The sequence below is a fragment of the Pocillopora damicornis genome, chromosome 3 (genome assembly GCF_964200805.1).
Source record: "Pocillopora damicornis chromosome 3, jaPocDami1.2, whole genome shotgun sequence".
Classification (NCBI taxonomy): Eukaryota; Metazoa; Cnidaria; class Anthozoa; order Scleractinia; family Pocilloporidae; genus Pocillopora; species Pocillopora damicornis.
This window is the reverse complement of record NC_142672.1, coordinates 26,077,326-26,193,707: the sequence shown is the minus strand read 5'-3', so window position 1 is coordinate 26,193,707 and position 116,382 is coordinate 26,077,326. Positions and strand designations below refer to the sequence as shown.

The 116,382-nt window shown below is 38.2% G+C and overlaps 7 protein-coding genes and 1 long non-coding RNA gene across 14 annotated transcripts; 2 read left to right on the top strand and 6 right to left on the bottom strand.

The window, feature by feature from the left end:
• Positions 1-8,763: 8,763 nt before the first annotated feature.
• Positions 8,764-16,532, top strand: LOC149049082 (uncharacterized). Of its 6 annotated transcripts, none has more exons than XM_089199275.1 (6): positions 8,764-8,924; positions 12,655-12,822; positions 13,459-13,485; positions 13,811-13,852; positions 14,607-14,709; positions 15,270-16,532. In XM_089199275.1, exons 1-6 carry the CDS (start codon positions 8,858-8,860, stop codon positions 15,403-15,405), a joined length of 543 nt encoding a protein of 180 aa, XP_089055401.1. In that variant the 5' UTR covers positions 8,764-8,857; the 3' UTR covers positions 15,406-16,532. The 6 variants fall into 6 exon arrangements, with proteins under 6 accessions (XP_089055401.1, XP_089055398.1, XP_089055400.1 ...); XM_089199272.1 differs by having other exon boundaries at positions 8,765-8,924; positions 12,655-12,945; XM_089199274.1 differs by lacking the exon at positions 8,764-8,924 and adding an exon at positions 10,509-10,835.
• A 4,464-nt stretch (positions 16,533-20,996) lies between these two features.
• On the bottom strand, positions 20,997-48,377 carry LOC113677280 (lipoxygenase homology domain-containing protein 1). The gene is made up of 44 exons (XM_089199269.1): positions 47,737-48,377; positions 46,744-47,030; positions 46,005-46,041; positions 45,398-45,462; positions 44,689-44,871; positions 43,994-44,168; positions 43,308-43,422; positions 42,985-43,065; positions 42,580-42,628; positions 42,238-42,373; positions 41,874-42,018; positions 41,041-41,146; positions 40,509-40,650; positions 39,770-40,032; positions 39,232-39,367; positions 38,564-38,724; positions 38,247-38,333; positions 37,460-37,592; positions 37,043-37,197; positions 36,428-36,585; positions 35,399-35,472; positions 35,052-35,245; positions 34,067-34,259; positions 33,793-33,953; positions 33,325-33,411; positions 32,986-33,196; positions 32,716-32,870; positions 31,839-32,142; positions 31,438-31,542; positions 31,074-31,179; positions 30,568-30,752; positions 29,925-30,103; positions 28,568-28,844; positions 27,867-28,021; positions 27,300-27,518; positions 26,793-27,009; positions 25,979-26,365; positions 25,140-25,387; positions 24,908-25,040; positions 24,098-24,289; positions 23,333-23,545; positions 22,628-22,931; positions 22,067-22,173; positions 20,997-21,878 (listed from the first exon to the last, which is right to left on the bottom strand). Exons 1-44 carry the CDS (start codon positions 47,861-47,863, stop codon positions 21,502-21,504), a joined length of 7,524 nt encoding a protein of 2,507 aa, XP_089055395.1. The 5' UTR covers positions 47,864-48,377; the 3' UTR covers positions 20,997-21,501.
• A 140-nt stretch (positions 48,378-48,517) lies between these two features.
• LOC113677300 (WD repeat-containing protein 76) lies at positions 48,518-58,744 on the top strand. Of its 2 annotated transcripts, XM_027194099.2 has the most exons (15): positions 48,621-48,776; positions 49,359-49,457; positions 50,298-50,368; positions 50,998-51,130; positions 52,156-52,248; positions 52,384-52,482; positions 53,069-53,127; positions 53,822-53,975; positions 54,545-54,703; positions 55,132-55,259; positions 55,743-55,847; positions 56,269-56,415; positions 56,978-57,034; positions 57,665-57,767; positions 57,979-58,744. In XM_027194099.2, exons 1-15 carry the CDS (start codon positions 48,714-48,716, stop codon positions 58,129-58,131), a joined length of 1,623 nt encoding a protein of 540 aa, XP_027049900.2. In that variant the 5' UTR covers positions 48,621-48,713; the 3' UTR covers positions 58,132-58,744. The 2 variants fall into 2 exon arrangements, with proteins under 2 accessions (XP_027049906.2, XP_027049900.2); XM_027194105.2 differs by lacking the exon at positions 52,156-52,248 and having other exon boundaries at positions 48,518-48,776.
• LOC113677320 (DNA-directed RNA polymerase III subunit RPC2) lies at positions 58,576-81,922 on the bottom strand. Its single transcript, XM_089199270.1, has 49 exons — positions 81,874-81,922; positions 81,074-81,243; positions 80,324-80,356; positions 79,973-80,029; positions 79,384-79,524; positions 78,658-78,726; positions 77,922-77,953; positions 77,213-77,304; positions 76,398-76,515; positions 76,198-76,279; positions 75,573-75,722; positions 74,687-74,800; positions 74,233-74,313; positions 73,566-73,622; positions 73,304-73,351; positions 73,078-73,125; positions 72,186-72,251; positions 71,719-71,769; positions 71,445-71,504; positions 71,079-71,168; positions 70,646-70,744; positions 70,206-70,269; positions 69,863-69,928; positions 69,452-69,500; positions 69,322-69,360; positions 69,164-69,238; positions 68,595-68,693; positions 67,854-67,981; positions 66,962-66,989; positions 66,740-66,797; positions 66,613-66,649; positions 66,464-66,513; positions 66,331-66,367; positions 66,173-66,234; positions 65,767-65,785; positions 64,856-64,933; positions 64,487-64,561; positions 64,357-64,408; positions 64,098-64,158; positions 63,857-63,939; positions 63,579-63,627; positions 63,474-63,491; positions 62,748-62,853; positions 62,563-62,659; positions 61,809-61,899; positions 61,220-61,266; positions 60,796-60,855; positions 60,385-60,474; positions 58,576-59,577 (listed from the first exon to the last, which is right to left on the bottom strand). Exons 2-49 carry the CDS (start codon positions 81,152-81,154, stop codon positions 59,445-59,447), a joined length of 3,420 nt encoding a protein of 1,139 aa, XP_089055396.1. The 5' UTR covers positions 81,155-81,243; positions 81,874-81,922; the 3' UTR covers positions 58,576-59,444.
• Positions 81,923-82,807: 885 nt separating this feature from the next.
• LOC113677290 (uncharacterized) lies at positions 82,808-97,298 on the bottom strand. The gene is made up of 17 exons (XM_089199584.1): positions 97,167-97,298; positions 96,383-96,737; positions 95,481-95,631; positions 92,535-92,624; positions 91,930-92,019; positions 91,012-91,059; positions 88,020-88,056; positions 87,017-87,040; positions 86,368-86,457; positions 85,903-86,140; positions 85,561-85,636; positions 85,153-85,242; positions 84,711-84,800; positions 84,372-84,548; positions 83,445-83,534; positions 83,272-83,361; positions 82,808-83,128 (listed from the first exon to the last, which is right to left on the bottom strand). Exons 1-17 carry the CDS (start codon positions 97,213-97,215, stop codon positions 82,994-82,996), a joined length of 1,920 nt encoding a protein of 639 aa, XP_089055710.1. The 5' UTR covers positions 97,216-97,298; the 3' UTR covers positions 82,808-82,993.
• Positions 97,299-101,113: 3,815 nt separating this feature from the next.
• On the bottom strand, positions 101,114-101,794 carry LOC149049081 (uncharacterized). The gene has a single exon (XM_089199268.1). The coding sequence runs from the start codon at positions 101,792-101,794 to the stop codon at positions 101,114-101,116; it is 681 nt and encodes a 226-aa protein (XP_089055394.1).
• Positions 101,795-103,723: 1,929 nt separating this feature from the next.
• LOC149049080 (uncharacterized) lies at positions 103,724-105,365 on the bottom strand. Its single transcript, XR_016184678.1, has 3 exons — positions 105,287-105,365; positions 105,057-105,146; positions 103,724-104,051 (listed from the first exon to the last, which is right to left on the bottom strand). It is a non-coding gene; the product is annotated as an uncharacterized LOC149049080 (long non-coding RNA).
• A 6,456-nt stretch (positions 105,366-111,821) lies between these two features.
• Positions 111,822-113,859, bottom strand: LOC149049079 (uncharacterized). The gene is made up of 2 exons (XM_089199267.1): positions 113,562-113,859; positions 111,822-112,624 (listed from the first exon to the last, which is right to left on the bottom strand). Exon 2 carries the CDS (start codon positions 112,618-112,620, stop codon positions 111,940-111,942), a length of 681 nt encoding a protein of 226 aa, XP_089055393.1. The 5' UTR covers positions 112,621-112,624; positions 113,562-113,859; the 3' UTR covers positions 111,822-111,939.
• Between the last annotated feature and the right edge of the window lie 2,523 nt (positions 113,860-116,382).

The window sequence follows — 116,382 nt, the reverse complement described above, 5'->3', positions numbered from 1 at the left end:
CAGATATGAGTCCGATCATAGCGACACGCTCAGTTTTATTGCTTGTGGCGATCATTAGCTAGGCACGTGCACGATCAGAACAAAACACGCTTGAAATTCCAGGCTGAACGTTAACCGGAAAGAAAAAGTGTAAAATGCTGATTATTCGCAACAGAAACTGACACATTCTTGTTAGGCTCCCTTCACGCAAGAAACTCGACCAGCTGGTCGAAAGTGTTGGCAAGTCGGGAAAGTATCGCATGTTTTCATGTCTTAATTTGATATCATACAACTGAAAAATTAGCGGTACATATCAAACTCTTTCCCCAGTGCGACGAACATTTGTTTTTCTCGGTTCCAGGTGTGCGCAACCACCAACCCCACGTAATGCGCATGCTCTCCGTTACGAATTTAAAGAAAGGAAAAAACAAAGCGATTTTGCAATGAATACTCAACATAAACCCTCGTTAGAAAGGCGAATCCACGGAGGAAAGATACAAAACTGTATGATACTGAGATCGATATGATATTAAATCGATACCGAAAGCCGTTTCCAACTTGCTAAGAAGCGCATTTAATTGCCTTCCGCCACGATCACTAGCTTTCTTGACAGCCTTCTGAAGACAGAGTACTTTCTTTCTGAAGACTTCTAATGTGCGGCTATTGATTATTACACCTCGTATACCTGATTGCTTAAACACTTTGTTTACGATTGTTGAAAGGACCGACTCATGGTTCTCCGTCTTCGTCTTTACATTGCTTTGAAACAGTATAGATTAGTAAGCTGAAACGAAAAACTAATCAGGGATGTTTACGAAAAATCCAGCAAACAAGCTTAAAAAGGCATTTATTTAGACCTCGTACTTCAACGAACTTCACAAATCTTACTTGTTTATCTTGTAAGTAAACGATGGCAGACTAATTCCGCTTTCTGAGTTTCCCGATCCCTCTCCTACTGCTTTCACGCTTACAAAACAGGAAAAAATCAAAAGGAGGAAGATACAGCTGTTTTGAAACGCCATTTGACGAGGGTAAATCTGCTTTTTGTTCGACACTTTACAAATCAAAACAAAGGAAATTTGTTCCTCTTTTTGATTCTGGCGGTACATTTTTAATTTGCGCCTGCGTAAAAGAGATATCGCCCGAGACCCTTTGCTCGTTCATGTTTTGATCAAAAACGCCTTGTTAATTTCACGCAACCGCTCGGAGAAAAGGTAAAAATGACGAGGGAAAAACTTTACCTTCAAGTTAGAAAATTAGCGAAATAGAAAGCCACAATATTATAGTTTAATATTTCAGAGGTACATTGAGTGCTTTTTCCGTAGAGAATCCGCACAATGGTAAAACATTCGAAAATTACACTCGATTTCAGTGGGGTGTTGAAGTGGGCGTGGTCACTACATTCCTTTTAAGACTATTTGTACCCCATGAGTTTGATATGGTGAGGAGAATTTTAAAACAATCAAACAAAAACAAGGTCAAAAATCGTGACTGGCAGTTTTTAATGGAGTTTACGGAAGACTGATCTAACTAAACAGTCCCTCAATAATCAATTTGTTACCTAACATGGCAAGGATGCGGACAGCTGAAATTTTGCTTTTTCTTCGAGTTTTCTTCCTAGGTAAGTACCTTACTTCAAATTTACAGTTGGACCATTTTGACACCACCGACCGAAAAATGAGATTTGAGGAACTCTTTTGTTGCATTGATGATCGCAGCTTGAGTTTGCTGTCGCCGTCTGAATAACTCATCTGTTTGAAAACGTGCTGATGACTTGAACTTACTCATGATCTTGCTTGATTTTTGCAATAGCATTTGTTATGAGGAAGGGAAACAGGATGTAAAGTTATTTTTTATTCATGTTAGGCAAAGGGATCATATTATTTCTATTGGCAGTCTAGTGGTGCAACAGTAATAGCATGTAAATGATCATTAAGATAAAAAAAAAAACGTGCTGATGACTTGAACTTACTCATGATCTTGCTTGATTTTTGTAATAGCATGTACATGATCATTAAGATAAAAAAAAAACTGATTCGTCTGGTCAATTTAAATATATTGAATTTTTACATCGAAGACTTTCATGTCCAAGGAGTAGGCAAAGAAATCATATTATATCCATTGACAGTCTAGTGGTGCAACAGTAAATAAGTTTTGATATCAAACCGAGTGTTGAAAAGATCATCATAAAGGATGGGCGGGTGATGTCATTGGCAGAGAACTTAACTGGACCTAACCGTTTGCTGTCGTGCTTGACAAACAACTTTAACTACAACTTAGTTGATAAAACGAAACTGTCTAGTGAAGACCCCACCAAAGCAGCACCAAAGTTTCTTTCGAAACTTATCCCCTTTGCTCTGATTACAAAGAAGAAAAATTGATACAAACTAACGTGTTTAAACTATACCATTTTGAAACTCGATATAGATTTCTTCGTTAGTGATGTATTTACCTTTTGGATTGAGAAAGAATCTCTTATTAAAGAGGAAATCTGCCAATAAGAAAAACTTGTTAAGGTCAAGTAAAATAGCTACAAGAATTTGCAAACTAGCTCAATGATTTTAGTTTTGAAATTTTTCGCAATCACGCAGTTAAATTTACATCTAAAAATGATTGTTATCAGGAGCCCATAGGCTCCTATTGTTATTTAATGATACGCACCAAATTATTACTTAATAACGACTTTTTCGTACCCCTACGATAGTCTTTATTAACGTTTTCCTACCTACGTATTTGAGGATACGTTTTTTTCTCTTGGACAAATTTTAACGTTTAGCTAAAGAATCTGATTGTTATTGAACCATAAGATTTAAATTGACTTCTTTCATGTCTGACTTTTGTGGTTGATAATCAAATCTTAAATTAGTTTTGCCTAGCAACGACAAAACAAAACAAAACAAAACTAAGATAATCAGGTATAGACAAGTCAGAATTGTCCACGAATAAGGTTAAAAAAAAAATTAGTGTTATGTAATGAAGGTGGTTAGCGTTTTACCTCTCCTCATCTAACTCATTACACCATACAAAATGAAGGAAAATGTATAAGACATTTTACGGCTAACGGTTTAACCCATTGAGACCCTCCTGGGGAGGAGCTAGAGAGGAATTAAAGCTGATATCTGACTAGATTTTATCTTTTGTGATATCAGAGAGATCATTAGGCCATCTAAGTGCTGAGAATCCGCATAAATTAAAATTTGACCGCAACAAGGAATTAATATGCCTACCCTTGCTAAATATACGTAAAAATCAACTATCTTAATTCAAAATTGCGAGTGAAATATTGCATTGAAGTATTACATTGCAGTATGGATTGCTTCCCCAAAATTAATTGGTTTGACGGTTGATCTGACCTTACGTAGAAAGTTACGAACGCCAGATGGTTCAAGTTTCAGTAAACAAGGGATTTTGAAAGAAGTTAAAGAAAAAAATGTGTCACAATAAACAACTAACCGTTTTCTGCCATCAAATACGCGTTGGACTCTTCAGTGAGCGAAGGAAGACGAAAGAACTACTTCGACGAAGCCTAGTGCGAGAGCTGACATGCGCAAATGCTAGAAAGAGTCCCGACTCGCGAGCGCTTACAAGTGAGTATTAGACGCTCTCCAATTTTTGGGTGTATTGAATTCCATAAAACAAAGGATCTTATTTTGTAAATGGTGAAACAGAGAATTAACTCTGAAGTGTAAATTAAAGTGCTACTTAAACCCATGAATAACCCACAGGGCGTTAGCCCTAATAAAGGGAAACAGGGAACCACACGAGGCAAAGAAAAAATCTTTTGACCTCGGTGGGAATCGAACCCACGACCTCTGGATTAGATCTACCGTTATCTTATTTTGTAATCATGTTTAAGAGAACTACAGATTGTGTTCGTGACTCAACAGAAACCCTGCCTAAACTTCCTTCGACCACTCCCTGTGAACTTTATGGAGTTTTCCACATAAGTTCCTTAGCGTATGTCTTTTACTATGAAAAGTTGGTAAAATTTTTTCGAATATAATATACAATTAATCATGAAGCCCAAATTGGTTTCCAACGATGTTTGCAGCTCTAAAAGTTCTAGATGTGGTGTAATTCAGTTAAATGTACTAACCCTAAAACTATAATCATTCCCTACATAATTCCTTTTTTGATTCCCTTTTTGTAGCCTTTGAACTTACTTTCCTTGCAAGTGACAAGCAAAATGCCGGGACAACTCAGAATGCTTGGATCGTACTTGAAGGACAAGAGAGGAAATATCAGGAATATTCGATAGAAAATAGCGCAAAGAACAATTTTCTATGTAGGGGACAAACAGACACATTTAAATTTGCGACTAAAATTCTTGAGAACCTTACTCACGTGACACTGGGACATCAAAGACGACAGGGATCTGTTGTCAAGGGAACTGGGAAAGAGACTGGTTGGTTTTTACATCAAGTGTTTGTGACCAAACCTGAGACAGGGAAAAAGTAAGCTTTGTGTTGACTCTGTTTAACGTAACTTGGATTGTTTCTTTGGTAAAACGGAAATTTAATTCTTTTGAAGGACTCTGGGAGTTAGCGACAAACCATTTAACTTGGACAGTTCATGGTTAAAAAACATTGTTTGTGTTTTAAGTGCAGCAAATGTCATCAAAAGTATTTACAGAGCAACAACTGGTAACGAGATGCAGCCAACATTACGCAGCATATGGGAATAAGCACTTGAAGTGACATTATGTTGCTGTTATTGTTATTGTTGTTACCTGTAATTTTGTGTTTGTTTCCATAAAAGTGTCGTAAAGTGTCGTGTAGTGTCTACGTCGCTATGCTACGTCAGCGGTGAAGACTTTTACTGGATACTGGACAAGATGAAGGTCTAAAACAAACGCAGAATTACAGGCAGCAACAAAAACAACAATTAATAACAATAACAACAACACAATGTCACTTCAAGTGCTTATTCACGTATGCTGTGTGATGTTGGCTGCATCTCGTTACCAGTTGTTGCTCTGTAAATACTTTTGATGACATTTGCGGCATTTAAAAAAGAGAGATTTTTTTTAACCAAGAACCGTTCAAATTAAATGTTTTGTCGCTAACTCCAAGAGTCCTTCAAAAGAATTAAATTTCCGTTTTACCTAAGAAACAATTCAAGTTGCGTTAAAAAGACACAGCTCAAAGCCTACTTTTCCCCTGTCTCAGGGTTGGTCACATGTAAGAATCAACCAGTCTCTTTCCCAGTACCCTTGACAACAGATCCCTGCCGTCTTCGATGTCCCAGTGTCACGTGAGTAAGATTCCTAAGTTTTTTTTATCGCAAATTTAAATGTGTCTGTTTGTCCTCTACGTAGAACTTCTTTGCTTTCATCTCCCTTTTCCCAGTGGCTGTGGTCAACAGTGCTCAGTTCCACAACAGACCTGGAGGTAAACAGTGGATGTTAAATCCCAAGCATGCGTTGGTTCTATAAGCATGCTTGCTATGAGCTTTGTCCAATATGACAAACATCAGAACTGTGATTCACGTCCACATTTTTGTTGGATAATCCTTGTCCTAAATCAAAAAAGGGCAGGCTGGGCTCGTTGGAGCTCAGGGAATAGACCGAAAAGCAGACTATAAACCCCGCACCAGGCAAAGACAGAAGAAAGAGAAAACTAAAAATCTTGTGACTAGCAAGCTGGAATGTCAGAACATTATGTCCAGGCCTCTCCGATGATCCACAACAGATTTACGACGCCAGGAAAACGGCAATCATGAACCGTGAACTCAGGAGGCTCAACATTGACATTGCTGCTCTGCAGGAGACAAGACTCCCATCCAACGGTAGCCTAAGAGAACAGGATTACACATTCTTTTGGCGGTGAAAGGAACCGAAGGAGGAAAGATCACATGGCATTGGATTCGCATGGAGAAATTCACTACGGTCCTCCATCGAACCGCCATTAAAAGGAACAGCCCAAATCCTCTCTCTTCGCCTCTCAACCTCATCAGGCCCAGTTAACATCCTGAGCAGCTATGCTCCCACACTCTGTTCCACAGCTTAGATAAAGGACGAGTTTTACCAGAAGCTTGAGACAACCATCAGAAATATCTCCGCCACAGAACACTTGTACATGCTTGGAGAATTCAATGCCCGAGTTGGAGCTGACTACAACTCCTGGTCCCGTAGCATCGGCCATTTTGGCATTGGAAAGCTATATGAGAACGGGCAGAGATTACTAGAGCTTTGCTCTTACCATGACCTTTGCATAACTAACACTTTCTTCCCCAGCAAACTTAACCACAGAGTCTCCTGACGGCACCCCAGATCCCATCATTGGCACCAACTGGATCTTGTCATCACCCGAAGACCCTTGCTGAACTGTTTCCTCGTCACTCGTAGTCATCACAGTGCTGACTGTGACACCGACCCCTCCCTGGTCAGCAGCAAAGTACGCCTCAACCAAAACGAACTCACCGCTCAAAGCAGAAAATACGTCCCACGAAATACGTATCAAGGCCGCCAGAAATCTATCCCTGATTTATACGAGCGTTTTGTTAACACCATTGAGGACGCCCCCAAGGACTGCCCAACAAACAGTGCTGAGGAGCGATGGACCTTCACCCGTGACACAAATGCGCCATGGATACCTTCGGCAAAAAGGAGAAAAAGAACCCAGACTGGTTTGAAGCAGGAATTGCCACACTTGAACAAGCAATCACAGCTAAGCGGGCGGCACTGCTAAACTACAAGAGAGAGCTTTCAGCAAAGACACTTGCTGCACTCAGGAAGGCCAGAAACGACACCCATTGCTCGACAATGCGCCAATAACTACTGGTCAAACATTTCTAACAGCATTCAAGTTTTTGCTGTCTGTGGCAACTCCCGTGCCATGTACGGGGGCATGAAGAAAGCCTTTGGTCCAAACGCAAAAGGTGGCACCCCTAAAGTCTGCTTCGGGTGATATCATTACAGATAGAGGGAGGAAGGAACAGTGCTTCAGGACATGCGCGATGTCGGCTTCTTGCTACTGGCTCCAGACCTGTAAGAAGGCCTGTCCTTCGATACACAGACGTTTGCAAACGAGATCTGAAGGCAGGCGACATCAACCCAGCAGGCTGGGGGGCTGCAGCTGCAGAACGCGACAGTTGGAGGCTAACCATCAAAATAGGGATCCAGACAAGAGAGAAGAAGAGAAAAGACCTGTGGGACGCTCGGAGAGAGCGCAAACAACAGAGAAGAACAGCAACAGCACCTATAGAGCCAAGCATGGACATGTACAGAGTCCAAGAATCGGACTGTACAGTCACAGCAAGCGCTGCAACTCAATCAGACATTAACCTCTTGGCGCATTTTCCATTGTCTTCAGAGACAGAAGGATGCCGATGTATGTAAAACTTTGTTCTTTGCGCTGTTTTCTACAGAGTATTCCTGATATTTCCTCTCTTCTCCTTCAAGTACGATCCAATCATTCTGGGTTGTCCCGGCATTTTTCTTGTCACTTGTAAGGAAAGTAAGTTCAAAGGCTACAAAAAGGGAATCAAGAAAAGGAATTATGTGGGGAATCAATATAGTTTTAGGGTAAGTACATTTTTTAACTGAATTGCACCACATCTAGAACTTTTAAAGCTGCAAACATCGTTGGAAACCAATTTGCGCTTCATGATTAGTTGTATCTTACATTAAAAGAAATTTTATTCACTTATTCATAGTAAAAGACATACGCTAAGGTCCTTCAATCAGCCAGTTGGTCGGCGCTTCCGTCGTAAACTACGCAAAACTCATAGGGAAAACTGAATAAAGTTCATAAGGATTGGTCGAAGCAGGTTTAAGCAGGTTTAAGCAGGGTTTCTGTTGAGTCACGAACATGATCTGCAGTTCTCTTGAACATGATTACAAAATAAGATATTTTGTTTTATGGAATACAATACCCCTAAGGAGTGGGAGAGCGGCTGATACTTACTTGTGGGCGCTCGCGAGTCGGGACTCTTTTAAGCATTTGCGCATGTCAGCTCTCGTACCAGGCTTCGTCGAAGTAGTTCTTTCGTCTTTCTTCGCTCACTGAAGAGTCCAACGCGTATTTGATGAGAGGAAATTGTTAATTGTTAATTGCGACACATTCTTTCCTTAGATTTCTTTCAGTCTTCAAACTTGTCTCTGAAAGTTTGAAATAACTTGAAATGAATCAAAGAAGCTTCCCACATAAAAAAGGTACCCGTTCCAACGCCAATCTCCTTTCACAATGATAAGATAACACAATTTTGACAGATGAACAAATCAAGGCATACCACGACTTCTTTGCAAGAAGATACGATAATGATATTTGAAAATCTTGACACAAACAAGCAACATACCGGAGGTGCGACAACTGAGAATCATTCAAGAAGTAGTGTGTACACCTTCTTTAGAACTCTTGAAATCAAGGTTGTCTTGAAATCAAGGATTATTTGAAAGTGTACAAAAACTGTTATTTTGAAATGAAGGGCGATTTCAAGGTTTACTTGAAACTAAGGTTTTTGTAGCGAATAATCAGCATTTCAAACTTTTTCTTTCAGGGTAACGTTCAGCCCAGAGTGTCAGGCACGCTTTAATCTGATCCTACACGCGTCTAGCAAATGATCGCCACATATGCATGATGCAATCAAATTGAGTGTGTCACTATTATCGGACTCACATCTGATTGAACCAAATTATCAGACATCAGATAATTTAAATATTCAAACCCCTTGGAGAAGTGGTGAACTTTCGTGTTCTAGATGAATTTGATAATAACTGGCTGTCAAGCGGTAAACTAACTGTTATCAACAACTATAAATATAAACCAGTCGTCGAAATCCGTTGTTTACTGAAACTTGAACCGTCTAGCTTTCGTACCTTTTTACGTAAGGTCAGATCAACCGTCAAATTAATTTTGTGGAAGCAATCCATACTGCAATGTATCACGTTCGCAACATGCAGAGAGCTTTTCATGCAATACTTTTACTCGCAATTTTAAATCGAGGTAGGTGATTTTTACGTATATTTGGCTAGCGTAGGGATTCTTTACCTTTTGGCAGTGGTCAGACGTGAGATAAAAAAAAAAGCTTGTAATAACGACTTCCGCATTCGACAGAGAGCGAAGCTTGCTCAAAGTGACTTCTACTCTTTTTAACCAGGCTGATACATGCACACGTTTTTACTGACGGGTTGCGGTAAATATTTTGCCCCATATTTTAAAAACGAGTTGCGTTGGAACGGAATTGAAAACACACATACTGCAAACGCTCAGGACACGCTCATTATAATTTCCTCGTCGCTATAACCATCCAGACTCGCGTAGGTTTTTTCTTCTGTAACCGGCCTTGGAGTTTGTTATTCCTATTGTGTATATGACCTTTCTCGCTTTGTGTCCGAACTGCTTAAAAGACTCGAACGCTTTTTGACATATACTCGCACATGGGATGAGATAAAAAGCGATAAATCTAGAGCCAATAAAGAAAGAACAAATTTGACAAGATGGAGAACAGCTTGGCACACTATTTGCAACAGTATATTTAGTGATAAAATGGAAACGACCTTTTTTGACTTTCGTTTATCTCTTCGACCTTCATCAGAGTAAATTAGAGATGCAGTCCATTCTTCTTTGGCGCATAATAATGAGAGAACCATTTTGATGGCGTATACATGTATAAAAAATAGTATAAGAAGGTGAATTGATGGGTTTGCAAGTCGGTGAAATCGGCCTAAAAACCTTACTAATTAAGCAGATTAAGGGATTCGAATTATACCTTAGGTCGCAAATTATGTAAAAATAATAGCCTAGATTCCGGCTTTCTTCTAAGTGAGAACTACCACATGCCGACTGTAAATCGCATCCTTTGTGTTCTTTTAGTCATGATCACCATGGTATATTAATTGTGTCGAATGATTTCTTCACTTCAAGGTATTTAATGTAAGTCGACCTTTTCTGACTAACAGACTCTGAAGGCTTTGCAATTCAATTTGTATTTGTGAAACGCTTGAAAGACATTACCGTCTCAAACATAAGTGAAGATAGAAAACAAGAGTAAAATATGAGTATAAAACAAGAAAAAAAAAACATGTTTACGCTCACTTATCTAATTTGAACGAAACTATCGATCGTCTGATCCGAAGTACCCGGCCAGTAAAGTTAATAAAACAGGCGGACTCATCCCAACCCACCCCTCTCGTCAAAAGAATCGAATCTAGCGAGGACTTTTCCTGTGGAAAACGTTTCTTCAGTTCCGATACCTCGAAGACACAGAAATAAGAGCTTGGAGTGAGTTAAGCTATAATTACCTTAAACGAAATCCCTTGATTTTTTTTTTTTTTTTATCGAGCACGACCGTTTCCTGTTTCCGTTTGCTGTTAGGCGACATAAATATTTTACAGAGTACAAATGTGATCTTATATCGAGTTTAGGTTGCCGGTGATAAGAGGGAGGAAGCTGTGACTTTCATGCGACATACATCCTGCTGAGATCTTTCGCAATCACCAAATCACGTCAAACCGTTCTTAGTCATAAGTGACAGAAAACAGGGCGCGTCGGTTCCTCAGAAAAAAACGGAAGTGTTCCCAAACAGACGCTCATTCATAAACATTGCGTTGTCACCAAGGTATACACGTCTCGTAACATTGATAAAAAAAGTTTTCCATCGAATAAATCAGAAAAATGCTTTGTATTTTTGTTCTAAAGTATTTTCCGACTGAAAACTACGACTGAAAAATTGTTTTCATAGACAGTTTTTTTACCGTTTCGTAATTCTCAAGAGACCTTCAAAGTTGCCTAGTAACCTTGTTTGTAGTTCGCGTGATCAAGCGAATGTAGCGAGAAAGTGGTAAGACCCTTAACTTGAAAGTATGAGGCAAAGCGCGTGTTGTGTTTTGATTCTTTTTATCATTTTCCATAAAGGTAAGTCAACCTTCTCGCCTTCTAATATTTGATGAAACGAAGTTTAGTCAAGGCCAAACTTAATTGTAGGTATCCGTTGAAAAACGTCAAGGTTTAAGGTTACTCGACAGGCTTGCAAACATGTCAATTAAAGATGGCTTCAAGAAACGCTTGTTTAATCGAGGTATATAAGTGTCAACTTCTTGTACTGTGAAAATAGGGTTTGAAGGCATAAGATTGTTCAAAACAACCGTGTTTTAGGAGCCGGATAAAAGGAAGAAACAGACAACGGTTCTTATAAAAAGGAGAGAACACATTTTAAGGTTCGTTTCATTCAGAAGCAGCGGCGTTTGTTATTTGATCGATCGAAGAACTAAATTACGCAAAAGTGATACTGGAGTGTACTTAGTAAATTGTGATAAGCTCTTTTTGTGATACGTAAACTTTTACGTCGCAAAAAAAAAAAACTGATATACATATATATATATTTCTCATTCATTTAACACTATGGAAGTTCTAATGGGGCCTGTTGAACGAATCCTGAGAAATTCAGGCCTAAATTGGATTCGGAAGCATTAAGGCTTCTTTAAACAGCATTCAGTTGAAGGCCTCATCCTTACTGCGATGTTGTTTTTTTCAAATGCTACTGAAGAACAACAAGCATCGATCGATCCCGTTTAAGAACTGTTGCATTGATTAGGTAAACGCAAGTTATAACTATATATTGATTATGCTAGGCAGAACATAACCAAATAAAATATGGGCCCGTGGACAGTCAAAACAATCTAATTGTTATTGTTGTCGACATAATGTTTCTCTGGTAGAACTAGTTTCACTACATCATGACTGTAAAAGTATAAATAATTAAAAGGATCATATGTTAAATAAAGACAGAGGCAGATGTGTTAGAGTCAGCCGTTAATAGTGCGGTGTTTTTTTATGCCGGAAAATAAGAATACTGGAAGTTTACTTCGTTTGTCTTCTATTCATGAATTAATTGGAGGCCTTGAGCAATGACGTAAAATAGAGCGAATGAAATATATCTGTAAAGCGAAGAAGAGGTAAATGACATCTTATACAGATTAAAATTTGGGTTCAAAACTCAGACTATGCTAATAAACTTTTGTCAGACTATTTTAACAGCTTCTCCGATCGAATTACTGACAAGAACCTTTCACGGCTGTCAGGCAACCTCGCGTGTCTTAAAGGTCATGTTTTCTATAAAGACAAAATTTCTAATCATGGCTAAATTACGGAATTTTATCCAAAGCTTTCTAAAACAATGAGTGGGATAGAAAAAAGTGATCTGTTGGCTATTCATGTAAATTCAAGTCAGGTTAGTTCGAAACGTTAGGTAGGTAGGACTTTATTTATGAGAGAAACAATCGACAGTAAGAAAACTGATGACCTAATGGCCCTCAAAAAAAGACAAAACAAACTAATAGCAATAGTTGTAACAATATTGATTGTAATAAAGCCTTTGTACATCGCAAAATAAAATTATAAATTGTAGTTATATACAGCTTTTAAAATTTACATGAATAATTGCGCAAGAATTTGATTATTTAAAAATTATTTTAAAAAGGGAACGCTTGAAGTTTTTGACACTAGTAATCCGTTTGAGATCCACACTTAGTTTGTTCCATTCCTTTGTTGCTCTTCGAAATCGAGATGATCAGCGGTGAAGCTTTCACTTAGAAGGTGCTGCACTTTAAGTCAAAATTAGTTAAAACGAGGTACTCCATATATTTTACATGCTCGATATTTTAACTTACCAAATCCAGTCAAGACATCCTTTTTGATTTAGCTTGTCTTTTCCATTCAACTCTGTATTTTTTAGTATCTGGAAGTATTTCGTCTTCGCAGTTGGTGAGTGTTTCGACGACTTCCGCCAATACGACACAAAGTCAAAATTATTCTACTACTTCTGTGGTTGTGGAAGGTTCTTCAACTCCTTTGATGACTTCTCACATTACATTAGCCAGTCCTTGTAGCAGCCGTGCTTCAAGTATGTTTACTGAACAGCCGTCTTCTACCTACGTTATTCCAAGTTCATCAGCTGTTTATTCGTCCATGAAGCTTCCTGAGTCTTCCCCAGAGCCCAATTCCACTCAAATCTACAATTTAAATGGTACTCCGACAATCAGCATTCATTTAGAACTGCACGTTTGACCAGAGAAAAACATGCACGCACAAGACTCTTTGTTTTGAGATGAAAATTTCAAATGATGTCTGAATGTTCCATGAATGTCTTACTATCCTTAAGTTTCGTGTATGTAGGTATGCGTAAAACTTCTATGATGTGATGCGTTTATAAGCTTCATGGCTCTTATCGTTTTCAGCGTCATAATTCACTGCCATCTCCGTTTTTCACCTTCAATGCGTGATTACCGACTTCAAAACCAGAAAAATAATAAAAATAAAAAAAAGATAATCTTGGAAATGAAAAAAAACAAACAAACAAACAAAAAACCCAGGAATTTAAAAGTCTTTTTGAGTGAAAACTGGATTTAAAAAGTTCGAATATACTATGGTTCTATTTTACAAATCATATAATCCATACACGGCTAAATGTATTGAAGCCCTATGATAATTATGTTGCCATGTAATTACATATTTTTCCATTTTTTCCTCATTTTTCCAGCGAGCACAGTGGGGCCGCCTACTACAGGTAAGTACCGTCATCAGTGATATTAAAATAAAAATTCACATCTTAGTGTTAATTTTGATGTTATTTGGTAGCGACAAGACCAACAGAAGCATCCTCAATGTGTAAGGACCGACATCACCCCAGAGAAATAATAAAAAAAAAAAAAACCAGGAACTTAGAACATGAGGTCTTTTCGCGCGAGAATTGGATTTACAAAAGTTCGCATATACTATGGTTCTATTTTAAACATCGTATAAACCATACATGGCTAAATGTATTGAAGCTCTATGATAATTATGTTGCCATGTAATTGCATATTTTTCCATTTTTTCCTCATTTTTTTTAGCGGACACAACAAAGCCGTCCACTACAAGTAACAATACTGGAGGTAAAACATATATAAAAAAACTGATCTATATACAGAAGCAGATGGCAACCATTTAGTATTTTTATCTGACCTCAAGCCATTTACAAAATATCAAAATCCGTTGGTATACAATCTTTAGATCTAGTTTTTATCATCTTCAAATTCTCTCTTCGCGTGCTTTATAACTTAATAACACTTTCATATCTTAATTATTTTATATAATTATTATCTTCGTAGAGTTGTAATTTTGCGAAAACGTGTAATTAGGAGAATAAACAAGTCCAAATATGAGGCACACATAGATCCTATTTTCAAGAAACTTAACTTACTTAAATTTCAAGGCATTCACTTGGTACAGTTATGTCAGTTCATAGTCTTATTTAAAAAAACCTGTCCACCTTCGAAAATTTGAAAACGTACCCATGAGAAACAACCAAATCCACGGCTAAAACACAGGGCATGCAAACTCTTTTTGTCCACCGTTATGTAAAACAAATATTCCGCAGTTTTCCGCTTTCTTTAAAGGTTTAAAGTTTTCTAACTCTCTAAGTTTTGAGATCAATGGCCCTTCATCCCTTGCATCCTTTAGAAAAATGATGGTTTAAAGCATATGTTATCAATAAGTATTAATTTTACTTTAATGACTATTATATGGCTTGTCGCCACATTGATTTTTCGATATCTGTTATCGAGATTTATATTTATTTCGCACTGCTTTTGAGGGAACTTAAGTTTAATCTTTCCTTTTGGTGTTGGTTTTCTTTACCATCTGTAGGAACAGAAGAACCGGATGCCAAATCCTGTATGTGGATTATAATTGGTGCTAGCGTGGGAGGAGTGGTTGTATTCGTGATCGTTGTCATTATCGTTTGCAGATGGTAAGTCAATATAACAATTCTTAGCGCCAAAACCTCTTATCCTGGATCTGGTGTCACATGTGGGTTGAGTTTATTGTTGGTTCTTGTCCTTGCTCTGAGGGTTTTCCTCGGAGTTCTTGGACTTTCCTTTCTTCACAAAAACCAAACATTCCAAACCGTCTCGTGGGATGTCAATATCATTATTATCATTATTACTCTTATTGTTATTATTATTATTACTGGTTTTATTTTTACTTTTATTTTCATTATTGTGTACCAGTTCTCCCCCAGACTGGGATACCAGGCAATCCCCTTGCATTTTTTCAAGCTTTCCTGACAGTTTTCCGGTGCTTGTATGTAATAACGATTTTAAAGAGGTTCTGCTAGGGCAACGTACGCTCCCAAAGGTATAACACTATAACTCCAGCTATGTCTTGAGCCTGAGCTGTATGATTTGGAGACAAAGGCTCCACATTTAAGGGTACAGCTCCCTCCATTGTCTCCTTACCACGTAAATTCAAATAAAAATCAAGAGATTTGAATTATCAATGTGAAGCTATTCTTCAATCTATTTATTTTAGTTTGAAGAGGAAGAGAAAAAACAGAAATGTTGTGTTACCTAATGATGCTGATGCTAATGACAAACCTGGAGGAAACGTCGCCATGGAAAGTTATAATCAGTCTGAAGAGAGGCTAAAGCTAGCACCCAGCCAATGAAACGCTTTCTTCTGTCTTAAATGTAGAAAGTAAGCACCCCATAGATGGCCACCGCTCAGCTGTCTACCACACGTGTACTAGGGGACTTTAGATGTCACATGGGAACAATATTAGTCCGTAGATCAGTGTCCGCAGTTTTAGTCGTATGATGGTAAACGTTTGTCAGAACTTATCTAGAAAACATGATTAGTCGTGAACCCCGTGAAACTAAAACGATTTTGCAAATGCGTTTTCCACGTCTCGTGAAAGAAAGATTGTAAAATATGAGTGTGTCATATCGCTTAACAGCACCTTAGTACACCTTAAGCTCTTGATACTATCTTATATTTATCTTATTTGAAAACTGGTTAGAAATTTTTTTAAAAGTGGTTTAGAAAAAGCCTCGGTTGTTCGAAGGCCGGATAACGCTGTCCATTGGATAAATTGCCATACAGCGGAAAGAATAGAATGTTTTGTTAACACCTATCAGCTGGTTAGCAATTTATCCGGCGGAAAAGCGGTATCCAGCATTTGAAAAACCGAGGCCAGAGGTATAGTTTCTTCATACGGAGACCATTTTCATCGCTAGATAGTGTGTTCAAAATTTAGGTCGTGTTTTATTCGGTTCAACCGTTTCAGGTCTACTTTGGGAACTTAAGTCGCCTTAAGTCGTCTGAAGTCACCTTAAGTCGCATTAAGTTGCCTTAAGTCGCTATTGGTTACGCAATGTTATAAGGGTTCCAACCTTTCCAATTGACCCCATTCACTCCACTTCAATCATAAGTATCAGAGGAGGAGGCATGGTGGCAGAATGGTTGGTGCACTGGACTCATCATTAGGCAGTCCAGTTTTGGTCATTGCATTGTGTTCTTGGGCAAGAAACTGTAAGCTCAAAGTGCCTCACCTCTTCCAAATGTAAATATGGGTACTGGTTGAGAGGGGAGGAAACCTTGCAATGAACTATGAGTTATTTTTAGGTGGGCAATGGCTTCCATATACATGGAAACCCCGTGTGAAAATAGTCATTCACCTGTCTAGCCCCTGTGCTGGTATGGGTAATTCCTACATATAGACAATCCTGATGTAGGAAACGTGACAATGTATACTCTTCTATTTTCTTAATAAAACAGCCATCTGTTTCAACTAAATTTCATGATGAACAAGTTGATCAAAAGGTTGATACTGTATATTATCATCAGTAAATACTAAATATAAAATCAATTCAAACCTAAAGTTCCGGATCATCATGATAAAACAAAATAGAAAGACCTTAAACCTTTGTAGCTCAACAAACCTACTAAAGGCGTAAATATTTATCTATCTTGAGACTTTGATGGTCTTTTTGTAAATTTCATTTTCGTCAGTTTGATGATCAACACACATGAGCCCCTTCTAAGCCGAGCCTTTTACAACAAACATGGCCGCCAGTCATATTTGATCGCGTGACTTAGTTTTTTCCCGTGACAACACGCACGCGAGCCTGCTGACAAGTGTACAGAGAAATAACCAATTTATCTGTGCAAAAAAAAAAAAGAAAAAGAAAAGAAAAATCATCAAAAAACTTCAAAATAATTCACTCTGAAAGTTTCACTAGGCGATCTGAAATTAATGTGTGATCTAGAAAAGCTTATTTTCCTCTGAGCTGACTGAACATTGTATCAGCCTCCACAAAAAACAGAACATTCCTAATAACCAAAAGAATGTCATTTTGAATCACTACTCAATATTTTGGTATTTAATGTTAGTGAAACTTCAATCATCCTAAAACATCCATCACAACTTGATAATTTTAAATGTGAACTTAACAGTTAATGGTTACCTCACTCTGAATGATTAATGTTAACGGCCATACATTTTTAAATTTGTTACTTAACAGCCTATATTATAGTACAGGAATAAAGACATAAACAGGAAATATTAGACCTTTGAAAAAGCATAATACTGCTGCCTAACATGAAGATTTTACTGACTGATCATGTCATCATACTTTGGCATTGTCAAATAAAACAAAAAATCTTCAAGATCTACAATGTTGTAATGAAATATCTTCAAATTGATTGTGTTACCAAGTTTACCAACTGCTTTATAATTGATATGTAGTATACCAATGCGCTATACGATGCCGCAAGATGAGAGGACATTTTGTCACCCTTGAATTGGAATATTTTATCGACAAGTTTTTACTGGTCTTTATCTATTCTGCCGAAAAGAAACCATTGTGTTTAATGGAAATATAAGACAATGAAGTCTTTATTTTGGTTTCAGTGAGGAAAATCAGGCATCTAATGTATCAAAATGGACAGTGCATCGAAGTTTTGACTGTAAGCCAGACATCGGGGCCCTGGACAATACAAATATTCCAGGAAAAGTATCACATGAAGAACTGCTCGGGAACGCATTGAAGCAGCGAACAAAGGAAAAAAACATTTCTTTCTACAAGTTTAGCATAACTTGGCTGCAAATGAGAAAACTTAAATAATAATAAAAACATTGAAATAAACTTACAAGCTCTTGCGTGTCACGGTTGTTGATCGTTAAAATTGTGATAACAGAACTGATGTCATCTACCTACGTGATACAGCAGATTGCGGCTAAAGGTAAAAGTTAGATTGTTCTCGCATTTCAGTGTTGTTTAATAATTTATTAACAGTTTGAACTAAAGTTGACCCGGGAAAATAGATCGCTTAAACCACCCATTACATTGTAGCGCTAACTATAACGCGTTGGTTGTATTCGCGTATTTAATGTTTTGTATCTGCTAAGTCATCCAACTTCCTCTATGGCCTGGAATTTTATTTTTCTTACCAAAAAGTTTGTAAATTAAAGGCATACCACAAACTACTTGTTGACAAAATCCAGAGATTAGGAGGAACTGTGAGCGACTGCTTCAATGAAAACACCACGCACTTGCTTTTCCCTCTTGGAGTAGATTATCATTTTGGCCTGCATTCTTTCCAATCCACGGCCCAAAGAAAAAGTCTGCCTTGTGTGTATTGACTGATTAGCTGCTTGTATTACCGAAAGACACAATTCGAAGTAAAGTAAAGTAAATGTTCGGTAATAGCAGATAGTAAGAGCGTACTTGGCGAGAGAGCTTGAATTTTCGCGGTAAGCATGGAAACTAGTTAGCAGCGCAAAGGTTACTGGGAGAATTAAAATGGCTGAGACTAGAGAGCCAGTTATAAGTTTGTAGAATTTCGTTGTGAAAAGTAGTTGGAAAGACTGGAAAGGAAGTATTTCTACGAAGGACCTTAGCATATGGTTCTCAGTATGGTATTGGGAAGTTTTGTCTTACTAGGCAGGAGAGCAACAAGTTGGTTGGGTCCCTAAAAAGGACTGAGCAATTTTGGATGCTGTTGGAAAGGCATGCCAAACTTTCATGCCTAAATTGACAGTGCCAAAAATATGGGAGTCAAGTTTATCAAGATAACAATTTTTATAATTTGTGAAGCTTTGTGAAATAATTAATACACGTAAATAATCAAGTTAGTTTTTTTTAATTTTGTGGAAAATTTATTGATAGTTTTATACAAATCATGTATCTTTTCTTAAATTAAAAATTTGCAAAGGAACTATGTGTATATTTTTGATAGGTTTGTTTGATGTTGGGCATATAACCCATGATGTTTTCCTAGCTATTTATTCACTAGCTTTGACTGTATAATTTAACAATAACTGTTGTGTTAATTCTGTTTGAACATTTTTAGCTAACTTGGTTTCCTGGCTGTTTATTCACTAGCTTTGACTGTATAACTAAACAATAACTTTTATGGTAATTCTTTCTAAGTTTTTTTTTTGGCTAAATGGATTTGAAATCTGTATATTTTAGAATAGGGTGACTTGTAAGCATACAGAAGTAACCAAAATGACTACTGTGTTTATTGCGAGGGTTTCTGTTGATATTTTTAAAGTTTATGGAGAGACTGTTACTAACTTTGGTTTTATCACTTCAGTCATATAAGAAATCGCTTTAAGTCGCCTTAAGTCACCTTATGTGGCCTTATGTAGCCTTAAGTCGCCCATAGTCGCCTTAAATCGCCTTAAGTCGCAATATTTCAATTGACGCAGCAGTCTTAGATGCCACGCTACCTTGTGGGCCATTAAGAATTTTTGATAAATTAGCAACTTCGTTTCATTCCCGCGCAATTACTGAAGAGTGTCGCTAAGCGGCCCGACTGCCTCTTGAATGCTTAAGAGTTTGCGCACCTGGCGCTTTTCATGACTGAGAGGATCAATTTCTTCATAAATTCTCGTCAACGGCCATCTCGGTTCTCGGTTCGTTAAAGTGACTATTTCCCGTATCCCGCTCTTCAAAATCGCCGATTCCCGTGTCCCGTTCATTATAACAATCCCGCCTCTCGCCCTCTTCTCGCCCCCTATTTAGGGATTGAAGCTCAACTTTCGTCAGTTTCTCAACTAAATATTCCACCACGGTCGATTTTAGAGTCAAGAGCGACGAAGTCTTTATTAACAGCAGTGTACATAGTGAGCATATTTTGGTTGTGCTATTTCCTTTTGCCTGTGTTCTTCTTAGCGCCCCTATTTTAGGAGTCGTCACACCATCTCTATGGACAGCGTGTGCTTTAACCGCGGCGGTAGTGTTACGTCATATATATGAAGCCTATCTTTCAGAAAGTCTGACAGCTAAATTGTAACGATTTTAAAATTATCCTCATCATTACATTTAGAAATGCAACCGATTACACTGTCATCGGTTGCATTTCAACAAATAGTATTTTGTTGAACCATAATTTGAATTTTTGAATAAGCAGGTGCATTTGAACAATTGTTTTCTCTCTTGAGGATAAAAAGCAAAAAAAGGTTCATCATTAAATAAAAATGAAACTTGGTCTCAAGAAGGTCCCGGATGTGAGACTTGTGCTCTGCGTGCGCAATTCTGGAGGTTCAGTGACTTCAAGAGGAAGGTGTCAAATTTCGGTCATGTCTTTTTCTTGTTATTTCAAATGCTCAATAAAGTAAAAAAAGCTTCCACTTGCCTGTCACTCATGCTGACAGGCAGTGTGACTCTTTGTCAGCTGTCGTCAAGCAATAACACGGTTGGTAGGCTCCGCCCCTTGGTTTAAGCTCAAATGTAAATTACACTGTGTTAATATTATATACGCGTTGGCAAGTGAATCATTTCGAATTTTAAATTTACCGCCACAAACGAAGACGGTTTTGAATGGCGGAAGGAAATAAAAACCTTGACAAATTTTTTCCATCGTGATGAAAACGTAGAAACCTATGAGAGCTTTTGAGAAATCAACCTGCTGTTCACTCGCTTTGGATCGGCTGCAGCTCAAACTGTTTTGAATATAGACGCGCATGTATGCCACGACGGTTGATTAAAATATGATCCAAAGGTAATAACCTAGAGCGCCTCTCCTTTTATTGTGCGCCTTCGCGTTTACAGTACAAATTAACGAATGTGGCGCTTATTAAAATGCAAAGAATGGTGGCGCATACGACTAAATACCGGGCCTCATACCTAGACAAACTTGACACATTTGACTGACGCAACGAAAATAAGCAATTTTGTTCTCGATTGGAATATGACAAAAAAAAAACCTTAGAGTCCTAGATATCATAAATAACGACATCAAAAACATCAATTACACATCGATACAACATCATGTATTCAATTGCAACATTACTATTTTACTTTTCTTATCATTTCCACTATTTTTCTAATCTTTTTCTCTCATGTTTGCTAAGTTCATAGCTGATGTCGCCATGATGTCCACGCTCTTGCTTGTTAGTGCGTATTACGCAGACCTTTCTCATTGTGACGCTGAGAAAAGACTGCCTTAGCATGTGGAGAATAATCTTTGCCTCAATTATCCCACTCTTATACAGTTTATATTGCCAAGGTTAGCGCATAAATATCAAATTCTACAGTTCAAAATAATTTGTATTCCTGTGTCCATAAATAACTGTTTTAAGTGTTTTTACAAAAAAGGAGCACATAATTACATAAATCTCAAAGAATCCCAACAGAGAGCTCACGCCAATGCTGCTTCTGTGGGTATTCCTTGAAGAAAGGTGAAGTCATTTTTACAGGAGACGACGAATACTACTACTTTTAAAAATGACAGAGCTGCAAAGGGATCACAGAGGTCATTTCGTTAATGGGAGCAGATCTCGACAGATCTTTCCATCTCCTTTCTTCTTATCAAGCCACTGACTGCAAGGAAAAGTCACTTTTTCTTGACTCGTGAGATTTGTGATGTCCACTTTCTCTAACATCCAGCCGGCTCCAAAACCTTTGTTGTCATGTTCTATACGCAAACGTGTAAGCTGACCAAGATCCAGTGCTTCAATTTTAAAGTCGTCCACTTTTCCTCTCTCGAACAAGTTGACGAACTTTTTAGTCAGCTGTCTCTGCCCAGTGTCACCATTCGCGCCATATAAGAGGATGGAGACGTTGGCATCCGTACCTGCGTGTGCTACGTCAGCGGTAAAGACTTCTATTAGATACTGGACGGGTTGAAGGTCTAAAACGAGAAAAGAAAAGATAAAAATGAGGTAAAAAGATGTTACATCAATGTCCGTTACCCGCTTGAGAATATGAAATCAGTTTACAAATATATTCGCAGAACGAAAAGAAATACGTAGCGGCAACACCTCTGAGGGACAATAATCTGTAACTATAGAGGATCCCTTTGATTCAAGCATCTTTTACCTCTAATAGTCGCTGACTTTGGTTTCTCTGATGACTTGCACTCTAAACGAACTGCATCATTCTTGTCATCGCTGAGAGGAATCCACTGACGGCAGGGAAACACGTATCTGTAATCAAATAAAATTAAGTGATTACAATCTTATCAATAATACGACATGAAGGCCACTCACAATCTCACTTTTCAGCTATGCTAGATAAAAATACTTGTATCAGTGAAATAGCAGAATTAACGATAGGAAGACACTACACGACGCTTTCATGGAAACAAACGTAAAATTACAGGAAACAACATTAACAATAATAACAATAACACTATGTCACTTCAAGTGCTTAGTCACGTATGCTGCGTGATGTTGGCTGCATCTCGTTACCAGTTGTTGCTCTGCAAATACTTTTGATGATATTTATTGCATTTAAAACAGAGATATATTCTTTTTAAACATAGACCGTCCAAGTTAAATGGTTTGTCGCTAACTCCAAGAGTCCTTCAAAATAATTAAATTTCCGTTTTACCTAAGAAACAATTCAAGTTAGGTTAAACAGAGTCAACAGAAGGCTTACTTTTCCCCTGTCTCAGGGTTGGTCACAATCACTTCATGTAAGAACCAACCAGTCTCTTTCCCGGTTCCCTTGACAACAGATCCCTGCCGTCTTCGATGTCCCAGTATCACGTGAGTAAGATTCCCAAGACTTCTGGTCGCAAATTTAAATGTGTCTGTTTGTCCTCTACGTAGAACTTTGTTCTTTGCGCTGTTTTCTATCGGGTATTCCTGAGATTTCCTCTCTTCTCCTTCAAGTACGATCCAAGCATTCTGGGTTGTCCCGGCATTTTGCTTGTCACTTGTAAGGAAAGTAAGTTCAAAGGCTACAAAAAGGGAATCAAAAAAGGAATTATGAGAGGAATGTTTATAGTCGTAGGGCAAGTACATTTTTGAACCGAATCACACCACGTCTATAACTGTTAGAGCTGCAAACATCATTGGAAACCAATTTGGGTTTCATGATCAGTTGTATGTTATATCTGAAGAAATGTTATTTACTTATTCATAGTAAGAGATATACGCCAAGGTCCTTCAATCAGTTAGTTGGTCTGCGCTTTCGTCGTCTTATAGGGAAAACTACATAACGTTCATAGGGATTGGTCGAAACAAGTCCTAAGCAGGATTTCTGCTAAGTCACGAACATGATCTGTATGATTACACAATAGGGTATTTCGTTTTATGGAATACAATACCCCCAAGGGGTGGGAGAGCAGCTAATACTCACTTGTGGGCGCTCGCGAGTCGATACTCTTCTTAGCATTTGCGCATGTTAGCTCTCGTACCAGGCTTCCGTCGTCTTTATCCTTAGCCAGCCACCGATTACAAGGAAATAAGTATTTTTCATCATTGGATTCGTTGATGATTTCCACACTTTCAAGAAACCAGTTTGCTTTGAGAAATTTATTGTCGTGCCAGATACGGACTTTAGTAAGTTCACCTACAAAGAGAGAGTTTCGCACGAAACTAAAATCTACATCGATGAGGAAAAGAATGTAACAGATTTATCATTTCAGGAAGGTTCTAAATCAACTTAAAGCACACAGCTGTAAGAATACATACTTATAGACTCAACCACCGGCTCCAAACAGTGAAATACAGTCCAAACAGGTTTTCATAATTTCTGTTACAATCGCGTAAGAACTGAAACACAAAGCTTCCGCGATAAACTAAGCTAAGTAACTCAGCTCAATTGATTTGCTAAAATTTAGTCCAGAACAGAAATTCTAGTACCTTCCAAGACAACCTGGTCACCGTAGCGTTTCAGAGTTAAACTATTTCGGGCAACTTAAACCAGTAGATAACATATGAAACAATACAAAAAAAAAAAATTCTAGGAGGGTCAAACTTAAGACTGTTTTAAAATCTTCTGGTCTAGATGTCACAAAAGTCAGGCATGGAAATTCTTCGTAAAAGAGTTGCTTTAATGCTATTTGCTTTGGTCCATGAAGAACAGAGCTTCTTTCCGCCAGTCACTTCACTTTACACTCACCCAAACTTAGGAAATTTTTGAAGCTAAACACGTCGGTATGATTCCTTTCAAACTTGTCTTTGTATGTTTCAGAATTCTTCAAAGCCAATTCTCCGCTATCTCCATGTTCTCCAAATATCACTAAGAAGACGTTCGCATCAGTTCCGGCTCCCAGCACATCGCCTGTCTTCACGTTAACTTTATATGAAGTTCCTGTTTAGAAAAAGTTGTGGAATAAGTTCCTAATTTAGAAAAGTGATCAACTCCTTAACTTGTAGCGAAAAGATGTTATCGATCACACAAGATAACGTCACCAATTTCACGGCAACGTGAATAAAATTCGTGTAACTGCACTCTTACAACTCGCTAAATAGATAAAAAGGAAACATGGTCTTGTGAAATACAGGCTAATTTTGATATATTAATAGTGATGGCGATTCTGGTGATTGCACAAGAATAACTGGTTAAATAAAAGCAAAAGAGATAAAACTCTTGAAGCGCGTAAAAAATCTTTGAATTGTTAGAAAGTTAAGCCTGTTTAAACGTTGTAACTGTTAGATCGATAAATTTTTTATTTGTATAAATAAATTTGTAAGTAAGCATCGGTTAAATTCTCAGCTTTTAATAATAAAATAATAATAAATTTAATACTTATATAGCGCAAAATTCATTATAAGTATATGATCTAATGCGCTTTACATTACATGTCTTAAAGATGGTTGACTCTATAGAACGATGAACAAAGGGAGTAAATCTTGAAATAAAGGTTGGATATTCAGTCCTCAGTTATTTGATCCACCAGCTTCTGTAGGCACCGTAAAGGACACTTACTTTTGAGTAATTCCTCTCCGTCAACCTCAGCGGGAATCTCTTTAACAAGTTTGCCATCGCCTTCTGTTTTGGAAAACCACTGGTTAGACTTGAAAACGCTCACACAATGTGTCTCCATGTTCCGTATGATTATCTATTGAGGAGAAAAAACTCGCATGATCTCTTGTACCTCTTCTCAGTACGAATGCTTGTACCTGACTGAAAACGTCAACTGTTGGTTCAAAATTCATACCTTTTCCAAAAACCAATCATGACGAGTGCCTTTACCATCGACTGCGATCCTGACTTTAAGCAGTTTTCCCACATCATACGAGTCCATTTTAATCAGATCCACTCCTCCTCGTTCAAACCGCGACTCGTCTTTATCGAGTACAAACTCTGGAGTGGTGCCATCAGTGCCAAACATTGTCATGGATATGGTAGAGTCTGTTCCAGCTGATTTTACATCCCCTGTGTACACCTCTATCTCATATTGCACATCTGCAAGGAAATAATTGACTTCATTATCACCAAAAACAATCGTTTATACAAAAAACCAATGCAACTTATGTCAATAGCACATTATTTTTCTCACGATTAACACCAGCGTTTTCCTGGATGTATCTAATCAAAAACGAGGGCCTATCAGACTAACTACAAGGCCGCTACCAAATCCAACAGTACTAACGAGAGTGCTACAAACGTGGAAAAGGGAAATGATTCCCCTCGCCCCAAGAAAATAATTAGTCTCCAAGATATTGAAACTTTTTCTTGTTAGAATTCGTGGCAAGAAGTATTCCAAGTATTGGAACTGGAATAGCAAAGTTTCAACCAAAAAGACCATGTCAAAGCGGAAGTCGATTGTGTGAGTCCCAGTGAGTGCAGTTAAACATTGGGTGCGGCTTTGCTATCAGGTTTTCGTTTTAATTTTGCCTTTTTCTTCTCTAACTGAGAAAAGGGATGATGGGGTCGACTTGGCATTGACGAGCGAAGAGAATCCAAGTTTATTCCTTCACCGACGTTACATTCACGAACTTAGCTTCAAAACAGTTTGCGTACAAAAACTTCAAAATTTCACTGCGAGTAACTCACGTGGTTTGTAAGTAACCAGATGATCATCTGACGCAGACAGCACGCGTACCACCTTTCCATCCTCCTTGTTCTGTGACAGCCACCTGTTGCACGGGAAGAAGTATTTCTTACCACTAGTGGGTACATCCACCTCTACTTCCTTCACAAACCAGCCGCTGTCCGCTCCGTAACCGTTGTTGGATATCTCAACTTTCTTCACTTCTCCAACATCTACAGCTTCCACTGAAAACATCTCAGTGAGGCCAGGGGTGAACCCATCTCTCTGAATCAGTGCTAATGGGATCTTTTCCGTGGCCGCTTCACTTCCTATCAAAACTATGTGTGCCTGCGCTTTGGTGCCAGCGTCTGATTGGTCGCCTGTGGTCACGCGGATGGTGTAGGCAATAGCTGAGACAAAATAAACAAAGATAAGTTTCCACCCTCTACAGAGAAGGCCATAAAAAAAACAAACAAACAAACAAAAAAGTAAACAAAAATTATAGAGAAATGATACACAGATCGGAAATTTGCCAGAATAATTTGTTTCTAGGAAACTAAAAAAAGAACGATAATTCCCTCTACAGAGCAGGCTATGAAAACAAAAACAAAAACGTAAACACAAACAAATAATTATATAGAACAGATACAAAGATGAAATTTGTCAAAAAAAATGCTACTGTTCAAAAGCTTCGGATCATATTGGAACTGCGGTTAGATTAAGCACAATCACCTCATTCCACGTATGTAACGGCAAAATCTCTTCATTGCAATTAAAATAGAAGGCGTGGCAATCAAAGAAGAGCATAGATTTTTTTGAGCCAGAGTTTGACTTTACCTTCACGAACAGCTGCTGCATCTTTATCACCTTGGCCAAATTCTTCCATGAAAATGGCATCAGCTGTCGCACTTCGGTTCGCTGTTGGTAAACTTTCGTTGCTTCGTCCTAGAGACCCTCGGCTGCTGGCGAGGCTTCCGCGACTACTTCGTCGGGGACTGAGGCTGCTTTGGCTCAAAGATCTGAGACTCATTGTGCCAAGAGTAGAGCGTTCGCCCTGGAAAAGAAAAAAAGGAAACGCTCTGAGGTAACACCTTATATTCTGCAATAAGCCGCCAGCACTCATTTCAAATTTAAGGTAAGACACATCCTCCTTCACTAATTTTCGAAGATACTTATTGGAAAGAGCACGAAAACGCGAGCGACTGGCGATGAGAGCGAAACGCGGGGGACCACGGGAATAAGTGCGCCCATCTCAGAAAGGAGATGTCCTGAGTACGAGGCAATAGTTCATATCTTCATCATTTAAAAAAAAAATTAAAAATAATCGTGCTGTGTAAAGTGTACCTGATAGCCTTTTACATAAAGCGTTCGTTGGATTCTCCCTTCCTCTTTCTTTTTAGAAAGCCATCTCTCGCACACGAACGGATAAAGTTTGTCTGTTTCCAAATCTCGAACATCGACACGATCCACAAACCAGGAGGGACTAAAATTGGCATTGTCGTGTCGAAGCTTCACCTTGAAAACATTCCCGAGTTCGGCGGCTTCCAAGGTGAAGATATCTTCCTGTTAAGCGAGGAAGAATACTATTAAGAATAATTTTATGAACAAAGAAAGCCTCGCTAAGCTGAGAGATATTATCTAAAAAAAAATTTCAAATCCGAAAAGCTGACTGTAACGAGGCATTATGTAGCAACGGTTTGGGCATGGAAAACACTTGGTAATTGTATCTTAAAAGGGACTAAAATAAAATTGAGTTTTACATGTTAGGGCCAAGTCGTCACTTATCAGTCAAAGCTCGGATACATTCCACTTCAAATATTACTCCTCATCTTCTGTTTCGGTTTCTGAGTTTATGCTAATGTCAGTTCAATTCCAATGCAAACACACAGGTAAGACTATTTCGACACTCACATTTCCCCTTTCAAACTTATTAGAGTATGTCTCTGACTTAGCAAGTTGCCTCTCCCCTGTGTCACCATATTCACCATATAAGGTGATAAAAACATTAGCATCTGTTCCTGCGCCTTTGACGTCACCAGTAAAGACATGAACTTTGTACTTGCGGACTGAAAAATGATATGTAAATTGTAAGTTTTAGTAGAACTCATCTGAAAACAATAGTTCAAGACGAAGGTAAAACAACAAAGAAAAACAATAAATCAAAGAGAACGAGTAAAAAGGTTTAAAACACGTATTATGAACTGAACTATAATATATCTTTGCACCTGGCTGTAAAATCCCCCCAAAAAAACCGAATATACTTCTGCAGAAAACAGAATGAGATATAGCACCTATATACTGCTCAAATAAGCAGCAAATTTGGAAAAATTACCGGTACTACAATCTTTTCAGTTCGAGCCACACGAAAAAAGAACCATTAACAAATCTTAAAAACCATTACTGTGGAACGTTTACAACAAGAGAGGCTACGATTTGAGAGAAATGTTAAGGTCGAGACCGGATCCGTTCAAATTACCTCTCTTGACCATAGAGAACGAATAAAAACCAACAATAGCATCTTTCCATCTTGGCAACTTCTCCCAACTACAACTACTTTTTACTGTCTATACAAAGAAATTCAGTTATGGTCCCATCTTGTAGAGCCTACTTACGTTCCAACGTCTCTTGATCGACCTCCTTAGTTTCCACTTCTCCATCTTCCGTTACAGATTCTTCGATAACCTTATTAGGAATCAGCTCCCGCACAACAGATCCATCGTCTTCATCCTTAGCCAGCCACCTCTTGCAGGGGAAGGTGTAAGTTGTGGAAGATTCGCCGTCATCTTTCAAGCGTCGTACCTCCACCTTGTCAAGATGCCAACCAGGGGTCATGCCTTTGTTGTCGTGTCCGATTCGAATCTTTTCAATCACATCACCAACATTGTCGAGCTGCAAAAAAGTGATAAACTCTCATACAGAAATAGACATATGAAAAAGCAAACCGTGGCTTGTTTAACACGACGTTTCTTATCGGCTATGAGACTGTTCAAAAACCTTTTACTTTCGGAGTTCTTAGGCTAACTCGTTGAGTATTTCGTCATTAACCCTTTAATCTCTGAGAGTGACCAGCATCTAATTTCTCCTTTCAATATCACCCCTTAATCAATCATTAAGGTTATGAGAATACAGGAAATGATAATCAACTGAAGAACTTCTTGATTGTTAAACAAATCCTCCTTGCCAGCACATCAGGAAATGTATAGAGAACAGTATGGAGAATATGCATATTGATGTTAGGGTGTAAAGGGTTAATGTCACCCGCACATTCAAGATGGTGTTCGTCCGCTAATCGATTTGGAAACGCACGATTTCAGGATTTCTATAACAATCACAGAAAAGAAAAGTGCTAATATGGTAGGGGCGTAAAAACATAAGAGGAGGGCTTTCTGAATGCCACCGTGTTTTAAGCGAGTAATACAATCTGTAAGTCAGTTTAATAGATAGTCCCGATCGTGCCCATGTTTCTGCAAAATGTGCAAAAAATTTAAGTCATCATTACGATAAGCAGATGTGAGCGTACAACCATTATAATGACTGTTCTGTATATCAACACATCTGTTATATCATACGGTGCACGGAATAAAAACCCACGGAACCCAATATATGATGTGTTCTCAATTCTCTTTTACTTGCGCAATAACTTTGTTCCTGAATCTTGAATTGACACATTGTGGTATATACTAATAACAATTCGCATATACAGCAACAGTAGATAGTGTTGAAGGCACACGCTGATTGGCCACTCGAACTCCGGATATCCTTGGCTATTCACCTCTGAGCAATGCAGGCGGGATTTGTACTCCAAAAAATTGAAATCACTGCAGGAATTTTTTTTGGTATATACTAAAACAACTTTTCACCTCAGCAGCTAGTGGTCGATATTTACCTCGCGGCTAAGTAAATACCCCCTTCTATTCACCTCCACTTAGGTGAATAATTATACATTTCTTCCAAACCTAATACACGTACCTCCTTAACAAACTGATCAGTTGATCCTCTCTTGAAGGAGTCCTTTTGTTTCTTTGACGTGTCTGCTAACATAACCTCTTCAGTGCAACCGTCAGAGCCGTATAGCACAATATAAACATGAGCTGAGGTGCCAGCTCCCATCACATCACTTGTGAACACAGTCATCTCATACGGCACATCTGAAAGGTTCGTAGATACATTAGCAACATCACTAGGTAAATGTATATCTAAGCACAAACTGATCCAAACGAAAAGGCCTCAAATCAATCAAATCCAGTCGAAATTCGCAATACTCAGGGTCCGTAAAAACACAACTTAAGGTTTCAATTCGCGCGACGAAGTATGTGACACGATATCCGTGTTGGAAAATATTATTTGATGCAATGCAGCGTGCCCTGACAAGATGTTGCGTTACTGTGACGTAATGAAGCGTGGCACCCTAAATTGTTGTCACATTATTCAACACAGTGTGATTTGGTGACAAGTGATCCGGCGTGACGTTTTGTCATGTCATGTTGATTAGCGTGACGTAACAGTCTGGAATGTGATGAACTGTGAAGTGAAGTAACGTAATACGGTTTAACGATAGGTGATGTGACACATGTGGGGTGATATACGGGGCGACACGAAGTGACTTCCTTACACGGAGAATAAGCTTCCTCGGTGTCCACTCCAGGAAACAGCTCTCTCTCCAACTGTCCATCATCTTTGCCTTTATCCAGCCAGCGCCCGCACGGGAACACAGCTTTCTGACCAAAGGAAGGAACATCGATAATCACCTTGTCCAGGAACCAACCAGCAAATCCACCTTTATTGTCATGGCCGATCCTGCAGCAAGAGCAGTGGTTAAATGACGATATTACAAGTTGATATGGTTAAGTTACTCCACGTGGCCATAAAATGACACAATGTTGAACATATCAGATAATATGCATTGACAGAATCTAATAATGGTTGCCAGAAAATGCAAACCCCAAATACTTGAAAGCAAAAAGTCCATCATGATGTTCGAATTACGCTCTTTCAAGCGTCACTTCCTTTTCAGGGGAGTAAGCAGGCTGTCATAGAGCAAGCGTATCCACTTTAGACCTAAAAACAACTCAGAAATTCTTCTTTTTATCTACTCATAATCTCGCATTATCATTTTACCTGATCTTTTCAATTTCTCCAACTTTGGCATCAACGGTAAAGACATCTGTTTGGCCACGCTCAAATTTATTTCTGAACGTTTTCGAGGTTTTGAGAGGAACTTTGCCTGACGAGTAAGTGGCAACAGAAATGTTATGACAAGAAGACTTCCAAGCACAAATGTAAAAACAAACCAGAATAAAATAATAGAATAAAAAAATAAAACAGAATCCTGTAGGATGGGTAAATCTACGACGCCTCAACATGCCCTCGGATTGTCAGGAAATCAGTCACTAGAACTTGGAAACGCTCTCCCCCGAGTGGCTACATTACATGGTCGTCATTTTTATGTTGAGCACATGATGTATCTCTTCATTTGACTGACCTGTATCCCCTTCTGCTCCGTACATAATAACATATACATTCGCATTGGTGCCGGCTCCTCTGACGTCACCAGTAATAACAGAGACTTCGTAGGTCGTGATACGAGCTGCAAGAGGTCACACACCAGCGAAATAAAATTGAGAGAAAAAATAATCATGATTGTACGAAATGCTTATCCACATTCTAAATTTATATCTTACACTAGAACAATAAATTAGATTTTTCTCTTTTTGCAACTTACAAGTACTAAATGTTATGGCGGGTATGCATGATTCCAGAACACACGCGGGCTGGTTTAGCTGACTTTATGTGAACAGTTTCAATCAATTTGCGAATTAGCAATAAATAATACCAAGATTTCTTCTGTTTCCGTTATAAAGCAGAAGTAACAGGGCAACATACCTTTAGCCTCAAGGTCCACACCATCAACGTTGGAGATAACACTTGTTTTTCTGGACAAAGTCCTCTTTCTCTCCAGCTTCAAAGCTCGCTCGTCAACTTTAACAAGTTCGCGACAAATCTGGCCGTCGTCTTCGCTGGTTGCAAGCCACCGATTACAAGGAAATACATGTTTCTCCTCTGCTAGTTTGTCCTCGATCTCGATCCTGTCTAAATGCCAAGCGCTCTTTAATCCACTGTTATCATGCCACACTTTGACTTTACTGAGCGGGCCGAGGTTGACGCAATTGAACGAAAATATGTCTTCCTAAAAACCAAGAAATACATCTACCAGATATCAGCAGCAATAAGAGCTTGAGGTAATAATGATCCTACGCGAGAAGTGTTGGATTAAAAAAGGAAGCAGGATTGCTATATATTCAATCAAAGCAACGACAATAAAGTAGTAAAAAACTGTCTTACGACTTCAACACTTTTCCAAACTTTTGACTTCTGACCAATAAACCAAGTAACATTTCTATGACCACAGCAGCGAGGTGAGCGAAGGGAACAGAGCTAGCGTAACCGGCGGTTTTGGGTGCATACGGCTACGCTACTTACCGCTTCAAGGTGAATACAAAATCGCCAGTTACGCAAAATATAGGAGAACTCACGAGAAACGTGTGTTTGCACGAGAATAGGCTAAAGTTACCAATTGGTCAATCATCACACTGCATAACAAAAACGATATATACCAGAGTATTGGGTTCCTTTCCATTGCCCAACTGATCTAATCTATCTTTGCAGTTACAATGAAGTGAAATACACGCATTTAAACTATACATAAGGACATAAGAGTCCTTACTTTAACCTACAAACACGCCCTAAATACAGATCTTACATTATTTCTTTCAAACTTGTCCATATGAGTTTCAGATTTATCCAACTTTCGTTCTCCAGAATCGCCAAATTCACCATACAAGCAGATGAACACATTGGAATTCGTTCCAGCATTAGAAACATCACCAGTGTGTACGTGGACACGGTACGTGTTTTCTACCAAAGATATAACAGAATATTTGGATGAGCATTCGACCTTGTGCACTCTCAGCACACGTACTCCGGCCGCTGTCATACACCTTGGTACTATGGGCTCATCTGTTCAAGTTACCTGCAAGCGAGCCGCGTCTTGGTCTGCCACTGGAGTCCACGGGCACCAGTTCCCTCACGATCTGACCGTCGTCTTCGTCCCGAGCCAGCCAGCGGTTACACACAAAAAGATAATTATGTTCATCTCCATCACCCATCTCTTCAACCTCCCCAGAATTCCTTCGTTTCTTGCTTGGTTCTTTGTCTTCGGGCTTCACGCGGCGAATTTCAACCTTTTAAACAAGAGAGCAAAACTTCATGCAGCCATAGCTGAACGCGAATAATCAAAGGAGGTTTTTTTCGAGTCAAATGGCCAACGCGTCGTTTACAGTAAATTTAATACTCGACTGAATCATTTTACCTTCTCTAAGAACCAGGCTGAGCGCATTCCATTGTTATCATGACCAACACGAATTTTTACCAGCTGTCCGATATCCTCGCACTCCACCTGGTGGATAAAAAAAAAAAAGGTTGAATGGAGAATCCTAGTACTCCCAGAGGCAATTAACACATAACTTCTCCTTATAATAATACAATATCCAGAAAAGTGGTAAACAGAAGAATACACTTGTCAGGTGTCAAAGCATTATCATAATATGACGCAAAATTCTATATACTGGGAACAAGAAAGCGTATAGCAGTTGCCTTCTATACACACTGTACAAGCAATTTTGCTCGTCAATATCGTGGTAAATTCGCCGCTTTAAAAAAAATAATTCCTACTTATGTCTTCTGCCCTCTACCGGATGGTTTCCACGCTCTGTCTACTCTCCGTCCCCTGGAAGGGAGAGCTTGGGAGCGAGCCTTTAACCTTATCCTCAGAACTTACTTTGAACTTGTCAACCTGGCCTCTCTCGAAGTTGTCAGACTTGTTTCTCAGGTCAAACTGGTCAGACTTGCCCTTCTCGCCATACATGACAAGAAACACATTTGCGTTGGTACCAGCTCCTCTGACGTCACCTGTGTACACCGTCACCTCGTGAGGGATTTCTACCCAAACAAAAACAACAATATTCTAGTGTCTATCTTTTTTTATATGAACGTTCCACAAACTACTTTTAAGGCATTACTCGGGAAAATGAAGGAACAAAAACGTAAATTACTTGGGTTGCTCTGAGTCTGTTGTCCTGGGTACAACTCCCTCTCAATCTTGCCGTCGTCTTCATCATCTGCCAACCAGCGGTGACATGGGAAGACCACGTGTTCTCCAAGTGAAGGGATATCTACTGTGACGTTATCAAGAAACCAACCAGCAGCACCACCTTTGTTGTCATGCGAGATACGCAACATTTCAACCTGATGGGAAGAATACATCGAAAATAGTCAGTCAAGAAACCCGCAGCAAACTTGACTAGGGCTTAGTTGCATAAAACGCAGATAACGATATCTAACGGATAAACCGCTATAAGTGAATAGATAAACTGCTATAAGTGAATAGATAAACTGTGAATAAGTGATAGTAAAACGTACTGCACTATCCACCGGAAAGAGGTTATCCAGTGGATAGCGTTAACCAAGCCTGGAACAACCGGAGCTAGCATATTTGGCTCCCTCAAGGAATCCACTGCCGTTATGAAGTGATTGTACCAAGTTTGGTGTATGAATCCAAGAAAAAAACACATTAAGAACCGAGGACAGAGATATTCCCGAAAAAGGACGGATGCTCTGAGCTATGACCTCATTCGGAAAAAACACAACAGGCTAGGAACGTGATATTGAAAACACAAACAAATTAAACAAGAAAAAAAAAAAAGAAAAAAAAAGCAAAGTCACTAATAACCCTACAAGTTAAAAGAAAAGCATCAAGACACAAACTGGCCGCAGGCAAACCAATTGACTGTTTTCAATCATGACTGATGTGCCGAGAGCGCGACTCTGCCAAGAAGAATAACCCTGACAATCATGGCGGCATTTAAAACTGTGGCCAGCGGGTTGAAATCAAGAACTCTGGACCCCCATTTAGATGGAGGCCATTCTGCCTCCTTTCCATATCAACGTTATGAGGTTTCTGCATACTGCTTAAACTTAGGTCTTTTAACACTAACAGAGAGGTTGTGCGTGTTTGTTTCTTCCCTTGTCATTACCCACCTTTCCAATGTCCACGGCCTCCAGCACAAACTGGTCAGTCCTGCTTCGCTCAAACTTGTTTTTCGTGTTTTCAGCGCTTCTCAGTTGTAACTTTCCAGTGTCACCTTTAGCGCCAAAAATTTGAACAAAAACATTGGCATCCGTACCCGCGCCACGAACATCACCAGTCCTTACAGATACTAGATACGAAGTGGCTGCAAGAAAAAAAAAAAAAAATTTCCCGTCACCGTTTGGATTTCAAGCATCTCTGCCAAAGGCTGCGCACAACTGCGACGAAAGTAACCGTACGTAGGATCTGGAAGGAGGACATGTTGAAATACCGGAGTAAATAAATACAACTGACGTACTATTGAGCAGACTTGTACCACCAAGGGGGAGCTCTCTGACTATCAAACCATCATCTTCATCTTTTGCCAACCATCTGCAACAGAACGAAGCACCAAGCCAGTCAGTAGCACAATTGTTGAGCTTCATACCGAGTGCGAATATAGTAAGCTCCCTTGGGAGAGTTTGTCTGAGTTCAACACTCTGTTTTGATCATTACATTTTTAAAAATTGCTTTCGGTTTTACTTCACACAATAAATATGAAACAATACAAAGTGCTAAAAAGAGAGGGAAAGGGAAGCCTGAATGGATCTTGAAAATTCCTACAATTTAAGAGCAAAACATATAAAAAAATTTCAAAACAAACTTAAGAGCCACCGATAGAATCAAAGAACGACCTAACCTTACTCTTGAAATTCAAAACCACCTAAGTTAGCTTAACTATTCGCTTCGCCAATTAAGCACATAAAATAACATTACCAGTAAACCTTAGTACTGACATAAATATCATATTCTAAACTTTTTACTTACTTCCTAAGGATCTGAAAACCAGGAAATTGATGAGAGTAGTTGTGTGTACTCAAACTCTTTTGGGTGGAGGAGAGGTTTGCAGGGGCATAGCCAGGATTTTTCAAACGGGGGCGGGGGGCCACCCTGTCAAACAGAGGGTACTCACTAGATTGCCCTGTCAACCTATATGCCATGTTACCGAAAAGGGGCTTACAAAGGGGGGGACACGGGTACCTCAGCGACCCCCTTCCCTAGCTACACCCATGGTATGCCACCGAAAGACTCAAAGGAGAAAGGAAATGCGACGAGATACAGTGCATGCATGCAACCCGTCCCGAATATGCGATTTGTCTTTGAAAAGAGTCTTACCGTAAGCCCAATCTCCGCCTCCCAATCATTACCCTGTCCCAGAGTGGGCCAATAAGGCCTGCAAGTGAGCCCACGAAACAAATGAACGCCCAATACGTAATCGTAACGTAGTCATACGTAGTCATAACGTCAGTCGAAGGAAAGGTTTCCGTGATAGATATTCATAACAAACCTGTTGCAAGGGAACACATATTCCTTGGTGTTGTCTTCAGGATCCTTTATCACAACTTTATCTAGGAACCATCCTGATCCGGGCCCAGTGGAATCATGGCCCACACGGACTTTTTCGAGGGTTTTTAGTGACACTGCTTCGATAAGGAACTCATCCACCTTCAGACACAAGTAAAGAGGTCAACATACATCACAGTTGATAACTGCGCGCAAAACTGGATATCACGGAAAACACTCTCAACGGGGCAATTACGTGCACATGTATGGTTCTGGAAAACATGGTTAAGCTTACCCACGATTAATGCAAGTCTTTGATTGTTTTAGAGAGGTTTCTTATTAATACTTTGTACTCTTCTGGTTTGTCTTACATTGAGATAAAACACCGCTGCGTGATTTGTTTTTGTCCACACAATGCAGAATATGTTTGAAAGATTACGGATTCAAGATTCACGCAGAACTTTACGCAAGATTTATAGCCGTTCGGGCGAGTAGAGAAAAAACCAGCTACGAATAAACACTCACTATCGATGTCTTGATGCTTTTGGACTGATCTTAACGCATGACCCAGCTTCAAAGAAATATCAACAGTACGAAAACAAAATATTTTACAAATTACCTGATTTCTCTCAAATTTGTTCCTGTTAGTTTTTGATTCTTCCAGAGGTCTGTCACCGGTGTCCCCCAACTCACCAAAAATGTTAAAAAATATATTGGCATTTGTACCAGCGCCTCGTTTGTCACCGGTGTGGACATAAACATGGTAAACGTACACTGAAAAGATTAAAAAGAGTAAAACAAAAAACGCACATTAAATCAAGATTATCTTCATAAGAAGCTTCAAATGAATTGGCTGGTTTAATTTTTAAAGAATTAGCTGGTAGTAGCTGTGCTCTATTAAATCTAAGTTCAAACATACATTTATTATTATTATTATTACTATCATTTTTCATTATTTTCATCAGCTTCAACACCTAAAGAAAGCAAGAATTGCTGTTTTTGTCGTTGTTAAAAAAACTTTGAATTTATTCATTACCAGGTAAAGGTTCTTTTCCTTGGATGATTGCTGGCAGTTCACGAATAATCTGATGGTCGTCCTCACTCTTAGACAGCCAGCGGTTGCACTTGTAAGAACACTTAATACTTGATTTGACATTTTCCATTTGGATCTAAGCAAAATAAATCAAACCGACATTTGGTAAGCTTGTTTCATGGTCTACCTTTTCATATCAAAATGTGAATGCATTTTGATCCACAAAAGGAAGAGTGTTCATCGTTAAATAAACACAGCCCCAGCTGGCTATGACTATCATTAAATGAACGGTGCTATCACAACTTCTCTCTATTTTCATTGCAAAGAATACGAAGTTAGTGGTGTGCTGAACAGGCGCCATCTTTGGCGTTTTTTATGCAGCCGGAATCCAACGCGAGGCGAGCGCGGCGAGCGCGTAAAGAGTATTACGCGTGAGAAGCTCCCCAAGACTCTTTTACGCCCTTAGGTCTAGTTCTTTCTTATCCATTGACCGCACAAAACGTTTTAAAACAAAAAAATAAAAAAACAGAACAAAGTAGAAATCAAGTCTTTACTATTACAATGTACCAGCACATTCGTAAACTATGCGCAAACTATACGCAAACTCAAAGTTGTTATCGATTATTCTATTCGTTGATTAACTGATTGATCAACTGATCGATAAATTTATCGACGGTTGGATAGAAGGTCGTAAAGATAAACGGACGGGAGGACGGACGGGAGGGCGGGCGGGCAGGCAGGCGGAGGGACAGATAAGTGTACCAAAACACAGGCGGACAGACGGACTTACCTTTTCCAAATGCCAGTCAGAAAACGCTTTTGAGTTATCATGTCGTATTCTCAGCTTGTATGGTTTTCCGACTCTAGTCAGTTCAACCTAATATAAAAAGAAAAAAAAAACCACAGAACATTGAGGAATGACAAGGGAAATATTGTTTTGTGTAAGTTTGAATACATGGCAATGATCAAATTATGCATGTGATTAAGAACCACTAAACAAAGAATATAAGCTGCTCAACAGGAAGGCAAAACGTGGAAAAAGTTTAAAACTTCCATGAATATAAAGAGCACTTTGGACAACAGAAGAGAAGAGTGATCAGAACTTACCTTAAACTTATCAAGCTGCCCCTGCTCAAAGTTGTCAGTGGCATTTCCAAGCGGTACCTCATCAGTCTTGCCTTTGTCTCCGTACAATGTCATAAACACATTAGCATCTGTACCAGCTCCTCTCATGTCACTTGTCCATAGCCAGACATTCCACACAGTTTCTGTCCGAAAAAGAAAAACACTCTTACCAACGGTTCTCATTTTAGCACCTTTCCCCAGTGAAGTCCTCCTCTTTACAACAGTATTGTGCCTGGCTGTTTAAAACACGATTTATCTTGCTTTACCCTGCACTAAGTTGAAACCTCACAGAGCGAGTTTTAGCTGGAATAAACGCTTCGATACTTGAGAAACCAAAACCAGATTGACCTTTAAATCCTGTACTAGAAAAACCAGCCCCTAGTACACAAAAATTCTCCTCCAAAAAATACCATAATTTTATGCGTAGTCTATCGTTTGTCCTTGCACTGCCTTGACCAACAGGAATGCAAAACCGAAAGGACCTGACGTTCTCATGTTCATTGCTTACATGTATATGGACAGGTGCGAAGCAAATGCTTTTGAATTTACAAATGCGTAGTATTTTTCTCTGACGTTTGAGAATTAATTGTTCACTTCTAGGTGGATATCAGTTTCATGAAACAAAAATTAGGAACCACTGTGAATCATACTTGGCCGTCTTTTCAATCTCATATCTTCAGACTCAAAGAGATCTCTCTCAATCAATTGGTCTCCTTCATCATCGGCCAGCCACTTCTGACACAAAAATACTTGCTGATCTCCACTGCTGGGGCAGTCGACAACCACCTGAGGGAAAAACAAAACACTCAAAAATTGGGCATTTCTAACCATTGTCGATCAATGCAGGATGAAAACTCTACATGGCTTGCGTAGCAGTTTCACACATCCTTTTAGCTATGCGAGAGTCATGTGAAGGCAGCGGGACTTCAGGGAACTCAATTGCATGGGTTACTCATTAAAATAGTATTTCTGTTTTTCGCTCGGTGATTGATCCAGGAATGTTGTGAACCCTCTCAACCAGTCAGGTGCATATTGATTAAAACCAATTGGCACTTGGTCTGTTGCATCTCTTGCTCACTTGAGGGTTTCCACGTTAACTATTGATCCTTTCAATTTTGATTTTTCCTTCTTTCCGCATTGTTATTTCTTTGGTTTTGATACACACTTTAATACATAAATTTCAGTTACCTTCTCACAGTGCCATCCTGCACCAAGACCACTATTGTCATGACCAATGGTTAAATGATGCAAGGGACTCAGCATTTCTGCTGTTTCTACAGTAAAAATGTCCGTCCTTCCCCTTTGAAAGTTGTCTTTCTCTTCATTCTGAAGCCACAGTTTGCCACTGTTGTTTTCGCCGTCTTCCCCTCCGTGAAGGATGACAAAAACACGTGCATTAGTCGACGCATTTCTGACGTCTCCAGTTGTGACATGAATATGATAGGGAATTCCTACGAGTTCAAAAACAAAACCACATTCTATGAACTTTGGCAACTTCAACTTCGAAAGTCAAGGTATTCCTTCGTTCGATAGAGTACTGTGTGGAAATTCTGTTAGAGATCATTTCTAGGATACTCAATATCTTCGCAAGCAAAGGTTGCGCAAAACACTTTTTCAACCTTCTACCATTTAGTCTTTTCATATTTTTTTGGTTAAAATTTGAAAGCGTATAGCATTCTCGCAAAATAGGATTGAATTAATTAGCGAAAAAAGTGTATTTTCTCTATTTAAGGTCGTATGATGACAAAAGCCTGCCATGAACCTGTTTCATAACCAACGTCTGTGTTACATTTGTTACCATGATCATCTACATTTGAAAGGTCAGCTTTAAACTCTTTACGGTTGCTAATTTACGTTATCAACTCAGTTGATAATACCAAATTACTCTGATTACATTTGTTACGATCGACAAGAAAGTAGCTCTGACCTTTGTCAACAACTAAATCACCATCTTTAGCGTCTGCTCGGATCAGTTCACGTGAGATTTGACCATCATCTTCATTTTTAGCAAACCAGCGTCGGCAAGGAAAATCAACAGCTTCTCCTGTACTGGGATCCTCGACAGTTGCCTGTAAAAGGAAACAAGTGGAAATAAAACTAATTTACAGCGTGAAAACTTCGTTGGTGACATCAAGCAGTACACTGTAATTGACTTATCGCTACTGATAATATACTTTCAAAAGAATAATTTACCGAAGTGGAGGTGAATGTCCACCACTTTCAAAGAAGCTAAGGTGAATAATTGTTTAAGTACATAACCAACAACTCTGCCTATTTCTGTCTGCATACCGAGAAATGGTCAAAAGTAAAACTCTTGTTGCGCGATTTCTCTCTTCAGCCGCAGGTAGGTGAACATTGCTAGCTAATCACTTCCGAGCCAGCTAAGTCAGCGCATGCGAAAAGTTCTATTTATTTGTGTTGTATACATCTACACGATGGCTGTTATCAAATGAACTAACCTTGTTCAAAAACCAGCCAGGCCCTAATCCACTGTTATCATGTCCAATTCTTATCTTGGTCAGGCGTCCAAGACTTGTTCCACAAATGACCTTAAAGGAATCTTTCCTGAAAATAGAGCACAGTGACATACAGCTGCAACCCTTTGACTCTCAGATACAATCAAACGGAAACTTCTCCTGATGACTTTCCATGAAACAAATAAATTTGGTAAGGTTATAACAGATCTGAAATAATAGCGGAGCTCGCAGAGCGTAGCTCCATAATTATACAAAATAGCAGTAACCCATCAAGCCGAAAAAATTTGGATGTACGACCGTACGACCGTACGACCGTACGACCGTATAAGGTGCTACTTTTAACATGCGTGGTCAACTGTACCGCGGGCACGCCAACGCCACGGCTTAGTCCAGTAGTTCAGTGGTCAGTGCACTGGACTCCGAGTCGGACGACCCGGGTTCTAGTCCTGGCCGGGGCAAGGCGTTGTGCCCTTGAGACGTGCGGGAAAAAAAATGCGTGCTCCGCTTTTAGGCTTGGCTAAATGTATGTATTATCGAATCACTCTGATGCCAAAATATGTGTAGGAACATCCCATGAATTTGATGGCAATCCTTCCTTCAAGGAGTATGCTAACATCATTTCTATGTCCAGTGAAATATTTCAGTGCGGAGCCAACCAAGCTGTTATTCTCTACAAAGCGGCCATTACATATTTCTTTTTATGGTAATACAGTCTGAGGCTTATAAGAAATCCCTCAAGAGCTATTACGAGAAGTGCACTACATTCATACATGTCACAAACACATTTGCAGTTAATCTTTAAATACACCGCTTACTTTCCACGTTCAAAGTTATTTCTTGCGTTATCCAACTTCTTCTCCCCTGAGTCACCATCTTCTCCAAATATGGTAATTACAACATTAGCATCAGTTCCAGCTCCTCTCTTGTCACCAGTGTAAGTGTGAACAAGATATCGGTGGCCTAGATAACAAAAATAAGGGAAAAAAAAGGAACAGAACACACACTCGTATCAGCTTGATTTTTGTTGTATATGAACATAAAAATTGTGTAAAAAAACAACATCCGAGAGATATCATAGAATTATTGATTATAAGAATGCTCTTACTTGGTGATTATATTTTTTTCTGTTTCTAACAACATGAACTTTAATTGATTCTTCTGGGATTCAATGTAACAAACCTTGAAATACAGCTGAAGAATCTGTTGAAGCCGTCAGCTGCCTCCTTGTCATTCCGTCACCTTCATCCTTGGCCAGCCACTGATTACAGGGAAAATAGAATTTCTGATCTTCTCTCTCACGACAGTACACTATTATCTGAAAGAAATTTGCACACATGTAGGTGATTATCATTAAAAAAAGGGTAAATGAATAGCCTGAGAGAGTTCAAAAAAAAAATTCAGATGACAACAGTAGTAAGTGCTGGTTCAAACATTTTTACTCTCAAAGAGTGCAATTTTCAGTGCTGTCTCGTATAACAAATAGACTTCCAACTAGTGTATATTCAAACATAGGTACTGTACCTTGTCTAAAAACCATCCTGGAGAAAAACCAAAACTATCGTGTTCCACGCTACAAAATGATGAAAAAGAAAAGAATATTTAATCTTCTTATGGTCAATGAAAATTATGAGAGATAAAGGCAACTGATTAGTTTATAAAAGAATGTGAGATTTAAGAATTTCATCAATTTAATATTATCATCAGTAGCATTTAACACTACATCTGCAAATATTAATTTCACTCCACAATTGCTAAGATCCACAATGCAATACATAAGTATTGGCAGTATCACTTACATGTAACTTTTTGTTTTTTTGTTTGTTTTTGTTTTTCTGTTTGTTTGTTTGTTTTTTCATGCAGCTGCTTTCAATTGTATTTTTAATGTCAAACAATAGTAAAATAATTTTTTTTGTACACACTGCTTACATTAACTTCTTCAAGGATCCAAGGTCAGTTGTTTTGATTTTGAAAACATCTTTTTTCTTCCTTTCAAAAGCATCATCATTCCTGTTGGGTGCAGAAGAACAGAAAAGGAAAATGGCAGAAATTATTTGCGAGAATTCAAAACTAACCAATTAACTTGGAAAAAAAATAACTGCTGAATCCTGTTTTAGTCTATGAGGGAAGAATAACACCAAATAATGGCCAATAGTACATGCAAGGGGATAAATTATCTAATGGAACAATGCATGCAACAAGTACATAAAATAACAATAATAATTAAAAAAACCAAAATCTAAAACCTGTACCTGCTGATAAGTTGTGTTTTAGGGGCTTGTCCTCTCTTGCCATACAACGTAATAAACACATGAGCATCTGTCCCTGCACCAGCTTTGTCCCCAGTGTATACCTCTATTACGTAAACTGTCAATCAAACAAATGATTTAAAGAAGGCAGCTTCAGAGTACAATGGAAAAAACAATGCCCTAATTTACATGTTGTACTGCGTCAAATTCTTGCACAATGATTACCCCATTTCCTTGAATAAGCCCACACTTTTATATAACCCTCGTCCCCAAATAAGCACCCACCCCCAAAGCCATAATTTCAAACAATTGCCTGCCTTGAATAAGTGCTCCAACCCTGCCTCCCTCGCTTTCCTAAATAGTAGGAATAAAAGGAAATCCTGATTCTATTGCCACTTTATTTATACCTTTTTAAGCTTCAACTACAGGAGAATAATTTTTTTTCCCTTTCCAGTTACATGTATTTTTATCTTTATGTGCTTGCAGAGTTCCTTTATGTGTAGGTGCATTATCTGTCTTTCGATTTTTGTTCTACGGCTGCGCTTACTTAATAATCGACCCCTCAATTAGGCACCCTCCTTCCAAAAAGTGCCCCTCTTTTAGCTGAGATTTTAAATAAGCACATGCACTGACTCTTTCAAGGAAATATGGTATTTAGAATTATATATATAATGTAACTGCCAACATACCAACTTTTTCAGCTTTCTTGTGCACCAGTGGTTTTAAACAGCGTTTTACTTGACAATCACTCTCATACAGTGACAACCATTGATAGCATGGGAATGTCCAAGATTTTGATTTCTGAGGGTTTGTCACTTGGATTTCATCCAGGAACCATCCTTGTTTCCGCTCACGGCCATCATGCTGAGAAAAAAAAAATTCCACTGTTGAGTCTTCATAACAAAATCACAAAATGGGCACACTTTATTAAAATTATTAATAGCTATATGTGACAAATTCATTCACATTCTAATCTTTGGTGTGTGTTATAATAAAAATACATGACTGTATGTTTTGTTATAGTAATTTGGTAACAGTAGTTTGGTGAGTTGTATTATTGTACCATGTCTAGATGTATTGTCTTGTACTTTGATACTGAAAAATAAGAAGTTTTTCTGTGTGAAAAGGAAAAAACATCTTCTCCATAGGAGCAGCTCATCTTCTGACTCAAGTTATACAGAAAAGCATTGCACCAACTTTTGCCAAGCCCAAAAAAGGCTCCAAATATCCAAACAATCAGGATTTAATGAAATTTAGTAAAACAGTTATTCCATTCACCCTTGTTGGATATGAGATTGGTTATAGCCAACCTCATATCCAACATGTACTTAGGGATTAATTTTTAAATATTAGCAGTGAAAGATTGGTCAATAAAATCTTGTACCTGAATAATAAGCTGTATAAGGTCACCAATATCAGGTCCCTTCACAGTAAAAGTCTCAGTGCTTCCTGAGTGGAATTGGAATGGTGGCAATGTTGCTATAAAGGCTGATGGTACAGCAGAATCCATTTGGTGAGTGAGTTGTCTAGTAAACTTGCCTTTTGTTCCCCGAAATTCTGCAAAAACCTGTGAGACAAATCAAATACAGTTATTCATTAAATTGCTGGAAGCACCTATGGACAATATGAACATTAATCTTGTGTTCTGAAAAAGAAAGAAGACATAAACAACTCTCCAGGGTTTATTGTGCTACAAACACAGTTGGCTCTCATTCTTAGCTCTCAAAATGAAAAAAGTCATTCTTGATTCTTAAGAAAGCAAAATCTTTTTGTGATATTTAATTGATAATGCTGTAAATCAATAAAGGCTATAACTGCAAAGTACCACATGGAGTGATAGCTGCAATTACATGCTATATATAATTATATAATTATATACATTGCATCATATGCTTAGCTTATGACATCATTTTTATTGTGATTTGGGCAGAAATTGTACTACATGTACTGGTACAGTGATATAAAATAAGTCACCTAATAAAACAAGTGAGGGTGTCAAACCTCAGGTAAACTGGTCTAATAATTTCAAAATTAGTAATTCTGGCACATTTAAACTGCAAGACTATAGAGTGTCTCATCCCTCTCTCTCGTACCTTTGCATCTGTGCCACCATTTCTCTTGGCTCCAGTTTTCACTACAGTTTTGAATGTAACTCCACCTGCACAAAATATGTGATTGAAAATTGCATTTAATAGGAATGATCTTGAGGAGGGAAAATGGTAGAAAGATGAGGGGCTACATGCAAGACATGTAATCTGGTTTTCTTGATTTCTCAATATTGTAATCCTTCCCTGCAATCTACTAACAGCTAAATGTTTGCCTCTTGCCTGCTAGGATTTCTAATTGCATCTCTGATTGTTTACTTTGGACATAAAATGCCCAGGTTGGAGAGTGGTCAGTTATATTTACCAGTGGATACATATTACCAAGATGAACACTAACCCTTCAAGAAAATGTATTACAATTACATTTGTTAAAATTGATGTCATTATTTAATGAAATAAATACATGATTACTGCTATTGTGAAGTTGAACTAGGTAGATTCCTTTTCAATTGAATGGTACCAACACATGTTCAGTACCACTGCACTTATCAAGTTAAACAACCTGCAAATGGTACATGACTTGTACAGCTGCTGTACTTGTGAAATAATATGTTTAAAGTTCATAACAAAAAGAAGAAAAATCCTGATTCAAAACCTTTTTTCTTTGTCTTTCCACTGGTACTTCGTCTTCCCTAATAAAAAATCACAAGCCAAACATATTAAGCTCTAAGGTTAAACTATTAATATTACTGCATGCACAATTATCAAGTCATTACCTCCAAAAATGAACTGCACATGAAATTCCTAAATAACTAATTGTGTCTTACTATAGTTTAAGTGCATATTAAGTACTCAAAATTTAGTTTGGAGAAGGAACTTTACCTTCTCTTTCTAATTCAGATACTCTACAAGCCTTGTTCATCTTATGTCAAACCCATGGGTCATTTGTACTTTTTTTCTTTCAAAGCTTGAACCCTATTGGGTTCCTATCTAATTTCTCCTTACAACATCATCACTGAATCACACATTTAAGTTGCAAGATTTTAGGAAATGATTATCAACTAAAGATGCTCCAGATTGTTAAACAAATTCTCCTTGTAAGCACTTTGGGAAATGTGTAGAGAACAGTATGAGGAATAGACATTTTGATGATAGGGTGTAAAATTGGCTGACAGCAGTCTCTTTCAAACATCATCTGAGTTTACAATTTATGTCAAGTGGAGTTTTAGCAGTTGAAAATGAGTTTAAGTTCTCCTTTTGATTTTCACTGTCTCTAATTATTTCTGATGTAATATGTACAGTATTCATTTGCCATGACCCTTCGCAATCAATTGAATTTTCTTTTGACGTGAAATTCTTCTCAGCAGGAACAAACACTAAAAAGTTACACACACCCTTGTTTTAGATGGTCCTGACTCCCTCAAAGATGCACTTTTTCCAAACTTTCTTGAAAAGTATGGGTTCAAATGAGGGTCACTCAGAGAATTATATGTTGCTGGAGAAAAGTCTTTTCCACGCAGAGTGGAACTGCCGCCAATTGTAGCTCTTGGAGCAAACGGAGCCTTTTTACTTGTCTTGCTCTCAAATGGGGTGTGGTACAGGCTCACATGGAACTTTCTTGCCCTTTTCGGTTCAGGTGAGTTTGGGTGTCTCCAACGAGGTTGCTGACTGGCAGGGGGTGCTATAAACAAGAAAGGTTACACACTGTCAGTATTTTTCCCAAATGGTGTAGGAAAAATTGGCTGCCTTACTGTGTTGTAATGCAACATTTTGGGAATTTATGCCAAATTTCTCGGCAATATTATTTCACTTGCAGTCAACAGGCTTGTCCAGGAAGTGAGCTTGATGATTTCTAAATTATAGGCGACGTGAAAAGCACCCTGCGTTATACAGTACTGTTAGGATCAACAATGTCCAAAGTGTCATGTAATTTTATACTACGAAGAAAGAGTTAAATAATGAGCTCAGTTGCCAAGTATATAAAGACTAATTTAGAATGGCTAACTCAGCTTAAAGCCTCAAGTGTGCGAAATCCGTAAGTCTGAGGTTTGAATCCTTGTGGGGTTCTGGGAGTGACAGTTTCTTTCCTTACAAAACGAATAACATCTCTCAATTAATTCCCGAACTCAAAGTCCACCCTCCTTTTTTTGTCTAATTAGAGCGCGTACATTTGTATGTTAAGCAGTGTGAAAGAGGCGAGTGAAAAGTTATTAAAATACGTGTTGTATCGCAATGAAAACTAAGCAACAGTTGAAATCAGTCTTTCATTATCTGGGAAAATCCTCTCAACTGTCTAACGTAAGCCTTTCCACTTGTTCTGACTGAATGTTTATAAACAAATAAACACGCTAGGTTGTTAGCTTAGAAGCTTACGATGAATAACTCACCTGACACAGGTCTTGGTCGCTGATTAGTTGTTGTTTTGGTATATCGCGTAGGTTCTGGTCGATTTAGAGTTGTAGATAACAAATGAGTATCCTGAAAAACACTTTTCACAGCTTCGGAGCTCTGCATTTCTCCAAGTCTTATCCGTCACAACTGAGAAACAACTTTCTAGCACCACTAAATCTTATTTGTTGATATATCGTGACGAATTCGAACAAGAAACCTCACGTAGAAATTTAATGAAACATATCTACCAAAGTATTTTGTCAACAATGCACTTTTTATCGTAGTCAGGAATCTGGTTTCGAACCTGAGTGAGATACATTTAAACAAATGTGTTTGAACAGAAGTCACACATTAAAGTCTCCATGCCAAAGCAATTCATTGTCGTCTGCAAAGTTACGATAAGTTTGTGTATGTCACGCCAGTGTTCTTTTCAAATGTCTTCTCTATGAAAGTTTCACCTGATTGGTAATTCGTCATATATTCCAACACCACTGAAGAGACAGCTTTTTGTACGAAAAAACACCTTCAATTCAGTGCCTAACTTTTTGAGGTAGCGATCGTATGCAAATTTTTTCGAAGCTAACAACGAACTCTGTTACTCTACTGTTACTCGGTTTCTAAAGCATCATTAGCAGCCAAGCCTCCTGAGCTTAGTCAAATACAACAAAAACCATCCCCAACTCTCTCCCCTAAGTAATCATTTCTATTATCCACTTAAACTATTTGTTACATCAATTATTTGATCATTAGCACCCACGTTATTTCGAGACCATCGCCAAATTAATTTAATTCTTGGTAAAAATGGAGAATAATACTGGCGACATGTTTTTATCTTAATGTTTAACTTCAGTGACTTCACCATGAGAGGGACAGGAGGAATATCAGCTCCCAAAATTTGGCGCGAAAAATTACAGTGGGGCTTTGTTACTAGTTATTATGCAACTACCTCATAAAGAATACTCGATCAGCAATAATGCTGAAGAAACATCGCGATTCAAGTCCTGGACTGTCACCAAAATCAAAGAGACTAAAAGAGGTAAGGCTATTCGAGCATAGCTTGTCGAGTAAAACGATTTTGTTGTATTGATCAGTCATCTGACTTTCCGCTGAACGGATCATTCATTACCCAACCCTGATCAACATGAGCGAGGCAAAATTCGCAAACCAAAGGGTTCGCTGTTACAGTCTTCAGTCAGGGAATCAGAAACTGTCTATTTAATATGAATCAGTATGCAATTATACCTGTAAGGCACCGGCAATAATATAATGTGTTGAAAGAAATCTAACAAAATCAGCTTCGATTTTACCGTAATACAGCAATTAGAACTGGGGATGTATGTACAAATCTTTGTGTCTATGAATATACATCTGTCGGGTTACTAACCTTAAAAAGAAACTTTGTGGGAAGGGAAATTGCCAGATGATTAGCAATGAATGAATTTCATCCACAGTCATCAGTTTGTTGTTTATGATTGCTAAAGCTTTCTGTTTATGTTTTCATTATAATCGTACCATGCAGACATTTCGAAATTGTGTTACATAATCATTTTTAAGTTCAAGGGGCATGACAGTAAATTTTATTTGACAGTCTTACTTACATCTTCTGTGTTTGCCTAAGAATGCTCATGGCAGCGGGGAATTGTCAGAATATGAGAAAAAGCGTCTGGAGAATATCAGACAGAACAGTGAATTTTTTGATGGCCTTCAACTTACCGAGGTAATGACTTTGCTGTTATGCCATTTTGCTTTTGCATATACCCATATATATATATATATATATATATATATATATAACTAACTGCAGACAGTACTGTTTCGGCCTTCTGGGCCTCATCAGTGCAGTGCTGATGCTAGGATGGAGGTAAGACCATATAGCCACCTCAAGTGATCTCACATATGTGGGATCATCTAAGCCATGTCAGAGTGCTCAAACTAGAAAAACTAGTGAGCATGCATAATGCTATCAGCAATGACTCATCCTAGTAGAGTGCTCAATTTGGACATGAAAGCAAAGCTTTGTATGCTAAAGATATATATATATATATATATATATATATCTGAGGAATACTTAGTCATCAGAAGTGTAGGGCCACGTTCACTGACTATGCATCAAAATATCAAGGCATATCACACTTCAGTAAAGAAGAGTGGCAATACCAATACATCAGAGCAGACTGAATTATAAAATGCATACTCATTGTGTGTGGGAGACTTGGTGCCCTTATATTTACTGTGCTTGAATCCTGCTTGAGAAGTCCAAGTCATTGTGTTGTGTTCTTGGACAAAACATACTCACACAGTGCCTCTCTTCACCCAAGAATTTAAATGGGTACCAGCAAATTGTCAGAGAATCCTGATGAAATTCTGGGGGAAGGGGGGGGTAACCATGGAATAGACTGGCATCCCATCCAGGGGGCAGGAGTGATACTCCTAGTTACTCCAGGCTGAGGAAACAGTGAAAAGCTCTAGCTGGATCACTGGGCGATGTCGCTCGAGTGCAGAATTTTTTTTTACTCATTGTTTCTGCTTTTCCTTTTATCTTCTCTCCCCTTCTTAGGTGAAGAATGAATTTAACCAGGCTGTATCAAGGCCCACTCCATCAAAAGTGAAAGAAAGAGGGCTGACAAGGTAGATTTACATTACAAATTATTTGACACAATTTCTAAGAAACCAAGTATTTGTAGTCACAAAACTCATCTTAGGAAATGATTAATACACAGATTTATTATATCTGTCCCAGGGTTCTCCCTTACTTTAAGCATGACAGGTAAAATAAATTTTCAAACCAGTAAAGCAATCCTTTTACTTGTTTAATTTTCAAGAATTCCAAGCAATTTTAAACGGTATTAAGAGGTACTACAGGTGGTAAATGTTACCGGTTACTGCCTGAAAAGGAGAACACTGCTGTCAGTGAGTATGATTGGTTAATTTTGGCTGGCAATATTTCACTTTACTGCCCACTAAATTCAAAGGGTTGATTGAACTGAAATTTTCTTCTACTTTTTGAACCAAGAAATATAGTGATTATCTTACTATCTCATTCTCTCAGTCTGCATCTTACAGTACAAACCTTCAACTCAATTAGTGAGAGGTAGATATGTATAATTATAACATTCAACTTGATAGAAAGACTTAAAAGTTCAGAGTTCTGAAACAACTTTCTTGGATTAATACTCAAAATTGTTTTCCCAAAGGAATTGTTGAAAAAGAATCATGCCATTCAGACCAATGCAGAACTACTATGATATTTCTTACAGGCCCAAAAAGACTACACAAGCTGTGCCTGCTCTTCCCACACGTCAATCACTTCGTATTCGCAAGAAAGACCCCAGTGGTGAATTGCTTCCTGAGCCATCAAGTTCTGAAATCTACCAATCTGTTGATGAACATGTGAGAAGTTGTTTAAATGTTCTGTTTAAAATTTGTGTGCAAACTACAAACATATTTCAGGTCACTATACCATGGATTAAACTTTGGGCCATTGTTTGGGTAAACTAAATCTTGAAAAAAGGCAAACGACTTTAACTTTCTCAGTTACTTGCTGGGAGAGATCTAGACAAGGTACACCTTCTTCCAAGCCCTAAGGACAAGCTGGGTTTTGGATTTATTTCTTTAATTTCCACAATGTTTTTCTAGCCCTACCCCAAAACAGTGTTCATGAACCAATTTGCAATGTCAGCAATTCAGAATCACAGTAATTTCTGGATCTTTCCATGAATCACACCTTTAGAATCCATCACCCACTGCAGCAAAATTAATATTCTTGAGTTAATTATCTTGGTATTTTCTTTCAAACTAGGTAAGAAAATTGTATGTTCTGCCCTGAGGGCTGAATATTGCCTACTGAGCAAGACCGAATTTAAGTCTTTTCTTTTTGTTTTAGAAAATATTGCTTATTTAAAACATTTTTATTTCTATATCTGTTGGTTAACTGATAGCAATTTATTAAGGAGTAAGTAACTGATTCTCTAGAAATTCAGAGCCATGGTGATGAATTTCAGCTTTCAAGAGAGAGAAATCACAAGTCATGTAAAGCTGAAATGTAATTAATCACAGCATAATTTCAGATGGATTTTAATGGGTGGTCACTATTGTTTGATCTTTCCCCCATCATTCGGAAACCGGAAACCTCTTTGTTACGAGAAAGCACCCATACCAGTCAACACACACAAAAAATTTAAGGAACAATTAATTTATCAATTACAAAAAAGAGCTATTCATCATTATCTTCATAAATTACTTTTCATTTTCAACTTTTGACTTCCTTTTTAACACTTGATGTACCTACTGGTTCTCCACAAAAGCCAATTTTACGAATAAAGATTTGTTCAAGCTTAAATTCTGGTCTCCCAGGTCTATTTTCCACATCAAATGCATCTCTCTGATACAACTTTTGTTTGCCCTTTTTCATTTAGAGAACTTTTCGATATTTTCGTCAACCTGCACTTAAAGCTGTTGGATTAAAGAATATTAACTCATTGATAGCATCACAAACTGTGTATGATTCTGTAAGTAAGGTCATAAAGCAACAAGCTGTAAAATGATAGTCAACAAAACTTTCACCATTCCACTTTATAAGGTATATATATACAAATGTACTTACATCAACTTTGAAAAGGTTTTTTTACTCACTGTTCTTCCAGCCACGCAAGATTGGACCTTTGGAAATGGAGCCTTGTAATAATGTTGAGCAGACACATTCACAGGAATTTATTGATGAACTGACTGTCTTGGCAAACATAGTAAGTCTTAAGCATATTGCAAGGCACTAGTTGGATTCACAGGTACTGTGGGTGGCATCTTCCTCTGTTTTTGGATTTGAATGATGCCAATTTTAGGCAGTTACTTCTGGTCTCAATCTTGCTGTTGAGATGATTTTTGTATTTATAGGTCAGTTAAAAGTACAATGTGTTTTTAAGATACAGCATTCATGTGGTCACTTGCTGAAAAGAGGGTGACACCTGCAGAGGCCAAATGGTTCCTGTGGATGAGATAAATGATGCCATCTTTTACTCCTTCCCATCCTTGTTACCTGATCTCTGGCCACTTACAGTAGTTGTGATAACTAACTTTGATTAACTTGGACAGCTAATCTTAACTTACTGATCAACTTGCATTTTCAACCCAAACTAGTTTACCAGTGAAGGCATAATTATTCTTACAACATCTACACATATTTCACCTTGCAAAATTGATGTCAGTGTTTAATTGTGTTGATTTATTTTTTCAATAAATAGTTTTGTTTGACAATTGTCTCTTCCCAAGAACCTCCCCTTATGATATAATTTTATAATAAGCTGATGATGATTGCCTTTTGTCTCTCGCAAGCTGGAAAAGTCAAAGGAAAATGCGGATGATGATGCTGCTATAGACCCAGATGTTGTGAGGTTGGTTACTTGATCAAGTGCAGTGTTGACAGGGTCAACTAATAAGATTTGAACTGAATAGGGTCGTTGCCTGGATGCTTACATGTACATATATCCATTAGAGAAGTTACATTCCTTAACCCTTTAACTCCCAGATCAAATTTGTAATTTTCCTTTCCATCAACAATACAATTCTTATCATGTTAGTTCAGAGAACTCAGTATTGAATCAACTAATTATCCCCAAATTGATATTTTTCTTAATTCTCATCACTTATCTGGTTGATATTGTATGGATAGTGTAAGGAGAAAATTCTGTCTTAGTCACTCACGGGAGTGAAAGGGTTAAGTTAAATCTTAACTCAAGACTAGGATACTGATTACATATATGGGCAGCGCTATGACAAATTGTTTTGTACTCACCTGATGTTTGTAGTTGGTATTGTTTGCCAAGTCCAGTTCTCTCATGCCACAAGCTTCACCAGGCTTGATTGCAGCAAGCTTTCATTTCCATTGCTTGGGGCAGCAAAACGTACATAATTTTCACTGATTAAAAAAATTTATATCATTCAGGAATAAGTACTTCTCTATAGAGGTGGCTACTTGCTGCATAAGATAAACTGACTAGATATGACCTTTGATGGGATTCAGACTCAGTTAGATGTGGTTGCCCCAAAATCTAACCCTAAACTCAAAAGTTTTCTCTCTCTTTTCAGCTACAAAAAGGCCATGCAATCTTTAGAAATCACAGAAGGACATGTTGCTAAACTTGTTCCACACAGAATCTTTTCGATGGCTTTCCATCCTGCCAAATACAAAACACTTGTACTGGCAGGGGACAAGTGGGGGAACCTTGGCATATGGGATGTGGTAAGAAATTGGTTTTAAGTTTAAGAAGAATTAGGATGTTGTGGCATGCAATTTTAGATTCTGAAGAGTAACATGCATGAATATCAATGTGTTAAAAAGTTAATTGTGGATGTTGCAACTTTGAAAATTGCTGAGAAATCTGCATTTCCAATGACATAACAGACTTAAGGACACAACATGGCTGAAGTCAAACTCTTTGACGTTGCTAATTTGAAATGGGGTGCAAGCTAAATGAAAACTGACACAGTTGGCTGGTTACCAAGCTATTTGTGAGCAGCGCGTTTTGGTTCCTGCCTGACTAAATGGTGGCATCTTAAGTCTTATTTTCAGCATATTGGATTACATTGGAGGACTGTTTGAAAAATGACAATCTCCTCCTTAAAATCTTGAAACAATTCTATTAATAATTTTTTGCATATACTTTTAAATGGTATAGATAAAAATTATATGGTTCAGTTCAGGAACACACTTCTCCTTTATGCCATGTGAAAATATGTTGGACAATTCCCTGAGGTACAGTAATTTTCCAGCTCCTTTTTACCTTCGACACATCTTTATGTTTGTTCTAGGACTCTTCAAAGGGAGACGATGGTGTGTACCTGTTTGAACCACATTCTCGTCCTATCAACTGCATATCATTTGAGCCAGGAAACTATGGAAAACTTTATTCATGTAGCTACGATGGAACACTGAGGTGCGGCGATTTCAGGGCGGCTACTTTTCAGGAGGTAACATAGATATGACATCAAGTTGGGATATTCAAATTATAAAGAAAAGCGAAAGGATATCAACTCTTAATTTGACTACCAAGGGGTAGTTCCAATGGTTTGTTTGAAAGCTTGTTTGCAGCAGGAATGTGTACAGCTGTATAAGATACTATAACTTTTTTTGAAAATTGCAACTGACAACCGACAAAAAATACGAACTTTCCACAGTTTCAGAAGCACTTTAAATGTGACCTTGGCTGCCTATGCGATTCTCACCTGTTAATTTTCTAATTGTTGTCGTCCATTTAAACAGTGAATTTCAGATAAGATTCAACTGTCCTGTGTAGCAGCGAGTTTTGGGTGCGCCGTAGCCACTCATTACTTCAGCACACAGAAAAGCTTCAAATTTTAACGCGTTTTTCAGTCTTCCAATTTGACATTCGCTTCAGGTTTACTCTTTTGATGATGACGACTATTCCAGGTTCATGTACTTTGCGTTTGGCTCGCCCAGCAGCAGTACAATCTTAGCGGCGACTGACTCTGGTTATGTCATGGTAGTTGACACAAGAACAAACAGGTAAGATTGTTGACATTACTGTGCCTACAATTGGCTCGATACCGCCCTATACAATCTCACCGATATGATGTTCAGTTTACGTTTGAGGAAACATTTGTGTTCTCCAGCACAATAAAGTTAAGGAGCAAATACTTTGGAGCAAAGTGAAACTAGCCAGGGTGTTTCCAAGCTGAAATCGAGTGTTTTTACCCGTTTGACCAAATTGGACCAATCATCGTCAAGTAAGCGAAAAAACAAACAAGAATACTTCGTAATAGACTTCGCTCACCGTATGGTCTCGGTGGCTCAGTGGTAGAGCATTAAAGCGCGGAATCCGAAGGTCTCATGGGTGCTCGGAATTTTTGCCTTGTCCCATGCTCGTGACAAGACGAAGAACGTTTCAGTGTTTTCTTCTTCCTTTCCATCTTATATCTCAGTTTGAAACAACCTCCTCAGTGACAGAGTTGCTGAATCAGGCAATTACTAACAATCGATGTCTTTCAGCAAAGCCCTAGCAGAGCAAAGTTATGGCCTTCATGACAAAGTTATCAAGTGCGTTGATGTCCATCCGTTAAACCGTAATCTTTTCCTCACATCTTCCACCGACGGGTAAGCTTTTGCAGTAGGCCGTGGTTTGAGATATATGTACAATCTTGGCATTCTGGGTTCTCACTATTGTGCTTTAACTCCCAAACGTGATTAAAATATAACTTCTCCTGATAAGCAGCGACAGGGGAGAATTTGTTGTTGGCTGAACTAATAAAACTGAACAGTAGTAACAACCAGAAGCAAAATCCACGGATGAGAGACGGGAAAATCAGCTTTTGGCCCTATCGTTAGCCTACCGGCCACTCCCACTACTTTTTAAACCATCTCTGGGCATTCCTTGTCTCTCTGACAGCGTTTTAAGTCGGACACTTACAGTTTTGAATTTTTTGTAGGATTCTACAGTCACCAAAGCCATCAGTCGTTTGTAAGCCGTGTTCACCCACGGAATTTTCTCATCTTCTCTTTTTCCCCTGAATTTCAGGTCAGTAGCATTCTGGGACATACGGAACATTAAAAACATGAAATCAAAGTTGAGCAGTTTACAGCGAACCCGTGTCACTTCCTCAGCTTATTTTTCTCCTTTGACTGGCAGTCAGGTGTTGGTGACGTCAATGGATGATTACGTTACGTAAGTGATAGCGCAAGTTGAGTTCTCCCCTGTGAGAGTGCGGCTAAGTCTAGTAGTTTCATTACTTACAGGTCGGAATGTTCATAGATAATTTTTCCCCCTAAATTTTCGTACAAAAAGGTGATAAGAAGATAGAGAAACAACAACAGGGGACGGCCTATAGCGAATATTTTGTATTCAAGTCTTGGAAGGGAAAGTAGTAGGTAAAGTAGTATATGGGCCCATGGGGTCGGTGCTTAACTCCGGTTTTCTTAGCATGAAGCGGCAAGGAGTATTGCTACTCCCCCCTGGATGGGATGTTAGTCCATAGCACATTTGCTGGTACCCATTTGTAGAAGCACTGTGAGAGTAAAGTGTCTTGCCTAAGAACACAACACAATGACCCCGGCCAGGGCTTGAACCCGGACCACCCGATCCGGAGTCGAGCGCACTAACCATCAGGCCCCGCGCCTCCACTTGGAAGGGAAAGGGTTGCTGTATATTTGTTCATCAAGGCGCAGCTTCACTGACCTGATACAGTGAAGCTCTAACCATATATTGCCTTCTCTATTTTGTTTTTTAGTATCAATGACGTTGACGCTTCTGGTATAGTCTCCACTGCAGCCAAGTGTTGTTTCAGGTAATTCGAATTGAGAAGATCAGCTCCATTTCCGTCCGTGTTTGGTTTGATAAGCTCTTTTCTCTGCCACGATCGTTTTGTGTCATATTATTAAGGGCTGCTGTACTTTAACAGCAGAAGGAAAATCGCGACGTTAGCCAACAAAGAAGGACGCAGTAGAGCGTTCATCGCTATGAGTAACAACATACAGTTAAATTAAGTGTCAGAATCATTCCAGGATTACGTTGGGTTCTCTTCACTTTGATTTGTGATTGGTCGTAAAATTTCGTGCCTTCTCTCAAGTAATGAGATGTCAAACTAAAACTGGTCTTGACTCACTCGTTTCCCGCGTTCGAGGTCCAGTCACTCGTGTCTGAGTTCGCTTTGAGCTCTCAGTGGATCGTGGTGATATTTCCTTTGTTCTGATTGGCCTCGGTGACTACTTTCATTTGGTTTATCATTATGACCCTCTACTGAATAACGCTCGTCTTTTCACAATTAGAAGACGAAAAAAGTGTATTAGAAGACAGTAATGATCAACGCTTCACAAGGTCTTCGTGTTTTGCTTTGGCTCGTACATGTCCCGCTCGTGAAGACAAGTCCCTTTGCACTATTACTCACCTGTGTTTCTGGTGTAATTTTTGTTTTCAGACATGACAATCAAGTTGGACGCTGGCTCACTAGTTTTCGTGCCACTTGGGATCCTAAATTTGAAAAATATGCGGTTGTTGGGAGCATGAGAAGACCACGACAGGTTAATATCACTATTAATATCGTATGAAAATTTAAATTCGCTGTGCACCACATTTCTTTTATGGACGAAATTCTTCTTCTCGTCAACGAAATACAGTGCGTTAGAAGGCTACCGAAACCCCTGCTTTGGATGTTAATGCTCAGGCAAGTTAAAACTTACAATCAGCTAAGCACTTACCGTGGATAACCTTCTTTGATCTTCTTCTCGGCAGATTGATATTTTTTCCTCCGAGCTAAAAAGTAACGCATTGATGCATTTAACCCATGAGAACCTCAACTCTGTGAATTCCTTAAATGTCCTTCATCCCTCGGTTAATATGCTGGCTGGTGGAAACTCAAGTGGAAAGGTCTACCTATGGACTTAATAATTGCCCATCGTCTCTCCATTTATTCACTCACGTGAATGTCCACGAGTAAATTCCACGCAGGATTTCGGGAGGGCAAATGGAAATCGAAAATGGGCTGGCTAGCTTGCTGGAATTAAAATTAATTCTAGACTCCTGACAGTCCGAAGAACTGCACATCCGTTTTAAGCAAGAAATGGAGAACAAAGCAACTATATCCAAATGAAAATGAGAAACAATTTTTTGGAAAATTAGGGACTTTACACTTTTTGTGGGGAAGCGTGAACACATGAGTATTGTTCCGATAATTACACAAGTAATCGATAATGATCAATATGTTGTGTTGTTACATTCTCACCGCTGTTTTTATTCAAATTCCCAGGCCAGTCGTATCTTTTTAACCTATTTCAAGTTATGGTAACGGATAATGGATGAGTAATTCTCGAGGGTTAGTTTGACAGAGACTAAGCAAAAACGGTTTTTTATTGATCGAGTTAGTTGTATTTTTATCCCCATTGTGTTATGTGATATGATGCTACAATTATAATGACTGGACTTTGTTACAAATGCATTACCCACCCAACCCCTGACGGAAACTCAATAACTTAACAATGTAATAAAGTTGTTAAAATTATCCTCGTTTTTCAGTGATTTCCGTTGATTTTTGTCTGTTTTGTTTTGTGTTTTATTTTTGTTTTTTTAAAATAATACATTAGAGTGACGATTCAACTCCATGTTCAAATGCAACCCTGTGGCAGGTGCTCAGTACGGTCATGGCGGCATATCAACACCTTTGCTGCACCTACAATTTTTCCACTGTGAAGAATCAGTGCGAGGTCGTGTGAATGAGATAAAGGTGTTTGAAACTGACCTGAATACTGGTCTGTGTATGAGTTACCCTACCCAAACAAACAAACAAACAAACAAAAAACTGGCCAACTGGCAGACTGAAAGAATTCAAAGCAGCACTGGCTAAGGCTCATCGACTTTGCCTTCCATTGTTTTAACGAAGGCGATGCATCTCTATTTTCACAATCTAACAACGACGGCACTAACAAAGTTCGCTCTGTTTTGTAGTCAACCGTTTATACAATGTTTCAATTTACAAAAAAGCAACTTTTCAAGAGCTACGAAGTTTCCAAGATTCCCGAAAATCATTTTGTGTGCCACCTTGTTAGCTCCCAGTTAAAGGAATTTTCCCCTTCAGATAACTGGATCTTAATCGCACGTAATTCCATTGGCAGAGTATTTCATCCCTACCATATGTGCCTACAATTCTTCTGCCAGGTCCTCTGCGATAAATCTGGCAATGATAGGGGTATTTTAAGGCGTCTTCACTCATCCGTGTAGTGTTTTAGCGATAGCCGCGGTACTATGTTCATGGACAAAAGTTCTTGGAACAGAAGTTTACAAGCGTAAGGTATTTTTAGAGTTGAAATATTGTGAGAAGATGAACAGTAATGACACCTACAAAAAAAAAATATGCAAGATAAAATTAATCGTACCCCATAATCATACAAAAATGGCAACATTTCACACAATTAAAAGTGGTGCAGGTGGCCTACGTGTAGCCGAACCCTTCCACCCTTCCAAGGAGAAACGTTACTCCTGGGGAGGGGGGAGGGTACGGCTACACGTAAGCTTAGGTCGGCTTCATTTGGTGAAAAACCACATAGTAAGTAAAAGTCAGTTACCATGGACAAGCACACTGAGACACAAACACACCAAGAAAGTACACATTTCTGTTATTTCACAACGAAATGCCATTAAAAATAAGTTTTGTAAAACGTAAAACTCTGCAATTCAGGGTTTTCAAAATTTTTTCCTCATCTATGAGGCCAACACTGTACTCCATTCCTACTGTTAACAACAAAAACACATGGATGGAAAAAAATCCACTAACTGTTCTCTCTTTTAATAAAGACCATTTCTTTCTTGATAATTTTCATGCGATTTATGAAAGCTATAAAATGGTCTACATTTGTCGCGAGCGTAGAACACAATCTGACTTCCTTTTGGTTCGATTTCCGTCTCTCGCCTGTGTTCGGATCATTTGTTTGGTATTCGTTTTTCCCCGAAGAGAGAATCTTCAGAGAGGACCAGCAGTTAGTTATTGAGCCCGAGTTCCACTTATGATTCAATTGTCGCATTCACACAAAGAACCAACTGAGCGACATACAACCTGCCAGTGAGGTAAGCCATAAACTAGGTTTAAATATCAAGAATCTAAACTAAAACAGACAGCTGATATAGTGTTGGCCACTACATCCTCACCATCCTGAGTATCCCATAAGGCCACACTCGCTGCACACGTCTACTTCAAAGGCGTCACTTGATATCATTAGTCTTTCAAGAAGGAGCATGCTGTTCATGGAAAAAAATATTTGTATTTACAATTGGGAAAGAGAAGGAGATGCAATTTTATTTCTGAGGAAAGAGATGGTTGATTCCTCTGTGCTCGAATTTAATTTTCAGTCTCATTTTTCCTTGCGTTCTTCCTTATCTTCCTGAGCTTCACGCGACAAACTTTTTTATTTTTTCCTTCGGCAGAAGGTTTTCTATTGATTATTTCAAAGTTCCCTGCCCCCCTCATATATAAATCTCGGCTGGGCTGCGGAAAAAGAATTTCTCTTATAAATTATACACAGCTCAATATCAAGACTTACTCTTGTTTACTTAACTCACCTGGCACCGTAAGCTATCAAACAGTCTCGCTCCATCTCTCCCAGCCTTAATCCGCCGTCCCTGATAACACAAACAAGTGTTCGTAAGAAACATATTTACAAAGAGTCTGTCTGTAAAGTTACATCTTGCCGATTACTGCTTTCTTTTTGGATTGAGATAGGCGCCACCCACTAAGTCAAGTCAAATATAAAAGAACAAATAATAACAGTTTGGTCGACGATGTTTCCCTCGCGCGTGACGCTGGGCATCTGACTGATTTTGCTTGCTTCTTCTTCTGAATTTTCCCTCTTCTTTGTCACTTGTTGTTCTTTCTTCCCGCAGAAGCGTTCGTTTTTCCGATGCCCAAATGGGAACTTTATCATGCAGCTACAGTTTTCACAATAATCTGGGCCTTTTCCTAAGCGAAGGTTAAGGTATTTCTCACCGTGATCGTCCTTCTGTTGGTTGTCTGGTCAGCACAGCTCGGGGACCCTGAAAAGATCATGAAAAACAGTAAAAATAAAATCCAACACCGTTCTTACAAGGCAGAAAACCGGCTCACGCTCAAACCCACGAGACACGCGGATACAGTTTCGTCCGACGGGAAAAGAAGGAAGCAAAAGATAGGAGCTTATTGGGGCTAATGCCCGCTTTATACGGGTTTGACAAAAGTGAGTAGACTTATACTTGTACTCCTAGATTGGCTGATTATCAATTCAACATAATCACTATGATAAAGTATGTTTTTCTCCAGTGAAGGTATCATATTAGATAAACAATAAATAAACGATTAATTGATTTTTTTAAAAAGAAAACAACACTAATCAATTTAAAAGAAAATGTTAAGGAAAGGTTATTCTCGATTACCATCAGCTTTGATTCAAGGCTTCGCTGACAGAAATTATGAGAGAATTAGTGTAACGAAAACATAAATGATATGTTTAGATTAATGGTCTTTAAAGATGAAGTAGCTTCAAGAAGAGGTTTGTTTTACAACGTTTAATACAGTCACTGAGGGATGCAATGAATCCAACCTTAGCACGGGCATGCATCTTATCCAACACCATGTGTTTGAGTTTCTGATAATATACCGGACCGAAGAATATATATGCTGTTAATGGCTCCCTGAAATGAAACATTAGGCAGTGATGAGTACGTTATTTATATCACTATTCCTCGGCTACTACATATCCTTTTTATTTAAAAAAAATATTCAAATAAACGGAAAGTTCAGCGCCCCATGCAATTCCAATCTCTTACTGGTTACTACTATACACTTCAATACCAGTCCCTCTCTAACATGGGTAACGGATATTTGTCAGGGTTTTCGTTAAATCACAGCTGAGGGATGAAGTAGCTTTAATTCAAGTCAAATAGAGGTATAAAAACCGTAGCTCAGTGGTAAAACGCAAGGCATTTCCAGCCTAAGTGAGTCAGTTCTGGCCAGCTGCGCGCCATCATCTGGCGAATATGTAGAACAAAAAGATACGAAACAACCGGTGTCAAGCTCCATTAAGGAAAAAAGATGTCAGAGCGTTCATAGACGTCTGGAAAAGGAATCAAAAGAAAGGGAAGAAAATAGCGAGTATTCCATTGATTTGTCATATTCTTTCGAGTTAAACCCCCTAAAAAATATTCTTAAGACAACTTGGTTCTGACTTCCTAGAAGCACAATGAAGGGCAACGAAAATCACAACGACTTTGCCAACGTTTTAAATTGCACTAACAGAGCGTTTATAACGTGGAAACTCGTTTCACTTCCAACTGTTACCCATATAAATGACTTACCCTGTAATACCAGACGTGACAAATTCCTTGCCAGAGTAATTAAAGCCATGGTCTACAAGAGCACCACAAACATCCTCCACTTTGTCGCCTCCAAATGCTGAAAACAAGTATTAATTTCAAATAAGTACGGCAATATGTTTGGTTTACCTTTAAAAAAAGTGGTTTCATGCGTTCTGAGTGTTTACCTGTTCCATAACCGAAGTGTCCTTCGAGGACCCCAGCTTTGCCTGCCATCAACTCTATCAGTTTTCCAACAGTCATCCGCGATGGAAAGCCGTGCGGGTTCATGATCTGTCATACAAACCAGTTGTAAATTAGTGGAACTACTAAAAATTTCGTTAACTTGACCCTCCATCTTCCAAGATCTGAATGTTAATTCGCCCTTCAGTTTGTTACACGTTTCCTTGTGAATTAGTCACCAGAATTTAGTGTTTGATCAAGATTACAACTTCTACCTAATAAGTTTGAGCATTCTCATTAACTTTTTGCTAGATAATGTATGGATATGAAAGGGAGAAGTCACATGCTTATCACTTCTGGAAGTCAGTTAAGAAACAGAACAGATTTTCCATTAACAGTTCTTTGGTTCTTTTTTCTCTTTTGTTTTCATACAGGTTGCTTTGTTGTTGCCGTTTCCCCGTTTATTTATTTATTTTTACATTTTTGCTTGTTTCTTAGAAGGAAAACTTAAAAAACAAACCCAGACCAAACAAAACAGAAAAAAATTGATCAATATCAGTATCTGGGCAACGGCCCACCTACCCCTCACCTAACCCAACATTCACCCTAATTTGTTATCAATTGACTGTTGTTGGGTAAGGGGAGGGGAGGGGTAAGTGGGCCGTTGCCCAGATACTGATATTGATCCAAAAAAATTTCTGAATCGGTGACAAGAGAAAGGTGATACTTACAATATCAGGACAAATACCCTAAAAAAAGAAGGAAAAACTTCTAAACATAGAACGTAAATGGAAAAGAAAGAAACAAATACCAGAGATGAATATTTACTTTCTTACCAAATCATTAAAAGGCATATCTTCTTGATTTACGATTAAACCACAAACGCTGAAACAAAAAAACAATTGATTACTGCTGGGTTTTGCACTTCCTAATATTACGGTAACCTGCTGTAAAATTGAGTAATTATCAGTAATTACAGAGACTTCTGCAATATCTGTTACCAATCAAGACCCACATCTCAGGATAGAATGCTCAGTGGCCGTCTAACGGTACACAGGAGCTACGGGTTAAGAGACAAGGCCCGGCAGCATGGTCTGTTATTTGTGTAACTCACCCCTTCTGGCCGTGTCTACTGCTGAACTTGTCCCCAATCTCCGGTCTCCGCGTCTGTCTTTGAAGAATCTTTATGAGGAATGCCTAACAAAGAAAAACGAATAACTTATTAGTGTAATATTACGACAGAACAGATATTGTTAAGTGAAGACTGAGTTATTTTATTGACGCGTATTGTCAAGACACTTGTCATTATTTGAAGTACTTAAAGGACATGACTGTAGAGATAAACAAAATTCCACCTCTTCAGCATTTGAAGTCACCAGCACACGCTCAATGTAAATATCTTTTGGCCCTTTGTACCTATAAGCAGAACAAATAGAAAGGGGAATAAGAACGAGTTGGGACGATTTTACATATGAAGAGAAAAGACCACCACAAAGGAGCTTACAGCGATTAACAAATTTGGAAGTTTAAATAAAACTGTAGGGTTTCTTAAAGCCAAGAAAATGATGCCATGATAGGATCTAATAAATAATGCATATCAAAAAATTTACTTACGACACTGGCACATCTCTGTATTCAGGTTGGGGAGGTGGTTGACCTGGTGTCACTGTGACAGATAAAACATTATATCAATAAAAATGATTTTCTTTTCCAAATGTAAACAATAACGATAGCACGGCCATACCTGGCTGAAGCCCTGAAGCAGTGACAACAGGCATGGATTTGTTGATGAGAACTTGTTTGTTTTCTACCCTCTCACCTAACAAAGAAAGAAAGAAGAAAAAAAAGATACTAGGTAAGACTGTTTTGTATCTGATTGGTTTAGACGATACAGCGGTTTTTGCGAACCAATCAAAGGCAACGTGAAGTAAAAAATAATAAAACTTAATAAACAGCACTTTGAGGAAAACCCTCGATGGCATTCAAATCTGACACGCAATTGGGATCAAAATTAAAGTTGAGTTGATCTTGGGGTTACGTTCATCAGACTTTGAACATCTAAATCCAGAGATCTTCCATACACCACACAGGATAACAAAATAAACTGAAATACCTGGAGCGCAAATTCCATCAGCGTCAAGAGCTCTGTGTCTCCAGATTACCTCACCTGTCGCTGCATCTCTACTAGGACCTGAAAAATTCACAACACGAAGGTCAGGTAAACCCTGGTTCATAAACTAAATGAGTTTTTATTTAATTGCCGGGCACGCCCTTTTTATCAGATTTTACCAGATTGCTCAACGACATAAACCTCCCTGGTTGTTTATGTTTGTTCACACGTTAGGAAAATATCATAATTTTTCCCGGTTTCCCTTGCACTCTTGATTATCAATGAAACTCATAACACATCATTAAACACAAACGCAACGTCTACCAGGAGCACATGTTGGAGGTTTGCGAAGTTCCTTATTATCCAAGATTGACAGCCTGTATATTTTAATGTGCATTGCTTATTGTAGCTTGACTTTTAAAAGCAGAAGGAAAGTAAGTTTTGGTGAGGTTGACAGAAGGAAAAACTCTTTGTTACATAAGGCGCTTCGTTAGTAAGTTGTTACATTATTCCTATCTCCAACTACTGAAGGTAAATGGTAAAACCCCCTGCGAGTATTGGGCCTTTCGAGTTGTTATTCACAGATTTTTGAGGGGCTCTTTCCAATTCTTTACTCTTGATTTCAACATCGGTCACCAAAGTGGCAACCTGCGCTGCAAGTTATATTCCCAAAATTGTTTTCAACTCAAAAACTCACTGCTTGAAGCACTAAATACAGTCAGTAACGAATTTGTACCTCTACATCTAACTAATTACTCCCTCAAGTGTTTTTGGTCGCAATCTGAAAACCCTTGTATAGCCCCAAATCACGGTTGAAGATGTTTTGATATACTGTAATAATTACAGTCTAAAGCACTATTGGCATGCATATCTTTCGACGGAAAGTCAAATTAAAATTAGAAGACGAGTCTTACCCATAACACGATCAAATGTCTTTCAGATCCAATTGAAGTGAAAAGGATGACGATACAAGAGAGAAAAGAAAAGAAAGGAAACGAAAAATATGTTAGATATAAAAAGGGGATCTTTCTAGCGATCAAATACGAACAGTCCTTTACACCGAGATTTCACTTTTGAACAACAGACGAAACCTGGAGGCGAGAGGAAGCGAGGATACCACAGAGGTTGAGATGGGGTTTGAAATCCTCACGTTAACAGATATCCACAGAACCTGTTGTTCCTTTGTTAACAGCAGTAATCTGTAGTGTGTCAAAAATCTGATTGACGAACAATTTAGCGGCAAAACTGCCCAGATTCGTCTCTCCTTTTATAGCAACCTGTCCCTCAAAAATCACAAAAAACATCTGACTTGGTATTCACCTGATTCGCGTATCTTTTTAACAAACACGTTTGCTTCCTGTATACCAAGCAGCGTCCAAACCCTGCACCACAAGACATAATAATTTGATTCAGAGTTAAAACGGTCTACTGTAGGAAACGCGTTTTAATTTCAGCATAACACCAATGGTTGATGGTACCTCTGTCAACAGACGCTTTGTTTAGTATCAGTGCATCCTGAAATTAAAAAAAACCTTAAAGTTATCATCTGAGGATTAGCTTAATACTAAAACTAATGTAAACCACTTGGGGAATTCATTGAACTGTCTTTACCTCAATATCATAACCACTGTAACTCATAACAGCCACTGTTGCATTTTGACCTACAAAACCAACAAAAATAAACATTCACAAACCATTAAAGAGGTACACAAAACTGACCAATCCACAAGCAAAATGTCCAAGAAATGAAAAGAGTTTACCAGCCGGCAGCTTGTCGAATTGGATCAAGTCTATAGTCTGAAAAAAAGGAACCATACAGCAAATTGGTTTTTCTTTTCCTAATCTCTTCACAGATTGAAGCAATTTTTGAGTTTAACAGAAAATTACCTTTGTTCTCACCAATGGCACCTGAGGGTAACACAGGAAATACAACAGCGTGTCTATTCTAAAACACAAAACAAACAAAACATTGAAACTTTTTGTACCCACTGGATCAGTTAATATATGATTTACTTATAGCCGTACAATTGCGAAAAAAACGAGTACAACTCTCCTCTTTGTAAAGAAGCTCACCATGGTATTTATTTCAACACGAGAAATGCACGTTACCTGTTACGCTGGTTGTACCCAATGGAACCTAGAAATTAACAAAAAATGGAAAGATTAAAACAGCATAGAAAAGTAACAAATATAACAAATAGTAACAAAAAGCTTACCAACAAGTTCACAATGTTAACAGTATCAAGTAAAGGCATAAATATTTGCATGAAAATCACTTCGTTGTGGGAATTTATAAGCGCACGTTACCACCTTACTGCCTTTATAGGTACCAATAAAATGGTTGTCTGTCTGTATACCTGTCTAACGCCTGATGGTTTTCCTGCCAAACTTTGTGGGAATACTGGTTTGATGTTTCGACCGTTCGGTGTGTTTGACTATCAGAGGGTTTAAAGTTCCAACTGTCTACCTCTCAAGCAAACTGTCCGTCTGTATACGAGTCTCTTATGATCAGTCTAAAGGTTGTTCAGCCGGTCTTTGTATGACTACCTTGCTCTCTGTCTGTCTGTTTGTATATGCGAGTCTACTATGATCAGTTTGAAGATTGTTCTGCTTGTCTTTGAATGACTATCTGCTTGGTGTTATGTTTGGTCTGACTTTCCGACTTTCCCCCTGCTTGTCTGTCTGTTTGTATATGCGAGTCTCTCATAATCAGTCTAAAAGTTTGTCTGTTACAGATTACTATCAGCCTGATGCCCTGCTCTATTAATCTGAATTTCTCTTCATTCGTCTCTCTGTCCACACCAATCCCTCCCATGATTGTTACTGTCTGGCTGCAATTGTACGGTTGAGTCGTTTTTATTTGTCCACCCTAAGTCTTAGCCTTTGGTCTAATAATCGTATTTTTCATTCGTAGTGTATATGCTCATTTCTGTGCCAGAATTGTTACATAACTACAGCCCCATTTTCCGATACAAGCAAAGTAGCAGAACAATGTACACACCCATAGCTTGTTTGCCCATAGCACACTGGTAAGTGTTGCGAGGAGACTGATTGTGGTGAGGATATGGTATAAGGCCAGCACATACCCCCAGCAGCGTGAACGGTTCTATCTCCAGATGTGTTGTCTCCCTATAAAGTCAAGTGCTACTTTTAGAGAAACATGAAAACAATTGGTAAAATTATTCACTATTTGAAGAGAGCGACACTCTTTTTACCATATAGTAAGTTCAGTTAATACTATTAGCGATCATTAAATTTCAACTCCGAATGTTGCATTTCTGGTGTTCTGATTGGTTCCTGATTGGTTCACTAAACTACGGTTATTAGTTCATATCCCAAGTCAGCTCACATGGAATTGAATTGCGCCAACTGTTGCGGAGCTGAAAAAAAACGTTCCAAATATCCAAACGCGAAATTTAATAAAACAACGATTTTAATCGCGCTTTTTAGATACGAGATTGGTAATAGCAACGAGGTCCAACGCATGCTCATGGAATAATTGCTATTTATTCAGATGTAAGCAATCCCTGCAGTTCAAAGTTAATCCCGCAATAATGAAAATAAACCGACCAGTTGGCTCGGCAGAGCGTTGAAATTCTCTCTATAAAAACGATATCTCTTCAGTTGAAGCATGCGTAGATTTTTGCACAAAACCATTAACTTAAATAAAGACCGAACTGGAACCCTGCGATGCAGATGTTATACACTGCCTACAAAATGATTTAAGTCAGTCTTGCCATACTTTGTAATTTCCTTCTCGTACAAAGAAATTGCGCAGTCATTTTCCTCGTTGACATCTAGATACTCAACTAGACCATCATGTAAGAAATCTTCGAAGCTCCTGGTCAAAACAAAACAAAAATATCATATTTACAAGAGGCCACGTACTAAAATAACAAAAATAGTCAAACCTTCCGTAACTAAACCATAAGTGGAGAGATGGCCGCTCAAAACAAGCCATGATGAACGAACCATTTTCCATGCAAAGCTTGCAAAGTGTTTTATTTCACAACAGACGTCTATTTGAGCATGCTCAGATCATGTGACATGCATGGTCAACATTACCAAAGATCTTTGCAAGTTTTGAATCAACAGCGCTGAAAATAGTCCGAGTCATCGAAAAGAGGCTATATCTACACTGACTTCGGTGATAAGCAAAACTAAGGTTTTGGAACGTGCTCGCTGACGAATAGTGGAGGTTTTCAAAACTGTGAAAACATTAATATTTCAGTTTGAAGGAAGGCACGAGGGGTTGACAAAAACGCCACCATATGTATATGAACACCTAGGGAACTAGGAAAAAACTCTCACCTGAAGCCTTGCACGAGTTCTTGAATGTGTTGATCAGTCACTTTAGGTTTTCCATTCTTAACAATAATGTAAGGCCTAAAATTGTTCAAGTCACATTGTATTAGATTATAAACGATATCGAAGATGTTGTAGGGGGGAAGAAACGTCTATGGAATTACCTGCAAACTCGTCCTCCATCAGATGCAATGTTAACAAATCTGCAACAAAAAATGCTTAGTCATTCTGTTGGAAAAAGTCAACTGAACAAAACTGAGAGCAAATTAGCAACGTTTTAGCGAGCTGAGCTACCTGTGCTGGTGATTTGGACAAATGGAGACAAATTCACTGATGTAACCAGCTAAAAGAAACAAGACAATACCATGAGGAAAAATTATCTTAAAGTGTGAGCTGAGATGTGTAGGAGTATCGAACATGTTTAGGACAAGAAAGGGTGTCGAAGTTAAGAATAAGCCTCCTTTCTAATAAGACCCAATCCCCTCTCCTGCTGACCAGGCTTGTAAAAAAACTACCAGTCAACATGGCAATAACAAAACGTTGACACGCTTCGTGTTAGTAGTATCTTTTAATACGAATTAGCGTATAAAGAATATGGAAATGCCGAGGACACGTACAGCTGTATATCATAGCTGTATATCATAACAACAACTAATTCCTGAAAAACTGCTGCCTGCATGCAGTTGTCCAGTTCGAAAAGCTCACCTCTCCTCATCAGACGGAACGTTTCGACCAAGCGCTTGTAGTTCTTTACAACACCAAGAATGTTACCTAACAGAGAAATGCGACTTAATACATAAAATTAACTTTTGTGATCAACGCAAACGTAAACTACATCAGGAAACGAGTTAATATCATGAAATAAAATTTCCCCTGAACTGAGGGGCTGGCTACTTTGGTTTTCTGGCTTCTGCCATCGTAGATAAAATCTCACTCTATGTATCATTAATCGCTCGGCAGAGCCGGGTAAAACAAACTAAGCTCAGGTTAATTGTAGAAGTGACAGCCGACAGAAAAAAAATAGGAATAAAGAAAGAATCCAACTCACCGTTCAGGAATACAAGATAAACTGAAGGATGGCTTATCTCCTCGCCGGACAACATATTCAAATTCTGGAAAACAACACTTGGACTTGTGTTCAATTATAACTATGATATATTTGCGAGCAAAGTTGGCAGAAACAAATTAGATTCTTCCACTTCAAGGTCTGATTCTACATTCGCTGAAATGTTTCCTTTCTGTTTCTTTTTGGCGCATTCCTAAGATTTGTCACTGGATCAACTAAAACTCTTACCAGTTTAACTTTAAAAAAAAAATCCAATCGTTGCTTTAGCATTTGAAACGGGAAAGGGGCTTCATTTTTTACGCGTTGTATGACTCTACCATTTGGCTGATAGTTCTTAGTTCAAACCGCAACTAGTTCCAGTTACATCTTCGAGTATGGTACATAAAACAAGCCCTAATTACTAACACTGCAAAAAAAATCACCTCTACTCCCAAATTATAAGCCAGGCGAATAATGGGTTCTTCATTCTGGTCTGTGGTAATATGTGTCATCAATGCAAGATTCTTCACTAAGCCACAGGCCTAATCAACATACATAACATCCTTAGTCAGTAATTTTCAAACAGCACTCAAATCGTTTCAAGGTGAATACAAGGGTGGGCGCCTTTTTAATACGCCTTGATTATTGCTGAATTTCCAACAAAATGATCAGCACTAACACTTGATAGCTGCTACCATCAAAGTCTTGTTACGACTAAACCTGGAGGGCAATGGTTGTAAGGGTAACAGGGACTTTAAGCTGTTCCGTGTTATGTATTCTGTATCCTTTGCCAAACTCGGACTTTCCTTTACCCACTCTCGAGACTATGATGAACATTATTTTTTTATTGATCCATGTTACGTACCCATTACTCACCTCTCCTTCAGGGGTGTCCGATGGGCACAACATTCCCCACTGAGATGGCTGTAGCGACCGAGGACCACTAACTTTACGGGTCTTTTCAAACTGGAAGTAATGGAACAAAGCAAAGATTTAAGTCCAAAGTGTCCTTTATTACGAAAGTTTAAGACTGAAAAATGAGGAAGTCTTATGGTGACAGTGAAACCTCAAAGTTCCACAATTCACCGAAAAAATAAAATTAGTCGGGGGGGGGGGGAGGGGGGGAGGGAACTTATCTGTTATAATCAGAGTTGACACCAATATTTTCAACTTTTATCCTGGTATTCCACATTTCTCCTCAAGTTCTTAAGTACAATACTCAAAGATTACTTTCACTCTCACCTGACTGCTTATCCTTGTCATCATTCCAAGAGCAGAAAGAAAAGAAAGCCGCGAAAGAACCTAGAAAAAAAACATTTTCGCACAATGGAATCAGCAATCTTAATTAAAATTGATGTTCCACAACGCAGAAGTCTAGCAAACGACCTAAGTGACCGACTATCCCCCCCCCCCACACCCACCCCCAAAACCCCCTTCCACCCCGATGGAAGACTGAAAGGTTTTCTGAAGTACAAGTAAATTATAAAGCAAAAATTATTTAGTTCATTACGCCTACCTGTGTGACCCCCGCACGATTCATGTTAAATCTCTTTATGATCCAATTACCCTGCCACCAGAAACAAAGAGTTTCTTAGCGCTTAAGATAAACCTCCTAAGAAAGACGTACTAATTTCCCACTCTATGAGCTACAATACATGACTAGACATAATACTAAAGCATACATAAAAAAAAACATTGCAACATTCATATAAATAATGAAGTGCTTGTAAAACGTTTGGCTATTCACGAAAGGTAGTACTCACTTACATTACCTTAACTTACCCTTCCCCTATCTCCACTTACCCCGTCCATTCTCAAGATTTTCATAATAACATCTCAAAAACTAATTATAGGTACATTTTGACCAGAAAGGAGTCAGAAGTTCTTTGGGGTTTTTACTTATTATCATTCTACATTAATTAACAAGCTATTGAAAAGACATGTACAAATGAAAATAAAAATTAAGTTCCAGGCATTTATTACCGAGGTGATTGCATGAACCAGACCATGGGTAATTTGATCCTGACGCATGTGCTTCACGATGTCAAACTGTGTTCAAAAAGTAAATCATAATAAGCCAATCAGCCAGATCAAGTCTTAATTCTTTAAAACCATACATATTTCATTGACGCAAAGACAAACGTGACGAAAAGTCATTGTGACAGGTGTCTGCGAAAATCTGCTTTGTGTGTACATGTTCTGCCTTTATTTTTGTGCGTCTTATCGCAAGAACAAAATTCTGTTCCAGGGATGCAGATTTTCATAAAAAGAATTGACCATGCTACGAGAAGTTTGTGGTTATTCGTCATGCTGATGACACTTGTAACAAAGTATTATAGTTTGCCTCGCGTTTAAGTCACTTTCGCTGTTGATAGCGATGTTTCGACAGCATAATTATTCCCAGTCTCCTTTGAGCGACGTGATCGACAGGTTATTTTAAAGCATTACACCATACTATGATTAGTTGGTTTTCAATTACATTTGAACTGTTTAATAGCGGAAAGCTTAGGGAACCCAGCTTAGGAAATGGGTCAATCACTGTTGTTGTAAGCCAACCAATCAGGACTAAGCATAATGTTTCGTACCATGATAAGTAAATGGTCAGCTTCGTCGCCTTTTTCGGGAAATCGTGAGAGCTTTAAAAACTCTTCACGGTGGCTTCTTTACATTATCAAATCAGTAATAAAAACAAATCATTCTGTTGTACTCCCACCAACCCAGCACCACAGTTTCTTTTTAAACTAACCCCTTTAATCACTTCTCGAAATATATTTGGAAGTTACTGAATAAAAGTTTTCATTTATACCCCTAAAAGCAGTATACACAAAGAATATATCAACATATCACAGAGAAACTGAACGAAACAACGGAATACCTGGGCGGCTCTTGGTTTTGGAATTGTTTGGTCTGCAATTTTCTTAAGCTAAGAACAAACAAAAAAAAAACAATATTTATGAAGGGTACAGCAGGCATACGAGTATCAAACAAGTGTAAAGCGAGCAAATACAGGATTTGTGCCATTCATTAAGTTCCACAGGAGGTGGGAAGACTAATTTGGAGGAAAATACACCTCAATAGACGAAATAGACCTTATCGCTTACCTCTGCATTAAATCTCTTGAACAAGTCCTCAAAGAGAAGAGACAGAAGCTGTGAAAAGACAAACACCAAGTCATTATTCAAGTGAATCAGAAGCTTGTAACTAACATGCTTCTGAGAATAAATAGACAATAAATAAGACTGACAAGTTGCTCTAGTTTCTCGTAGTAATTTTATCATTTTTGAACAAATAAACAGTAGTATGGAAAGAAGCAAGGATATCTGTATACGGAAAGTGAATAGTTTTCCGAACAGTGCTACATACTTGGCCTGCGAGTTCCAGCCGCTTGTTACCATAGTAATCGCGGTCATCTACATGGGCCTAAAAATATGACATATTTGTACACATGAACCTTTATACACAATTCATGATACCTAACGGCAGGCCTGAAACTATAATTATGTATTGTCTATCTTAAATTTTTTTGGTGAATGGAGGACAGTATAAATTGCAGAGCTGACTCTGAGGCAAACAAGTTGCATTCATGACTGTGAATATTTTAAAAGAAATGAATCGGAAAGCGATCTTCGCAGTTAAGAATACTACTTAACAGTAGTAAAAATAAGGCCTGAAAAAATTTCAGGCCTGTACGGGATTTGAACCCATGACCTGGGCGATACTGACCGGTGCAGTGCTCCACCAACTGAGCTAACAATCCAACTGGGAGCTGGTCATTAAGTTGGTTCGTAATAAGCCCGTGAAGTGATGAAAATAAATGATTGTTAATACATGAAAAATCATAAATGTGAATTGCGGGTGAAGAAGTGAATGAGAGCGATCTTCGCAATAATAAACACTGAATTCAGCTTGACATTTTAAGCAGAAATTATCTTAAATTTCGAGTAAATAACGTTTTGCAGTAATTCTTCCCCTAGAGCCACCTTTAGAACAGACAATCAGATCAGGTCGACAGGTTCACTCTGCAACATACCTCGTCGCTGCACGCTAGAATGACTCTACGCACCATCAGAGCTAAGAATACACACTTGGCTTTGAAATCATACTTGACAACCTGAAATAAATAAAACAGAAAAAGTCCAAGAACAAATACCTTCAGTAAGCGTATCTTGTCTTGGTGCCAAATAAAGCCAACTGTGTTGTCATCAGTTATATTATATCTTTCAGCTACATGTAGTACTGTACTTGTACATGCATTACGATTGGTCGATTTAGGCAGCTGTATGTCACTGCACGGCCCGCTAAATTCAAAAGTTGTTTGAATTAAAATATACCGCCTCTATCTGAACTCAGAGATAAAGTATAGTAGATGTATCTCTCTAACCTTGTTTCCCCGCGTGTATAGTAAGTTACGGAAAAAACTAAGCCGTAATTTACAGTAGTGACGTCGTATTCGGTTAGTAAGAGGTGTAGAATTATAATCTTACCGGAACATGAGCGAGCATAACTCCTGCTAACAACTCCCTTGCCTCCTCCACTTTAGTTCTGCTCTTCCCCCAAGTTGCACGCTGACGCACTTTGGATCCAACATACTGCAAAGCCTGTTAATATAATAAAATCAAAACATAGGGCATATGTTATTTTAATGCAGTTTACTTTATGCTGGTTAATTTATATCCCTTACAGTTTGCGTAGATAGACAGTTGGACTGGTTTTAAACAGGAATTTTGCCTATCCTGCAATGAGGTTGAACTTGCTAGGAGTCTAAAAATGCAAATCCTTACTGAACAGGAATATAAACCCTCGCCAGCTGTGCTTACATGTCGTCTCAAGGTGACAATCTAGAGAGGTGTAGCACACACTACGCCACGTCATTCCCAATCCAGAGATTAATGGTTCACGCTCCTAAAAGCCTTCCGAGGAGGGGTGGGTGATAGGGGGCTCATTCATTACCAAAGTTTCCAGACACAGCAGTTATCACTGAGGATGGCTTATTAAAATCTCCTTGATGACAACAAAATGTGTCTTAATGTTTCTTCCAATGGTCGCTCACTTCAAAAAAACCGGTGTGCAGCATGCATATCATTACTTAAACACGCTTCAAATGCTTTAAATAGAAACTAATCTATAAAAAGCATTTCAAAAACGACTGCACTTTTACTAAAATGCTACAAGTGTACCTCATTGCACTTCTTCTATCGAGTTATTTAATATGTAATCTATCTTATGACAAGTTATAAGATGCCTCGCTATGTTTACTGAAGATGTACACTGTACGTGTAGATGAGGCTGAAACTGATCTCTGTGGTAAATTCCATGGTATATAATTATTTAAATCTTTGTAATCATGTTTGCTTGATAACAGTGGTGTACCTGTAATTGTGTGTAAATATTTAGTTTGTGACACTCCTCAAGAGATGGAGCAAATGTTGAGATCACTTCCTCCTCACAGCCAACCATTTGAACGATTTCTTGTTCACATTCCATTCCCATGGCTTTGAAGATCACAACAACAGGGACATCCTATGGGATTAAAAAAAAACTCTGTCTACTAACGGATATATATATATACACTGCATCTTCAAGCTATCAAGACCTTAATTGATAAATCACATCTGAGTGAGAACTGAAAATTCTAGTCTCATACCAACTTAGGCCTACCTTGCCTATAAATTTAAACTGAACTTTTAAATTTAAAAAAAAATGCATTGCATAACAAAAGAAAACTCAAAGAGTAAGAGAAAAGAGAGGTCTAAAGGAATGATCCTAACTTATCTAAAACCTTCAATTGAGAAAGGAAAATACTCATGAAAACTATGTGCTTGTTGAAAAAATTTGGACATCTTCAAAAGTGACAAGAATTTATACAAAAATTCCAGACCTCAGAGAATAAAGAACTCATATACATGTACTTGTGTCTTTGACCAGAGGAAGTTGGAGGGTATACAAACAGAACTATCAACATAAAATGCACATTGGAATAAATAAGGAAACTTACCTCTGACATAGCATTATGTTTCAAACAAAACTTGTTCTGTTTGGTCACAATACTTGTTCTACTTTTCCTTTCAGCTGTTGAACTGAGACAAAATGCAAACAACAAATAAACTTTCATCTCTAAAGGAAAATGCAGTGCACCCTATTGTATGTGTAAAGGAGTTATCAGTAGTAAATGCTAGACAGCTGTGAATCACACACCTTGTAACAGAACATCCAATATTCCCTTTTTTGTCTACTTCCACAATGATACGATTCTTTGACAACTGTTCTTGGATTAATATGACTTTTTCTGTTCCATTTGCTATAAAGTAACCTCCTAAAAGTTCAAAATCATCAACAATTGACAGTTTCTACAATAATTGATTCTTTACAGCTAGCTGTATTTCAAGAGAGTGATCAAAGAATTCTAAAATTAGAATGCCTCAAAACAAACCATCATAACCCTCTCTATGTACAACACCAACCACATAAACAACAGTTGTGTTTAACCCTTTACACCCCAACATCAGTATACATGCACAGATTTTCCATATTGTTCTCTATACATTTCCTAAGGTGCTGACAAGGAGAATTTGTATAACAATCACAAGCCTCTTTAGATGGTGATCATTTGCTTTATTCTCATGACCTTAATGTTTGATTCAGGGGTGATATCAAAAGGAGAAATTAGACACCAGTCACTCTTAGGAGTTAAAGGGTTGAAGTGATCAACATGGGTTTTGTGGGGAAACTGGCAGAGAAACAGTTACATGTACTGTGCTTAGAGGAGGTAAACTGCTCCCATCCACATTCAATCCACACAGCATCTTACACTTACAACACCTAGCATAATAATAAACTAATGTATGGTATCAACCATCCAAAGCAAAGAATGACACCACTCTTCAGCTGAGAAACCAAAATGAAGTACATTTCAGGATTTACCCCCAACTACTGTACTTGACATAATGGTTGGTGCAGGATACCCAGCGCAATACTGAGGAATCACCATAAAATATTATACTCTAACCAACCTGGATCAATAGGGCACTCATTCAAGGATGCCAACTCAGCTGGACTTTTACCAGTCAATACACAGTTAGAACTGCGAAGCATTATAGGCATTCTAAAAATTGATAAAAACAAACATATTTTGGCCAAAATGATTTCATATGGCACTTATACAAGAAAATAAAACTGTAAAATCCCAAACAAAATCCCTTAAATCAATGTTGATGGAAACCAACTTTATTGTCAGTTACATTGTTTGAATCTGATGGCTAATTGTTGGCAACATTTTCCATATCTAATCTCTGATTACACTTTGTTTATCTTTTGAATAACAAGCAGTAAACCTAAAACAAAGTTGATTTGAAGTTGGAGGAAAAGAAATGCTAAAATATTGTCTACACACAGCTTTTTCTCCTCTGCTCACAATTGAATTTATTAGCGTTGACATAACATGACAGTTATTAAACAAAGTTTAGCTGTTGTGTAACAAAACCATGGTCTAAACCTTTTTCAATTTAGCAGAGCCTGTAATTTCATTTTTTATTTCTGTGAACAGTGTCAAGAAAGCCAAGTGCTAATAGTGGAAGGACTTTTTTTTAATGTAATCAACCCTCTTATAGAGAATCCTGTAGGCACACTGCTTGAATGTGTAAAACCACAGATTGGGTTAGATCTCATGCAAATAACCCGCCATGCATGTGTTACTCAAAATATCAGCTAGGTTACACCTACCTCCCTACTGGCAGGTTATTTCTCACCACACGCTGTAAAACAACATTCCAACAACCACTTAATTAGTGGTTAGTAGTCAGGTTTTATTCACCAACATAGAAGAGGGCACCTCATCCTACTAGATGGTAAACTAATTACATTTCTGACACTATTCAAAACCAAAATTCCCCTGCACATCTGCTCTTTACAAGGCCACCCTGCCAGTATTCAATATCACACATACAGTACACCCTTCATCAATGATACAGAGATGCTAATCATTATCAAGGGGAAGTTGCCCTTGTAATACAAGAAAAAAATTCTGTCAAACAAATCCAAAACATCTATTTTACACCCGGAGAAAAAGTCAAGAAATGTGTGGCAGTTCAGAGCAGAGCTACAAGGTGACCACCTCAACTTGCACAAAAGGGCCAAAGTAATTGTAAATTACTGTACCAGATGAAAAAATTTCAAGCTACAGTCCAAACTGTATTAAGTGGTCACCCTGTATTCCCTGTAGGTAACCACTTACAGGTTACACTGTAACAAAAATTTTAATTTAAGCAAATTTGAATAATATGTACACAAGTAAATTTAACAACAATTATATAAAAAATTAGAAGAACTGCCCACTACTTTAAAAAACTGGGTGCATCAGAACAACACAATTAAATGTGTCTCATTTCCCTTATAAAGAAAGGGAGCAGAGAAATCTAGAAAATAATTATTCCTTTGAGAAAAACAACATGATCCTTACCTGACTGCCTCTTGTGTACTCAATGTCAACCGTTATTGGTGCTGAGTATGTCATATCCCGTAAGCGGCACTAAACAATGATTGTAATTACAAGTAAGTTTGGACCTTTCATAGCTTTCATTCATATTTGCAGTTGACTCCTATGATAACTTGAAATCTTTGTAATTCAAAACTTATGTTAACTAGAACCAAAAGGGATTACCTCCTGGATTCTCACCACACCATGCTATGCACTGATCAATAAAAAGCTTCATTCTTCTCCCCCCCTCCCACTCCCCCTGGGCAACCCAGTGCCCAGAGGGAGGGGGATTTAAGCCTTGCCAGGGTAAGGTGGGAAATTTGAACCAGAACTGTGAACCCCTTCCAGCATATTGACCATGTTTCATCTTTTAATAACGAGGTGTCTTAAGGTAAAAATTTCTCTTCCACTAAGGTTGGCACTTGGGGCATTTGAATCCAATTTTGAACCTGGAGACAGGACTTTAAAGAAAGCAATCTTAAAAAAGGTCAAATCCTCAGGAGGTTTCCCAGTAGGGGGGGGAGGGAAGGAGGGGAAGGAAAGTTGAAGCTTCAAATGAATTGACACATCATTGTTTATTGTTGTTTGCCCCCAGTTCATGAATCTTAAACCCATAATGGTCCCAACCATATCAGTAATCAGTTTGTTGTTAAAAGAACCTGTAGAAACTTTCTGGCATTCAGCATCCAGATTATCCAATAAACTTGCCTCATGAGGTGAGATGGGTTTAGTGATGTTAAAAGATTCCTCCACATCAGGACTGCCAACGTATATGTTCAGGTATTTTAGATACCACACTGGATCAGCATCAGTGGTGATCTTCTCATTTGCTTTAACAATCTTCTTTATCTGAAAAATAGGGCCATACAAACATCAAGATACAACATCACCAGTATTATCTCTCTCCATCCAACTGAAAAATAAATCCTCACTCAACTCTGATGATGAATTCACCTAAGTCTTTAGTCAGTCACTGTTACCAGCTACAGTCCAAGGGCATAGCCAGGATTTTTCAAGCAGGGGGGTCACACTGTGACAAGCAGAGGGTACACACCAGATTGCCATGTCAATCTCCATGCCATGTTATGCTTACAAGGGGGGGGCCCACAGGAAACCCTGGAATACCCCCTCTCCCAGCTATGTCCATGAATTTACTTCAGGACTACTCTGACCCTGACAATTCTTGCAGAGTTACACTGTTGACAATACAGTCTCTCCTTTGCATACCTTAAATTTCACAAAAACTGTACAATCATCTAGGAATACTGATATTAGGAAGACTAAGAATTGAACTTACATCCACATTTATGAAGTAATTAAAGGAATCAATGTGTTGCTTGACAAGTCCTTTCACCTGCAAATTTAAAATTAATGCAAAAAAAACTTGATGTGTAAATATTGAACAAATATGTTAAACTGTTTCAGGAAAACAAAGATGAAAACAAGCAGCCCACATCATTTTGTTAAGCTTCCCCGAAAATTTTTCCATATCCAGAAGAACATGTACCCTCTAATTCAGAGTCCAAATTGGATGGTTTTCTTTCCTTTAAAGACGCCATGAACTGTGGGTATCTAATCCTTATCCTTATTATTCTCTAAGATGGGATAAATGTGTCTGCGGTTTCATGAGCAGAGAGGGATACTTTACCTTTAAAAATGCTGGTAGCAGTTTCCATTTATCCTACAAAGGAAAAAAAATCAGTTTGTAAAATTAAGACAAATTTGTCACCGAAAAAAGGTGACAAATTAAGACTCCTTTAAAGGTGTCATAGGCCAGACATGAGCTGAAACTCATGTCAGCCATGACAAGTAATCACAGCACTCTCTAAGAGAGGGGTGCTCACAGGAGCAGCATACAGCTGTTAGTATTTACCCCCCTATCAAGACATATCTAAGGACCCCACTGGCTTTATATAGGTGTAATACAACATGCTAATCTGAACACCATTTCAATATCTCAATAGAGGACTCTTATTCATGTAACTGGAGTGCATTGGCAGTCCTGCAGCTTCATTCTGGTTTATGTTAGTGTCACTGAACCTCAAAGTTCATACATTACTGAAAGATGGGTAAGTGTGAAGAAGAGCTCCTTAAGAAACTCTGTCAGCTGACTGTTGGCCTACAGATAACCAACAGGTCACTATCAGGCTACCCACAGGCTACCAATATTGGCAATGCACCCAAGAATAAAAGGGAAAAACTAAATTTTGACTGTACTTTATATACACTTTGGTCTGGTTAAAACTGACCGCTGACAATTAGCCACCTACTGGCCATCTGTTGGCTGACTGTCAGCTGTATGTTGACTGACTGTTGGCCAACTGTTAGCTGATTGGTTTTTTTCAGGGAGTTGTTCTTCAAAATTAACAAAAGATGTAGTAATACAAATCAAAGGCACCTCAACTGTCTTGACTGGCCTGGAAACATCTTCCAGGTTTCCTGTTTTGTTTCCCAATGTTTCAAATTCCATTGCTATCATTTAATTGCGAGGTGCTTTCATGGTTTTTACAAATTAAAGCAAGGAAATTCTTCTCCATAAACATCTTCTAGCATCACACAAGGGGCAGACTTGGAAATAAAATGCAAAATAAAATTAGAAAATTAATGCCGCGACCTACAGATGTATCCTTCCTTATGGACATTTGCACGGTGATTAATATTTTCTCTGGTTTAAAATTTTTACATCCAGTTTTATCAACAAGTTCATTTGTTTCGGTAATGATAAATAGAATTCACACTGTTTCATAACGTTCTGATAAGGTGAAAACTTAAGCAACATGAATGTGTTTGTAGATTTTGCTTGGGCCCCGCACGAGCTTCAACACTAAAGACTGGACACTGCACGACTGTTTTCAACAAATCATTGCGAGCGCACAGTGTATATCTTCAATTCTTCAACCGATCGTGGAAGTTTCATATTTTCATAGCCGCGGACTGCTAGTACTACGCAGTGTCAATTCAGCTGCTGTTGCGCTTGGCTTAACAGTTCAAACTGACATTAACCCATGTACATGTATCAATGACTTCAGATAGTTAGGAACTACGCGAGCTTCAAACTCAAGGCAGGAGGCTGTAATTTTTTATGGGCTATAAAGTCTCGTCAAGTTTCCAGTGACATTTGCTAAAATTGTAAGTACAAGTCTACTCCACGTATTGTTGAGCATTAGCATTGCAACACGTGTGTTTACAAAATCTCACCTAACTTCAACCGTGCCGCCATCTTGGTCCTCACAAGTTCCCAGGATTAAGGACCGCTCATAGCTGAGGGGAAACAGGGAACGAACAAGTCTCGTCCCCAGAGTCCTCTCTTCCACCAATAAGAAGTGAAAGACCTCATACTGACAGGACAGCAACGCAGAGAATACGCTGATTGAATAATCAATTTAATAATTTGTAAAGAATCCCGTGAATTTCTGGATGAGTTCACCGTTTCTCTAGGCATTTCCGTCCTCAGACTACGCAGATTTTTGCGAATGTATTACGCTTTCAGACAGAGGACCAGGCAAGTGTGACACATGCCAACCCACCGGCTTTCAAACTTTCACAGATTATTAGGTTCAAAAAGTTATTCCAGAATCCAAAGTAGTTTGGGTTCCCGTTTAATCTCTGAGGCACAAAAGCTCTTAAATCAAAACCCAGGAATGAAACCCCAAAGTCTGCTTGAAAATTGTACTTTGATAAATATCTCCCCAACGTTTAAAACGTGATGGTAATTTTTTAACTATTCCTGAAAAATTAGAGCGACTGGAGCATCTAAAGAATTATTAAGGTACATGTGGGTTGGTTTGTGAGATAAAACGTCGATCGAATCTCAATAGTTTTCACTGGGGTCGTCAGGGCATAGGAAGCAACGCTCAGGCGCTCATATTAGTAGAAGTTAACATAACGTTGTAAAGATATGAGAAACCGGCTAAATTGAAATGTTATTTATGGTTAATATGACGAATGACGCTCGTGATGGATTGTGTATGTTCGTTCGTTGCCGTGGTAAAGCACTAACTTTGCGAACGTACTTCAAGTCTTGCAGATGTTCTCGGACTCTCATTTAATTTGTCAAATCGTTATTTCCTCTGGAAGCGAATTTGATAAATACGGGATATCTGACTGAAAGGCTGATACAAGAAAGACAAGATAAATGCTGCGTAAAAGTTTATTTTGAAGCGAAAACAACTGATTTAAAGTAGTTATTACTTTAAACGAAATATCTAACAATCTACTGTGGATAAATTTTAGTTATTGATGGCGACAAACGCGCTATAACGTGTCGCTAAAAGCAAAAGACTTTAAACCACCAGTGCAGCAAAATTGTAACGTTGCATCAATTCCCAGCCGGATTGATGCGTTTTGTAAGGGCACTGGAGTATCCTGGCTTGCAGCAGCCTTTTTGCTGAACTAACCCTGGTCGGCAGCACTCCTGAAGACCTGGATCGTACAGGAGAGTTCCACAGCAACCCTGGGAAATTAGATAAAAGAGGGAGATTCCTCATGGTTAAGGCGTGATTCTCTCAGAGCAACAAACCTGTAAGTTTATGACGCAAAACCTTGAAGGAAAAGTTACCGAATTAACGAGCAATTCAACAAAACGAAAATACTCACCTGAGTCTTTGGGTTATACAGACTGTTTCCACAGCAAAGTGCAGAAGTTAAACCCCATGGTTTAGGTATGATTCTCCCAGAACAACAAACCTACGGGTATAAGTGTATGAAAACACAATGTTGCCGGAAAAGTAGCCGAACAAACATATAATTCAACCAAATGTAATACTCACATGACGGCTTGGGTTATACGGACGAGTTCCACAGCAATTTGGATGTGATACACCCGTTGGGTTAGGAACGATTTTCCCGAAGCAACAGGCCTATGTGTGTACGACAGACAAGGTTAAATGCAAGTTCCATGGAAGATACGAACAAAATTCACAATAGAACTTATTTCCGCAAGTGAAGAGACTATCAAATGAAATATTGGTCTCAATTTATAGGATGAGACTAAAAGGAAAATTATATTTTAAAGTTCTCTTGAGCTACTTCTACATAAAGATACCTCTCCCACTCTCAAAAGAAGTAAGGAGCTGACAGCGCAGAATTTTTTTCTTTAAGGGGCTATGAAAGTATGCAATTTTGCCATTTAGATACAACGTTATCAGAAATTTCAATTTCGTTATGTGCAGCCACTTGAGGGAAACCTACCGCACCAATCACGACTCAAAATCTTCTTTAAGTTTATGTTGAGGCAAAAGTACGTGAGCCAGAAAATACCGTTTAAGGTTTGTAACTTGAAAATAATTAATGAAGAATAATTATTAAAGTTATTATTATCATTTTTTTTTTTTATGTTGGTACACAATGTTCACCATCAATAATGAAACGCATTTTAAGTGGCTATCGTAAATTAAGATCAAGGTTATCACCTGACCAGTCATGCGAGAAAGGTAAGTATATAATACGGACCCAACGAGACCTCAAAGTAACAACAACTAAATTGCTTTAACGCAGAAAGACAAGAGTGACCTAGTCGCGATTGCCTTTTTGTTTTTTGTTTTTTTTTTCTACATCTGACTTGTAAAGAGGGAAAAGCGGAGTTTCTTTGACCAACTATAACCACAGTGATTCAGAATTAATACAACCCGAATTACCCAAGACTTTGAAACAAGATACAGTTTTTTTCTTGGATAGAAAGCATAATGTGGAGTCACCTCTTTGTATGGGTTATAAGCTGCAGTTCCACAGCACCGCGCATACAGCGTTGGCCTAGATATGATCGCTCCAGCGCAGCAAATCTGATAAGTGGAGAAGATTAGTGTGCTGCCACAACAGCTCGTCGGTCCGCAGTCTCGGCTCGGCCTACCAACAACACTTCCCCCACAGCATGCCTATAATTCAATCAATTATCGGATAAAAAATCAGTTTCTATTAATTTATCCCTACCTGAGCCGAAGATTCTCCCAGAGCAACCACTCTACAGGAGTACGAATGAACAATGTTGAAGGAAAAGTAACTGAATTAATATGCAGTTCAACAAAATGTATACTCACTTGAGTCTTTGGGTTGTACGGACTGGTTAAACAGCAACTTGGAAATAGTATACCGGTTGGGTTAGGCACAATTTTCCGGGAGCAACAAGCCTATATGTGAACGAGAGACAAGGTTAAATCTAAGATCTAGGGAAGGTAGTAACAATACACAATGTAACTTATTTTTATTCCTGAATAGACTATTTATCAATTGAAATATTGGTTTCAATTTTGTCAGTTTTCACAACGACTCGTCGGTCCGCAGCCCGTCAGCTTATCACAAACAGTTCCCCAACAGCATATATATCTACAATTTACTAAAAATCAGTTTCCATTGATATATCCTTACCTGAAAAGAAGTAGCCGATCGAGCGAGTTAAAATTTTTGAACAATGAATTGAATGAACAATGTTGAAGGAAAAGTAACTGAATTAATACGCAGTTCAACAAAATGAATACTCACTTGAGTCTTTGGGTTGTACGGACTCGTTAAACAGCACCTTGGAAATAGTGCACCGGTTGGGTTAGGCACAATTTTCCAGGAGCAACAAGCCTATATATGAACGAAATACAAGGTCAAATGCAAGATCTATGGAAGATAGTAGCAATAAACAATGTAACTTATTTTTATTCCTGAATAGACTATTTATCAATTGAAATATTGGTTTCGAATTTTTTTCAGTTTTCACAACTACTCGTTAGTCCGCAGTCCGTCAGCTTATCACAAACAGTTCCCCAACAGCATATCTACAATTCACTGAGAATCAGTTTTCATTAATATATCCCTACCTGAAAAGAAGTAGCCGATCGAGCAAGTTAAAATTTTACAAAGATACATATAGACATTGAGGTATTTTCTTTACATATATACCTCTGTACTTCTGTTATAAACAGTCAGCGCCCTAGTTCTACAGCAACCTTGACTTAAAGGGTTGTAGCTTTGCTCCCTGTAGTAACGGAAAAAATCTTGCTTAGTGCTTAAGTAACATTTCGAAACTAATACCAACAAGTGATTAAATTGAGAGAGAATATTGTACAAGTTTCCACCACAGTTCCTCGCCCTTGGAATCTCAACCAAAACGAACGAAAAGGAAGTGACCTTGATTAATTATGACTGATGGCAAATCACTCAAGGTACAAACCTAGTTCCTTTTACAAGTGATAGGAGCATCTTGATGTAATAGATATTACTGGCCCTTAAATGCAAACTTACCCACAACATGAAGCATGTACTTTGCCAAAGAATCTTGGATGAAGTGTGCGAGAACAACATAAATGTGTTCTGGTGTTGTATGAAGTATTTCCACAGCAAGCATTTTTAGAGCCATTCCTGGATGATATGACACTTGAACAGCAAAGCTGTGTCCTTGGGTCATATCTTATCCCACCACAAGTTGGGAGAAGTCTTAACGGGCTCGCAGTCTGATTCAGTTGACAATGGCTCTCTGAAACTGTAGGAATCATAAAATTATGCTCATTATCTTCATACTGTGGTAAGGTGTGAAGCGGACTCAAAATTTGAATTTGAATGAAGATGGCTTTAAAATTATAAGAATCATTTATTTCTTTCCTACAACGATCAATATTTCTTAGGACAGAGAATTATTTAATTGATCATGAAAAGTGATGCGGAATATCACCAGTTTTGTTTTAATCGCTTTGCGACTTTTCTACTTACCCATGGCCAAAAGAACAAAAACGATGACTCCTGACAGAAAATTTAACTGTGTCATGGTGGGCCTTGGTTGAGCTGGCACTGAAAGATAAGCTACAAAATTGTACCGGTGAGAAATGAACAAATGCATGCTCTCAGGTATATATTGCGCTCACAAAAGATTATCAAGCTCTTCCGCTTTGTGTGCGTAACTGAGGAGTTTTTTAAACAAATTTTAAAAGTAAAAACGATCGATCTGTAAACTGACCTTACATTGCTACCCTCAAAGTAAGGTAATGCCAAGTAGCCTTTTTCTCCTTAATTTTTTTCCTTTCAGTGGCTCGTTTAGAATTAAGGCGCTATTTAAAGTTCTCGTTAAAAGTGTGCAAACCAATCACAATTTAAATGAATTAACATTCATTTGACCTGCAGATGAAAAAAACGTAAAGCAATGATCCTCTTGGCTGAGCTACGATTAAAGGGACTGCTGAAAAGAACCCTAAAAAATTTAGGCTTCATCGTGATTCGATCCCGTTCCTTCCCGATATCGATACTCGTTGGGCCCAACTACCAAATGAACTACGAAGCCACACCTAAACAACGAGACAAATTTTAGAGGGTTCATCTTTTCCGTATAGTTTTGTCCAAAGTTGGGCTTGGTCTATACGCTTACCTGACAACTTAAAGGGTTTGTCGCCTGTTTAGAGAAGCATTTCAATAATGATGAAACACTTACCTACCTTCGTTAACTGAAGAGCTGTTGAAAGTTTACCTTCTCAACTCCGACTAGTAAGAGTCACTCTTTGTACTCCTTTTAAGCCGTCACTTAAATTCGAACCCGGAACTTGATAGACAATTGATCATGACATGGTTTGATTGTTAGATGTTGCCAGTAATATCAATGAACAATCAAAACAGGAAAAAGTTTTGTTTAAAATAGCTGCTAATCTGAGTGGTTCGACCCAAATCAAACTTGCCTTCTGTGGGACGATTGTTTAACTTGCTCTTATCTTAACTACGAAGATCGACACCAGGCAACCCTGACAATTGTGGTTAATGGGCAGCAACGGTGTTTCGTCGCGTTACCGCGTGTGTTGACGTGCCTATCGCAACCTCATCCTGAAATAACTAATATATTTCTTTTCATACCAAGCGATGGTGAAGAATTTCAAAAACGTGCACCTGAGACAATGTCCAATCACTATATGACTGAATAAAGTGGGTACGTTTCTAGAGAAACCGTGGTGCTGCGTCGGTGGGAGAGTATAACAGGGTAATTAAGCATTATAAACTAAGTTGATAACGTAAATTGACCACCGTAAAGAGTTTCAAAGCTGACGTTAAGCCCTTCGTCAGAGCAATTCGTCCGACGATTCGATCTTCTTCGTCAATCGCTCTGACAAAGGGCTAGCACTCAAAACATTAGCTTTGAAACTCTTTACGGTGGCCAATTTACGTTATCAACTCAGTTGATAATAATAAATTACCCAGTATATGATTGGACTGTCTGAAGCAACCATGAAAGTTGCGTTCGTTAGGTGCCATCGGTACTTTCAACAGCGTAAAAAAAAACAACAACAACAAATGGATTCAAAGTTCCTTTTTTAAAATTTTTTTTATTTTTACAGAATTAGGATTTTTGAGGAACTGCGTTTCATCAAGAACCTTTGTCTAACAAGCCCTTGCGTTTGTTCCTCTGACGTTAGCACTTTCCTGAATCAAAAGAAATAAAGATATCTGATGTCAGTTTAGAGCCCAACAAAGACAAAATAAAAGATCACTTATGGCTAGCTATAGTTGAACCTTAAATGAATGCATGACTAGTTATGCAATAAACCATCAATATGGCCCTCCACAGATTTATTTTGCTCTTCAATTCTTAATGTTTTCAGTTGCTGTTCTTAAATGTTGTCCGTTTTAAAGCTGAAATATCGCATAACAAATTAATTAATTTCCCATTTTGCCATCATAACTTAAATGTTGTCCGTTTTCAAGCTGAAATATCGTATAATAAAGTTAATTAATTTTCCATTTTGCCATCACAAATAGAATGGTTTTTAAAAGCGATTCAAAAGCGATAAACCGTATAGAAATCAACGAGTTGTACTGTATTTTGACGAGCCTGCATGGTGATTTAAAATACAAACAACGAGTAATAATACTCAGCGATCCTGCACACCATAAAGTTTTATAAGTTATTTGTTATCCAACATCTTTATTCATTTCTCAAAGTGCGAGAAAAGCGTGGCTGAAACAACTCACGCAAGCGTAACGAACAATAACCGTACAATGTCGTGGGAGATTTGTACTCTACTTATTATTGTAGTTAGAAAATAATTGAAATTTACTTCCGTAACATGCAATGAAAAAAAAAATTTCTGCATATCACCTCTTCCTTAAAAATGTCTCAAATGTTGGCTTTTAGTCGGAAAACTTTCTGCATATCACACATTTATTCAAGTTTCCAAGGTGTCTAGAATAAAACGTGTTTAGAATAAAAATTTTCCTCGTTGCTAACGCTATAATAATAAGGCTATTTGTAGTATTAAAAAAATAGACGGTACATTCCAGAACTGAGCACAAAAGCTAAAATACCATTTTTATCACAATGAGAGGCCAAGATCAGGAATCGCTCGACCAGAACCGGTGTCAGTAAACAGTTTGAAAACCAACACAAGAATTAAACGTTGGAGACTTAAAAAACATTTACGATAGAAATTTGCGAAATTCATTTTCAAAACTATCATAAAAAGCGAAAAAAGCTAGAAAAGTCGACGACCTTTCGATGTTACTTTAAACGTCATTGCTAAGTCAAAAAAATGATAAAAACCAGGGGCTATAAATACTAGGAAGGGCAAAGGTGACAAAAGCGGAAAAAACTAGCAAACGAACAAAAATTAAACCAACAAGCTGAGCACAAAGTTTCACACGTATGGAGACCGTCTAGACATTAAAATTAGGTTTGAGTTTCTTGATGAAAAGCATTTCAAGCATCATACCTTTTCTTGTCAATCCAACCCGAAACTTAAGAGGTCAAGTTTTCAAGTGAAGTAACCATGAGTTCAAGTTCCGATGCTATTGTGGAACAAATATTTTTCCTGTTTTTGGTTTTCTGGAAACTGTCGAATACCCTTTATCCACCAAAGCTTGACCATGTTTTAAAACTTTTTTTTAAGGCGGTTTAAATTTATTTATTCGTGGAAGCTGCTTAAACCGATGTTCATCGTCTTCAAACCTAGCACATAGCAAGTACAAGTTACTGACGACTTGAATCCTTTGGGAAAATCAGATTTTCATTCAGTTAAATTCGGTTTAGCTAAGCATGTTTTACTGATGTGAATATGGTGTAAGATAGAACTAAACAAAACCAGCCAGTAGCAAAGGTACCTCTTACATGGATGGCGATCGTTCACTAAGCCAATATCAACAGGGTTTCTCTGGAAACAATGAGAAGCCCTGAGTTGTTGAATATCACTTAACCATATTGTTTGCTTTTATCAGTTACCTTAACAATGTGAATTAGCCGTTGTAAACTGAAGTTTCGACCGTTAGCCCTTCGTTACTACTCATATCGTTTTTTCAGTCCCGCGAGTATTATGATATCCCGTGGGTATCGATCTGACGCCATCTTGGACTGACTGAAACATATGGCCCTGATCTTATGCGGGTATCTATCGGAGGTCCAACGGGTGGGGAAGATATGAAAATGAGTTTCAACAATTCAATCGTACGAAATGAGTTATTAAAAATCAGAATTGTGAGCCACAACACCGTTGGATGTCTTGGATGTTTGTAGGTTTTGATTATACACTCGATAATGTCACGTCGAGACAAAATTATTCCTTCGTAGGCTAGATCGAATGAATTTGTTCGTTAGTTTCAGCATGATTGTACCACTATGGTCTCTTAACCATGTAATTGAGATATTAAAGTTACAGTCAATATGACAAGTCAGTTTTAACTTGTAATCGGTCCTTCTGAACACAGCTGTTCGTACGTCTATTGAATCACGTCAGAGGGTTGGTTTGCGACGCAACACGTAGATTAGATCTAAACGGAAGTTTTCCACTGAATTCGTCAGTGCTCTGGAAGCAACAGGGAGAAGCGATTTGTAGAAATTGGCACAACGTTCGAAAGATAAGAGAAAATGGAGATAGTGTTGAGTAATGAGTGATAAGGCTGTGAGAAGGGTTGTATATGTTTGTGCATGGTTATGGTGCAGCTCTAATTTTAAGAATTTATTTTTTAAGTCTTTAATTTGGAGGTGACGGAATGAAATGTTCAACCTCATTTAATCTCTCAAATGGTAATTTCTTCTGTAGAAAAATGTAATCAATGAGGGATACCTAATTGAAGGGATAATAATAAACATACTAAAGAAAGTGAGATCAAAACTGCGAGAAGGTTTAATTTGAATTAAAAACGACGTACATAAAATAGTCATTGCTTAAGAATCTGCTGTGACCCAAGCACAAATTTTGAAGGCGACAAACCTGCTTAAAGAGTCTCGCTAAAGCAAAGCACTTTTAAATCATCAGGTACAGTAAAATTGCGACATTTTAATCAATGTAGTATAAGACAAGATGAAAACGGGAAGTTTCCATAGCAGCAGCTGTTAGGTTGAACGAAGCCTGATCTGCAGCAGTGGGTATTTGAATTATACGGTACAGATCCGCAGCAAAGCTTGTTGGTAAATACTCTGCCTCCACAGCAGACCTGAAAAGTTAAACAAAGTACAATTAAGATCTTTATAATAAAAAATGTTTTAAGAAATCCGTCAATGGAATTTGATTTAGCACCGGCGCAACTGCAAAATGGGTCTTGGTCCACTAGTCAATCCTCTTAACATCAATGTAGCTGTTATTTTGTTGGTTCATTTGTTCATTCGTTTATCTAGATATTACATTTGAAGAGAGGGAAAAAATGGAAAAAAAAGGAGGATAAAACATTTTATAGCAATAATGGCAAGGCAAACTTGTTCCCTCGGTGGCAAAACCAAAACAGCAACGAATTGTAAAGACAAAATAAGTGAAAAGTCCGCCTATACTCGTTTACGTCAGTCAGAACAGGAAAATTATCAACAACGAATTATTGAATTTCAACTCAGAATATTGCATTTCTATTGTTCTGAAAAATGCTATATCCCGCTGATATTTCGCTCGTCACCGTTTTGCATTTGACCGAAAGGAGTGGATTTTGAACGGTACGTGTTCCATATACTGGCGAGGACTTTGCATTTACAAAACAAAATTCTCAAAATTATCCCTATTACCATAACTCCGATTCACAAATGACTTTACCCGTGAGTCTGGGTGGTAGGGTCGGTTTTCACTACAATTTGGAGTTGATACACTCCGGGGTTTATTTTAAATTGTTTCTTTCCAGTGTTGGCTGAGCAAGCAGTTTTATTTTCAATTTTTAATTTTCTCAGCTGCAGGTTTCTGGAAAGTGTGAGTACCATGTACAAGCAAGGACTTAGAATATACCAAAACAGAGAAATGACAAACCGAAAGCGAGAGAAATCAATTTAAAAATTGCTCAAAATGAAGCGTTCGACCATATCCAAGAATTTTCAAATTATCTTACTTGAGTGGTTGGGTTATAGGGTGTGGTCTTACAGCAGCTTGGATTTGATACACGAAATGGTTTACTTGAGATTACTCCTGAGCAACAAACCTACCAAAAAGAACATGAAACACAGCATTTCAGAGTAAAACTTCCTTTAATTTTGGATCACATAGACGGTAATTTTCGGGAATTTAACTACGGAGATTATCGATAATCAAATACGCTTTAGAAAGAATTAATTAATTACTGAGAGTGGAAGAAAATGAATCTGTCGGGGATGGTTTATGTGTGGTTTGTCTGAAATTTTTGTTGTTCGTTTAAAAGACACTCCACCAATGATGGGTACCACAGTTTTGCCACTGAAATAAAAGCCGCTGAGCATTATTTTTAATGCATGTAGACGAACCCATTGCACGCATGTTTTTGCGCTGCCTGATCAATAAGTTTTATTTTAAATTTTTAAAGTTCTCAGTCCAAGGTTTCTGAAAAATGTGGGTACAATGTACAAGCGAGGAATAAGAATACACCAAATAAAAGAAAAAAAATGAGAAACAGAAAGTTAGCTTTAAACATGCTCAAAATAAAGCTCAAGATTATTTCAAGGAATTCTTAAATGATCTTACTTGAGTGTTTGGGTTGTAGGGTAGGGTTTTACAGCATCTTGGATTTGATACACCGTGTGGTCTTTTGGAGATTACTCCTGAGCAACAAACCTTCACAAAAGCATGGAAAATAGTATTTCAGCGTTAAACATAAACCAAATAGAAGAAAAAAGGGGAAACAGAAAATTAAATTTAAACATGCTCAGAAAAAAGCTCAGGATTATTTCAAGGAATTCTTAAATGATCTTACTTGAGTGTTTGGGTTATAGGGTAGGGTTTTACAGCATCTTGGATTTGATACACCGTGTGGTCTTTTGGAGATTACTCCTGAGCAACAAACCTTCACAACAGCATGGAAAATAGTATTTCAGCGTTAAACATAAACCAAATAGAAGAAAAAAGGGGAAACAGAAAATTAAATTTAAACATGCTCAGAACAAAGCTCAGGATTATTTCAAGGAATTCTTAAATGATCTTACTTGAGTGTTTGGGTTGTAGGGTAGGGTTTTACAGCATCCTGGAGTTGATACACCGTGTGGTTTTTTGGAGATTACTCCTGAGCAGCAAACCTACACAAGAGCATGAAAAATAGTATTTCAGCGCTAACCATGAACTTTATCTTTTGTAGATATCACTGAGACTGCTAGTTCGGGTTGACAACACGGGGAGTATCAATGATCAAATATCCACGGGGAGGAAAGAAGTACTGAGAGTGTAAGAAAATATTTTGCCAGGGACAGTGGGGAGTCTGCAAAATGAGGGTCGAGCGTCTGTAATTTTGGGCTTTAATCTGAAAGGTACCCCACCGATGAAACGAAAGACACTGAGCAGTATTTTCAAAGTTGATATATTTTTGCTATCGATTCCCTTCCATGCATGCTTTTACATATGTAAAAGCAATTTAGTCGCGAGGAGATGCCTTTTTTTTTTAGTGCTCCTTGAGCAACAAGTTTCTATAAGTTTACTTTCGGTGACCTTAGCTGCACGTTTTGTCAGAGATAACCTTCAATACTTATCTACCTGAGTTGATGGGTTATACACTCTATTGCCGCAGCAACGTTGATAATTGGAGAAGATCACTGTGGTGCCACAACAGCTCACCGGTCCATGGCTTGGTTTGGGATGAACAACACCACCACAGCATACCTGAAAATTTAATCGTCGGAGAAAGTGAATATCAATTTATTTCAAGTTGTTTCATGTCTTCCTCTAATTTATCTTTAAATACTATTTTATGAATTGAAGACCACGAGTAAATATGAGAATCAGGAAAAGTAAAATGATCTTAGACTTGCTCTTTTCTCTATTGATATCTTCTTAAATCGAGATTTCTTAGTATTTCTCTAAGCTTCTCTATTTCTCTATTTCATCTATTATGACCCTGGCATAATAGCGTAAAGATGGCAAATATAATAAAAACAGTGAATAAAGAAGTATCTGAAATAGTGCTACCATAAATATTGATAACTCAACGAAGGAGGGAGCTTACGATGTTTTCATGCGAGTCTGTAATGTATTAGAAATCACCACTTCAAGAATAAAAATGAGATGTATTTCTGTAATCTCGATTAGTTATAAACTGATCATGTTTATATTGTATAAATTCGCCATCTATCAAATCACTTCGTTGATATCTATCTGGGTGTTGGTGCTGTGGATGAACCCATTGAACGCATGTTTTAGCGCTGCCTGATTAATATGTTTTATTTTAAATTTTTGAAGTTCTCAGACCAAGGTTTCTGAAAAATGTGGGTACAATGTATAAGCGAGGAATAACAATATATCAAATAAAAGAAAAAAATGAGAAACAGAAAGTTAGCTTTAAACATGCTCAAAATGAAGCTCAAGATTATTTCAAGGAATTCTTAAATGATCTTACTTGATTGTTTGGGTTGTAGGGTAGGGTTTTACAGCATCTTGGATTTGATACACCGTGTGGTCATTTGGAGATTACTCCTGAGCAACAAACCTACAAAAAAGCATAGAAAATAGTATTTCAGCGTTAAACATAAACCAAATAAAAGAAAAAAATCAAAAACAGAAAATCAAATTTAAACATGCTCAGAACAAAGCTCGGGATTATTTCAAGGAATTCTTAAATGATCTTACTTGAGTGTTAAAGTGGGGAGTCTGCAAAATGAGGGTTAAGCGTCTGTAATTTTGGGCTTTAATCTGAAAGGTACTCCACCGATGAAACGAAAGACACTGAGCAGTATTTTCATAGTCAATGTATTTTTGCTATTGATTCCCTTCCATGCATGCTCTTATATATGTAAAAGCAATTTAGTCGCGAGGAGATGCTTTTTTTTAGTGCTCCTTGGGCAACAAGTTTCTATAAGTTCACTTTCGGTGACCTCAGCTGCACGTTTTGTCAGAGATAACCTTCAAAACTTATCTACCTGAGTTGATGGGTTATACACTCTATTATCGCAGCAACGTTGATAATTGGAGAAGATCACTGTGGTGCCACAACAGCTCACCGATCCATGGCTTGGTTTGGAACAACACCACCAACACCAAGTTGTTTCATGTATTCCTCTAATTTATCTTTAAATACTATTTTACGAATTGAAGACCTCGAGTAAATATGAGAATCAGGAAAAGTAAAATGATCTTAGACTTGCTCTTTTCTCTATTGATATCTTCTTAAATCGAGATTTCTTAGTATTTCTCTAAGCTTCTCTATTTCTCTATTTCATCTATTATGACCCTGGCATAATAGCGTAAAGATGGCAAGTATAGTAAAAACAGTGAATAAAGAATTATCTGAAATAGTGCTACCATAAATATTGATAACTCAACGAGGGAGGGAGCTTACGATGTTTTCATGCGAGTCTGTAATGTATTAGAAATCACCACTTCAAGAATAAAAATGAGATGTATTTCTGTAATCTCGATTAGTTATAAACTGATCATGTTTATATTGTATAAATTCACCATCTATCAAATCATTTCGTTGATATCTACCTGGGTGTTGGTATTATAAACTCTTTTTCCACAGCAGGCAAAGCCTTTGATTTTCTGAACAACTGTTCCTCCACAGCAGAGTTGAGTAGAGGTAGAATATGGCTGTCTCCAAGCACAGCATCCTTCGGTGGTGGGATTATAGCGTGCAGATCTAAAGACCCCAAAAAAAGATTCCTGATTGAGATTTACTGTCTTGCTCAGAATTTTCTTAGTTCCACGCTGACGCATGACAAGACGAAAGAAACATTTTTCTGACCAATAAGGATTAATGCAAGGGTACAAAAGTAAAGTAGTAGGATCCAGAGCTAAAGAGAAAAATTTTTTAAGGATTTGTATTTTACTCTGCTTAACAGTTCTGCTTTAGATTTGAGTTGAAAAAAAAGCACTTTTGCTGAGTATTTATCACGGGGAATGAAAATAAAAAATTGTTAAAATAACTTGAAAGAAGTTAATTCAGATTAAATAATACTGCATTTGTACTCGTCTGGTTATGGCTACATGAACATAATTCATACTTATTATCAGAAAACCCGAATGAAATGCAAAAAAACTCTGATAAAATCCATCGAAATGATGGCGCTTATTTTCGAAACCGCTCAAGTCATCATGCAGATCTTGACTGTTTTAAGTGAGGTAATTTGTACGTATCATATGGATTTCATGTGGAAGAATCAAACCAGGCAATGAGCACACAAAGGCGATCGTATGTTTCAACAGAAGAAGAAACTGCCAATTTACAATGACACTGTTAAAGGAAGACGAAGAAATACCGAACAACTTATTCATCTTACAAGTTTATCGCAGCCATTAACAAAATGATGTTACAAAAACGAAAACCTGAGACCCCTCAAGTGAGTAAACTGGCTTCTACGTATAAAATTGCCTTTAAAATGCGTTCTTACCCACAACATTTGGCAAGAGTTCTGCCGTAGAATTTTGGAAAGATGGATTTAACGCAACAGATCTGTCTGGTAGTGTCGTAAGCTGAAGTTCCACAGCAAGAGTTTCGTGAGCGACTCTTTGGTCTCACGACACCTGAGCAACAGAGCTGTGTTCCAGTATTGTAGAAAGTTTTCCCGCAGCAAGAGTATTGAGGACCACTAACCGGTTGAATAGGGCCTGAACAGCACAGCCGTGAAAGTGGATGATAACCTGATCCGCCACAGCAGTGACCGTTCGTGCGGTGCGGATCACAAGGTAGTATTAAATTCTCGTGTTCAGATTGATCAATAGGGTTCTGACAGAGGACCTTTATGGCTTTAAAAAAAGAAACAATGTTTATTAGCTACTGAAATGAACGTGAGGCAATGAACCGACTCAAAATTTAATTTTGGCAGAAAACTATAACCCATTCCAATTGTCACCCGTGTTTCCTTACTCTTTGACCTCTCGTTAGCTCTTTCTGACAATTTTCTTCTCTCTCTTGTTAGCCGTCGAGATTGTTGAGGCTTTGGTTTTACGACTCAGCAGAAAAGCACTCTAAATTCTTTTAGCTTCGGTCGCCATCTAGTTGAGAATCTTGAAAATATCAAAGATAATTTTTGCTCCTACGTTTTCGAGCACTCGGATAAGTCCAAATGTAACCACTGCCAGACGGCTGGATTATTACTGCTATAGCCATCCGAGGATCGCTGATTTATAATTAGAAGGAAGATGATCAATAGTGATAAAAAGTTTACTACCTACCCAGAAGGACAAAAACGACGACTCCCAACAGACATTTGACATGTGTCATGGTGGCTCTGTGATGATGGTCGGTTTCTGCCTGGTCTTTGAATTAGCACAAAAGGAATTTCTGAAATGAACAGATGAGTGAAAATAATAAGTTCATCTAGCCCGATCTTGCACTCAGAAAAGACCAAAAAGATTCCCAAGCCTCCTGTGCGTCACTGAACAGCTAATAAAACATATTTTTTTCGATTGAATGTAAAATTCTAAAAGTGGCGAATAGTCTTGAAATTGAAATCACTGAGCAATCCTTAAAATGAACTAACACCAGGCTGACTTTTTTTCCCTTCATTCATCAACCAAGCCGGCTTCAAGAGTTTAGAAACTCTTAACGGTGGTCAATTTACGTTATTAACTCAGGTGATAAAACCAAATTATCATGTTATTCCCCACCACTTACGCAGCACCAGATTTTCTTTAAAAACCTACGCACTCTGTTATAAGAAAATAAATGATTTCAATGACAATCGATGTATCACCGAAATATGTTGGGAGGCAACAGAAAGGCTCAACTATATATTAAAGCAGATTTTAATGATTAGGGATTCATCTGCATTCCATTCTTTTTCAATCGTAACATGGTCGTGATATGGCCAATATAAAACTCGTCTTCAATTTTCAACTTTAGCGCATTTTTCATTTCATTGCCCGGTCTAAGACTATGGGCGGCCGTCACCACCAAAAATACAAGGATGTCAAATAGATCAGCAAATACAAAGATGGTGTAAGGATCAGCTGCAGGATAGCATAGCTAATAAAGGAATGGCATGGCCAAATTATAGACAGTCTAGTTTTCCTTCGTGAAACAGAACACCCTAAACATGAATAGTTTAGCCAAATGAGAAACGGTCTAGTAGCCCATGTTGAGTTGGATCATGAGATTGTGAAATGGACTAGCTTAATTACGAATACCTTAGCACTCATTTGCAATACAGTACTCAAACGGTGTAGCGTTGAGTTAAACGGCTCAGGGTAACGTCGAATAGCACAGCGTACGCACCGTTTTTTGCTGATCTATTTGACATCCTTGTATTTTTGGCGGTGACGGCCGCCCATATTATGCCGCCCATATAAGACCAGCAAGGCAGAAGTTTCATCTAGCTCATCGATGACGTCTGGTCTGGACTCGTCCTGGTTTGTTGAACGCAGTAAATGCATTTTCCAGGAATTTATGCTTTGTTTGGACTGTAAAGTCACAAAGGCCAAATCCTCTTTCGTATCGGTTGTGCCTCCCACTGTGCAGCTCTCTCGATTTCTAGAGAGATCAGGGCTGACATCCCTACAATCATTTGGAATTCTGAAGGTATTCTGGCTCCTTCGCCAAGCTCAGAACGGTGGAAAGGACAAATTTTTAAGGCGTTTATATCCTTTGCACTCATGTAAAAAATACCTGCTCGGGCAAGGTTAAGTTCACTCTCGTTCTTAACTCCAGCAAAACACCAAGCACTTTTATGACCCTGTACATCCTTATTGCACGACACCAAGGGAACCACTTCAAATAATTTACTCCTGTCTTGTCGGTCGTACGAGCAAGCACTTCCAACCATAAACTTAAATGAGCTAGAAACTTCCATTTCATTCCCAAGTGAGACCTCCGATTTAAAGGGGGCGGGAAATAATTCTTTTTCGTAGTTTCACGTGAGAAAAATCGAATGGAGGAGTGTTTATTAAGTTTTGTTAATTAAATTAATTGTCTCGCTTTTAAGTAGAAAAGTCAACAAACATCATAGTTTTACTCACGCAGAAAAAAAATACAAGAGTACAAATTTAGGAAAACTCAGAGCTAAATGGATATCTAGACACATTATTTCTTTTCCTCGTATATGTGCCTATTCAAATGACGTCGACCGACCCCACTCGTAGGTCCAAATTATTCTGTCACACAAGCACGACGACTCGTACCGCAATTATGCAAATTAGGTCATGCAAGCCCTCGCTTAACTCCTGCAAGGGCCTCTGTAAGGTAACATTTTGTGGATTTTCGTTTTCCATGGGCTAGTTAAAAGGCACGGGTTAGCAAGTCAAACAAGGGGCAGAAACTTAAGATTCGTATGCGGGAGAACAGCTTTTTTATCGAATACCGTTGCTGGCATTAGTACATAATCATACTACACAGAACGATGGCACAACATCTCTGCAGAAACTAATTTCAAACGATAATAGACAAATTAATTTAACAAAACTGGGTATAAATTTGTTATTTGTTTCTGAAAACGTTCTCCTGTACGATTTTGAGTAATTTCAAATGCAGGAATGCTCCTTAACTCTTTGGTCACGCAATCAACATATGGCGTGATCTTGTGTCTTCCATGTGCTACTTTGAAGAGTTTCCTGCGTCGCGAGAAAACATTTGCCCAAAGAAAACTTTACGTCATCTTGAAGATCATTCCTTTGGCAATTTACATACGTAATTTTGTGGAATTCTGAATAATGGCAAATGGTGAACAAAGAGGTTTTCTTCACCGACTTTTTTTTGTAACGGAAGGGAGCGCATTGTTTTTTCACATGGCTAAAAGCTTCTAAGCAACCAATTCCTACATAACTTACATTTTACAGAAGAAAAAGAGTCTATGAAAGAGCTCACGTTGGTTAGATTTCCCTAGACGTAATATCTTTGAAATGCGAAGCGAGCGAAAGTGTTCAATTTTCGACCTGTTATGACCCGATCCATCGATTCCAGATGGTGAAAGCGAAAAGTTCGTTTTTCTCGAAAATAACAACATATTTGAGGGAAAAAATATACAGTCTTTCTTAACTTACTGGGGTCTACTTGTGTGCAAAAATTGAGACAATTTGAGTTTTTGACCCTTGCCATAAAAATGTCATTTTTGTTTGATTTTTGCAAGGATGTCCTCTTAAACATAGGCATGCGTAGCATACAAGTTATTTTCTCAGCTGTGTCGGTCGAGATGGGACACTTTGTATTCCTATGGTTTTCATAACTTTCAAAAGAACGAAAATATTGCATTACTTCACTTTAAGAGAAACAGAAAAAACCTAATTTATCTTAAATCACACAGGTATTTTGTGGTCTATTGTCTCTATTGTATAATTACTTCTCATCAAAAATAAAATGTATCGGTGCCACGCATACTGCGGTCTCTTTCACAGCCGTTTTTTGGTCTCGTCACACAACGCCCTCTATCCCCATTGGAGAGAGAGCCATTGCGTGACGAGACCAAATGACGGTTGCAAAAGAGACTACGCTTACAACCGTTCCTCTAACAGGAACAAAATCAAAATAAATCGTCCACAGCCGGTCGCCTCAAAAATATAATTCCACCAGATTTTACCACGAAAAGCAAAATGAAACTACTGTATCTCCAATAGTCCCTGACCAAAGATATACTGCGATCTCGAGAGGGTGCCAGGGAAAGAAGCCAAATGTGTTTGTAGCACAACAAACCAACGATAACATTTTATATTTTCTTTTTGTGACTGTCCTCTACTGTTTTTTTTCGACTTTATCACCGACATTGTCCAAAAATAACGAACTCTTTAGGTCCACCGAACGAACTTCCTTTTCTCGCGCGGGATCAAAGAGGGCAAGATGGCTCAGGTAGCCAATCAGAACACAGGATTCGCTTTATTTTGCCCACGGGCGCTGCCAGCGGTGTAATAAAACAGTTTATAGTCGCGTTGTTACTAAATAGCGTATGTCTTTCTACATGAATAATGTTTTGGGCATGATGGATTAATGTAGAGTGAATCACCATGTCATTAGTTCATTAATTATACCTCTGAAAGCTACAGGTGTGCATGCAGAAACGAGTAAAAGTAAAAACAATCTTTGTGATGTTTTATTGTCATCCACAGAGTGCAGATACAAGCAACCCCCTATCTGTGATACGATACGATTAAACTATAATCTTGATAACAGGGAGGTTACGAACGACAAGTTTTCTTTACTGTTTGCATAGAACAAGCACATACGCATGTCTTGAACCATCGCGATCTGCGTTGCTTGCAAACCGAATGCCTCTTCCCTTCTGAAACTCATTAGTTGCACGGATCACAAGGCCGTGGTTAGGTACTCCTCTCTGCCAACTTCTTATTGCTCGTGTGATGTCGAACTCCACGAAGCCTCGGGGGCGATATGGAAAGATAACAACTGGGGATCGATCCTGAGGAACCTCCTCTGCGTCAGTGTTATCCAAACCAAGGTATGGCTTCGACCAATAGGTAGATGATGTACGCTTGGAGCTGGTAGCTTGATACTCGTTCCAGGATTTTTTCACCAAATGAACCTGCATATAACGGGGGATAAAAGGGGTTGTGGTAATGGAATGCCAGCTGGGCTTGTGTGCGTAGACATAGTACAAGTACATCTTGGCAGATACGATCTTGTAAGCTGGGCAGTACCTCGGTAGCTGTTCAAACTTTACAAGCGATCGTTTATTGGGATAACCAGGATGCTGAGAAACGAGAAGAAACGACAAATAGTTGAAATTTTTGGTTGGACGTTCAAGCGTGACATCTTGTACCACTGATAGCTTGTAAACAGTGCCCTCGCCAGTATTGTAACTGGTTTCACCCTGCGTGACATGAGCCACCAACGCCACCATAAGTAAAGTTATCATCAACATGGTGCTGTTAAACAAATAAAAAAAAGTAAAATTAAGCCTTAATCAAAAGGCTTATGGAATACATGCTTTCCACTCTTTGCGGTATGTGAGTAGAAAATGGCATATAATTTTCATGCTCTCTAACTGTTCTGGAGAAGGAAGGAAGTGTAAGAGGTGAGAGAGATTATGCATATGGGGGAAGGGGTTAGGGGAAGAAACCAAATATACGGAGGGAGGAGTAAGGGTCAGTTACCAAATGTCCTTTAAGGGGTATAAAGCAGAATACGGTTCTAAGCCCGTGGAAAAAAAAAACTTTGGTTTAGAACTAGATGAGCCCGTAACTAGGGGTCCCACAAGTTGGAAAGGGAACATCATTACTAAGTCAAAAAAATGATAAAAACCAGGGGCTATAAATACTAGGAAGAGCAAAGGTGATAAGAGCGGAGAAACTAGCAAATGGACAAAAATTAAACCGACAAGCTAAACACAAAGTTTCACACGTATGGAGACCGTCTGGACATTAAAATTAGGTCTGAGTTTCTTGATGGAAAGCATTTCATACATCATCCCTTTTCTTTTTAATCCAACCCGAAACTTAAGAGGTCAAGTTTTCAAGTGAAGTAACCATGAGTTCAAGTTCCGATGCTATTGTGGAACAAATATTTTTCCTGTTTTTTGTTTTCTGGAAACTGTCGAATACCTCATACCCACCAAAGCTTGACCATATTTTAAAACTGTATTTTTTTAACGCGGTTTAAATTTATTTATTGGTATAAGCTGCTTAATTAAACCGATGTTCAACGTCTTCAAACTTAGAACATTGTAAGTACAAGTTACTGACGACTTGAATCCTACGGGAAAATTCAGATTTTCATTTAGTTAAATTCGGTTTAGCAAAGCATGTTTTGCTGATGCATATAGCATAAGATAAAACTAAACAAAATCAGCCAGTAGCAAAGATACCTTTTTCAAGGAAGGTCATCTTTCACCAAGCAAACATCAACAGGGTTACTCTGGAAACAGTGAGCCCTGAGTTGTTGAATATCACTTAACCATAAAGTTTGCTTTTATCAGTTAGGTTAACAATGTGAATTGGCCTTTGTAAACTGAAGTTTCGACCGTTAGCCCTTCGTTACTACTCATATCGTTTTTTCAGTCCCGCGAGTTTTATGATATCCCATGGGTATCGATCCGACGCCGTATTGGACTGACTGAAACATATGGCCCTGATCTCATGCAGGTATCTATCGGAGGTCCAACGGGTGGGGAAGATATGAAAATGAGTTTCAACAATTCAATCGTACGAAATGAGTTATTAAAAATCAGAATTGTGAGCCTCGACACCGTTGGATGTCTTGGATGTTTGTAGGTTTTGATTCGATAATTTTACGTCGAGACAAAATTATTCCTTTGTAGGCTAGAATTTGTTTGCTAGTTTCAGCATAATTATACCACCATGGTCTCTTAACCATGTAATTGAGATATTAAAGTTACAGTCGATACGACAAGTCCGTTTTAACTTGTAATCGGTGCTTCTGAACACAGCTGTTCGTGCATCTATTGAATCTTGTCAGAGGGTTGGTTTGTGACGCAACACGTAGATTAGATCAAAACGGACGTTTTCCACTGAATTCGTCAGCGCTCTGGAAGCAACAAGGAGAATCGATTTGTAGAAATTGGCACAACGTTGGAAAGATAAGAGAACATGGAGATAATGTTGAATAATAAGTGATAAACCCGCGAGAAGGGTTGTATATGTTTGTGCATGGTTATGGTGCGGCTCTAATTTTAAGAATTTATTTTTCGAGTCTTTACTTTGGAAGTGACGGAATGAATTGTTCAATCTCATTTAATCTCTCAAATGGTAATTTCTTCTGTAGAAAAATGTAATCAATGAGGGATACCCGATTGAAAATAATAATAATAAACATACTAAAGAAAGTGAGATCAAAACTGCGAGAAGGTTTAATTTGAATTAAAAACGACGTACATAAAATAGTCATTGCTTAAGAATCTGCTGTGGCCCAAGCACAAAGTTTGAAGGCGACAAACCTTCTTATAGAGTGTCGCTAAAGCAAAGCACTTTTAAATCATTAGGTACAGTAAAATTGCGACATTTTAATAATCAAGGTCGTATGAGACAGGGTGAAGACAGGGAGTTTCCATAACAGCAGCTGTTAGGTTGAACGAAGCCTGATCTGCAGCAGTGGGTATTTGAATTATACGCTACAGATCCGCAGCAAAGCTTGTTGGTAAATACGCTGCCTTCACAGCAGACCTGAAAAGTTAAACAAAGTACAATTAAGATCTTTATAATAAAAAATGTTTTAAGAAATCCGTTAATGGAATTTGATTTAGCACCGGCGCAACTGCAACATGGGTCTTGGTCCACGAGTCAATCCTCTTAACATCAATGTAGCTGTTATTTTGTTGATTCATTTGTTCATTCTTTTATCTAGATATTACATTAGAAGAGAGGGAAAAAAGCGAAAAAAAAGGAGGATAAAACATTTCATAGTAATAATGGCAAGGCAAACTTGTTCCCTTGATATTTGAAAGTTGTAAGAATCGGTGGCAAAACCAAAACGGCAACGAATTGTAAAGACAAAATAAGTGAAAAGTCCGCCTATACTCGTTTACGCCAGTCAGAACAGGAAAATTATCAACAATGAATTATTGAATTTCAACTCAGAATATTGCATTTCTATTGTTCTGAAAAATGCCATATCCCGCCGAGATTTCGCTCGTCACCGTTTTGCATTTGACCGAAAGGAATGGATTTTGAACGGTACGTGTTCCATATACTGGCGAGGACTTTGCATTTACAAAACAAAATTCTCAAAATTATCCCTATGACCATATCTCCGATTCACAAATGACTTTACCCGTGAGTCTGGGTGGTAGGGTCGGTTTTCACCGCAATTTGGAGTTGATACACTCCGGGGTTTATTTTAAATTGTTTCTTTCCAGTGTTGGCTGAGCAAGCAGTTTTATTTTCAATTTTTAATGTTCTCAGCTGCAGGTTTCTGGAAAGTGTGAGTATCATGTACAAGCAAGGACTTAGAATATGCCAAAACAGAGAAACAACGCTGCCTGATCAATAAGTTTTATTTTAAATTTTTGAAGTTCTCAGTCCAAGGTTTCTGAAAAATGTGGGTACAATGTATAAGCGAGGAATAAGAATACACCAAATAAAAGAAAAAAATGAGAAACAGAAAGTTAGCTTTAAACATGCTCAAAATAAAGCTCAAGATTATTTCAAGGAATTCTTAAATGATCTTACTTGAGTGCTTGGATTGTAGGGTAGGGTTTTACAGCATCTTGGATTTGATACACCGTGTGGTCTTTTGGAGATTACTCCTGAGCAACAAACCTTCACAAAAGCATGGAAAATAGTATTTCAGCGTTAAAACATAAACCAAATAGAAGAAAAAAGGGGAAACAGAAAATTAAATTTAAACATGCTCAGAACAAAGCTCAGGATTATTTCAAGGAATTCTTAAATGATCTTACTTGAGTGTTTGGGTTGTAGGGTAGGGTTTTACAGCATCTTGGATTTGATACACCGTGTGGTCTTTTGGAGATTACTCCTTAGTGCTCCTTGGGCAACAAGTTTCTATAAATTCACTTTCGGTGACCTTAGCTGCACGTTTTGTCAGAGATAAACTTCAATACTTATCTACCTGAGTTGATGGGTTATACACTCTATTGCCGCAGCAACTTTGATGATTGGAGAAGATCACTGTCGTGCCACAACAGCTCACCGGTCCATGTCTTGGTATTGGATGAACAACACCACCACAGCATAGCTGAAAATTTAATCGTCGGAGAAAGTGAATATCAATTTATTTCAAGTTTTTTCATGTATTCCTCTAATTTACCTTTAAATACTATTTTACGAATTGAAGACCACGAGTAAATATGAGAATCAGGAAAAGCAAAATGATCTTGGACTTGCTCTTTTCTCTATTGATATCTTCTTAAATCGAGATCTCTTAGTATTTCTCTAAGCTTCTCTATTTCTCTATTTCATCTATTATGACCCTGGCATAATAGCGTAAAGATGGCAAGTATAGTAAAAACAATGAATAAAGAAGTATCTGAAATAGTGCTACCATAAATATTGATAACTTAACGAGGGAGGAAGCTTACGATGTTTTCGTGCGAGTCTGTAATGTATTAGAAATCACCACTTGAAGAATAAAAATGAGATGTATTTCTGTAATCTCGATTAGTTATAAACTGATCTATCAAACCATTTCGTTGATATCTACGTGGGTGTTGGTGTTATAAACTTTTTTTCCACAGCAGGCAGAGCCTTTGATTTTATGAACAACCGTTCCTCCACAGCAGAGTTGATTAGTGGGATAATAGTGTGCAGATCTAAAGACCCCCAAAAAAGATTCCTGATTGAGATTTACTATCATGCTCAGAATTTTCTTTGTTCCACGCTGACGCATGACAAGACGAAAGAAACATTTTTCTGACCAATAGGGATTAATGCAAGAGTACAGAAGTAAAGCAGTAGGATCCAGAGCTAAAGGGAAAAATTGTTTAAAGATTTGTATTTTACTCTGCTTACCAGTTCTGCTTTAGGTTTGAGTTGAAAAAAAAAGCACTTTTGCGGAGTATTTATCACGGGGAATGAAAATAAAAAATTGTTAAAATAACTTGAAATAAGTTAATTCAGATCAAATAATACTGCATTTGTACTCGTCTGGTTATGGCTACATGAACACAATTCATACTTGTTATCAGAAAACCCGAATGAAATGCAAAAAAACCCTGATAAAATCAATCGAAATGATGGTGCTTATTTTCGAAACCGCTCAAGTCATCCTGCAGATCTTGACTGTTTAAAGTGAGGTGATTTGTACGTATCATATGGATTTCATGTGGAACAATCGATCGTATGTTTCAACAGAAGAAGAAACTGCCAATTTACAATGACAATGTTAAAGGAAGACGAAGAAATACCTAACAACTTATTCATCTTACAAGTTTATCGCAGCCATTAACAAACTGATGTTACAAAAACGAAAACCTGAGACCCCTCAAGTGAGTAAACTGGCCTCTACGTATAAAATTGCCTTTAAAATGCGTTCTTACCCACAACATTTGGCAAGAGTTTTGTCGTAAACGACACCTGAGCAACAGAGCTGTGTTCCAGTATTGTAGAAAGTTTTCCCGCAGCAAGAGTATTGAGGACCACCAAACGGTTGAATAGCGCCTGAACAGCACAGCTGTGAAAGTGGATGATAAACTACTCCGCCACAGCAGTTCGTGCGGTGCGGATCACAAAGTTGTATCAAATCATGGAGTTCAGGGTTCTGACAGAGGACCTTTATGGCTTTAAGAAAAGAAAAAATGTTTATTAACTACTGAAATGAACGTGAGGCAATGAACTCAAAAATTTAACTTTGGATGGGGATAGCTTCAGTAATCATGAGTATGATATCAATAATAGTCTGAGCAATCATTAATATGATGGTGATGATGAACGATCAAGTTTGGACTTTTATCTCTCATATATATTGAGATCATATAAGCGTATGATCAGTGTGTAATACTTATTTCCTTACTATGACGATCAACTTTCCTAATAAGAGAAGTTTTCAAATGATCCTGGAAAAGGATTTGAGATATCATCGGTTCTGTTTAACTCGTTCTATAATTTGTTAAAAAACTCGCACCACCTCCGATCCTTAAACAACCAGGCAGAAAACTATAACCCATTCCAATTGTCACCCGTGTTTCCTTACTCTTTGACCTCTCGTTAGCTCTTTCTGATAATTTTCTTCTCTCTCTTGTTAGCCGTCGAGATTGTTGAGGCTTTGGTTTTACGACTCAGCAGAAAAGCACTCTAAATTCTTTCAGCTTCGGTCGCCATTTAGTTGAGAATCTTGAAAATATCAAAGATAATTTTTGCTCCTACGTTTTCGAGCACTCGGATAAGTCCAAATGTAACCACTGCCAGACGGCCGGATTATTACTGCTATAGCCATCCGAGGATCGCTGATTTATAATTAGAAGGAAGATGATCAATGGTGATAAAAAGTTTACTACCTACCCAGGAGGACAAAAACGACGACTCCCAACAGACATTTGACATGTGTCATGGTGGCTCTATGATGATGGTCGGTTTCTGCCTGGTCTTTGAATTAGCACAAAAGGAATTTCTGAAATGAACAGATGAGTGAAAATAATAAGTTCATCTAGCCCGATCTTGCACTCAGAAAAGACCAAAAATATTCCCAAGCCTCCTGTGCGTCACTGAACAGCTAATAAAACATATTTTTTTCGATTGAATGTAAAATTCTAAAAGTGGCGAATAGTCTTGAAATTGAAATCACTGAGCAATCCTTAAAATGAATTAACACCAGGCTGACTTTTTTTCCCTTCATTCATCAACCAAGCCGGCTTCAAGAGCTTAGAAACTCTTTACGGTGGCCAATTTACGTTATTAACTCAGGTGATAAAACCAAATTATCGTGTTATTCCCCACCATTTACACAGCACCAGATTTTCTTTAAAAACGTACGCACTCTGTTATAAGAAAATAAATGATTTCAATGACAATCGATATATCACCGAAATATGTTGGGAGGCAACAGAAAGGCTCAACTGTATATTAAAGCAGATTTTAATGATTAGGGATTCATCTGCATTCCATTCTTTTTCAATCGTAACATGGTCGTGATATGGCCAATATAAAACTCGTCTTCAATTTTCAACTTTAGCGCCCTTTATTACCTTTAATCGATAACCAGCAAGCATTTATGGACAAAATTTACTATTCCACGTTCACCTCATTTCACTTTTGTTCTCAAAACTCATCTAAACTGCAAAGAATCTTCTGTCCAATTTTACTAACGAGGTCAGCGAAAAATGTTGACTTTGGCGAATTATTGGCAAACACATAAAGGGAAAATTGAGAACTCTTTTCTTTGCTTGTTAAAAAAAGTGTAAATTTGCTTAACATAACTAGTATTGTGACAACGATGAAGCACTTACTTACCTTCGTTTAATGAAGTGCTGTTGATAGCTAACCTTCGCAACTCCGACTGGTTTTTGCAACTCACCGCGATCTCTTTTAAGTCGTCATTGAAATTCGAAACCGGAACTTGACGAACAACTGAACATTGCATGGTTTAATGCTGGATGTTGGCGGATATTAATATCAAATGAACAAACAAATAATTTGAGTGTTAGTTTGACGTTAGCTGCACTTGCTGAATCACGCACTTGATGCCCTAACTAAGTAACACTAGCTGCTTTGCCGCGTTTGCAGAAAGAGTGTTGAGTCCAAATTTACTGATTTTCTTTCCTTTTTTTTCAACGTGCTCGGGCTGCCTTAGTAGTCTGACCCCTTCCTGAAATAAAGGAAATCAGGTGATTTCTTTCCATGTCGGACAATAATGAAGAATTTCAAAGATTTTACCTAGAACGATGCGATTTCCAATCAGACATAGCTGTGTTCGATAGGTGCTATATTATCGCGACATATTATAGGTGTTATATTAAACTGAAAAGGTGGATTTAAAGCTTTCGACTTCTGTGTTTTTAATTTGTTCAATAAGAATTTTTGCGAAATTCCATTTCATCTAGAACCTTTGTCTGACAAGCCCTTGTTTTTGTTCCTGTTTTGTCAGCGCTTTCCTAAATTAGATTTGTTTTATTTTAGTTTCGAGCCAAACAAAGACTTTGAAATACAATAGAGATTTATTGCAGGCAGTTGATTCTTAATTGGAACATATCATTAGGTCATCCAAATATTTATCATTAAGTTTGATTTGTGTTTTCAATATCAAAAAGAGGCTTGGTCTCCAAAGTACTTTTTTCTTGCCGTTCCCGAACTTTGCCTGATTTCGAGCGAAAATATTATAGGATAACTCTCTTTCGTTAAAGCTTAATTCTCTAATATTGTCATTGCAAGTAAAACGGTTTCCTGCCGGGCATACAAAGGTAATAAATAGTATACATTTGAACTTAATAGTTACTGGACTTCAACATCGTGAGATATCACAACCAAAAAGTATCTTCACGTCACCTCTACCTTAAATGTACTAAACGTTCGGCTTTAGTCAAGAACTTTTCTTCACATCGCACATTTAGTCAAAGTTCCTGAGTAAAACGTGTTTAGAATAAGCTAAATTTTCCACTTTTTTCTTAGCAGCACAAAAGCAATATCAGAGCTCTTGGTGCCTATCATTTAGATTACTTGTGTAAAAATCTGATGGAGATATATTGATGTTTGTTTGCACTATTAGATCAAGTCACATAAATTCTTTGCTGTTTTTATCTGGAGATTCCCAAGCATAGAAATCAGAAGGACTGTCTGCAAGTGCAATATTTAGCGGCAAATTGAGTCACTAACAGCACCTGATTTTCACACAAATTAGCAAAACATGTGTGCATATTTGATTTTGCAATCAGCAGATATTGAGAAGGCGGTGAACACATAAAAAAGGTTTTTAGAGAATGAACCGCAAACATTAGTTTCCAGCATATTACATTGGATACTTTATTACAAACAATCGCCGCTAAAAGAATACTTTCGCTGCACGCACCAGTAAACTCTTAAGTGCTGTACCCACGCAGAGAAAAAAACATGTACAATACTACATCCAGGAAATAACAACAAATAGCACTTGCTTTTGGTAACGTCTTCAAGGCTCCTGCTGCGATCAGATCCATGTAACGTTAATTACGCTGTTTTGCTCATTGGAATTCCAATGTGCATCCTTCTTTGTGGCACCCTTAATTGCGAAAAATTAGCGCGGGCCCTTAATGTAATGCAATAAAACAAATCACGAGATCAAGCTCCATGAGAATGTTTAGTCGATGCTTGTTTCAAACTTGGGCTATACCATAAAACAAATTTTGGTCAATTTCCAGCCATCTTGACCGAAAAAGTTTGGTCAATAAAGAATTTCATACATACAGCAAAGAAATTTTGCTCTGTTGGTGAAATTTCCGCACAGCCCCATACTTCATTATGCATCCAGTTCTTGAATACAGAAAACAATTACTAAAACAATACATTGCCATTGGGAAAACAGATTTGTTTTACAATAGTATGGGGCTGTGCGGAAATTTTACCGCTCTGTTAAACATAGGCATGCGTAGCATACAAGTTATTTTCTCAGCTGTGTAGGTCGAGATGGGACACTTTGTATTCCTATGGTTTTCGTAACCTTCAAAAGAACGAAAATATCGCATTACTTCACTTTAAGAGAAACAGAAAAAACCTAATTTATCTTAAATCACACAGGTATTTTGTGGTCTATTGTCTCTATTGTATAAGTACTTCTCATCAAAAATTAAATGTATCGGTGCCACGCATACTGCGGTCTCTTTCGCAGCCGTTTTTTGGTCTCGTCATACAACGCCCTCTATTCCCCATTGGAGAGAGAGCCATTGCGTGACGAGACCAAATAACGGTTGCAAAAGAGACTACGCTTACAACCTTTCCTCTAACAGGAACAAAATCAAAATAAATCGTCCACAGTCGGTCGCCTCAAAAATATAATTCCACCTGATTTTACTGCGAAAAGCAAACTGATACTACTGTATCTCCATTATTCCCTGACCAAAGATATACTACGATCTCGAGAGGGAGCCAGGGAAGACAGCCAAATGTGTTTGTAGCACAACAAACCAACGATAACATTTTATATTTTCTTTTTGTGACTGTCCTCTACTGTTTTTTTTTTTTCGACTTTATCACCGACATTGTCCAAAAATAACGAACACTTTAGGTCCACCGAACGAACTTCCTTTTCTTGCGCGGGATCAAAGAGGGCAAGATGGCTCAGGTAGCCAATCAGAACACAGGATTCGCTTTATTTTGCCCACGGACGCTGCCAGCGATGTAATAAAATAGTTTATAATCACGTTGTTACTAAATAGTGTATGTCTTTCTACATGAATAATGTTTTGGGCATGATGGATTAATGTAGAGTGAATCACCATGTCACTGGTTCATTAATTATATCTCCTAAAGCTACAGGTGTGCATGCAGAAACGAGTAAAAATAAAAACAGGCTTTGTGTGATATTTTATTGTCATCCACAGAGTGCAGATACAAGCAACCCCCTATCTGTGATACGATACGATTAAACTATAATCTTGATAACAGGGAGGGTAAGAACGACAAGTTTTCTTTACTGTCTGCATAGAACAAGCACATACGCATGTCTTGAACGATCGCGGTCTGCGTTGCTTGCAAACCGAATGCCTCTTCCCCTCTGAAACTCATTAATTGCACGGATTATAAGGCCGTGGTTAGGTACTCCTCTCTGCCAACTTCTGACTGCTCGTGTGATGTCGAACTCCACGAAGCCTCGAGGGCGATATGGAAAGATAACAACTGGTGATCGACCCTGAGGAACCGCCTCTGCGTCAGTGTTATCCAAACCAAGGTATCGCTTCGACCAATAGGCATATGATGAACGCTTGGAGCTGGTAGCTTGATACTCGTTCCAGGATTTTTTCACCAAATGAACCTGCATATAACGGGGAATAAAAGGGGTTCTGGTAATAGGATGCCAGCTGGCCTTGTGTGCGTAGACATAGTACAGGTACATCTTCGCAGATACGATCTTGTAAGCTGGGCAGTACCTCGGTAGCTGTTCAAACTTTACAAGTGATCGTTTATTGGGATAACCAGGATGCTGAGAAACGAGAAGGAACGGCAAATAGTTGAAGTTTCTGTTTGGATTTTCAAGCGTGACATCTTGTACCACTGATAGCTTGTAAACGGTGCCCCTGCCAGTATTGTACCTGGTTACACCTTGCGTGACATGAGCCAAGAACGCCACCATAAATAAGGTTATCATCAACATGGTGCTGTTAAACAAATAAAAAAGTAAATTAAGCCTTTATCAAAAGGCTTATGGAATGCATGCTTTCCACTCTTTGCGGCATATGAGTAGAAAATTGCATATAATTTTCATGCTCTCTAACTGTTCTGGAGAAGGAAGGAAGTATAAGAGGTGAGAGAGATTATGCATATAGGGGGAGGGGTTAGGGGAAGAAATCAAATATATGGAGGGAGGGTTAAGGGTAAGTTACCAAATGTCCTTTAAGGGGTATAAAGCAGAATACGGTTCTAAGCCCGTGGAAAAAAAAACTTTGGTCTAGAACTAGATGAGCCCGTAACTAGGAGTCCCACAAGTGATTGGAAAGGGAACGAGTTTGTTTTATTTCTACATTTTCATCCTTAAGCAACGTGCGGTTGCACTCATCATAGTTTAACAAAAAACTAGTCTAAAATTGACTTTAACACCTCAACTGAAACAAGCGTAGAAAAATTGCCTGTTAACAGATTTAAAACTAAACCGTTAGCTGACGCTGAATTTCCGCCAACTTTTCGATAGCAAATTTACTGATCCTCCATTTGTTCCGATTTTATGCTTAAGAAAATTGTCATTACGAGATTCAAGACTTTGAGCAACATCTACTGGGACTCTAGGTACCTTAGAGCTCTTAATTACTTATAGCACAATAACCAGCGAGCGTTTATGCTCGAAATTTACTATTCCACATTCACCTAATTTCCCTTTTGTTCTCATATAAACTGCGAGAACACACGTGTTCGATCTTTTTATCGAGATCAGCGACAGTTGATATTCTCTTGCGAATTATGGCTGCTGAAAAAAAAGAAAATTTGGCAGCCACGCAAAAGGATATTTGAGATCGCTTCTCCTTAGCTTGTTAAAAAAAATCCTTGAAGAACATTGCTTGACATAACTAGCATTGTGACAACGATGAAGCACACACTTACCTTCGTTTTATGAAGAAAGGTTGATAGTTTACCTTCGCAACTCCGACTGGTTTTTGCAACTGGCCGTACCTCTTTTAAGTCGTCTTTGGAACTTGATGGACAATTGAAGATTGCAGGGTTCAAATGTTAGATGTTGGTAGTAATATCAAATAAACTGACAGATAGGACAAATTTTTTCCTAAAATAGCGATTAATCAGAGTGTTGGTTTGACGTTAGTTGAACTTGCTGAATCACGCTCTTAAGACCTTAACTATATAATACTAGTGATACTAAGCATCCTTGAAAGCTGTGTTCAATAAGCTGCAAAGCTGTTTTGCAGCGCTTTTTTTGTCTGAAATTGTCTATATTGACCTTTAACTTACATACAACGGGGCGATACTAATAGTACGTAAAACACTTACAGTAATTACGATACTTACAATGCTTACGTTACTTACAATACTACCCCTATTTCTATTTCTATTTATCAATACTCACGTTTAAAGGCTACTTAAAAAAGGATGATTTTCTGTTAAACTAGCTAACACTACAAATTATATGATGCTTGCACTACTTGCATAACGAATTTTAAATCCATTATTAGCTTACTCTTCAAACTAAGCAATACTTACTTACACTGGGTGAGGCAATTACAATCTATGAGCGGTAGACTACAGCACATCACAGACACAATGCAGACACTTAAGTTACAGTTCGGAGCTTAAGTTCGTCAACAAAAAAACAACAGCAAAGAAAAGTAGTGCTGACTTTGAATGAGCCAACCACATATTCTCTGCGTGTGGTATCAAAAAAATAAATTGAATAAATAAATAAATAAATAACATTTTGCCGCTCTTGCAAAACCGTGTTGCGTCCAAATATATTGATTTTCTTAGTGATTGTTCACTTTCCCAGGTTGACTGTTGTACCTTTTTTAACATACTCGGGCTGCTTAAGTAGTCTGACCCCTTCCTGAAATAAAGGAAATCAAGTGATTTCTTTCCTGACGATAGTGACGACTTTCAAAGAGTTTACTCAGAGCGAAACGATTTCCAATCAGTACGTAATTAGACAGCATGAAGCAACCATAGAAGCCGTGTTCGATAGGCGCTATATTATGAGTATTTTAAGCAGCGAAACAAAAAGAGGTGGATTCAGAACTTTTGACTTCCGTGTTTTTATTTGTTGAATAAGCATATTTTATCAGGAACTTTTGTCTGACATGCCCTTGTGTTTGTCCCTGTCTTGTCAGATTAATTTTATTTTAGTTTCGAGCCCAACAAATACTTTGAAATAAAATAGATATCTATTGCAGCCAGTTGAATCTTAAATGAATGCATGAACAATATGTCATCATTATATTCAACTCAAGACTTATTTAAATTTGATTTGTTGTTGTTTCCGATATCAAAAACGGACAGCTGTTCTTCCAAACACTTTTTTTCTTTACTGTTCCTGAATTTTGTCTGTTTTCTGGCAAAAGTGTCACAATGTAACTCTTCTTCGTTAAAGATTAAGTCTCTTTATGTTATTACAAATAAAACGGTTTTAATGCCATTCAAAAGGGATTAATACTATGCATTTGAAATTAATTGTAATTACTGGACTTTACTTCCGTGAGATATCACAACCGACAAAAGACATGTCTGTTCATCAAATCTTCGTTAAATTTCTCAAATGTTGGCTTTCAGCCGAAAAATTTTCTGCACATCACATATTAAGTCAAGGTTCCAAAGTGAAACGTGTTTAGGACAAAACTTTCGACGTCTTTTGCAACACCACAACAACAATATCAGAGCCCTTTGTAATAAAAATTTCCTAGTGTCAAGTAATTGACATATATTGAAATTCGTTAGCACTGTCAGCTCAAGTCATTTAAATTCTTTGCTGTGTGTATCTGGAGAAAAAAAAAATGAAGAACAACTGACTGACCAAGTATATTATTTTGGAGCAAAATGGGTTACTCGAAGTAAGCTTTCACGAGCTATTCATGCAAGCCTTCATGAAAGATAAGCATATTTGATATTGCAATCAGCAGATATTGATAAGGTGGCTAACCCTAAAAAAATGTTTAAGGAAAGTGTTATGGAAAGGTTTCAACGACCGCAACCAGTTTCCAGCAGATTATTTTGGATATTTTTATCTCAAAGAATCGCCGCTATCTAAATATTTTCTCCGCACGCACTGGTAAACTCTTACCTGAACATGATCGCAAAACCTTTTTTAAAGAGAAAAAAATAGTGATATCATGTTTAGGAACTAAGAAAAAATACCAAGCCGTTTCCGAAACGTCTCGACGGCTTCTGCTTCGATCGGATGCATGTATCGTTAATTGCACTAGTGCTGTTCCACTTGCCGTGTTCATTGTAAGGTACAGGATGTGTTTTAATAAAGGATAGATTTTTCACTCGTGTCTGCCCTCCATCTTTCCGGGAAAGCAGATGAAAAACTGAGGAGGGACTTTTGCGGACATAAATCGATGAGCTAACTCTACAGATAACTATAAAGTTAAAACATGCGCTATTTGTGGCATTGCGAAGTAGAAGGTCCAATCTAGAACTGAACACGTCAGCTAAAATACCTTTGTTTTATCACGGTGGGAAGCCAATATCAGAAATCCTTTCATCCAGAGGACCGGTGTCGGCAAACAGTTTGATAAACCAACATATGAATAAAACGTCCATGAAAGAGGAAAAAATTATTATCATTAATAGTATTAGACCCCTAATTAGTGTCCGGAGGAAGGCAAAATTGAAAATAATCAAATGAAATTGGAGTCTCTTAGAGTTCAGTGAAGGTCGTTCATGAGCCTCTCTACTTCCGCTGAAGGAGTATCGCTAG

Excerpts from the sequence above, each read along its gene's own strand:
- LOC149049082 (XM_089199272.1), top strand. The coding sequence starts at position 8,858 with ATGTATCACGTTCGCAACATGCAGAGAGCTTTTCATGCAATACTTTTA. Across the intron at positions 8,925-12,654 it reads ACTCGCAATTTTAAATCGAG|TATCTGGAAGTATTTCGTCT; the intron begins GTAGGTGATTTT and ends TGTATTTTTTAG. Across the intron at positions 12,946-13,458 it reads TCAAATCTACAATTTAAATG|CGAGCACAGTGGGGCCGCCT; the intron begins GTACTCCGACAA and ends TCATTTTTCCAG.
- LOC113677280 (XM_089199269.1), bottom strand. The coding sequence starts at position 47,863 with ATGCAGAGCTCCGAAGCTGTGAAAAGTGTTTTTCAGGATACTCATTTG. Across the intron at positions 33,954-34,066 it reads ACAGACTCAGAGCAACCCAA|AAATCCCTCACGAGGTGACG; the intron begins GTAATTTACGTT and ends TTGTTTGGGTAG. Across the intron at positions 26,366-26,792 it reads TGCAGCAGCTGTTCGTGAAG|CTATTGCCTACACCATCCGC; the intron begins GTAAAGTCAAAC and ends ATTTTGTCTCAG.
- LOC113677300 (XM_027194099.2), top strand. The coding sequence starts at position 48,714 with ATGCTGAAGAAACATCGCGATTCAAGTCCTGGACTGTCACCAAAATCA. Across the intron at positions 53,128-53,821 it reads ATAGACCCAGATGTTGTGAG|CTACAAAAAGGCCATGCAAT; the intron begins GTTGGTTACTTG and ends CTCTCTTTTCAG. Across the intron at positions 57,035-57,664 it reads GCAGCCAAGTGTTGTTTCAG|ACATGACAATCAAGTTGGAC; the intron begins GTAATTCGAATT and ends TTTTGTTTTCAG.
- LOC113677320 (XM_089199270.1), bottom strand. The coding sequence starts at position 81,154 with ATGATAGCAATGGAATTTGAAACATTGGGAAACAAAACAGGAAACCTG. Across the intron at positions 73,352-73,565 it reads GGCTGGAACTCGCAGGCCAA|CTTCTGTCTCTTCTCTTTGA; the intron begins GTATGTAGCACT and ends GTCTTTTCACAG. Across the intron at positions 71,770-72,185 it reads TGGTTCATGCAATCACCTCG|GGTAATTGGATCATAAAGAG; the intron begins GTAATAAATGCC and ends TTCTGGTGGCAG.
- LOC113677290 (XM_089199584.1), bottom strand. The coding sequence starts at position 97,215 with ATGACACATGTCAAATGTCTGTTGGGAGTCGTCGTTTTTGTCCTTCTG. Across the intron at positions 91,060-91,929 it reads CCTATAACCCAACCACTCAA|GTCTGCTGTGGAGGCAGAGT; the intron begins GTAAGATAATTT and ends TTAACTTTTCAG. Across the intron at positions 86,458-87,016 it reads CAAACCCTTTAAGTTGTCAG|CTTATCTTTCAGTGCCAGCT; the intron begins GTAAGCGTATAG and ends ACAATTTTGTAG.
- LOC149049081 (XM_089199268.1), bottom strand. The coding sequence starts at position 101,794 with ATGTTGATGATAACTTTACTTATGGTGGCGTTGGTGGCTCATGTCACG.
- LOC149049079 (XM_089199267.1), bottom strand. The coding sequence starts at position 112,620 with ATGTTGATGATAACCTTATTTATGGTGGCGTTCTTGGCTCATGTCACG.